General features: G+C 43.6%; 1 protein-coding gene across 2 annotated transcripts; it reads right to left on the minus strand.

Annotated features, from left to right (window-relative positions):
* Positions 1 to 44,775: 44,775 nt before the first annotated feature.
* LOC127003977 (uncharacterized) lies at positions 44,776 to 116,329 on the minus strand. 2 transcript variants are annotated; one of them, XM_050871057.1, is made up of 10 exons: positions 116,040 to 116,329; positions 103,084 to 103,227; positions 101,509 to 101,588; positions 87,047 to 87,190; positions 84,464 to 84,575; positions 79,810 to 83,335; positions 77,009 to 79,293; positions 75,780 to 75,839; positions 61,182 to 61,294; positions 44,776 to 49,566 (listed from the first exon to the last, which is right to left on the minus strand). In XM_050871057.1, exons 1-10 carry the CDS (start codon positions 116,239 to 116,241, stop codon positions 49,492 to 49,494), a joined length of 6,741 nt encoding a protein of 2,246 aa, XP_050727014.1. In that variant the 5' UTR covers positions 116,242 to 116,329; the 3' UTR covers positions 44,776 to 49,491. The 2 variants fall into 2 exon arrangements, with proteins under 2 accessions (XP_050727014.1, XP_050727015.1); XM_050871058.1 differs by lacking the exon at positions 116,040 to 116,329 and adding an exon at positions 103,510 to 103,568.
* Positions 116,330 to 135,000: the final 18,671 nt, after the last annotated feature.

Consider the following 135,000-nt stretch of genomic DNA (forward strand, 5'->3'; position numbering starts at 1 on the left):
TATATATATCTTGATTGAAATACATTTGCAGTTCCCCATTAAAGAGCTCGGAATTCGCAATTGCGTTTTTGGACAAGGTCCGTTGTAATTGTTGTCAAGCGTAAAAATCAAGATTCCTTTTTTATATAAACCAAACATTTAGTTATCAAATGTTTTGGGGAAGATAATAAAAATATCCCTAAACAGCTCCTACGCACATTGAAAGGAGACATTAAAAAAATAGGCAGGAGTTTGTCTTGAACAACACGCGTATTTCTAATGGCCCCAAAACACGTCTTTAAGAACAAGGCACCACAGGACCCAGACAACAACACAACTGAAGGTTTCCGGGAAGGCCACGGGAGAAAAGTAAAAAATTTGGGTTGGTTGAAAATATTTTAAAGAAAAGCCTCGACGTACTTATAAATTCTTTTTCCTATTTTTTTATTGATATTCCGAGTTAGCGTTCGCCTTAACAGCAGCTTGAGGGGCGGAATGAGGCGGCGAAGAGCGTGCCAGCCCCGGGAGTGCCACTTTCCCTCTCATTATTGGCACTCCGGTCGCTGCGACGCCAATATTGCCAAGGAAAGCCTCTCGTGGCAGCCCGGGACTCTCAGGCAGGCATTGTGACCATCCCGCGGACCCAAGCGACGACGGACAGACAGACAAAGACAGATAGAGACAGACAAATTAGACACGTTCGCGCGCGCACACACACACACACACACACACACACACACATGATATATCACACGAAGCCTCGCAGCGCAGTGGTTCTCACTCTCGTCTCAAGTCTAAAGGGTCCCTGGCTTGATTCCCTGGCGAAGTCGAGACGGATGGGCAGTCTCCTTTCGTCCGTGCCCCATGTCCTCCAGTAACGGGTACCGGGTATCAGGTGTCGGACGACGGTTGTCTCACCTCCCGAATGTGTGTGGGTGATGTGATATTCCAGCTGTACCCAAGGATCCATGAATATGCAACATCAAGCACAAAGCGAGGAAGTTAATGTCGGGTGATCGCGAGTCCAACACGTGCTCAGGCCGTGGTGAATGGTGAATGATGCACTCGAGCGTGCAAACACTGTTTAATCCTTTCAACAACCACCAACCATTTGATGTAATGAAATGAAAAAAAAAAACCTGAAAAAGTCTGGACGCTACAAATGTATTTTAGGTCATGTTAGTAGGTTGGCGTGGAGAAGGAGGGGGAGGACGAGAAGGAGGTCGACGAGAAAGAGGAGGAAGAGGAGAGAAGAGAACACTCCACAGCGGAACCTGATTGGCCGGAACACACGAAACCTACAACTAACGAGCCAATTAAATCAAATTACAAGAGAACTCCGGCTGTGCGACGGACGCTCAGGGACCCCTGGCGCTGTGCGGACCCGTGCAGACCGGCAATGGTGCTGGGGACGGCAAAAGTTTACCTCTACGCATAAAGGTAATGTTTGGCGGAAATGTTTTGAAAAAAAGGGAGAAAAAATCCTTTATACGTAAAATATAAGAAAATATTTATTAAATGAAACATAAAGCACTACACAAGAAAGGTGAAGTAACTTTAGCTCGAAGAAAAATAAAGATTGCGAAAAACAACTTGTTAGAATTAAAACATAAAAAAATAACAAAAATAAGTGTAACTGCACCAATGGCGATTACAAGAAATATGTTAAGAATGAAAAGATAGTTAATAAAAGGAAGAGTAAGGAGAGGAAGAGAAGTGGAAGGCGGAGGAGAAGGAAGAGGAGGTAGAGAAGGGGGAGATGGGTGAGGAGGAAGAGGATAGGAGGGGGAAAAAGGCTGCTGACAGTCATAATCAAATCGAGCAATTAGATATGCTAATGGTGTTTCAAATAGCAAAATATATCCCGCTGGAAGCCTTTAGTGAGACGGAATTCCCTGGTCTTTCATGCATTAAAAAATTACCCCTGAAAAAGTTGGTATGAAAACAATGAACAAATTTTCACGTTAAATAACAAACTTTATAACTTTTAGCTCTGACGTCAGTGCCATGATCAATGCAATTAGTCTGCAGAAAAGTGTGTGTGTGTGTGTGTGTGTGTGTGTGTGTGTGTGTGTGTGTGTGTGTGTGTGTGTGTGTGTGTGTGTGTGTGTGTGTGTGTGTGTGTGTGTGTGTGTGTGTGTGTGTGTGTGTGTGTGTGTGTGTGTGTGTGTGTGTGTGTGTGTGTGTGTGTGTGTGTGTGTGCGATTTAATGTGCGCTTGCGTGTGTGTGTGTGTGTGTGGGGGTGAGTGGGTTTGTGTGTATGTGTGTGTGTGTGTGTGTGTGTGTGTGTGTGTGTGTGTGTTTTTTTTTGTGCGCTTGTGTGTGTGTGTGTGTGTGTGTGTGTGTGTGTGTGTGTGTGTGTGTGTGTGTGTGTGTGTGTGTGTGTTTAATAATATTAATTTTTTATAATAATAATAATAATAATAATAATAATAATAATAATAATAATAATAATAATAATAATAATAATAATAATAATAATAATAATAATAATAATAATAATAATAATAATAATAATAATAATAATAATAATAATAATAAACGGTTTATTAAGGGGAAGGATTGCAGCCCTAGGGCTGAGAATTTACATAGTATATGTGTATGTGTGTGTGTGTGTGTGTGTGTGTGTGTGTGTGTGTGTGTGTGTGTGTGTGTGTGTGATAGGACTTTATCAAGTCCTGATGACTGGCTCGACTAGCGATCACAACTCAGTCCCTTCCCCGAAGAAGAAGAATTGAAATGACGGATTTTAGGGTACTGCTGTAAACTCACATCACACCCACACACAGTCGGGGGAAAGGAAATAACCTCGAGTTTAACACGGTACTGAATTCAACTGCAAGCTGGAAATGGCGCTGGGATTGAGGGAGCTTGCCCATCCATTTCCACTCCTCCCGGTAATCCAACTTAGGACCTCTCGGTTGTGAAGAAAAAAGTAACCATTACACTACGAACACATACTACACTAAACCATATATATATATATATATATATATATATATATATATATATATATATATATATATATATATATATATATATATATATATATATATATATATATATATATATATCAGGGTTGGTTTCATTTAAATCAAATTATTTAAATGAAGTGATTTAAACCGATTTAAATCAGAGTGAGGTATATTTGGGAAGCGAGGAGGGTGCTGAAGGCCTCCAAAGACCCATCCCATGTCCTCACTTTCCGTTTCCCTATTGTCTCATCAACACCAGAGAGTAGTTCAGCATGCTCTCTTAAGACAGATCCTCTCTCTTTCCACACTATACTACATTCACACAACATACACACCATTTCCCAAAATTTTACAAATTCAAAATGGCGAAACTAAGCAAAGCCTCGGAGTCTCCACCTGGGGGAGGACCACAAATTCCCCCAGGAAGGACTCCCCTTTTGGCTGCCGACTTGAGAGGTGTCTTGATAACTCCTCATACCACTTTCTTATCAATTTCTGCAACATTTGCGGTCTTCGTTCCACTTTCCATTCTGTGGAGCAGGTCTGGGCGTGAAAGAGACTTAGGAGTCCTAGTGAGCGCTGACCTCCGTCCTAGGGCTCAATGCATTCAAGCTAAAAATCGGGCAAACAGAGTACTAGGTTTCATCTCAAGGAGCGTAAGTAATAAGAGCGCTGAAGTCATCCTCAAACTTTACTTAGCACTAGTTAGACCTCACCTCGATTATGCAGTTCAGTTCTGGTCCCCCTACTATAGAATGGATGTCAAGATGTTAGAATCTGTACAGAAGAGGATGACAAAGATGATTCAGGGGGTGAGAAACTTGCCTTATGAAGACAGGCTGAAGCATTTAAATCTACACTCTCTAGAAAGGCGAAGGTTGCGAGGAGACTTGATCGAAGTCTATAAGTGGATGAGGGGCTTTAATACAGGGGATGTCAATAAAATTTTAAGTGTAAAAGAGCCAGGTAGGACGCGTGGCAATGGTTTTAAGTTAGACAAATTCAGATTCAACAAAGACAGGCAAGAATTGGTTCACCAGTAGAGTGGTGGACGAATGGAACAGGCTTGGGAGCCATGTTGTGGGTGCCAATACCATAGATATATTCAAGAAGAGGTTAGATAAAGCCATGGGTGGTGAGGTAAGGTGGGGTTGAGTGTACAGGAGCTGCCCTGTATACGCCAACCGGCCTCTTGAAGACTCCTTACGTTCTTATGTTCTTATGTTATCTCTCCTCCTCTAAACCTCACCTTCTCTGACTGCTCTTCTGAACTTGCTAATTGCATGCCTCCCCCCCTCCCACGGCCTCGCCGCACACAACTTTCAACTCAAGCTCATCAATTTACAGTCCAAATCCCTTACGCACGAGTTGACCAGTATTTTCACTCTTTCATCCCTCACGCTGGTAAACTCTGGAACAATCTTCCTTCATCTGTATTTCCTCCTGCCTACGACTTGAGCTCTTTCAAGAGGAGGGTATCAAGACACCTCTCCTCCCGAAATTGACCTCTCTTTCGTCCACTCCTTTTAACTCTTTTGTAGGAACAGTGATTAGCGGGCTTTTTCTTTTCATTATCGTTTCCTTTTTATGCCCTTGAGCTGTTTCCTCTCCTGTAAAAAAAATACTATTTAAAATGATTTAAGTGTTATATCAAGAGTGAAATATCTAATGATTTAAATTATATATATATATATATATATATATATATATATATATATATATATATATATATATATATATATATATATATATATATATATATATATATATATATATATATATATATATATATATATATATATATATATATATATATATATATATATATATATATATATATATATATATATATATATATATATATATATATATATATATATATATATATATATATATATATATATATATATATATATATATATATATATATGTATATAAGGAAGAAGGAAGAACATGTGAAGCAGTTGTACAGGAAAAGTATCGAGTCTACTTGACCTGTACTAATCGTGTATTGGTCCTGTAGCAAGTCAGGCACCAGTGAATCATTGCCATCTTACAAGAAAAATATTCAAAAGCATAAAAAAAACTATGGTTTCATTGAACATTGGCCAAGTTTAATACAAGAAAATGGCCTCATAAGACTGAAATAAATAATCAGTGGAAACAGACAAGGATTAATGGAAAAAAATAATTTTAATCAACAAAATCGATTTAAGTAAAACAATCGGATTTAAATCAAATAGATCGATTTATTTTTTAGAATTTTTTTTTCAAACCCACACACATATATATATATATATATATATATATATATATATATATATATATATATATATATATATATATATATATATATATATATATATATATATATATATATATATATATATATATATATATATATATATATATATATATATATATATATATATATATATATATATATATATATATATATATATATATATATATATATATATATATATATATATATATATATATATATATATATATATATATATATATATATATATATATATATATACGCACGCACACACACACGCACACACACACACAGACCTACAACAAATATTGGAAAACAGAGCAGGAAGGTTAAAAAAGAATGGAAAGTTGAAAAATAGTTTAGGTAAGACGTAAAACATACAAAACAACGAACAAAAACGAATTCAACAGAAGATGCGTGTAACGAATGGGATGGAGTAGAGACGGCAGAATCGAAGGAGTAGGGGCAAATAGCAAAAGGAGAAAATTAGACAGGTGGAGAGACGGGAAGCTGGAGTCAACAAAAAAGGAAGGAGTTCCTAGCCCCATTTCTGCTCGGGAGGCGAAATGATCCAAAGGAAGGAGTCTCTCGCTGTGCTTCCTGTATGACGCAATTAGACTCATGCGACCAGCACTTACGCGCCTTAGGTGCTGAAATGGCCGAAGCCACTGGTTCTTTAGTATACGTTGTTGTTTCCTTGGCGCCGCCGCCAAGGTTGTCCCTCTTTACAGTCCCTCTTCGACCAGTGTTGTCGTTGTGCTCCTAAACATCGGCATCACGCCTTTGAATGGTGTAATGTTAGTGTCTTTAGAAGGAATAATTTCTTTTCTCTGCTTTGCCACGCCTAGTCACACTATAGTTTACTAACTGAGGGTTTGAGAAACAGTTAAGAGTAAACACTCTTAAGTTTAGGAATTTGATAAACCGTTTATATTGCTGTAAAAAAAAAAAACACTTTACGGAGACAGTTTCTGATTATCGTCTACAATATTACTTGTGGAAAATAGTGGAGAGTACTATGTAAAAGGTAACACTGACGATGAATATGTTTTCATTAAGACACGTAATAACGTTGATACGAGAACATGAAGCGAGGTCATTCTAGCACTCATTACCAAATAAGCTTGTCACAAAAACGCCTTTGTTTAAATAAGATGAAAATAAATAGTTTTCTAGGTCTAAAAGGGGGAAATGAAGAATGAAATTGATTTTACCCTCAACGAAAGATCAAAGGCAGCAAACTCTGACTGAATTGAATAAATGAAAGTCCAGTGAAGGTCGGTCTTGGGGAGGACGCTTAGATCTCTGAGTGGAAGGCGGCGGAGGGGAAAGAGCAAAACATTTCAGCGGCAATGGAGAAATTGAAAAGAAATAAGTCAAACTAAACATAAAAATAATATGTATGAGTAGTGGATGGAATAGATCTCTACAAAAGTGATAGGAGGTACGACCTTACTCAGTGGTAAGGTAAAATAAATAAATGAAACTAAGCACAAAAATAATAAGTTTGGGTAATGGGTGGCGGGTATTTCGACAAAAACGGTAGAAAAAACGAGCCAACTCAGTGCTAACCGAAATAGCATTAGCAGAAACAGGCGATGTAAGACCAGATGAGATTGATTGTGTGTTGGAGGGAACATTTGAGCATTGGAATGGCCACAGAATTAGAAAAAGGCGGTGAAAAAAAAATCCTAGCTGAAGCCCAGACAAACAAAAAGGTAGAATTCGTATAGTCGTCTTCCATCTTTGTGTGTTTTCGTTGATTTTTGTACACGTATTTTTGCGCGTTGTAGCCGTTAAGAGTTCACAGTTTCATGAAGGAGAAAAAGTACCACCACAACCACATCCTCTAACACCACAACCGCCATTACCACTGTCACCACCGCTACTACCCAGGGTTGGCAATGATTAAATCAAATTGATTTAATCAAATGATTAAATATGATTTTTTTACAAAAAAATCATGATTTTTTTATTTATTTCTATTTTTTTACAACAAGTATTCCCTAAGTTAAATTATGTGCTCCAAAGATAGTAAAGTAAATCAACCTATTCATGTGCAATGATTCATTTATTATCTTCAAGATATATATATAAAAAAAAATCCTACATTATTATAAGTTTATAAGTAGGAACTGACAATTGAGATAAATTAATCCTTGAAATATGATTGGGTATTAAAGTAGGCCTATCCTGGAGAAGAGATATCATATCTATGTTGCCTAATCTACGTATCAATGTAATACAAATGGCAAATACTTATGTAAACTAAGGAGATAGAATTTGTTTAAGATGTTTGATTCCTGGGCCCTAAACTTAAACTTAATGTAACCTATGGAGACTTTCAAATAACTCAGCAGTCTCTCTCTCTCTCTCTCTCTCTCTCTCTCTCTATATATCTATATACACACACACACACACACACACACACACACACACTATACCACCACCACCACTCCTACCCTCTGCACCACCACCACCACCACCACCACTCCTATCCTCTGCACCACCACCACCACCACCACCACTCCTATCCTCTGCACCACCACCACCACCACCACCACCACTCCTATCCTCTGCACCACCACCACCACCACCACCACCACTCCTATCCTCTGCACCACCACCACCACCGCCACCACTCCTATCCTCTGCACCACCACCACCGCCACCACTCCTATCCTCTGCACCACCACCACCACCGCCACCACTCCTATCCTCTGCACCACCACCACCACTCCTATCCTCTGCACCACCACCACCACCGCCACCACTCCTATCCTCTGCACCACCACCACCGCCACCCCTACGAACCTCTGCACCACCACCAGCACCACCACCACTCCTATCATATGCACCACGACCACCACCACCACCACCACCACCACCACTCCTATCCTCTGCACCACCACCACCACCACCACTCCTATCCTCTGCACCACCACCACCACCGCCACCACTCCTATCCTCTGCACCACCACCACCACCACTCCTATCCTCTGCACCACCACCACCACCACCACTCCTATCCTCTGCACCACCACCACCACCACCACTCCTATCCTCTGCACCACCACCACCACCGCCACCACTCCTATCCTCTGCACCACCACCACCACCACCACTCCTATCCTCTGCACCACCACCACCACCACCACCACTCCTATCCTCTGCCACCACCACCACCGCCACCACCACCCTATCCTCTTCACCACCACCACCACCACCACCACTCCTATCCTCTGCACCACCACCACCACCACCACTCCTATCCTCTGCACCACCACCACCACCACCACCACCACCACCACCACCACCACCACTCCTATCCTCTGCACCACCACCACCACCACCACTCCTATCCTCTGCACCACCACCACCACCACCACTCCTATCCTCTGCACCACCACCACCACCACTCCTATCCTCTGCACCACCACCACCACCACCACCACTCCTATCCTCTGCACCACCACCACCACCACCACCACCACTCCTATCCTCTGCACCACCACCACCACCACCACCACTCCTATCCTCTGCACCACCACCACCACCACCACCACCACTCCTATCCTCTGCACCACCACCACCACCACCACCACTCCTATCCTCTGCACCACCACCACCACCACCACCACTCCTATCCTCTGCACCACCACCACCACCAGGGCAGCCCGTCAGTCAGCACGAAATCACCAATACAGCAAAGTGTCAAGTCAGACTATTTCCTCGAGAGTAAACGTTTGGTTTAAAAATAAATCAATATCCAATTTACCTGCCACCTCCACTACCCCCCAACCCGCCACCACCACTATCACCACCACCACCGCCGCCGCCGCCGCCGCCACTCTCTCCTCTACCTCTCCCGTTCTTTCCCTCCCTTCCTGTCCCTTGCCTTTCCTTTAACCACTACCACTTCACTTCCTTTCATCTCCTTGTACTTTCACTTTTTTTCCTCCCCACCTTCACTCCCTTAACTCGTCCACGCTTTTCCATCCTATTCCACCTTTTTTTTCTCTCCCAACTGCCTTCACCTTCTCTTCTATCTTCCTTCTATCCATTCTACTGCCATTACCTTCCCTTCTATCTTCTATCCACTCTACTGTCTTTACCTTCCCTTCTATCTCCCTTCTATCCACTCTACTGCCATTACCTTCCCTTCTATCTTCCTTCTATCCACTCTATGTCTTTACCTTCTCTTCTATCTTCCTTCTATCCACTCTACTGCCTTTACCTTCCCTTCTATCTCCCTTCTATCCACTCTACTGCCTTTACCTTCCCTTCTATCTTCCTTCTATCCACTCTACTGCCATTACCTTCCCTTCTATCTTCCTTCTATCCACTCTACTGCTTTTACCTGCTCTTCTATCTTCCTTCTATCCACTCTACTGCTTTTACCTGCTCTTCTATCTTCCTTCTATCCACTCTACTGCTTTTACCTGCTCTTCTATCTTCCTTCTATCCACTCTACTGCTTTTACCTGCTCTTCTATCTTCCTTCTATCCACTCTACTGCCTTTACCTTCCCTTCTATCTCCCTTCTATCCACTCTACTGCCTTCCTGCTCTTCTATCTTCCTTCTATCCTCTACTGCTTTACCTTCTTCCCTTCCCTTCTATCTTCCTTCTATCCACTCTACTGCATTACCTTCCCTTCTATCTTCCTTCTATCCACCTCTACTGCCTTTACCTTCCCTTCTATCTTCCTTCTATCCACTCTACTGCCTTTACCTTCCCTTCTATCTTCCTTCTATCCACTCTACTGTCTTTACCTTCCCTTCTATCTTCCTTCTATCCACTCTACTGCCTTTACCTTCCCTTCTATCTTCCTTCTATCCACTCTACTGCCATTACCTTCCCTTCTATCTTCCTTCTATCCACTCTACTGCCATTACCTTCCCTTCTATCTTCCTTCTATCCACTCTACTGCCATTACCTCCCCTTCTATCTTCCTTCTATCCACTCTACTGCCTTTACCTTCCCTTCTATCTCCCTTCTATCCACTCTACTGTCTTTACCTGCTCTTCTATCTCCCTTCTATCCACTCTACTGTCTTTACCTGCTCTTCTATCTTCCTTCTATCCACTCTACTGCCTTTACCTTCCCTTCTATCTTCCTTCTATCCACTCTACTGTCTTTACCTGCTCTTCTATCTCCCTTCTATCCACTCTACTGTCTTTACCTGCTCTTCTATCTTCCTTCTATCCACTCTACTGCCTTTACCTTCCCTTCTATCTTCCTTCTATCCACTCTACTGTCTTTACCTTCCCTTCTATCTTCCTTCTATCCACTCTACTGTCTTTACCTTCCCTTCTATCTTCCTTCTATCCACTCTACTGTCATTACCTTCCCTTCTATCTTCCTTCTATCCACTCTACTGTCTTTACCTGCTCTTCTATCTCCCTTCTATCCACTCTACTGTCTTTACCTGCTCTTCTATCTCCCTTCTATCCACTCTACTGTCTTTACCTGCTCTTCTATCTTCCTTCTATCCATTCTACTGCCATTACCTTCCCTTCTATCTCCCTTCTATCCACTCTACTGCCTTTACCTTCCCTTCTATCTTCCTTCTATCCACTCTATGTCTTTACCTCCCCTTCTATCTTCCTTCTATCCACTCTATACCTTTACCTTCCCTTCTATCTTCCTTCTATCCAATCTACTGCCTCTTCCTTTATACTTCCATCATTTAATGCTCTTACCTCCCTCCTTCCTTCCTTACCTCCCTCTCTCATCCCTTGCATTCCTTTCCCTTGCTTCGCCGTCTGCTCCCCACTCATCCATTTCCTTCCCTGCACAGTAAATCTCCAGCTTATCTTGGCTGCATCCTTCTTCCCTTATTCTCCCTCTTCTCGTCATTTGCATATTCTTACTTCTGCTTTAAACTGAATACCCATTTCCTCTTATTATTTGCAACACCTTGATTCTTCATTTTCATTACACTTTCCCATCTCTTATCCTCCTTAGAATTTTTTAACTTCCTTCCATTTCGTTTTTTAGTTGTAACACCTCCATTCTCTTTCCCCTTTACTTGCCTCAAACTCTCCTATCAATTTTCCATTACCTCAAATTCACTTCATCTTCTCCCATTCCCTGCACGTTTATTCGCTTTCCTCTCCCTTCTTTCCAGCTCCTCTTCACCTTATTTTCCCTTCTCTTATCCTTCGCAGTGTTATTTAATTTCCTTCCATTTCGTTCATTATTTCTAAAGCCTTCATTCTCATTCTCCTTTACTTTCCCCAAATTCTTCCTTCAATCTCCCATTTCCTTAATTTCGCTCCTCGTTCCCGTTCACACGTATTACTCTTTTCCTTTCCTTTCCTTCCTGCTGCTCTTCATCTTACATTCTCTTTTCTCATCCTCCATTGTATTATTTAATTTCCTTCCGTTTCATTATTATGTGTAACGCCTTCATTTTATTCCCCCTTTACTTCCCCCAAACTCTTCCATTCATCTTCGACTACCTCAGTTTCGCTCCTCGTTCCCCCATTCCCACGTATTCCTCTTTCTCTTTCCTTTCCTCCGAGCTGCTCTTCATTTCTCCATCCCTTTCCTTGCCTCCTTCCCTTCCCTCTCCTTGCTGCCACTCGCCTCCCGACGGAAAACACTTTAAATTCAATATTTGTGAAACACCATCATGGCCTTGAGAGAACCCGGGACTCCCCCCCACCAGGGCTTAGGGGCGGCTTGACAGATGGTTAGGTGTGTGTGTGTGTGTGTGTGTGTGTGTGTGTGTGTGTGTGTGTGTGTGTGTGTGAGAGTGTGTGAGAGAGAGAGAGAGAGAGAGAGAGAGAGAGAGAGAGAGAGAGAGAGAGAGAGAGAGAGAGAGAGAGAGAGAGAGAGAGAGAGAGAGAGAGAGAGAGAGAGAGAGAGAGAGAGAGAGAGAGAGAGAGAGAGAGAGAGAGAGAGAGAGAGAGAGAGAGAGAGAGAGAGAGAGAGAGAGAGAGAGAGAGAGAGAGAGAGAGAAACCCACAAAATCACAGACGCCGAAACACTAGAGGCAAAAGTAAGCAAACGTCAGTGAAGCAAATGACTTTTCTTTCTTTCTTTCTTTCTTTCTTTGATTTCGTGTTTTTTCATCGGGGAATATCAGAAAAAAAAACATAAAACAAAACAATAAACACTAAAATAAGGGCGTAACAAAAATGCAGCAGAATGACATTTTTTTCCCCCGTGACATTAATTCTTTCCCTTATTAAAATGAAAAGTAATGATTGATAATAATGAGAAAAAAATGGACGGTAAATGATGACAAAGTGGAGCAAAATTAGGCTGTGGATGATGACGATAATGATAAGGAGGAAGGGCAGGAGGAGGAGGAGGAGGAGGCGGAGAAATAAGAGGAGGAGGACAAAAAGGTGGAGGAGGAGACGAGGAGAGGTAGTGACAGGAGGAGACGGAGGAATTAAAATATGACGAGGAAATACCAAGATGGAGAGAAAAGAAACTAGAAAATCAGAAGAACGAGAGCATGAGGTGGGCGAAGAATGGAGGTGGAGGAGGAGGGGGGGGACGAGGAGAAAGAGGAGAAGAATGGAAACGGAGTAGAGACCCAGCAGAAGGCAAATAGTGAAGAGAAAGAAGGGAAATTCATGGGATGGTGGCTCGGTAACGGGAAGAGGGGAGGCTGAACAGAACACTCTTGTGAAATATGAAATGCCACAACCAAGGATTCTGCACAATATGTTGGGAGAGGGCCTGAGATTAGCGGCGAGGAGAAGGATTGGAGCGCTGGAGGCCGACTCACGGGACTATTATTGGTGAGAGAGAGAGAGAGAGAGAGAGAGAGAGAGAGAGAGAGAGAGAGAGAGAGAGAGAGAGAGAGAGAGAGAGAGAGAGAGAGAGAGAGAGAGAGAGAATCAGGCAAAGTTATTATTAGCTTCAACTATTTAGTCCAGGACCAATACCAATAAGCCGATGGCGTCTTATTTGTCGGTAGTTGCCAAAACCTAAGCGACATCGAGGCAAGCTTATTACCGTGGAGTTAAATTCCAACCCACAGAGTTTGCTTAAATATTCATGAGTCTCTTTGGGGAATATGTACTTTATGCAGTAAAACGCAATAATGGTGAATGGATTTTTTCCCTGGCAGCCATTCATTTGCTCTTTTTCTCCGAACTCTTGTTTCATGGGTACACTCAGCAGAGCACTTTTATTTTATTTATAATTAATGTGGCGTTGCGAGGGGCGGGTCACTGCACTGCCGGGGAGAATAATAAAGAAAAATGCATTTTACCACATACTTTTTCCTTTTTTGAGAAGCAGAAATGTGTTTTTTCCCTGCCAGATTTATGTCGAGGACCTTGCTCAGCGCTCATTATTTTGCCTTATAAAGGGGAAAATGTGGAACACTATGTACCTACAAATTAGCACCATTTACAGGTTATTCTTTTGATGCAAGAATACTACACTGAAGCAATGGCTGTTGATTTGGTGACATTCTTAGGATATAATTTCCGAGTTTCGAGCAACTGTGGTTTGTTACTATTGGAAAGTTGAAGCGACTGTCTCCAGAACTGTAAGCAAACAGCATAATGAGACAAGGCCGAGGCGTGCCAGTCTTGTCTTCAATCAATGCTCAGGTATTGAAATGACGACAGAAAGATTGTCTTCCAGTAAATAGACAAGTCGTAGGATCCTTAATGTATAACTATTTGAGCACTGGCATACCGTAGCTTTTTTTTTTTTTTTTTACAGCAAGGGAGGCAACTCATGGGACTAAACATAAAACAAAAAAAGTCTGCAAGACGCTGCTCCAACCAAAGACAATAGAACGAGAGACCAAAAGTCAGTCAGTGGTCGGTGGAGGCGGTGGCTGAATGGTTAGCATGAGGGCCCCGCATTCACCTCATTCTGGACGATGCGGGTTCGAATCCGCCGCTACCACCAGGGATTTTTCAGTCACCGCCGAGTGGCCTAAGACTACCCACATGGTGTCTTGAAGTCCCCCCATCAACCCGGACTCTAGAAGAACCGTCCAAGTCATTCAAGAATGAGCTCCGAGGGGAGGCATGAGCCAATAATAGATGGCGCCACTATAAACACTTGCCTGCTCCATGACGGGCTGGGGCCGACCACCAGGCCCCTGTAGAAAGCCTACCGACACTATAGGCTAGCACGTTAAAAAAAAAGTCAATTTTGCGTGGAGTGGTCTTGATACTTTCATCTTGAAAGAGTTCAAGTCGTAGGCAGCAGGAAATATAGACGAAGGAAGGCTGTTCCAGAATTTACCAGCGAAAGGGATAAAGGATGAAGATGCAGGTCAACTTTTGCATAAAGGATTTGGATACTATAGGGATGAGAAAGAGTAGAAAATCGTGTGCAGCGGGGCCGTGGAAGATGGTGATGCATGCAGTTAGCAAGTTCAGAAGAGCAGTCAGCAGGAAAGTATCGATAGAAAGCAGAAACAGAAGCAACATTGCGGCGGGATTTAAGAGGTAGAAAATTGCTAGTAAGAGGAGGGGAGTTGATGAGACGAAGAGCCTTTGACTCCACCCAGTCTAGTAGGGTTGTGTGTGTGGAACCCCCCCATATATGAGATGCATACTCCATACGAGGACGGACAAGGCCCACATATATGAAAAGCATCTGGGAAGGGGGAAAGAACTAGCGGAGACGATACAGAGCGCCCAACCTCGAGGAGGCTAATTTAGCAAGAGAAGATAGTAGAGATATTGCTCTTGTTAGTGTGAGTGTTATTAAAATTACCAAACTATTTAGGTGTCCCTGTGCGAGTAAGGTCCGTCTTATTAGTCACCCTTTCACTACGGAGTCAGAGAAGAGTATGGTGATTTTATTATTATTATTATTATTATTATTATTATTATTATTATTATTATTATTATTATTATTATTATTATTATTATTATTATTATTATTATTATTATTATTATTATTATTATTTTTTACTTCTTCGCCTGTGGCGCCGGTAGGTTTGTTTTTTGGAGGGGCCTGATGGTATGGCCCAGCCCAATGTGGAGCAGGCCAGTGTTTATAGTTTATAGTTTATATTGAAGACTTATATAAGAATGCGTGCACATCCGTGGTGTAGTGGATGGGTTGTCTAGCTACTAATTCACCACCTGGTTTCGAATGCAGTGGGCGAGCAGCTCACCTAACGAATCATTCTCCCTTTCTGACAAGACGACAAATGGGTACCTGGTGAAATCTGGGAAAGGTAAACTGTGGTAACGCGATGTTGGACGTATCTTGTGCCTCTGGGAGCCCCTCCCGATGAGGGCCGATGAGACTGAGATTGAAACCGAGGCCACGAGCAGCTGAAGTTTATTTTACTCTTACCTCTCCATGGTCTGCCCAACAACACTACTCATACCCGGTGTCTGCATATTGCTATCCGAGATCACCCATCTGTATTCATTACTACCGAGGCTCAAATACGAGACCTCTTGTTGGAGACAACTGTGTTAACTTCTGCACAGTGGAGTGAAATATTCGAATTAAAATAAGTCAAATCCTTTGCAGCAAGTCGTAATAATAACCACGCCGGCTGGCGGGGCGCAGCTGAATCAACGGACCTAATGGCTCACGTTGCATTTTTACATCCACATTAATATTTTCCTTTGAAGTCTATGTAATTGAAATTATTATTCAAACGCTATAAAAACACCTCTTTTACTGAAATATATTCGGCACCATGATAACGATCATTAAATATATTTAAACATCTATTTGTACACATATTATATTATTCCTAAATCATTTAATGTCACAGAGTCGTAAGACAAATCTGCCACGAGTTGCTTGACACCTCCAATTCATTTAAATTTCCTTAATCACTGATACCAATGGCTGCAATAAAATAACAAGTGTGATAAATATTTATTAATTGTGTTTTACGAGAGTTTCCTCTTAATGGTTAGTTTAATGAAATTCTCATATTTGTGTAAGTAATACAATCACCCTTTCACTGACCGAAGTGGGGTGGTGAGGATCCCTCGCCTTTAAACCATTTCGTTACGGTTCCTCAAGAGTAGGGACTGGCCGCCCTACCGCATGTACGAACCACTTTTATGAATCCACTTTGCTTGGGTTAGTTGGTCTGAAGGAGTCAAGTTTGCCGTAACACTGAGAATGGCAGTGGAGGAGTGAACGGTTCGTGGAGTATCTGTAAGAAAGCATATACGAAGTATCTCTAAGAAAGACACAAACACAAAAGGAGGAAAAGCAACTGATTGAACGCAAACGATAAACACTCCTCCCTGCAGACAAGCTAAAGCTCGCACGCTGCCCCGCCACGCTCGTCACAATAATAGAAAATAATGTAGCACCGCGCGTATGTTTTTATTTTCTATTTAGAACATGAACTCTGCGCCGGGAAATGAGTAATGCACTGTACTGAAGTAATATAAAGTACGAATACACCTGGAACTTCCATTACTCAACGCAAATGTTTCAGTGTTATTACTACAGAAAAAAAAGGTTATAATTAATCCGTATACCGTGAGTTGAAACAAAGATTTAAGGTATACATGCTATACACACAAAAATATGAGCGTTTTATGTGCATCTCCCTACTTTGCAACATGTGTGTATATCAGAGGCGGGGAGTTACAGGTGGGGTGACGAACTCATTACTTAGAAAAGGAAGTCTCTTAATGCACGAGTACACTCCTACAGACTCCAAACGACATAAATTTTGTATACACACACGTGCGACGATTGATGCAAGCTGAAAGGTGAGTATAGATGGATAAGGCCGACGCAGTGTAAGAGGGATCGTGAAAGGCGTATAATCACGACGAAGCAGATACAGAATTCCGCTTTTCCGGCTCCTCAAAAAAAAAAAAAGATCCTGGATTCATTCACATTCGTTTAGGATTTTTTAGTGGGTAGGTAAGACTTAGGGGAACGTGGTGACTTAGTTAAAAGTTAGGTCAGGTAAAAGTGGTTAGTTATAAGTTAGCTGAAAGTTACTGAAAAGTTAGGTTAGGTGTGAGTGGTAACAAAAGCCTAACTCTAACGCATCTTGTCAGTTTCTTGTTTTATATAATGTCTCGTAAAGTGACGGAGTGGCGCATAAGGGAAAGACTTGAGAGTATTGTCACATCAGTCAGTTGCGACCCTTCTGAATTATATAAACCTTTATGTGTGGAAGAGACTAGGTGGTCGTAATAAAAGACAATGACCCTCTTTCCCCCTGCCTCGGAGAATATACAAATCTCTCAACACACTCGTCCACTTTTTTTCAATATATTCTCTGGGTGAGGTGACAGGGAGGGACAAAACAAAATCCCAAGACACGGCAATCCTCGCCGCGGCCCGTCCGCCTCCATACAAAGGAAGAGAGGGGCGAGGCGGCGAGGCGGGGAAAGACCCTCCAGACAGCGGCGGAGGCGACGGCTCCATTGCAATCTGAAGGGATGAGTCCGGCGAGAGCAACAATAACAGACTGAGCCACTGAAAGGCCTTCCTCGTGAGCTACAATAACAGACTGAGCCAACGAAACGCCTTGTCCGCCTCTCCCTTCCTCCCTCTTTCCTTCGCTACCAACCCTCCCCCGCCAGACCAATACCTCCTCCACCCTCTCCTCGGCACACCTACGCTCCATCAACCCACCCACCAACTCACCACCACCATTACAATCACCGTTTCATTCACATTTTTCTTTTTCCAGATTGCAGGAAAGAAAAAAATATTAATTGAAATTATTAAAAATATTTTAGGAAACCGTCGGAAGATAAAAGCAAAAAAAAAAAAGAAAGGAAAATAAAACATTGGTTACATTTATGAAATATATATATATATATATATATATATATATATATATATATATATATATATATATATATATATATATATATATATATATCTATATATATTCTCTCTCTCTCTCTCTCTCTCTCTCTCTCTCTCTCTCTCTCTCTCTCTTATTACGTCGTGGCCTATAGGTTCCTTGCACGTGACGGCACACCCTCTCCGTGGTGGCAGCAGGCGATGCATTTAGCGTTGTGTGGGACCGAGCCCGTATCAGCTGACGTGCGAGGTACTTTGGTAATCATACGAAAGACAGTGAATTTGCCAATGTGCCAGCATTTTGTTGTGTTATTGGGTGCGCAAACAAGCAGACAAAGTTCCCGGAAAAGTTTTTCTTACAACTACCAGCAGCAGACAAGAGATATGGAGGGGAGAGAGAAGATAACAAGAGAACGGCGAGGGAAGTGGCTGGCAAATCTGGCAAGAGCTGTCTTAACCGAGGCTGGAAAAAGGCATCTCCTCGTGTGCAGTGATCATTTTTTGAGTGGTAAGTACATATTTGTTTCCTATTTAAGGCACAACACTCGAATAAACTCAATAATTTAACCGAGAGACACACAAAAGTGACACAGGAATCAGTAACTCACCAGCGGCGCCACCACTACCACCGGCACAAAAAAGACACAGACCAGACATCTGATTATTGTTCCTTGAAGGAATTCCTTATACTATGAACAATTATAGTCTCTGTACCTATTAACGGTATCTTGTAAAAGTAAACTAACAATGTCAAATCAAACCACCGAATCTAACCCTAACTTTATTCATAGGTCATGACAGGTCATGACAGTGTGCTCTCTTACTGTTTATATTGTGCCATGCAGGGCTGCAAAATTTTATATCATATGACTAGTCTCCATGCAGGCCCCTTCCCATCCCAAGTACCTCATGGCAGGTAACAGGTGTTGAATCAGTCTCACGCAATAATCGTTGATTTGACACAGTCATTCCAGAGATACCCTGTGATCCTGCGTAGACACCCATTACCAAAGGCATCAATCGGCCTCTCCAAGTCGCTATTCAGTGTCCATGTCTCACAGCCATAGATTAAGACAGGGAGCACAAGCAATTTGAAGATCTGGATCTTTATCCTTCTGCACAGGTATCGACAACGCCATATACTCTGGCTGAGCGAGTCCATAACGTCAATAATAACGCCATAATATATATATATATATATATATATATATATATATATATATATATATATATATATATATATATATATATATATATATATATATATATATATATATATATTCCTGGCCGTCTTGAGATCAGCCCAACATTCTAGACCTCTTCCTTACTCTCAAACCTTCTGCTTATTCTGTCAAACTGTTCTCTCCGTTGGGCTCCTCCGATCACAATCTTATTTCTGCATCCTGTCCTATCGCTCCTGCAATATCCTCTGACCCACTGAAGAGGCGATGCTTGCATTTTACTTCAGCTCGGTGGGGCGACCTGAGGATGTACTTTCCGATTTCCCGTGGAATGATTATTGCTTCAGGATAGAGACCCCTCTGTGTGTGCTCAGCGCATCACAGAGGTGATTGTCTCTGGAATGAGGCATACATTCCTCGTTCTTTCTCTACCTCACGCTAAAAGCCTTGGTTTAATCACGCTTGTTCTCGTGCTGTCAATGATAGAGAGGTAGCTCATAAAAGATACCAGAGCCTTCAAACTAATGCTAATTATAGACTTTACATTTCTGCCAAATCATGCCAATCTATTCTCCGACTAACCAAAAATTCTTTCATTAATAGAAATGTCAAAACCTTGCTTTCTCTAACTTCTCTCCGTGACTTCTGGCATCTAGCCAAACATCTCCTCCAACTTCACTTCTTCATCTTTCCTCCACTCCTCAGTCCTGACCAACATTCTCGCCGTCTCATCTATCTCTAAGGCTGAACTCTTCTCTCAAACTTTTCTAAAACTCCACTCTGGACGATTCTGGGCATATTCCTCCCACTCATCCCCTCTGACTCCTTTATGCCTGTTATAAAGATTCTTCAAAATGATGTTTTCTATGCCCCTTCTGGCCTCAATCCTCAGAAGGCTTATGGACCTGATGGAGTGCCTCCTATTGTCCTTAAAAACTGTGCCTCGTGCTGTCACCCTGCCTGGTCAAACTCTTTCGCCTCTGCCTGTCAACATCTACCTTTCCTTCTTGCTGGAAGCATGCCTTCACACAGCCTGTACCTAAGAAGGTGACTGCCCAATCCCTCAAACTACCGTCCTATTGCTTTACTTTCTTGAAACTATCTAAAGCTTTTGAATCAATCCTAACAGTAAGATTCAAAAGCACCTTCCACTTCTGACTTTCTATCTGATCGCCAGTATGGGTTCCGCAAGGGCACGTTCTACTGTTGATCTCCTAGCCTTCTTAACTGACTCTTGTCATCCTCTTAGCCGTTTCGGTGAAACTTTGCTATTGCGCTGGACATATCAAAAGCTTTGATAGGGTCTGGCACAAATCTTTGCTTTCTAAACTACCCTCCTACCGGTTTCTATCCTTCCTCTGTACCTTTATCTCCAGTTTCCTTTCTGACTGTTCTATTTCTGCCGGTGGTAGACGGTCACTGTTCTTCCCTAAATCTATTAACAGTGGTGTCCCATGGGTTCTGTCCTATCTCCACTCTTTTCTGTTGTTCATTGATGATCTTCTTCCAAAACGAACTGTCCCTATCCATTCCTACGCCGATGATTCCAACTCTGCATTATTCAACTTCTTTAATAGAAGACCCAATTCTTCAGGAACTTAACGATCAAGGCTGGAGGCTGCAGAACGCTTAGCCTCAGACTCCTTTATATTATTTCCGATTGGGGCAAGAAGAACCTGGTGTCCTTCAACGCCTCAAAAACACAGTTTCTCCACCTATCCACTGACACAATCTTCCAAACAACTATCCCCTATTCTTTGACAACACCCAGCTATCACCTTCCTCAACACTAAACATCCTCGGTCTATCCTTAACTCAAAATCTCAACTGAAACTTCACATCTCATCTCTTACTAAATCAGCTTCCTCGAGGCTGGCGTTCTGTACTGCGTCTCCGCCAGTTCTTCCCCTGCACAGTTGTTGTCCATACAGGGCCTTGGTCCGCCTCGTATGGAGTATGCATCTCATGTGGTGGGGGCTCCCACTCACACAGCTCTTCTGACAGAGTGGAGGCAAAGGCTGTTCGTCTCATCAGCTCTCCTCCCTCATAATAATAGTCTTCTACCTCTTAAATTCCGCCGCAATGTTGCCTCTCTTTCTATCTTCTATCGATATTTCCATCGCTGACTGCTCTTCTGAACTTGCTAACTGCATGCCTCCCCTCCCGCGGCTCCCCGCTGCACTGCGACTTTCATCACCATGCTCATCCCTATACTGTCCAAACTTTATGTGAAAGTTAACCAGCATCTTCACTCTTTCATCCCTCACGCTGGTAAACCTGGAACAATCTTCCTTCCATCTGTATTTCCTCCTGCCTACGACTTGAACTCTTTCAAGAGGAGGTATCAGGACACCTCCTCCCGAAACTGACTCCAGATTATCTTTCGGCCATTAATTTGGATTCTTTTTAGAGCAGCGAGTAGCGGGGTTTTTTTTTATTAATGTTTTCTTTTTTGTGCCCTTGAGCTGTCACCTTTGCTGTAAAAAAAAAAATAAAAAAAAAAAAAAAAAAAGAACGCAGGAGTTCACAGGCAGGCCGGTAGGCCTGTGCCGAGGCAGCTCTTTGACCCTAAGCTCCAGTGTATCTGTAACCCCACCTAGTATCGCTGTCCATGGTCTTATGAATATATATATATATATATATATATATATATATATATATATATATATATATATATATTACGTTTTGCCTATTGCCCATTGGTGCTGGTGCAGGCTTTCATCCTGGTGGATCCAGATGGTCGGATCGCGCTTTTCCCTGCGGGTCCTGATGGCCCTATATATATATATATATATATATATATATATATATATATATGTATGTATATTATATATATATATATATATATTTATATATATATATATATATATATATAATATCCAGACATATCTATATATACTATTATTTCTAATTATTTTGTGACATAATGACTAACAAAATGTACCAATTTTCACTTCTACACTCACCCTCCTCCTTATACTGGACATGTTCATTCCACACAGGCTGAACTACAAACACTTCGTAACCTCCACCACACGATTACATACTCACTGCCAATATTCTATCCTGTCTGTTTTAGGATTCCGCAGTTTTCTTGCCCTTTAGTTCTACTTCCTGAGGCTTGCGGACTGATGGCGCTCTCACTGAAACTTGCTTCATAGACACCTAAACTTTTCTGCTCTCATCCTATCAATATTCACCTCCTTCCTGCTCGTACTTATATCTTCTATCGATCTTGCCTAAACTTCCAATCCTCTACTCGACCCAGATGCTTCCATTTCTTCCGTCCTATTCAACATCTTTTGCTCAATCTCAACAGAAGTCGTACTTTTTCCTTCTAACCTTAGGAAGTATGGTTATGACTCCATTATCTATCTTGCTCTTCGACTTTCCTCTAGCTGCGTAAACTATCTGGTTCAGTTGCTATACATAGGACCCGATAGCTCTCTCCACTTTGGTTTCTAAACCCGTTCTTTTCTTCTATATATATATATATATATATATATATTTCCGGCCCTACTCATCTTCCATACACAGTTCATTCACCTAAACTCATCAACATCCACAATTCATCCTTTCCTCCACCCCTTCCTGATTCATCAATATCTTCCACTACCCACTCCTTCCACATCATCACCCGACACTATATATGCTCAACTAATCTCCTCCCTGCACTTCCATCACAATTACCTTGTCACCCACAATTCTAAATCACTCTCCACTCTTCCTACGTCCTCTCCTTACTCTTTGCTAATCTTCCTTTATCCTTAAATCCCTCTTCTTTCCTTCCTTTCCTCCTCCTCACTCCTTCCTTTCCCTACCTCTAATCTAATCATGGCAAGGCTCTCGTCCCATCCTAATCTCCATTCTCCGATATTTTCAGCCTGTTGCCTACTGTTTTCCTTTTCACCTATTGCTCTTTTGCAATTTTCCTCCCCCTCCTTCGTGTCTTTCGCCCCACTGCACTTCACTCTCCATCTCTTGTTTCCAAAACTCTTGCTGCTACTTCCTCACTATCTCCTCACCCTAAACTCTGAACACTCTCACCTGCTCCTCTTCCTCTCCATACGACCTACTCTTAAGATTATCATCACCTCTCCTCCCTGTCTATTCCTCTTCTCCACCTTTTGATTTTTCATATTACTTTTTTATTATTGTTATTTCCTTTTTTCTTGTGCCCTTGACTGTCCTCTATTCGTTGTAAAAAAACATTCTATTAACATGTCTCTCTCTCTTCTCTCTTCACCAGCTATCTCTCGTTATATAATGTTGTTATGTGTGTCTTCTCTTAGTTACTTTTCATGACCTTGTCAGTTCTTTTCTATTTACTTGTTATGCTTTTATTATGCGAGTAGTATTTTCTACACACTTACAGCTCTGGCACTAAACTAATCAAATAAACAGTCTCTCTCTCTCTCTAAAAAAATTAACTCTCTCTAACGAGAGAACTCGCCTACCATCCTCTTCCCTAGATCAGGCAAAGGAAACACTCTCCTCAGTTAGATAAACTAACCAAAACAAGAGAACTGTTAATCAAATCTACAACCAGAAACACTAGATGCCAATGTAAACCTAAAACACAGCACCAAGAAAGAGCAGTCATGCAAATCACTAAAGATAACCAGAAACACACAACTTAAAACACACCCAGAATCCGTTGAGGATGAGAAAACACTCTTTAATCAACTGGAAGTATACTCTGAGAAACACTGTGACTTTTCACCACGCGACAAGCATCGATATGGACAAACTGACAACTTCAGGGGAAAAAAGTATGAGACGAAAAACTCTCCATATTCGCGTATGACATTTTATGACAGCACTTGGTTCCATAGAGATCATTAGGATCACTCTGGAAGGAGTCTCCAACCGTCGAGGAAGGAACTAGTTAATGGGACGAGATAGGATAGGTGTTTAAAGAGGCATCTCCATAGCGTTGATACTAGATGACAGAAGGACAGAAAGGTTCTTCTAAAAGAGGACCCCAATCGGAGGAGATGATATAAGGCTAAGGTAGAGACAGTATGGAAAGACACTTTTACTGCGGGTTTTGGAAGTATAATAAACAAGAAGCATCAGAAACTTGAAATAAGCTGGTTATTACACACACACACACACACACACACACACACACACACACACACACACACACACACACACACACACACACACACACACACACACACACACACATATTCACATACACATTGTGACGTTTAAACAAGGAAAGAAAACTAACTCTCAGAGTTCTGTTAACAGAGGGAGGAGTAAAACAGGCAGAGACAGGGAATACAGGAGGCTCAGCAATACTCTCGAGTAGGAGTAGAAATAACCTGCGTAATGGGGACTTCTTAAACCAGGAATAACCTGGGAGGAGACCTAGTAAGACCACAGCCGAGTATTGGGCTTGAAGTATAAGATAATTTCCTTGCAGGTAGTTACTGAGTCTACCAGAGGAGATAACATATTAGACTTAGATGAAAACGAATGGGAAATTACATGAGAGGAGGAGGAGTTGCAAGACGAGGAGGAGGAGGAGGAGGAAGAGGAAGAGGAGGAGGAAAACAAAGAAACACAAAGGAAGAACAAACAACACCAGACCTGATGGTCCTTACGAGGCTGTTTGTGGCAAGCTACACTAACTATCTAATCAAAGGTGGAAGATGAAGGACAGCAAAGAGAGAGGTAGAAATGTCTTACAATAATTTAGTTAAAGTAATAGTAGAGGGGCAAGGACAGCATATACCACAGCGAACACTTAGAAAAGAAAACAATGACCCCAAGTGGATGACTCGTGGACTAAAACACGAAATAGGGTTAAAGAAGGGAGTTTATCAGAAAATAAAAGAATGGTGAAACACATTTCAGAGGCCGGTATGTCGAAGTATCTAGATTAGTGAAGAAAACACCAGGATAGCAAAAATAAACTATGAGATCAAAGTAGCAAATGAGGCGAAAAGTAATCCTAAGGGCTTCTTTCATATGAATAGAACAAAAACACGGGAGAAAATTGGACCGCTGAAAAGTAACACACGCGAGCTTGTGGAAAATTACGAAAATATGAGCACATTGTTGAATGACTACTTCCTTTCAGTATTCACACAAGAGGATCGAACGACTATTCCGGAAAGGGTTCAGGTGTACGAGGGCGCGGATGGCAATAAATTGAAGGATATAATCATTACCAGGCAAATAACTCAGGATGAGATAGATAAGCTTAAGAAGAATAAGTCGCCAGGTTCTGACGGGATATTTTCGAGGGTACTGAAGGAATGTAATGATGTACTAAGTGACCCACTAACCGACATCTTTAAGATGTTGGTAAATATTGGGTATGTGCCCAGCCTATGGAAAGTAGCTAATGTGACGCCGATTTTCAAAAAGGGGGACAGGTCAGCTGCTTCAAATTATCGCCCAATTAGCTTAACATCGGTTATAGGCAAGATGCTGGAGTCCATAATAGCCAGGAACATTCGGGAGCATCTAGAAAAACATAGCTTAATTCACGACTCGCAGCATGGGTTCACGAAAGGTAGGTCATGCCTCACCAATCTCTTGTCCTTCTACAATAAAGTATTTGAGGCGGTAGACAGAGATGAAAATTATGATGTAATCTATCTTGATTTTAGTAAAGCCTTTAACAAAGTTCCTCATGCACCAACGACTGTTGCTTAAATTACAGGCTCACGAAGTAAAGGGTAAAGTTTTGAACTGGGGCTTAGCAATAGGAAGCAAAGAGTACAAATCAATGGTAAAAGATCTGACTGGGGATATGTTACGAGTGGGGTCCCACAAGGTTCAGTATTAGGTCCACTTTCGTTTATTTTTTATATCAATGACTTAGATACAGGAATTAGTAGTGATGTCAGTAAGTTTGCAGATGATACCAAGATCGGTAGAGTAATTGAGTCGGGTCAGGACGCTAGTATTCTCCAGGATGAACTAAACAGATTGTATGACTGGGCGGATAAATGGCAGATGGAGTTCAATGTAGGGAAGTGCAGTATTCTGAGTGTAGGTAGGAACAACCCCTCACATAACTATTGGTTAAGTGACACTCTCATAATCAGGTCTGGGTGCGAGAGGGATTTAGGGGTCTTAGTGAGCTCTGATCTCCGTCCAAGAACACAATGCTTTCAAGCTAGAAATCGAGCAAATAGGGTACTGGGATTTATTTCAAGGAGCGTAAGTAACAGAAGCGCCGAAGTCTTCCTCAAACTATATTTAGCATTAGTTAGACCTCATCTTGACTATGCGGTTCAGTTCTGGTCACCTTACTATAGAATGGATATCAAAATGTTAGAATCGGTGCAGAGGAGGATGACTAAGACGATTCAGGGGTTGAGAAACTTGCCATACGAGGAAAGACTCAAACAGTTAAACTTGCATTCTCTAGAAAGGCGAAGGGTGCGTGGAGACATGATCGAGGTTTATAAATGGATGAAGGGCTTTAATAAGGGGGCTATTCGTAAGGTTTTGTTGGTAAGAGAACCGGGTAGGACACGAAGTAATGGGTTTAAACTGGATAAATTCAGATTCAACAGGGACATAGGCAAAAATTGGTTAACTACCAGAGTGGTGGATAAGTGGAATAGGCTTAGCAGTCATGTTATGAGTGCCAATACAATTATCACATTCAAAAATAGATTAGATAAATTCATGGACAGCGATATTAGGTGGGGTTAGATACACGGGAGCCTAGGTTCAAAGGAGCTGCCTCGTACAGGCCTACCGGCCTCTGGCAGACTCCTACGTTCTTATGTTCTTATGTTCTTAAGGGGAAGGCTCCTCCCCATCCCCCATCCCTCCAGCCAAAGCTGGCAGGAAAGGAAAAAGAACCATGCAACATGGAAAAATTGCATGGAAATTATGTAGGAAAGAGGAAAGAACTACCATTACTGCTACCGCTAACCGGGCGATAAAAAAACAGACAAGGACACCAGTATTCGAAAGAACTTAACATTATTACGACAATGAGTAATATCTTAGTTGCTGGTAATCTATATTCCGCAATGAAATCTCTATTTGAAGTGTCTATCCAAGATTCTGTGCCTCCGATGATGTGATAATGATTTGTAGCTGCGAGTGCTGTCTTCAAATTTGTTACGTAGGCTACGAGCGTTTATATAGCAAGCTTTAATGTGATTCGAGTCGGGGATTGCGCGGGTTGAGTGTTCCCTCACGGTGGAGCTGCTGGTGTTCTCGCCTTGGCCTTTTTAGGCTTTCAAATAGCCACTAGGTCACAGAGCAGACTCCCGAAACGGGCTGCTCCAACAGGGTTTAAGTGGATGCCATCGGCAAGGAACAAGTCCGAGTCGTAGTAAAGATTGTTCCACAAGTTAATGAACTGGACGTTTTCTTGTGAGCAAAGGGACTGAAGTCTGTTGCTCGTGCTGAAGGCCTTACTGTAAAAGCTAGATTCAGTACCGACCCTCGGGAGGATTCCTGAGATTATGATGATGATGATGATGATGATGAGGAGGAGGAGGAGGAGGAGGAGGAGGACGAGGAGGGATAGGAATAGAAGGGAAGGAGAAAGAGGAGGAGGAAGCATTGGAAAAGTAGTAGCAGGAGGAGTAGGAGGAGGAGAGGAGGGCAATTATAGAAGAATCGATCATCTCTCACTCTATTGGAAATCGAGTCTAGAAATACTCGTCACGTGTTACGTCGGAGCCTTCTAATGGGCCGGGGAGGGGAAGGGGGCAAGGGAGGGTGGCGATGGTAGGGAGAGGATGAAGGGGTGAGCAGTGTGGGGCGGGGTGGATGGGGCCGGGGTGCCTTCTGGGAATAGGTGTTATGAGGTCATTCGGGTGGGAGAGGCAGTGAGGGGTGGGCTTAAGCTACACACAACTAGTTGAACTAGACTCTAGAGTGTATATTTAAATTAATATGAATGTTTCAAATAATACTAACGACAAGGTAAAGTTATTAGTTTTGGGAGCCGTTCTATAGTTTGTAACCAGCGGCACTAAATGATTGCTTGAGGTTAGCATAGATACCAGTTGGTAAGAAAATGATATCTGTAAATGCAGTATCCTGAAGCCCGTGCATCGGTTCTCTGCTACTGGTGCTGCTTACATACATTAGGGTTTTCATGGGCAACTAAGAGCTTCTTACCGAGTTCAGTGACGAAGAAAGGGTTGCGTTGAGAGGCTCACAAACCCATTAGTGACGCGCGGCGAGACATCGGTCTAGAGGTGCAGCGTAACAGTTTCGATATGCTTCGCTGTTTTCGCCGAGTTTTAAACATCGATAAACAGTTAGGAAGAAGACGACACGGCCTTTCCACTGTATTGCACGGTATTTTGAATTTCATTACAGTGTTATGATAATGACCATATCGCACCAGCAGCTGAATATCAATACTCTTTAAATATAAAATTCAAATCAAATAAATAGATTCCTTGGGCTTTATTAATTTCAATTTTCTCGCTCGACTTCATATCTTTTTCACTGTTTCTTAATAATAAATGTAAAGGGTGATGTTAATTTGGGCCTGGAGGATTGTGACTTTACAGTATGACAAAACTAGTGCAGAGGTCAAGAAAAAAGATGATGCGGAGGAGGAGGAGGAGGAGGAGAAAGAGAAGGAGGAGGAGAAGGATAAAGAAAGAACACAAGGGGAAGACTAAAAGAAGTAATGAAAAAAATGAAGTATAAGAGTGGATAGGGAAGGGAAGGGAAGGGCAGAGAGGTGCAAAAGGATATGATACTGAGGTCAAGGGGTAAAGTGTAGGGGCCCACTCGTGTCCTTGGGTCCTCACACACACACACACACACACACACACGCACATTCCATCCCAAGGCAACGTATTACCTGGCGAGTACTGCTGACGATCAGATATTGTCCTACACACACACACACACACACACACACACACACACACACACACACACACACACACGGAACTCCTCCTCTCTCCCCCTTCCTTCATTCTGTCCTCCTTCACCTCTTCCCGGACCTCCTCCTCTCCTCCGCCTCCTCCTCGTTCCCTTTATCCTGTCCTTCTTCGCCCTTTCCAATATTATATTACCTCTTCCTCCTCCGCTTCCTCATTTTCTTTCTTCTTTATTTCTTGGGCAACCTTCTCCTCCTCCTCCTCCTCCTCCCCCTCCTCCTCCTCCTCCTCCTCCTCCTCGGAACTCCCCCACCCTTAATACACTATATCTTTACTTACCTCCTCTCTCTCTCTCTCTCTCTCTCTCTCTCTCTCTCTCTCTCTCTCTCTCTCTCTCTCTCTCTCTCTCTCTCTCTCTCTCTCTCTCTCTCTCTCTCTCTCTCTCTCTCTCTCTCTCTCTCTCTCTCAATACATATAGTTGACTTTTTTTTCGTAATTTGTTGTAGTTGGTTTTGAGTTCACCGAATAACAGGACGTATTATTTCAGCGAGGGGAGGAAATGTTGAAACGCAAAACATTAAACGTAACAGACACGCGAATCGAGAGTATTTGTTTAAACCGTAAGTATGTAAACAAAACCAATAATGAAAATACACAAACGATTAATAACATGGCGATGAAAATAAATAATACATAATCTAATACAAACACACAAAATACATATAACGTGAAGATGAAAATAAACATAAAATTATCAGAATATGCGGATGTGATAAAAGGATAAAATAAAACAGGAAATAATACAACACAGGAATTAATAACGTGAGGTGAAACAGCACGAAAAAAAAGAGAAAGCGATACAGGGGGCGCTATTTTGACCTGAATACAACAACAAATTAACAATGTAACGAGAGGAAAAACTAGGATGTGAGGAATAGACTTAACATTTTCGTGGAGCACATAGAAGAAAATTGAATGTAAGGAACCACAAATAAATATCCCCTCAAACTGACTATGGAATTTATGCATCAACAGAGGAGAAAAAAAAAAATGGAATGACACGATAGCCAGGACTCGACGCCTATTCTGTCGACGCGAAGTTAATTAATTAAACATGATGAACATTCCCTCCTCTCAGCGACATCCGAAAGTCGTGATGCGGCTTCGAGGGAGTGAAAGAGAGAAAAGGGAATGGAAAAATATTATGCGGAAGGAGAGAGGGAGGGAGGGCGAAGAAGGGGATGCCTGTGAGGGGCCGGGAGTACAAAGGAGAGGAAGGTGATGAAATGTGAGGGAAGGGAACGGCGTATACTAAATGAAGGGAGGGGATGAAAGGATATTATAGAGCTTTGATTAGATGTGGGAAGGGGTTAAGACGCGATGGAGAAAAATACAACGTTGATAGAAACATAGAAATAATGGAAAACGGGAAAGGGAAAGAGGTAGAATGAGAGGAACACAGGAAATAAATAGGAAAGGGAGAGAAGGAGGATAAGTTAAGGGAAAGGGGTGAAATAGATGGGAGAAGGGTAAGGGAGAAGAGGGATAGATAGAATGGGAGAGAAGGAGAATGAGTAGAATACAGGGATGAAAGGAAAGGGAGAGAAGGAAGATAAGTAAAGGAACTGAGGTGGAATGGAAGGAATACACGGATAAGAGAAGAAAGGGAGAGAAGGAGGATAAATAAAGAGAAAGAGGTGAAAGGAAGAGACACAGGGATGAGAGGAAAGAAAAAAAAAAGAGATAAGAAAAGGGAGAGGTAGAATGGATTGGAAAGGGTGATGTCAGAGGAAAGGGAGATAAGGAAAATAGAGAAAGTGAAAAGGGTGTAAAGATGTGAAACAAGATGCGACGTAAGGAAGATGAGGAGCTATATGGGAAGGTAAGGCCATAACCAAAAAGAGGATACAGGGCAATGGAAGGGAAATAAAAAAGAGGGGATGAGAAGATAAGGGAGAGGCAAAAGTGGAGGAAGATACAGGGTATATATAGAGATGGTAAGAGAAGTTATGGATTACAGAAGGGTTCAAAGAGGCGCTTCCTATTACCTGAAGGAAAAAGTGTGCTACAGGAATTTTCACCCCGAGATTAATGGATTTTCTATACATAATCTAATTACCTGCAGCGACCTTGTGGCGGCCGAGGCGTACCCAACAACCCACCTGCCTGGCCACGGACGGGGAGCCTGCAATGGACGTGGGGTATCAGTAGCGAAATTATAATATTTAACATGAATGGCAAAAAAGATATCTTAAACTCATGTACAAAATTATGAGATTAAACAAAACCACTCAGCAGCTAAACATGTAAAAAGAGAATACTGAGAGACCATAATATTGGAGAATAATAAAGACTCGAAAACCTTGAAGACAGATAGAACAATAAATGTAAACCTGAAGCCGAACAAGTGCAATGGATGAAAAATTCGCTTGCTGCAACGAGCTAAAACAATGACTATAAAAATCGTGAAGGGAATGCGACTTGACGCGGCAATTTATATCTGAACTCATTCTCGGCGTGACTTCATTTCATCGCAAGTTTTAAAGTTTTTACGTGAACATTTTATTTTCGCAGCTACCATCTATCTCCATATTTAGTAAAAGTATAGTATAATTACGACAATATTTTAGTTCCCAATGCGAATAACACAAAATCCTACCAAAAACACAACCACCATCACCTCCACCACCTCCACCAAAAACACAACCACCATCACCTCCACCACCTCCACCAAAAACACGACCACCATCACCTCCACCACCTCCACCAAAAACACAACCACCATCACCTCCACCACCTCCACCAAAAACACAACCACCATCACCTCCACCACCTCCACCAAAAACATGACCACCATCACCTCCACCACCTCCACCAAAAACACGACCACCATCAACTCCACCACCTCCACCAAAAACACCACCACCATCACCTCCACCACAACCACCATCACTCCACCACCTCCACCAAAACACACCACCATCACCTCCACCACCTCCACCAAAACACAACCACCATCACCTCCACCACCTCCACCAAAAACACAACCACCACCACCACCACCACCACCAAAACACAACCACCATCAACTCCACCACCTCCACCAAAAACACATACCACAATCACCTCCACTACCTCCACCAAAAACATGACCACCATCACCTCCACCACCTCCACCAAAAACACGACCACCATCACCTCCACCACCTCCACCAAAAACACAACCACCATCACCTCCACCACCTCCACCAAAAACACAACCACCACCACCTCCATCAAAAACACAACCACAATCACCTCCACCACCTCCACCAAAAACACAACCACCATCACCTCCACCACCTCCACCAAAAACACAACCACCATCACCTCCACCACCTCCACCAAAAACACAACCACCATCACCTCCACCACCTCCACCAAAAACACAACCACCATCACCACCTCCACCACGAACAACAACAACACCGCAGTCACCCCATCCACCCGGCTGCTCCATTATCAATAAGGAATTCATGACCCAACACACACACTGCACTATCGATAACCTATGGCGAGGGGTGTTTAGCGGCGACGAACACCCGGAGGAGGGGGAGAAGGGGGGAGAGAGAGAGAGAGAGAGAGAGAGAGAGAGAGAGAGAGAGAGAGAGAGAGAGAGAGAGAGAGAGAGAGAGAGAGAGAGAGAGAGAGAGAGAGAGAGAGAGAGAGAGAGAGAGAGAGATCTCGATGTTTTGTGTCCCCAGTTGAAAGCTGCGAGTGTTTGAGTTATGGAAGGACACAGTATGCGAACACAGAAGGTGGAGGTGGAGGTGGAGGAGGAGGAGGAGGAGGAGTAGGTGGAGGAGGAGAGGAGGTGGAGGAGGAGAGGGGGTGGAGGAGGAAAGGAGGTGGAGGAGCAGAGGAGGTGGAGGAGGTGGGAGGAGGAGGAGGAGGAGGAGGAGGAGGAGGAGGAGGAGGAGGAGGAGGAGGAGGAGGAGGAAAAAACATCACTAAACTCATGAACGCTGCAACACTGGCTGGTAAGCTAGTTTCGTATGTCAAGACCTTCAAAATAATGAACCATTTCAGGAGAGGCAATTCTTCTGTTATTTTGCAACTTTAGATAATCATAAGCTCGTTTACAGAAAAGTGAGAGCTATATATGTACTGAATAAAATATTATACTTTATACAAGCATCAATTCCAACGTCTATATTTAAAACTAATAACCTTATATATGCTTGTTTTCCCCTTGTCCCTCACACTTCTCACGACATCGTCAATATTTACTACTACTACTCTTCATCCGGCTATGACAGTATTTTTTGCCTCAGAGATTTCTAGGAGCCTCTATCAAAGCTCTATTAATAGCTCCTTCCACGAAAAGATGCGCTGATGTCACAACTGTATTGCTTCCTTCTCTCCACATCAAACAACAGTCAGATGACGTAAAAAACAGTCCTGCATTTTGACTACTGACCCCAAACTGAAGTGCCTGTGCATGAGGTGTGAGAGCTCGTCAACTGCCGTATGTTGTGTTGTACAGAATAAGCTAAACCAGTCAAGGTAAAGATTTGCGCTCCCTTGATGTATACAGTGTATGCACGTTATAGTGTGTCATGAAAACGGAAAGCTTCGTGAACCATCACACACACACACACACACACACACACACACACACACACACACACACACACACACACACACACACACACACGATAATATCGGCGTGCAGAGAATCCTCTGCTTGAGGCAAGGCACGGCTGGGGATGGAGAGAAAATGATTATTGCTTTTTCGCAAAGGTGGTCAGGATCGGGAAATTTACAGCCAATGTAATAGCCGACAACTCTGACGAAAGAGGAATACTGGGGCCAATATCTCTTACAAATCATATGGGACTTGGACAGCGCCTCATGGGTGACACTAAAATCAATAAAGGCGCCAGGAGGAAGCCAGAAGTCGGCCAAACAGACTCATAGCAACCATCTATCAACCCATCCTTCCATCCGTAGAGGCAGCTCAGTAACTATCCATATTTCCACCTATTTATCCAGCCAGACAGCCAGCCTTCTATTACTTCACCTGCCTGTTTCGTTAGGCAGCTAACTGTTTATACCTTCCAGCATATATCCAGCCAGAGTCAGCTCAGCCAAAGTCCGCCTCCTGCGTTGCCCACGAAGGACACTCACCCGCCCGATCATCTTCGTTTACCAGACAATAAGGACTAAAGTGCTGTCTCCACGACGCAATAAAAATACATGCTGAATCATTTAGCATGATAAATGCAATGCTTGAAGAGAGAAAAACGTAAATCGAAAAAAATCGCTTCTACTATATCTAAATCCTCCTCTTCGTCATTATGATCCTCAGTCATTACGAATTAACAACTGCAGGAATTTTTTTCCCATTGTCCCTCTTCTCTTTGTCTGCTGTTGCTGTACCTGCTCAGGGCAAATGTTATAAATTAATGTCTCCACCTGCTTTTCTGGCTGCCCTGACCTCCACAATTACTGGGTTGCCACTTAGTTTTTTTGGCTGTCCTTATCAGTTCTATGCACGAAATGACCTTCCCAAGTCCATTTTCTGTTCTTGATTATTAGAATATCTTCAAGCCTTATCTGTTCCCTGATCTAATCAAGATGCTTGCTTTCAGTCTCTCTATGCAACATTTTTCCCTCTATTCCTTTTTGCTTGCTTCATGTCTCTCTCTCTCTCTCTCTCTCTCTCTCTCTAGATCTTCTGTGAGGTGCCAAGTTTTCGAACCGAATGTTAGAACTGACAGTATACACTGAGTTGTACACCGTTCTTTCAAGGAGAGCGGCAGGTATTGTCATATTCAGCAAAAGGGAGCCATCCCAATCTACTCTCTTTGGGTGATCACCGAGTGTTTCAGATGTGTGTATTCTACTTTTATGGAACATCTAAGTTCAACAGCTCATTATTCTCGACACTGTGCAATTCGCTGAAGAATTATTCCCCAATTCTAAGTACATCTTTCGCAGTATTTGTTACAGGAAATTGCGTCTTATTGGGCAAACGCCTCTGATTAAACATCTGATTAAGACAAATCTTTTCAGTTGTTTTCATGTTTCTGCCATTCTTTCAGAGTCTTTAATCTTGTCCAATTCGCATTCACAGTTATCGCTTACTTTCCTACTGTTAAGTTTTATCAGTTATGTCAAATTTCATCCCTTCTAGTTCATTTTGTATATTTTTGTGCTTCTGTATGAAATATTTTGTGTCGTCCGCCACTGTTCAGAGATGTCTTTCTTTTAATTCCCGGTGCTGTTTCCATTGCAATCATAATTTATTTGGCGACTACTTCCGTTTTCAGTTAGTACAAATATTCGATTAGTTTTATTTTAAAATTACTTCAGCCTTTTCTCCGACTGTAAAACTGTTAAGATATTTTTTTTTATTAATGACTTTTTATTCTTTCTTATTTTAGGTCTAAGTCCAGTTCAAATCTCATCAATCGGTGGTCAGTGGGTTCAGGCACATACTTGGTACTGTTACCTCCTTTACCTTGTCCGGATTTCCAGCTGAAGCCTGCACGTGTCAGTTTCGTTCAACATCTCCCCGTTCGGAGTCTTTCTAGTACCTTTACTGTTCGCTCCTTAATGGAAAAAATGCAAATGACCAAATCTATTTCTGCTTTTTCCATTAGTTGATATTCTCTCTTGCTCCTTGATTCCATTTTCAAACTATCATTTGCTGTTTCTACAGCATTTTTGCTCCCAACTTTGTCGTAAAGGTTTCCCAAGACTTGAAAACTAGGTTTTATACCTCTTCACTGCTTTTTTCATATCTGTTTAGAACTTCTTTACTTCAATGTCATCCTAAGTTGATGTTGGTACGAAAACTTGAAGCATTTTGCTTGTATTCAGCCTGAATAATGATTCGTCACTCAATCAATCGTGTTGATATTTGTTCTAAAGTTCCTTGCTAAGCTCTTGCTCAGCAATAGAAACAACATCAATTTCCATTCTATCCTTATAACTTTCGTGTAATATGGAGATTCATGTCCGTCAACCATTATTATGAGCGCCTCACCCGTTTCCCTAACCAGAGCCATGACTCCAGCAATGTATTTCAGCTCTCCAAACAATATAACTTAGTTACTTTTGCTTGCTAATGTCATAAAATTTAAGTTGCCAGGACCAGAAATTAAAACACCCTGATTCTAATCCCTACAAACAAATAATAAAAACATATGAGCTCTTTTACTCGGCTGCCTACGGTACGTATCTCACGAAGGCTCTCCAAAAGTCAAGAAAAAAAAAATGAAAATAGTTTAATTACTTGACGTCGTTGTAAAGTCAAACACCAAAAATGTTTTTATGACGCCGGTGTGGTGTCATCTGCCATCCACGTATCCTAAGACATCCTATCCTGATCAGCGCATGCGCGGAACCCGATGTTTACAAACACAGTGTTGATATCGTAGTTTGTCCAGACAAGATGGCGACAAGACATACATGGAGTGTAGGTTATCTCTTATCACATTTACCGACATACAAGGGGGGCAGGTAGCCGCAGGTTATCTCTTTTATCACATTTACCGACATACAAGGGGTGCAGGTTATCTCTTTCATCACATTTACCGATGTACAAGGGGTGCAGGTTATCTCTTTTATCACATTTACCGACATACAAGTGGTGTAGGTTATCTCTTTTATCACATTTACCGATGTACAAGGGGTGCAGGTTATCTCTTTTATCACATTTACCGATGTACAAGGGGTGCAGGTTATCTCTTTCATCACATTTACCGATGTACAAGGGGTGCAGGTTATCTCTTTTATCACATTTACCGATGTACAAGGGGTGCAGGTTATCTCTTTCATCACATTTACCGATGTACAAGGGGTGCAGGTTATCTCTTTTATCACATTTACCGACATACAAGGGGTGCAGGCTATCTCTTTTATCACATTTACCGACATACAAGTGGTGTAGGTTATCTCTTTTATCACATTTACTGGCATACAAAGGGTGCAGTAAGAAACTATAACATTTCAAGCGATTTTCAAATTTAAAACATACGACATCATTTACTTAAAAAAAATAAATAAACTTAGGTGGGACGGATCACAATAGGCAGTCGACAAAAGACACGGTACCGTGTCGAAATTCAGCCACCTTTTGTTTGTAAACAAAGCCCGCGCAAGCGCAATCAGGATGGGATGTCTTAGGACACGTGGATGGCAGATGACACACACCGGGAAGAGGGGAGAGGGGGGGGGGGGATATGACCACCCCAGAGCCAAAAGGTGGAAAAGGCGACGGTGAAGGTAAGAATAAATATTAATTACTGTACGAATCATAAATTACTGCAGGATTACCGTGGTTGATGCATGAAAATTCAATGTTGAGATGAAAACGAATGATTTCCCTGTACTTGAAAAGCTTCACTGTACCACCTGCGGCGCCATGACGATACCCCAATCAATCGATCAATGTATCCGTGGATTTACAAAACAATGCTAAGAGCGAATGCATTATTTTTCATATCTATTGAATTTTCACTTTCTTGCAATATTCATGTTACTGTAAACCAATAAAAAAACATGCCTCTCCAGGCCCCGGGGCCAATATATAGTTTTCCATCCCCTAGCATAGACAGTTCCGTCGTAATTTCAGTACCAAAATTTTCCGCAAGGCGCTACGACCCCAATGTTGGAAGGATTATGAGTGGCAATCCGCTCATCGAGTTGGTGCAATTTGCCTTACAATAACACCAGAATCTCTCTCATAGCGAGCAAGAGGCTTTTGTTTATGATCGTCAGTAGCATCCTCGTCTGTGTCATGGCCGCATCATCGGCTTGCCTTCACGACCATAACCACCTAAGTGCCTCGTCCACCTGCCAGTGTAACAAGTTATAGTGCTGCCGCGTGGCGTGGGCAGTACCAAAATCTAATTATAAGAAGTCTGGTTACTTTCCGCGAAAATCTCGTCGGATTCGCGCATGACGTCACGCTGCCTTCAAATGCGGGATCCGTTACGTGGGACCGAGTCAGTCTGAAACGAGACGGTGCTGGACGCATAACTTTCAATCCATGTCCTGCACGACAGGACAGTCTGTAAGTGTCAACAACTGTAAACCTGGCTGAAATCTTCAGAATGGGCATCACTCGAGTCTAGAACATTTTGGTGCTAATTTGATAATTAAAGATGTCAGAGTCTCACTGTTACTCTTATTTAACCTGACACTCACTTACATATCATACTCCGTTACTAGCCTATCACTCTGTGCATCAACTTCACAAGTTGTGATGTAGCCACATAAATGGTAATTATTCCACTAAGAGCATGTAAACAGGAAAGTCTACAATAAAGATTCTGACATGAAAATAATAGTTTATATTCCATTGCTGAATTATTTAATTAAATGCCAAATTGCATTGTAATGTGTAAGATGCTTAGTTCAGTTCTCTCACTCCTGTCTACTCCTTTCCTCAATTAATTATTAAAAATCACTAAGTAAGTATTATACTTCAGTACAAAAAATATATATATATATATATATATATATATATATATATATATATATATATATATATATATATATATCTATATATATATATATATATATATATATATATATATATATATATATATATATATAATGATTATATTACACTGTAATTTACTAATATAGAAGTGTAAATTAGCCACCACCCCTCACCAGTATTATTAACTAAGTAAACTATAAAAATAAAATGAATAGAGAGAAATAACAATATTATGATCTTACTACTTATGATTTTTTTTTTTAAATAAGAATGATATTTTTTTTTTTTACGTCTTCGCCTGTGGTGCCGGTAGGCTTGTTTGGAGGGGCCTGATGGTATGGCCCAGCCCGTTGTGGCGCAGGCAAGTGTTGATAGTGGCGCCATCTTGCATTGGCTCATGCTGCCCCCCCCCGGAGCTTATCTCTAATCCTAGAATCTAGAGTCCGGGTTGATAGGTGGTCTTCAGGACAGCATGTGGGTAGTCTTAGGCCACTCGGCGGCGGCTGAAAAATCTCAACTTGGTGTCACCGGGCGGGGCGCGAACCCGCGTCGTCTTGAACGCGGCGCCGTCACGCTATCCACTCAGTCACCCCCTCCCCATACTTGCAATTAAAGGAAAAATAGTATGATTGAAAAGGTATTATACAGTGGACAAGAAAATAAAAAACGTCACCCATACTCCGTTTTCTGTCATCGGACCCACTGAGGCAGTATGACGTCACCTCGTCTACCACGCTTCTCCCGCACGCGCGTGCCGGGTGCCGCACCTCCCCTGTAATGCTGCCCTGCACCGCCTGCACGGCCCGTGTGAATGCGGCGTGTGGCGGGGCTCTCATCACAAGGGCCTGAAGGATACACGCGGGAGTGGTTAGCCTGGCAGTAGGGCAACACTTCGGGTAACGAGGAAAATTAAGCAAGGACATAAAATGAGTGTAAGCTTATTACCATTTTCATAATTTAATTACAAGCTTTTCATCCAAATTAATGCTATATCGTAAATTGGCAGTCTTTTTTAAGATGTGTAACTAAAAAAAGTTATTTAAATAGCAGTACAAAGAAAATTCGGAATTCTTAGAAAATAAAATACAACACAACCCAAAATACTTCGTCGTTTTTTTTATTTCTATTCCTATTTCCGTGTCAAACAATATGCACAAAGCCCACAACTTTCACGTCCCGCCACGACCAAAAACACGGGGCGCATGAGCATCTGGTCCATTCACTACAGTACCGCCGCTTTCACTAAAACTTACAGGCACAGAAGCAAGTGAATTTACGATATTATGTCATTACTACTTTCATTATATTAGTATGATCATGGTGGGTATAAAGTCATGAAAATGTCTATTGGTTAACACTTGCGTCACAAAATGACCTCAAATGAATGTATGACAAATGTCCTACGCTTAAAAGCTCTTTTTGTGTTTGTAAAGTTACAGTTCCGTTCGTCCGCTGTTTGTTGAAGGAGTTGCGACAAAATTAGGTGTTAGTGAAACACCTGCACTAAAGCATGTGGAAAGAGGAGCCGGATGACAACTGAAAACCTTAAAGGAGTGAATGACGAGACAGGACTTATATCGAACCCTTCGGTTACTCGCTCTGCATATTATATATATATATATATAGATATATATATATATATATATATATATATAGATAGATATATATATATATATATATATATATATATATATATATATATATATATATATATATATATATATATATATATATATATATATATATATATATATATATATATATATATATATATATATATATATATATATATATATATATATATATATATATATATATATATATATATATATATATATATATATATATATATATATATATATATATATATATATATATATATATATATATATATATATATATATATATATATATATATATATATATATATGCGTCACAAAATGACCTCAAATGAATGTATGACAAATGTCCTACGCTTAAAAGCTCTTTTTGTGTTTGTAACACCTGCACTACGTTCACCACGTTCTGATCAAAGCTGGACTCGTCATCTCCAGCAAGTACCCTTCCGACATGAGCAAGGCGCTTTATCGTAAATCTCTGGCTATTGCCGGGTCCTATACACACCACACACCCTAGCGCACTTGCTCGAGGGGGGGACAGTTACCACTCGTCAGCGGAAAAATCCCGGCCTGTGCGGGGATCGAACCCCCGTCTGCCCAGCCGCGAAGCCTGGTAGCGCAGAACTTTAACCACTGAGCTGCCGGAGCGGTGTGTGTGTGTGTGTGTGTGTGTGTGTGTGTGTGTGTGTGTGTGTGTGTGTGTGTGTGTGTAGATATGAGAGCACTGTATATTTTAGCATTTTTTCATGATTAGGGCAGCAGAAAATCTTGCTTTCATTTCAAGCTCGGCATGACGCGCTGCACCTTTTTGGCTTCGTTCCCTCCACAACTGAGTGGCTGGTAAGCACTTCGAGCCACTGATGCAGAACGTGTGCGAAAATATGAGCATTTGGGAGAAAAAGGCAAATATAAAAGATCGTTTTTTTTTTTGTTGTTGTTCAAAGTGATTTCATTATTGACTGTAGAGCGTTTGCATGCTATTAAAGTAAGCAATATATTTACTAGTATTTCAAGGGAGTGTCGTGCTATACAATATTTTTTTTCTCCTGAAACAAACCTAATTGCTGTGTCAGTCAATATATCATATGATGTCCCCAGGGAGATTTGAGTGTAATCAAGCTAGCAATGAACTGGAGGAAGCTGTGGAAGAAGACGGGTGGGAGAAGGGTTGTGAGAAAGGGGGTTCAGAAGGGAAAAAAGAAAGGAGAAACGTTGGAAAATACGAAGATTATAAAAAAAAACGTTTCATCCTGAGATAAAGGAAACGCCATTATATAGGTCGAGTGGCAAAGAGAAGAAAAGATGAAACTGAATCATGTAGAAATAAAATGAAACGGAATAACCGTGAAACGTACAAATAGTCAGTGAGGAGCCACGAAATGAGTAGCGCAGTTTCCAACAATGTTCCCAGTGGCCAGCAATGCTCCGCTTGTTTAAAGTGCATTGCGGTAACATGATTAGCATACGAGGACGCAAAATGTTCATGGCGTTTGTCATTTAAAAAATTTAAGCCATTAAATAGGAACACAAATACTGTGGTGTATTTTCAATGCAAAGCTGCAATGCTTTATCTACGTTACCATTTATATTATGAGTAATATGTGTCACTTATGTTATGGAAAATGTCTCAAACTATATGGGGAAGTAAATACCAATTCACACACACACACACACACACACACACACACGTTTTGATGATTCAACTATAACAAAAATATATAACCTTAAGGCAACTACTGATAAGAATAAGGCAGCTACTATCCATATCAGACCCTATGACATACCGTTTTTCGCAAATATCGTTCAAACGAAGACTCGGATCAGCATGGGACTTTGGCACACATTGTTTCACACACTCCGCTAGTTTTTGACGCTATTGTGCAATGCCAGATGCGGTTAATTATGGCGTTTACTCTTGACTGTGATGGCAAGACCTGCGTGAGCCACTTACACATTCGAACAGGTGAGGCGTGACGTATTTGTGACGTGTATCCACCACCTACCTCCACCCCTGGCTTCCCCTACTCCCATCCTTCCTTTTCCCTCCCTCCTGGCCTCCTCCTCCCCCGCACTCTCTCCCCCCGCCATCTTTCTCCCCCATACCCTCTCTCTCTCTCTCTCTCTCTCTCTCTCTCTCTCTCTCTCGGCGTACATGCGATGTGAAGCTTTGCACACATATGACTTGTCTATAATAGCGAATAACTCGAAAGTATATGCTAAGTATGGTCTGGTGTTTTATGCACACGACTCTGATTCCTGTTCCAGCGTAACTGGATGTTGCTTAAGTACTGTATGAGGTTTGTTTGGCAATTATACACCCATTGAAAGTTGTACGAGTATATGACCCTCCTTCCCGCAGGTTACGTTGAGCGTATGATGGGATGAAGCACGTAGGTGACGCTTGATCATTTATAGGAAATCGCGTAAGAGACGGAAAGGAATAAAGGTGGAATTGAAGCGGGAATTCATTGCAGAGTAAAATCGTGAGACGATATTGGAGAAATATATGAATATTTTATTCTGATATTAGGAAAAGACTGCCATACGATATTGGCTCATGTAGATATGTTAAAAAGTCATAGCAGACAAAAATAGACAGCTGGTAAATGATGGGTGGAATAATAATGTAAATAACTGACCACATAATGTTACTTTAATATTTATCACCATCAACAAACAGGTCATCCTCGTCATCACTGTTGATGCTGATGCAGACGGCAAATAATTTCATACGTGTGCATGGACTCGTACCTCGTGTACAGCGCAAGTGAGAGAGAGAGAGGGGGGGGGGGGGAGAATGGGGGAGAAAGATGGCGGGGGGAGAGAGTGCGGGGGAGAAGGAGGAGGGTAGGAGGGAGGGAAAGGGAGGGATGGGAGTAGGGAAAGCCAGGGGTGGAGGTAGGTGGTGGATACACGTCACAAATAGGTCACGCCTCACTCGTTCGAATGTGTAAGCGGCTGACGCAGGTCTTGCCATCACAGTCAAGAGTAAACGCCATAATTAACCCCATCTGGCAATGCACAATAGCGTCAAAAATGAGCGGATTGTGTGAAACTAGCTGTGCCAAAGCCCCATGCTGATCCGAGTCTTCATTTGAAAGATATTTGCGAAAAACGGTATGTCATGGGGTCTGACATGGATAGTAGTTATGAGCACGTCAAATAAGAAAACGCATTCAAAGTACTCAAATAGGCAGTTTGCTTGTGCTAATCGCAATCAGAAGTGTTTTTATCATTATTGCCCCCCCCCCCCCCCTAAAATAATATTACTGCTACGAAATAATGTCGAAAAGAATAGTCGCCATAAACACTCATCTGCGCACCACGATAGGGACGCACACCTCGGCAGTCCAGCAACAAGCGATTCAGTGTTGTGTCGATTCGAGAGTCAGTAACATGTCTCTAGACCGCCATAGAAATCTTCGTCCAGCGATTTTCATACATCTATTGGGTGCCATAATCTATAGTTGTTGCTAATGAACGGCGGGGGAGCAAGAGTAAGCAGTGGCGAAGAACGATGTGGGTTCAGTTCCACGTTTCGAGCCAGCTCTGTGCTCGCGAGTCGGCCTGCGTCCCGCTGCCAGGCGTGTGACCACGGCCACCTACTGCCTTCCTTCCCCACCACAATGGCCAAGCATTATCCTATACTAATGCACCCGTAAAGAGGCATTAAAGATAGCATTATTATTGCAAATGATTTGGTCCAGCAGAAGCTCAAGCAATGCATTATAAAATGTACGAAACTAGCTTGCGAGCATTCAACAATTATTAATAACCAGCCGTCACTTTTTTTTTAAAGTCAAGTAAATTACACACATCAAACAGCACCAATGAAGGCCATTATTTGGGAAAGCAGCTCACGGATTACGAGTGACGACGAAATCAGTGGACAGGTGCTTAACCATAATCTTACCTTGTCCTTTCGGCGGGGCGGGTAGACGGTATCAGCTGTCCACGCCTCCTGCTGCACAGCCACCATTACCACGTCTGCCAGCTTTGTCCTGTCCAGTCTCCTCGTCTTAGGTCTGAAACACCCTTTCCAGTTCCATCGTGTCTATCAGTCTCGTGTTAGGTTTAAAACACTCGTTCCACGGGCATGTTCACAAAAGATAATATATACAACAAATCTCACTGACATTAGACCACACTCTCCACCCCGCCGGTTGGTGACTGTCCACTTCTCGAATGTTGCCAGGCTCTTGAGCCCACGATATCGTACAATGCAAACTATATTATTTTTTGCCTCTTTTTATGAGTGCTGATGCATTGATATACGACTGTTCAACCTTGTAAAACTTGCAGCCGAAGACAGCACTGCCAGGAGCTTCCTTGACTCGATTATACATATTTTATTCAGTCGACCCCTACGTCACCCTGAACTTGCCAATCACTTATTTATTAGCTGATACAAGACGCTCCTTTATATACAAACTAAGAGAGACACCTGTAAGATCAAATATACATATGTAAGTATATTCACACCTAAAATTCATTAAAAAAAATACCAAGAGTGAATTTTTTCAGCGTCTAAAACATCACGATTTTATTGAGTGCGTAGCAGAACACATACATGAGAGATGTTGCGACTGCAAGGACGGAGGTGTGATGGAGGCAAGAGTGGAGGAATGATATTCATAAAATTAAGACTCCAAACTCAATTATTTTATTTTCACATTGCTTCCTTTTGAATCACCTTAAAATAGTAGTACAAAGGCTTAGTCTATAAATTACGAACACTATACAGACCGAAAAGTTGTCTGGGCAGGAACTGGTCTGGCGGTACTTACACATTTACCTTAGGTCGTTATGGCAGGCGTGTTTTTCATGAGGTAGTGATCACACAGTACGTGGCATGACGCGACACACACGTTGATTTTGTCTTGAAATAACAATATTACATATCGTTTTACTTTACGTGTTACGTCACAACTGTCACAAATATTGCATTGTCAACATATTACTGAACTTTTTTTTTTTTATCTTATGATACAGGGATTGAAGATGATAAACAACGTCAGCTAAGTGCTGCTCCAAAAGAAGTGAAGGTAGTTTACTTGACCCCATCTGACCTGACCTGACGTTTTTTGTGACGTCACACACACACACACACCCACACCCACACACACACACGTGAGGTCCGGAATACTCTGGCAGTGATGAGCCGAGGGCAGCATCGCCCCTCCACAGGCTCCAAAAGCACTATCACAAAATATTTAATTTCAAAGCAATAGAATTATTCGTCGCCATAGGCATATGAAGAAAAGTATTTCCTGCATATCCACGCATTTACAATAGAGGGCGCCTAACTAGACAATATCTAAAGTACGTCTTCATAGTCTTATTTATGAAGACTGAAAAAAAAAGATTGTTTATTGGTGCACATTCACTCGTACCTTCATTGCTTAGCTATGTTACAAGTAAACACTCGTCACCATAAGTGAGTGACACACAACACACATGTCTGCTGTGTCTTTGTTGGTAAGACAATCTTGAACCCAATCCTCCTGTTGCGTAGTAGCGCTGTTCACGAGTGACCAGTTCTAGATTCAGGTCAGCAATTAGTGCCTCACCTCGTGTTTTGGATGTCACAATATTCCAATTCATGGCTGCGAATATTGCACCAACATCTGGTGCCATAGGAATTTGCACTCTACTAAATCAGGAGAGTAATGGAGCAGTTCCTGACCCGTTCTGGCCGATGGGTCGCAGGGAAGGAGTGGAGGCAGTGTTAGCCGCGGCAACCTAGAGGTGACGTTATGGAGCAGGTCACTAAACGTGCTTCTAATGAGGACTTCGTAAATTCAGGAAAATCTTGCGTTATCAAAGGACGTCTGAGGCACTGGGGATGGAATCCTTGAGGATGAGGAAAGGGGAAGCGCTGTGCACTCGACTCCAGTCCTTTTCATCTTTCCTTTGGAAAAGGGTGAAGATAAGAACTCGCAAACGTGTATCCAGACACTTTTGTGTGTCCTCTCGAAGTCGGAGAGGTTGTATAATGGACTACTTTATATAAACCTCCAACGCTCTTTAAAAAATGCGACACGTAGGGGAGAGGGAAAATTTGCATAGGTAAGCCCAACCACTCCTGTTATTTTCTTCGAAACTATTATGGGAGGTTTAGAAAATCGAGTCGTAGAAGCTAGTGTGGCCCTGGAGGTGTGACTGGCGGGCCGGAAGAGAGTTTTGCAGGTGAGCGGCCACATGACTCCTGCTCAGGGACGCCTCAAGTCCTTCACAAAACACTTTTAACCTCCTGGGACAGAACATGTGAAGGAGATTTGTCGTATATACATTGATGTGTGAAGTGTTACATGCAGTTTCATTTGTTACATAAAAAGATTGCATACATTATTTATAATTAAAAGAAGTCATTCAATATTAATAATACATTACACAGCTCCATTCACTTACTCATAATTGACAAGAACACGAGATTATCGATTAGTTGATTAGTTTCATACAACAACTAACCAGGAGATACGACCACTGTTCCCTTACAACCCCTGCACGGCGGCCCCCTGACAGCATGCCGGTGCCCGCATCACGCACCACCCGTCCGCTCGCCAAGCCCTGCCTGCCGGGGAGTGTCAATGCCTCGTATACACTTCAGAGTCAGTCACTGAGGGTCACTGAGGTCGTGCGTCGCGGCAAGGAAGAGTTAGTGACAAATTCATGTGATATTGCAAATATTAGCGTGCGAGATTTTAAAAGGTAGTTTTTGTTCTAATGTGCTTTCTTTAGTCCCGTTCAGTTTTCTTGAGAGGCCCGGTGGTTGATCCCAGCCCGTTAATGGCGAAAGCGAATTATAATTTAAGTGGCTGCCGTGATATAAATCACAAAGTTCATTCATATATCTTCGACTTGTGTATGTGCGTTAGTAGTTTCTGTTCCTTCCGTTTAAAGTTTTGATACCTCCTTTTTTGCCTTCATTTATACATCGCCTCATACCATATTCTCTTCAATGTCAGTTAATAAACACGAGTTTTACAAGACTTACTGTGTTTATGCTCAAGCATAAACGGCACAAACTTTTAAATATCACTTCTCTTAGCCTCGCCTCGGCGAATCTTTACGCTAAACAGCGATCACCAGATCAAAGACTAATCATAGAAGTTATGTTATTAGACTTTGCATCAGATGTGATAACACACCACCATGCATTTCACTATTCTCTGTGCCGTTACGGAGCAGCCATGACCGACCCAGCAACAAGGCTCGCTGCTCGTGAAATTGAAAACTAACGAAAGAGTTAATATTTGAGCTTAAAGAAGAGAGGAGTGAGTGTTGATGTCACGTGACCTTAATCCCGGGTGATTGCAGAGCAGCGGCGCGTTGGGTTCGTTCACACGCCGCTCCCGCAAACTCGTTAACTTGTGGCCGCCGGCAGAGGCTGTACGGGGGTGCCGACAATTTTTTTTCACTTCTAGGTGAAAAATGTGAGCACGAGCACCACTGGCGTTTTTCAGTTACGTTTAGAGAAAATGATGTAAGGTGAAAGCTGTTGGTAATGGTAGATTTTGCATATTGAAAGAATTCTTCATTCTCGAGGTAAATAGGATCGAACAATTAAAACTTCCCTAACATTCTTTTGATAGACAAGTGGCAGCATTGCCTTCCACGTCGAGGTCAATTCTCTTCCTCCAAGGAGAGCGGCGGCAGCGGAGAGAAACTCGTGGCAACACAACTTGAAATTATCATTTGTTAATAGTGAGTCCAGTTGACGCGGGGCCTCGACAAGTTAAGACATGATAGTTGGGTGGCAGGGCGAAGTGGGCGTCGAGGAGCCGCGATAATGAACGTCAGCAGGGGAGGAACGGAGCAGCGCGGGAAGACACAGCGTCAAGACACCTGGAAGGAGACACCGAGAGCAGCCGGACATGAGTCTGGACACGGAAAAAAACGGCCACAGCGCTAAAGCAAAACTAACCTTCCGGAATATACAGGAGCACCGGCAATTAAACTAATACAAATGTGATAGTAATGTAAAGAAAAACAACAACAAAAAAATATATATAACAGGTATAAACGAATGCGAGACACAAGAACACAAACACAAATATACAAAAAAAGCGGTGCGGCAGAGGAACACAAACGGTGATACAGAAACACTGATAAACTAAAACACAGATCTAGTGGTATATGAAAACAACACCGAGACGTCAAGAAGATCACAAACGACGAGAAAGAATCACGAACACTGAAACAATCACACAGATCAAAAAAACATCCCGTACTTCAGAAAACATTGAGATTATCAGAATAGGGGACACTGGATCTATACAACTATGTAAAGAAGACAGGACTATGCAATGGTAACACAACCGTGGTAACACACGACATATTCTTAAGTATTTCAACACACAAGAAAGTGAAGTGGCGGAGCAGACTAAAGCATGGGAAGGGGAGAGGAGGGGCAGGTTGGGGACAGGGATCAGGAAGGGATGAGCGCTTAGAGGAGCAGGAAGAGAAAAAAAGAAAAGAGAAAACAGAGGAAGGGAAATAGAACCAGCTACTTAAAGGACGGAGGGACGGTGTCGTGGTGGCAAGGAAGGGAGCGGGAGGAGAGGATGTATTGGGCTGTTTACAGGAGGAAGAGGAGGAGGAGGAGGGCGTGCAGATGGGAGCGAGGTATTATCTGCACCATTAACTCGAACTTCTCAACCTGAATGACTTGCTACATGCGGAACGAGGCAACAGCGAGAGGGAACCCGCTTCTTGGTGCTGCCGCTCTCACGACACTTTTGTCCCCAGAAAGAATAAGGCAGCTTTATAACTAACAGCGGGACTAAACTCACTAGCACCTGTGTAGCTGAATAAACGACGCCTTTGTATGTAAACTCAACCAGTATCTGTATAGGTCTAATAAGCGACAGCTCAGTATCTGAACTCACTAGCACCTGTGTAGCTCTAATAAAGAACATCTGTGTATTTAAATTCAGGAGCACTTTCGTAACTGTAATAACCAACACCTCTGCATATGAACTCACAAGCACCTATGTGGTCGCAATAAACCACACCTCTGCCTCTAAACTCGAAGGTTCATTTCTTTGTTTACCAGACACGACGTAACTTAGGTCTTAGGGTTGTCAAGCCCTTCGTAACCTGTGTAGTCGGCGGCTGAAGTAGGAAAGGAGAAAGTATGATCTCTAAAAGGAGGAGACAGGTTGCTAAAAATATCGAAGTGAGCTCTTGTTCCCTATATGGGGCTTTTCAAACCCACGCTGTCTTTGTCTTTCTCCTTTTCCTCCGGCTCTTGAGGGCTTGTGTAGTGTATGCTGGCGAAAAGTGGTCGAAGATGCTTTTATATCCATTTATTCCTTCCTTCCTCAGGCGATCCCCTTTGTGTGGTTTGCTTGGCGTGTCTCAGTGGTTCTGCAGGTAGTCGAGCGCTGCCCCGAGTGCCCAGCCAACTCGAAAACCTTGGATCTTATCGCAGACCTGCAAAAAACAGATATTAATAAATCCGGGTGGCTCAGGATTTACTGGTCTCCTCTCAGACCGAGAATTAATCGGAAAAATATGCGGCAAATAACCCCGAAGAAGATTTTTAATGCCGCCATCACGTCAACGAGCTGGAAAATTTTGGAGAGAGAGAGAGAGAGAGAGAGAGAGAGAGAGAGAGAGAGAGAGAGAGAGAGAGAGAGAGAGAGAGAGAGAGAGAGAGAGAGAGAGAGAGAGAGAGAGAGAGAGAGAGAGAGAGAGAGAGAGAGAGAGAGAGAGAGAGAGAGAGAGAGAGAGAGAGAGAGAGATACAGACAAGCAGACGGACATACAAAGAATGATAATAATCTAAAACACAGATTGTAAGTGCAAACAAACAGAGAGGAAGGAAGGAATGTCTACCTTCTTCTCTCCCTCCCCCTAATCCTCCTCTCCCTCTCTTCCTCCCTCCCTCCCTTCCCACGCCCCTCCCTGGAGAGCGTCATTCCAGAGGTTAATGGAGAGTTTGAAATGAGAGAGGACGATCAAAGTCATCTGAAGGAAGGAGAGAGGGAGGGAGGGAAGAGAAGGAGAGACGAAGGGAGGAAGAAGGAAGAGACGTTAATGAGAATAAGGAATGAGGAGAAAAAAGAAAGAGGGATGAGGCTGATGATGATGGTGATATTAAAGATGATGAAGATGAAGAGAAACAGAAGGAGAGGAAAAGAAGGCAGAGGAGAAGGAGAAAGAGGAGAAGAATAAGGAGAACAGGAGAGGAGGATAAAAAAGAGGTGGAGGAGGAGGCGGAGGAATAAGAGAAGGAATGAAAAGAAAAGGAGGGTAAAGAAGAGAGGTTTTTGGAATAGAGGAAAAGACATTACGAAAAGATGTTTGGTAAAATTACAAAACGGTGCCGGAGAGGAAAGGAAGGAATAAAGGAAAATATGAGAATGGAGGAGCGAGTGAGGAGGAGGAGGACATAAAAGGGCGATGGAGCGGTGACGAAGGAGAGGGAGGAAAGGGCAATGGAGGAGAAAGGAGCAGGAGAATGGGAAGGAGGAGAAAGAAGTGGACACGAAGGGGGAGTTGGAAGGAAAGAGAAAGACAAAGAGGAGGAAGGGGGTAGAAGGCAAGACAAAGGAAGAAATAAATGAAAATGATAAAAGATCAGTAGAAGAAAGACAAATAGGGAGGATAAGTTAAATTAACGAGGAATAGAGAGAGGGGGATGGGAAAGAGCAGGGACAAGATGAAGTGGAAGAGGAAGAGGAGGAGGAGGAGGAAGAGGAGGAGGACAGGAAGGTTTAGGTGCTAATGACGAAGAGTGATCAAGTTATCAGCTGAGATAAACTTCATCGTTGAAAAATTCTTCATCCAGATGGGAGATAGAGTGAGAGGGAAAGATGAGGATGAAGTGGAGAGTAGGAGGCTCAAAATGGAAAGGAGAAGAGATATAGCAGAAACAAGAGGAGGAGGAGGAGGAGGAGGAGGAGGAGGAGGAGGGGAGCGTACCAGAAGTAGGATGAGAGAGATTGAGGGAGAGAGGGCGAGAGAGGGGAAGGGTACGTCTTCACTCTTGTATCTCTCGGCACAGCACTGGGTATGGCCTCACAAATCCCTTTCACAGTCTCTCTTCTTAATCCTGGGAATGGAACGCAAGTGATGAAGAGCCGGCGAGGGGAGGCTAAGTGTTGGAGGAGGCGAGCAGCGCGGAGCAGGAGGGCGAGAAGGACGAGGAGCAGCAGATTTAGCTACGGCTCACTCCCTTAGAGTTATGTTTACACGAGGCTGATGGAAATGTAACAGACGTCTACAAAAAACTTCATCTAATTTTACTTTTTAGAAGACCATTATGGACATGTTTGTTTTACGGAAAATATATTCTTTTCTTTGTGGGGATCACCATTTTCCATCTCTTCCTGTCCCATGCATCTTCCTCTATCACGCAACCGCCTGCATGTCCCCCTCACCACCTTCATAAAATTCATCTCTGGCCTTCCTCTTTTTCTCCTGCTTGGCACTTCTATCTCCAGCATCCTTCATCCGGTATACCCAGCATATCTCCTCCGTACGTGTCCAAACCATCTCAATCTCAACTCCTTCACTTTGTCTCCGAACCCTGGCTGTCACGTTAATATAGTAATTCATAATCCTGTCACTTCCTACGAAAATCTTAGCACCTCCAACTCCGCCTGCCGTCTTCTCGTCAGCGTTACCGACTCCAGATCATACAACACAGCTGGTCTTACTTCCATCTTATAAACCTTCTATTTCATTCTTGCTGGTGCCTTTCTGCGGCAAATCACTCCTGAGACTCTTCTCCGCCCAGTCCACACTGCCTGCACTCTCATCTGCACTCCCCGTTCCCTTAAGCAGTTAACACTAAGTATATAAACTCATTAGACTCCGCCCCACCTCTACTCACTGCATCCTCACCGTTTCTGTCATCCCTCTCATTCCCACACATGGATTCCGTATTGCTCCTTCTGACTTTCATTCCTTTTCTCTCCAGTGCACCTCCACCTCCAGGTTCTCCTCAACGTGCTCTGAGTTTGCACTGCAGATCACAGTGTCACTCGCGAACATCGTAGTCCACTGAGACTCCTGCCTGATCTCGTCCGTCAAACTGTCCACCCCATTGAAAACAAGAAGGGGTCCTGAGTTGATCCTTGATGCAATCACACCTCCGCCTTCAGCCCATCCGTTACTTCTCCCTCCCATCTCACCAAAGTCACACTGCCTTCACACATATCCTACGCCACTCGTAGATACTTCTCTGCCACACCAGTGTTCACTAAGCGTCACCTCTCCTCTTAACTTTGCCTCCAACAACCTTTCCCATAACTTCATGGCGTGACTGATCACCAGTATACTTCCGTTATTACAGTACTGAACATTACCCTTATTGTTGAACATCAATATCAGTGTAATTCTCCACTCCTTGAGTGTGCCCTCATTTTCCAATATTATGTTAACTAATCTATCAAAACTTTCACTGCTCTCTATCTAAAACATATCCACGCCTCCACAGCAGGGTCATCTGGACCAACCACCTTCATATTCATGATCTTCATTGCTGCCTTTACTTCATACTCAATATTAGAACTAATTTTCTCGGATTCACTATCCCCAAATCATCCAACCTTCTCTATATTCTGTGCCGCTGACACGTGACCACTGTAAACTGTACCTGGAGGTAGATTTTGTGCATAACTATTTAAACTATATTACGCCAAGACTGGTCCATTGGAGGCCGTTAAGTCTTTTTCACAAATGTGGATTCTATTTGTGAATGAAAGTTTAAATCTCTCTCTCTCTCTCTCTCTCTCTCTCTCTCTCTCTCTCTCTCTCTCTCTCTCTCTCTCTCTCTCTCTCTCTCTCCATTCGTCAGCCTCTTATAGTACTCCTCCCAGCTCCTCAACACACTCTCGTCAGCACTTCTCCATCTCTCCTTCGTCACCCACACCTTCAGGGTTGCCTAGGTCAAGGTTTTCTCACCTGATATTTGAGTTTCTGAAAAGGTTTCTTGGAAAATATTAGGAACCACGGACTACTTGATCCTTACTTGGCACAAGTATCTATATTATTTTATATTTTATGATCCACAGTATAATTTATTCAAAGTTGCTTTCATGTTGACCTGTTTCATGATTTTTTGTGGCTTGGAAGTCCGCAGGTAGTTTCACTAATGGTTTGTTAATCTTGCTAATCTGTCGCACATCCTTCCCTGGTCGGTCCTTCTATTTAGCCAATCGGAACATTTTTTTTTCTCTTCGTTAATGATCTACCTCTCATACAGTTCGCCACATGCTTTTTCCGTAGCCTGCGCCATCCCTTTGCCTTGCATAGCATCTCGTTGTGCTGCTGTTTACTCCATTTCTCTGACTCTCATACCTCTTCGCTCATTCCTCCCTATGTTTTCTTTGGCTGCCTCATTACACCATATCTTTCCTTGTCTTCCTTCTTCTGTTCACACACATCATGCAGATACCTCCCTAGGTGTCTCATCGTTTGCAGTAGTTACCCAGCCACCCAACAACTATTTACCACTCAGCGCCTGTCCTACTTAGCTTCTCCCTGAACTCCACACAACAATCCTTTCTCTAATATCACCATTTGATCACTGACTCTGCCAAAGGTAAAATCTGAACATTGAAAATATTGTTATTGTCAGTGTCCCGCGTACGCCTATGTCATATCCTTTACAAGAACGGGAAACCATAACCCTAGTCATGAAGTTTCAAATAATGAATGCTTGCCAAAACCCAAGACGTGAGAGACAAAGGCCTGCGTTTACATCCTTGCATGGAAAGAGCTGGACTGCCAGTTGCCAAGTCAGCATCCGTTTACAGGAAGAAGTTACCCAGTAGAAATGGTGGTAGAGAAAAGTTGTTGGATGGCTGGGTAACTATTTCTTTAGTCCTCCTTTATGGAATGTTTTTCGTATAGTTTACATTACCGTTTACATACACAGCTTTTGTCAATGAATGTCAATTAGAGAGGAAAATGAAGGTATTGATGGAAATGTTATTCGAGTGAAATTATGTTTTTTTTCGGAGATAGCAGAAAACGTTCGAGTGAGGAAAGGATAAGAAGTAGGGGAAGGAACTTATTACAAAAAAGGAGAAAGTTAGGAAAATGAGAAAATGTAGCTGTTGGTAACTGATGAGGGGAAGAAATGCATGCAGGAAAGTGTTTTGAGCAAGCAATGAGATTTAAACGAAGAATAATGTGAATGTGATAAGAAGGCAAGGCAGGAAAGAATGTAGTTGAAAAGACGCGATGCATGTGATAAACGGACCATGAAAGTGCTGAGGGAAAACCGAAAGTGGGGGTTTGGTTAAAAAGACGAGAAAGGAGGAGGAGGAGGAGGAACATGAGAGAATAACGGGTGTAGTTTACCAGAAACGAAAAAAAAAACAGGAACCTTGGAGAGGACAACAGAAAGATACATCAAAGAAGAAATGGAGTTTGAGAAAGAAATCATACAAGACGACGTACGTGGTGCGGGGAGAGAAGGCAAAAAAAATAGGGCGGTGATGTTGCGGGGTGGGGGCAAACAAGGGTAACATAATTGATGGAAGGAATGTGTTTCAGGAAGGACATCTTAGGAAAACAACAACAGACATGAACAAGAAATAAAAGCCCATACAGAAAATAATGTATTCGAAAAAACGAGAAAGTGTAGAGCAGCATAACCTCGGCCTGTTGAAAGTGATCTGCTCTCATAGGCTTTGGTGAAGTATAGTGTTCTTGATATGTAAAGAATATTTGTATAGGAAAATATTGCCAGGAGATGATGGCTATATATGAACTTGATAAAGCCAGTTTTTCACGGATTTAAGTAATTTAGGAGATTAAATACCAAGGAGTAAGATTATGGATAGACTAGGAACATGTAACAACACAGACCCCCACCAACGAGGTAGAGAGAGAGAGAGAGAGAGAGAGAGAGAGAGAGAGAGAGAGAGAGAGAGAGAGAGAGAGAGAGAGAGAGAGAGAGAGAGAGAGAGAGAGAGAGAGAGAGAGAGAGAGAGAGAGAGAGAGAGAGAGAGAGAGAGAGAGAGAGAGAGAGAGAGAGAGAGAGAGAGAGAGAGAGAGAGAGAGAGAGAGAGAGAGAGAGAGAGAGAGAGAGAGAGAGAGAGAGAGAGAGAGAGAGAGAGAGAGAGAGAGAGAGAGAGAGAGAGAGAGAGAGAGAGAGAGAGAGAGAGAGAGAGAGAGAGAGAGAGAGAGAGAGAGAGAGAGAGAGATGCTGATCGAGATTATTTATCGTGAAACCATTGGTGGAGAGAGAGGAAGACTGTTAGTGTGTTGGCTGTCAGTCACTAGTGCACCGTCGCTGTTTTTGTAGTCCAATACCACTTTTTTTGATCGCCTCTGTTGTTTTTTATGTACTGAAAGAGAGATTTCGGATTATTTTTTTTTGTTGGCAATAATTTCTTCTTCAATATCTTTCTACTAGTGACCTACTCTCTTTTTTACGTCCATTATAATCATTATAAAAAGTCTAATTTTTTTCTTTTTTTTTTTTGTAAAATTTCTTTAATCTCTAAAATTCTTTTTTTTTTTTTTAAATGTAATTTTTCGCTATTAAACCACGGTGGGCTTTATTTAAAATGTGTGAGAGAGAGAGAGAGAGAGAGAGAGAGAGAGTGTGTGTGTGTGTGTGATTGTAAATACGAGATGCTGGATTCTTTAAACTATTATTTTCATGACAGAGGGAGAGTACGGATTCATAAAATGAGAGGAAGGAGTAAGAGAAAATGGGAAGAGAACTGGAGAAAGATGAGAGGGGAGGAAAGAGAGACGAGATGAAGAATGTGGAGAAGATAGGAAATAGTGTAAAAACATTTTTCCCTTTCTTGTCATTGGCTTGAAGAGCTTAACAATGCAGGGAAGCCGTGAGTGACACGGACTCGGGTGCTGTATCTAAGCTTTCTTTTCTTACGGTTCAGAGATTTCGTGGTTGGCCTATGAGTTTTAATCGTAAAGGAAAAGATGAACGGAAAATACTGTGGTTTTAGGAGTTGTTTTTATAGTGAGAGCATGATAAGATTACAGAGGGTAAAAAATAAGGGCTGGTAGTTCTTTGCGTGTTAGCACTGAGTGTATGCAAGCCGTAGATAGTCGTGGCGTGGGATCATTGCTGTTTCATGCGGTTTAATTGTGTGACAAACTCGTTTTGAAAGGTTTATGGGATGAAGAGGCGAGATTGTTCGTTGTTCTATGTGTTTAAGCAGTAAAGGGGCAAGTTTAAGAGGGTTTTGGGAAGGAAGTGGATATTATTTTTTGAGTTGTGACAGGAACCACGTTTTGGAGGGTTGTGGGATGGGCTGTGCCTCTCACACGTTGCTTTAAATAACGGGGAGCATACGCCAGGAGGCGCGTCGTTTCACTCATCCGTCGACTCCAACCCAGACGATCAACCCGGGGCAAGCCTCCACGCAGCTGCCCTTCTCATTCTAGCCTCCACCAAGGATCGATCTACTTGCCCCAGCCATAAGTTACGTGGGCGTCCCCTTGGTTTCCTCCACTCAGGGTTGTCTCGCACAGTAACAACCTTATGAGCAGGATCGACGTCCGGGAGGCGTGCCACGTGCCCATATACCCGGAGTTGGCATTCACGGACGGAAGTGGTAACAGCCTTCGATTCAATTTCACGGAGTAGTGGCTGGTGAGACACAAAGTCATTCCAGGTCATTCCAGGTTGCCGCCATTTCTTAATAAGTGGAAAATACTTTGAGATGGTTATGGAGTAGAAATGTTACTCTACGAGGTCTCTTCAGTGGAGTCTCCGAAACTTTTCGTCACTGAGTTATGCGTCTTCACAGAGAGATGCGATCGAGTGTTTTCGGTACTGACGGAAACAAAGTCTAAGAAAAGTATGCTGTTCCTCCTTGTGAAGAGACAACTTGGAGATTGTTATGGAAAAGAATCTTAAACTGTTTTATAACTTCCAGTATTGGCGCGAGTAAACTTAGAAGAAGGTGTAGCGGGGAACTTCTGGCAAGCTACGGGTTGCCTCGGCTGTCATCTCCGTCTCTGTGGTCCTTGAGCAAGAAACCATCACCCGAGACACAGGGCATGTGTAGCGTCCGGGTTATCACAGTTTACCTTCCCCAGGTTTCCTCTGGTATCTCTTTATCGTCCATCACGAGCAGCTGGTTGGGGTGTGCGCGGACTGCCCTGGCCGGGATCGATCTAGAATATGCTAACTACAAAACCCCAGGTTATGTTCAACGAACGTATTGTTCTCTTTGTTGCCCTGGGTAAGGGGACTGAGCCTGAAAGTGTACCATGCACAAGTTTTGAAATCTGTAAACGCGAAGAGGCTTTTTCCATATCTTTCGACCCAGGATACTTGGAAATAGCAAATAATTTTTCACTCTACACTATCCTAACCTGACTCTACCCTTTTGAACCGGACTATAGTGCCGAGTCCTCATAAAAATAGAAACGTTAGTACTTTTGGCCCACGAATCCGCTAGAAGGTAAGTATAATCACAATCAGTGAGGCTGGTGCAAGAATTGGGTGGCCAAGGTGGGAGAGGCAAGGGAAGGGTGAGCGACTTGAGAAAAAGGAAGGAAAAAGAAGGAAAGAGGTGGGGAGGGGGGGGAGAGTGAGTAGTGGAGTTCGTTCTTGGATGGAAAGAACAAGGGAGCAGTAAAGGAAAAGGGGGCGGTAAGGAGCATGATGTCAGAGTTATAGTGAAGTGGGGTGGGTGGATACGATGAACAAAGGACACGAGTATTATGCGTGTCGGGGAAAGCAAAAATAAAATGATGGGAAGGGAGACGAAATAACGGAGGAAGAGTAAGTGAGGGATGGAGGAAGAGGCTAAAGGTGTCAGTGATGAAAATAGAAGAAAAAAAAATGGAAAACGAGAACATTAAATAGAGAAGAGGATTTAAGGAGCATGAAGGAAAACGGAGCGAAATGCAAATGAAAATGAACGAAGATAAAAGCCGAAAGAAGGAACAAGAAATCTGAGAAAATGGAATGACCAGACATGAATGCTAAGGAGAAGGAAAAAGAAGAAATGGAGAAAATTGAGAAACGAACCACATCTGAAGTAGAAGATAATAGAAGTCAACAAGGAAACAGATGGAAAGAAGAGGGAAATATAGCAGGCAGGAGCGAAGGAGGAGAAATGAAAAGAGGAAGAAATTAATAATGGAACAAAACGAAGGGCGTTGAAAGCATGAAGAATAGACGAGGGAAGTAGAAGTGTGAGAGCAAGGACCTCTTCTTCCCAGCGTGACAAGGGAGACAGCCCATCACACTTCCGCCCTGCCACGCTACTCTGTGAGGCGGTCAGCGAACAGGAAAAACCTTCGCCCGAGAAAGTTTCCTTGGACTGACGAAAGAGAGAACATTTGGGGGAAGTTTCGAGAATATGGGAGAAAAAAAAAATTGCTAGGAGAAAAGAAGTATGGAACGAGGAGAAGCAGAAGAAAGAGGCGAAGGGGGAGGAGGAGGAGGTAGTGGAGGGGAAGTTATGAAAAGAGGGAAAGAGCGGGAAGAAAGTTAGGCAGAGAAAGTAGGTGATGAGAGGCGGAGTTTGCGGGAAAGATAAAAAGCAACGCAAATGAAGACAAAAAGAGATGAGGGAGCGCAAGAAGTTTGTTACGGTGAAAAAAAAAAAAAAGAACATTGGAAAACGATAAAAAGCAGGAGGGTGAACGTAACAGATGGGGTGTGAAATATAGAAGTTGAGATGGAGGAGGAGGAGGAGGAGGGGATGAACGGGAGAGAGTGAGGGAAACAGGGAAGGAAAGAATACATAATGAGAAGGAAAGGAAAGGGAAGGAAAGAGAAGAGCATAAAATAATTCAGAAAGCAAAAAAGATCAGGATAAAGCGGAAAGGAATGATGAAGAGGAAAAAAGAGATGGCAGATAAAAATGAAAAGTAGAAATGACAGGAATATGGGATTGGAGACGAAAGGAGGAAAAAGGAGAGAGGTAAAAATCGAAGAAACTAAAAATGGTGGTGTGAGAGGAGGAGGAAGAAATCTGAAAAGGAAAGGAGGTGACATGAATGTTAGATGGAAGAAAGGAAGAGGGAAGGAAAGAAAGAGGTCAAGGAACGCACGATGAGAAGATAAAAAAAATATATAAGGATGAAGAGGGAAAGAAGAGAGAAATGAGACAGGCGGAAGGAACGGAAGAGAGAGAGACAAGAGGAAGGCGGAAAAGAAGAGGTAGTAAAAAGAGGAGAGGAAGGAAGAAGCGAAACAAAATCGATGGAAAAAAAGAAAACAAGACAAGAAAACATAAGAGAGGAAGGGAAAATTCGCCGAAAAGAAGGTAAAGAAGACGAAGCAAGAGACTGGAATTAAAACTGAGGGAAAACTTGTTTCGTTGACAAAAAAAAACAACCTCGCTTCAACATGTACGTGGTTAGTGAAAATTAATGAGAGGTATACGATGAGGGGATGGGAGAAGCAAGGAGGAAAAGAAAGGAGGGTAGGTATGAAGACATGTAAATAGATGGACAATCAGGAAGGAAGGAAGAGAGGAAGGAAATGACGGATGGTAGGTATAAGGGCATGTAAATAAGTAGGCAAAAAGGAAAGGAAGGAAGGAAGAACGGAAGGAAGGGGGGATAGAAGGACGAGTGAAGTAATGAAAAAAGTGCAGGGAGGAGGAATGAGGAGCAGAAAGAATGAAAGAAAGAAGAAAAAAACGGAATGAAAGAAGGATGGCATATAATTAGGTAGGCAAACAGGAAAGGAAGGAAGGAAGGGGGGATAGAAGGACGAGTGAAGTAATGAAAAAAAAATGCAGGGAGGAGGAATGAGGAGCAGAAAGAATGAAAGAAAGAAAAATGATAGGAATAAAAGAAGGATAGAAAATAAAGAAAATAGTTAGGAAGAAACGAATGAGGAAAGCGAAGTAAAGTAAGGAGAAAAGAGACCACGCAAAAATAAAATAAAAATAACAAAGGAAAAATAAAGGCAGGATGTAAGAAATGAGGAAAATAAAGTAAAATACGGAGAACAAAGAGCATGCAAAGAGAGAAATACCCCACCAAGAGAGCTGTTTGTCGGAAGGGTGGGAACAATGTTATTAGACTGCTGAAGAACGAAGGGAAGAACGAATAAATGAAGGAAGGAAGGAAGGAAGGATGGGAGGGAAGGAAGAGCTCAGCGTAGGAAAGCAGCAGCAATGGCTCAGTGGAACCTCAACTTAAGTGTCTGAGAGGTGGTGGCAACAGGACAAGTGAAGAGGGAGAGAAGGTCGTGAGACTCGTCGTAAAAGAAAGAGGAAGTTAAGAGGGAAGGACAAGCAAAGAATAGAAAGGAAAGAGGAACTGAGAGTAAGAATGAGGGAGACGGAGAGGTCAAAGAGGAAAGAAGATGGGAGTAAGAGAGAAGGAGGAGGAAGAAGTAAAGTAAGGAGGAGGAGTGGAGAGTAAGAGGGGAATAGAAATAGAAAGAAAATGAAGGAAGTGGAGAGGGCAAAGAGGAAGGAGGAGAGAGTAGGAGAGAAGGTTGATGAAGTAAAGACAGTAAGAAGGAAAGAGAAACAGTAAGAATGAAGGAGACAGATGATAAGAAGGCAGAGAGATGACAGGGTAAGAGAGAGAAGGAGGAATAGGTAAAGAGGGAAGAAGTATAGAGTAGAAAGGAAAAAGGAACAGGAAGTAAAAATATTGGATGAATAAGAGATTTACATAGATTTACATAGAAAATCAGACCACACAGACCCCATGGTCCAGACTTGGTGGTCTGTCCTTAAACCTAAGTGATTTTACATTAATCAGAAGACTCCAAAAACGTGCATTTTCTACTTGTGATATTAGTTGAAAGAAGGGAAGTGAGCTTATTTTTTTTTTTGAGTCTGAATTTACTTGTCTACATCTGGTTTTACGCCATTGAAACATTCGATCAGTTTTCCCTCAGGCGACGTTTCTCAAGAGAGAGAACATGTTAAGGGCCTTTCTTCGTGGATTTGTTGTTTGTTGCGGAAGATCATTTTTTCGTGTTGCGTGACGCTGAACACCTTCTAATTTAGCAATATCCTTTGCATGGTGGGGAGACCAAATGCGGATGCGTAGAAAAAAAAACAGGAGTAGGGGTAAGAAGAAAGCAAGAATCAGAGCAGAAATAGGCAGGCAGGAGTGACTCACCAGGACCTCAGTGTCGTCGGAGAGGTGGAGTCCTTGGGTGAGCAGCGCCGCCACGTATTGGAAGTCGAGGCACGCCAACGGGTCGGGTAGGAGGCGGGGCTCTCTGGCGCACACTGCAAGGGAAGAGGAGAGGTGGCGAGGCGGGGTGACGATCGAGGGGTGGGCCAGAGGGAAGGGAGAGGGAAGGGGCAGCGAGGGGATGGTAATATGAGGATATGTAGGTACGTGTTTCGAGTAGCAGAAGGAAGAAGGAAAGGTTAGGGTACGTGAGTGGAAGAGAAATGGCAGAAGGCGAGGAAATGTGCGGGGAAGAGTGTGAGGAGAGGGAAAAAGGGAGGCAGAGAGGAGAGTATTGTGTTCGTTGGGGGAATGGGAGACGGAAAGGTAAGGGAACAAGTGGGAAGGAGAGGGATGAGGGGAGGCTAAAATGAGGGTATTGTATATGTTGGGGGAGTGGGTGGAGGAAAGGCAAGGGTAGGTGAGGAAAGAGGAGCAAGGTGAAGGGTAGAGGAGGGGATGCGAGGACTAAAAATACAATGGTACTGAAATGTAAGGGAAGGGTGAGTGGAGGAGGCCGGACGAGAAAGTGGCGGCAGCGTATGTGAACGGAATGAGGAAAGGAGAGTTAAGGAGGTGTATGATATGATAGTCATACAATTAGGAGTAGGATATTTATATCAAAATAATGAAAGCGAAAGAAACAAAAAGGATATACACATGGAAATGAAATTAATGATGATGATTTATGATGTAAAACCGTTGGGGGGGGGGGGGGGAAGGAGAGAATGGTAAAATGGTAAAAATTAAGAAATTAAACAAAAGACAAAACAAAAGAAAAATGATAATCGATGCAGGAAAAAAAAAATTAAGTCAAAATGTAAAATTGTAGTTCATGTTGAATTGCAAAGAACAAGAAATAGAGGAATAGTGTAAGAAAAAGATATGAAGTTTTAAAAATATAGGAAAAACTAGAATAATAAAGCAAATGAGAAAGAAGAAGGCATCAAAATGTGGATAAAAGTGAAAAAAAGCAATAATTATATAAGTAAAAGCAAGAGGTAAGCCACAAAGGGAAAACAAATCTAGACTAATTAAATAATAGACCGGAACGGACAGGAGGAAGAAAAGGGTCAGGAGAGGATGATACAAGCGATGACAAACGTATTGATGATAGTGGTAACAAAACTAATAATAATAGTAATGATAATGATAATGATAATGATAATGATAATAATAACAATAATAATAATAATAATAATAATAATAATAATAATAATAATAATAATAATAATAATAATAATAATAATAATAATAATAATAATAATAATAATAATAATAATAATAATTATTAATAATAAAAATAATAATAATAATAACATAATAATTATAATAATAATAATAATAATAATAATAATACTAATAATAATAATAATAATAATAATAATAATAATAATAATAATAATATTAATAACAATAATGATTATAATACGATTATAACATTAAGAATAATAAAAAAAACATATAATAATAATATAATAATTATAACAATGGTATTAAAGATAATAATGATAAGAGAGAGAGAGAGAGAGAGAGAGAGAGAGACGCAGGTGAGGACAGAAGTGAGAGAGGGAGGCAACTGGACGGAAGGTCAGAGGTAAGGGAAAGGGATGGAAGGGAGGAAATGGCGGACAGGAGGGAGGGGGAGGTAGAGGAGAATATAAAAGGGGGGTAGGCAGGGAGGCAGGGAGGGAAGGGGTCCCGGGATACATGAGTCACCGCTTATAAGGCCACATCAAAAGGAAAGGTCAACGATGAGGTTATGTAGGAAAAAAGGTCACGGAAGGTCAGCGGAAATCAGAGCCATGATACTAAAGAGAGGGATCATACCAGGACCGTGAAAAGTTACCGACACTGATCAAGAAAGTGACTTAGACTGTGAGAGGTGTGAGTAAACGGCCACAAGCTCTTTAGATGAAGGCAGGACTTCTTCACACCGAGGAAGTTAAGGCAAGAAGTTCAAGGGAAGGGACGGAAGCAGTGGCGGGTTGGCTACGCTATTGTCAGCCAACGATGAGTTTCCACAGTCGGTGATTTCCTTGTCCTTTACGACTGAGTAAAAAAAAAATGATAACCACTTTTGGATACCCGTATAAGGAAAAAAGAGGGACTGGAGGTGTAGAGAGGCAATGACTCAGGACTACGGACACATAGCATAGGGAAAGGGAGGGAGGGAACCATCTTTAGGCTTATGGAAACAGTGATAGCAAAGGGAAGGCCTGAAGTGTCTAGATATTTTTGGATTCCTGGTTATCAAAAGGAGGCGATAAAACTGACTTGGGACCTTTGCACTTATGAAGAGCAAATAAAGCAAGAATGGATGTGTTTTGTACCAGCTAGATGCATGGATAGAAAGGACGTTTTGATCTCCTCGGCCATTCTTCGCGGTGGCAGTATTTGGAGTCTGGTTATGCAACATGCAACGGCGGCACAGACATAGGTCAAAGGTGGCGCGGCGGAGGTGGCGGTGGCGGAGGGCAAGGCGGTGGTGGTGTTAGGACTGGAAGGTATTTTTAGTTATAGAAGGTGAAGTACTAAAAGAGGGAAGGCAGGTAGACAGGAGGAAAGGGAAGAAGAAAAGGGAAAAAAGGTAATCGATCAATTTGTTTTGAGCGAGTACGGAGGTGTAGCAGGAATTTTATTTTTTCAAGTTATTTTCATTCCCTTTAACGAGTTACGCGATTTCACGTTATTTGCACTTCAACTGTGGAATTGTTTATCACGTCAAATATTAACTTTCATATGCAATGAAAAAAAAAAAGTACTATTGAATCATAACACAAACACGTACACTCAACCACACCCACACTCACCCACACCTACACCCACACACCCTCCCATCCACACCCACACCCACACATACACCCCCATCCACACCCATAACTTTCCCCTCACACACACACACACCAACAAATGGAGCTTCCTTTATACACATCACCACAGACGTGGGACGCAAATCATCACACAGGGCGGGAAGGTTATAGGCCACCACCGCAGGCACCACTAATATCACCACAACGACAACAACAGCGCCAGGTATGCCACACCTGTATTAAAGGGCAACTTCTACCTGGCTGGTGCCCGATAGATCAAATCATAGAAGCTGTCGCCGAGGACTGCTGGCTCCACCTGCACACCTGGCTCCTCGCCGCTCTCCACACACACACATTCTCTCTCTCTCTCTCTCTCTCTCTCGGCGCTGGAGACGACTCACGGTCTTCATCTTGCTGAGAATTTTATAGCAAACTTTGGCCTTTTCACAAGTGTTCAGCGCTTCAATATCACAAGACAGAGAGGCGCGGCAGTCACAGGGGTCAGCGGAGTGCCTCTATCAGTGTCCAGCCGAGATTTATTGCCATTTTTGGTGGTTTATACAAGCTTATGTTCCCTCGATGCAAACTTTTGGAAGAGTTATAGGTGTCAAGTGTGTGTGTGTGTGTGTGTGTGTGTGTGTGTGTGTGTGTGTGTGTGTGTGTGTGTGTGTGTGTGTGTGTGTGTGTGTGTGTGTGTGTTTACTAACAGAGTGGTGGATGAGTGGTGTGGTGATGATGTGGTGAGTGCCAATACAATTGTCACATTCAAAAATAGATTACATAGATAAATTCATGGACAGCGATATTAGGTGGGGTTAGATACACGGGAGCTTAGGTTCAAAGGAGCTGCCTCGCACAGGCCTACCGGCCTCTTGCAGACTCCTACGTTTTTATGTTCTTATGTGTGTGTGTAAAGGTTCCGGTCATGTGCTGGACTCGGACCGCCAGTCAATGTCCTCGAAAGAGCTTACAGTTGCATATTTACTGATGAATGGGTACGGCGCTTGTCCCCTCACACACCACATTTAATTACATAGCAAAGCACTGGCATGGAAAAAGTGTTTGAAATATGCAAATGTCGGAGAAAATCACGAGGTTCGGTCGGTACATCAATAACGAAACAGTATCGGCTTCAGTCAGCGAAAAATCTTTTCCGGGTAAGGCGCGACCCTGCTGGGTGGCGGCTGAGCACGTTAGTCCACTACTTAACAGAGCGGTGTGTGTGTGTGTGTGTGTGTGTGGTCACTCCTTGTGGCATTTTATATTTTTGACGGAGTATTTTTCTCTAAGTCCGTCACAACTTATTTTTCTTCATGAAGTAATCGACGCAGGTGTTGAATATTATTTAGTTCTAGTTATGCATTCTTCTAATTTGTCATTTTTATATTGTTGGAAGAGTGAAGAACGGTTTGTTATCCCAGGTTGCGCACTACTGAGTGACGTTAATTCTGTTGTGTCGTTCAGTTGTTTCCTTGTTTATTGCCTAACTAATGTGCCGCGTCCGGGTGACGAGTGACGGGCAATTAGTCACTGTACTTCAGGTGTAGCCACGCAGGTGTAGTACGCTGTTGCCGGTGTGGGGAGTGACGAATGACGCGTAATCTAATACTGGGTTGCGTTCGTGGGTGGTTCAGTGTAATTCAGTTGTATCTCTGCGCGTTTTAATCTGTTGACTAATGTGCAGGAACAGAGTGACAAGTGGCGCGTGATTTGTTGTTGTCCTGTTCGTGTCGGGCACGAGTTGCCTCCGCGAGTGTTGTATATATTGTGCCGGTGCAGCCGCGGCCGTGGTTGTGTAATCACTTACTGCGCCGAGTGTGTGTGTGTGTGTGTGTGTGTGTGTGTGTCCAGGTCATAAAGGCTGAGACTAATCGATGAGGGAATCACCAGTCATTATCATTATTAATTATTATCAGTCATTCTAATTTATTATTATTATTATTATTATTATTATTATTATTATTATTATTATTATTATTATTATTATTATTATTATTATTATTATTATTATTATTATTATTATTATTATTATTATTATTATTATTATTATTATTATTATTATTATTATTATTATTATTATTATTATTATTATTATTATTATTATTATTATTATTGTTATTATCATTATTATTACAGTTATTGTTATTACTACTATTTTTATTATTGTCATCATCATTACCATTGATATTAAAATTATAACATTGATGATAATTGTCAGCATTAATTCATTCACGGACGCGTATTAACAAGAGCCCTTTGCATTTACTTGTGCTTTCTTTTTTAAACACTTTTCAGTGGAATAAACTCGACCTAATTACATAAATATGGAGACACCGGCATGGAAACAAGTTAATAATAAATGCAAATGTAGGACAAAATCCCAATGTTTGGTTTGCATGTCAATAGCGAAACACCAGCAGAACCAGAAACAGTTATTGAAAAATGTAAGTATGTAGAAGGGAATTACAGCACGGGGCCGCTGCATGATGGCCGTGCTGTGTGTGTGGCTGATGAATGGCGGGTTTAGTGTTCATGAGCCTCGCTGTGGGGCGGGAGAAGATTAAAAACATGCTATTGAATAGGGAATCTGATCTGCTTTTTCTCTTAACGCGGTGACTTGTTAAGGAAAGCAACAACGACGACACCGATCCATCATCAACAACAACAAATACTACTACTACTACTACTACTACTACTACTACTACTACTACTACTACTACAACTGCTACTACTATTATTGCTACTACTACTACTTTACTGCTACTTTTACTGCTAATTTTACTACTACTATAGTCAGTTCTCCCGAGTCTGAAGAGTGCATTATTGCGCAACGGCAACCTGCAGCCTCATGGCGTGTCCGATTTCGTGGGTATTGTATGTTAGCCTAAAAATAGAAAACAGTCGTCAGTGTCAATAATATGCAGGCAGCAATACCGAATACCGTCAATTATAGTCGATTATGAGTTAAAAATATTAGTAATGTCACAAATAGCTGTTCTGTTAATTTACAAGATCACTGATTATGATTATTAAACAGCTTTGAAGCTGTCCACCACCGAGAAAATGAGCAGGCTTTACATTAATAAAACAGCTATTTGCGACATTACTAATATTTTCTTAACTCAAAATCGACTATAATTGACGGTATTTGTTATTGCTGCCTGCATATTGTTGACAGTGACGACTGTTTACTATGCGTAGGCTAGTATACAGTACAGTACAGCTTCTTAGCACACAAATTCAGACAAATTGTTCAAATTGTGATAAAAGCACCAAACTTGGTGTATGTATACCTTGGGGTATACTCAGCAATATAAGGGGTGGACCCCAAATAAACCGACCCCAATAGGGGTGTGGCATCAAAAACAAAATGGCAGCCCTGAAAAACTGGAAAATATAATTTTGGGGCATATCTCTGCTTCTAATTTTGGGTTTCAAGTGATTTAAAATGCTAATTTATAGTTATGTGGCACGTCTAATCCATTGGGACATATAGAAAGACACACATCCGAGCATTCACAGCCAGTTCACACAGGGACACCACCGTGCAGAAAACTCAAAACGCCTTCTCATCAATTGCCCTTGACCAAAACCATGAACAGCTAAACGAGCTCATAAAGGGAGATGGAGGTGCAGTGGGGTTGGCGAAGAATCCATCTGCTCTGCTGAGGTGGATGATTGCCGGTTCGGAGGTCGCAAGAGTGATAAATGAGTTTGATGAACATCATGCCAAGCAGGCTGCCGGAAAGCACCACAAGCAATCACTGGGCTTACCAAATGAGTTCAAACGAGATGTGTGTGCACTGCAAGGAATCATGCAGGGCATGGGCAACCCATTCACTGATGACGGGGAAGTTCTAGTCACGCTAGACACCAACCTAATGATGGACCACTCATTGGTTCAGACTCTACGACCAGTAGAAAATCTTGGTCAGACACAGTACAGCAAATTTGTGGAGAAACGACTGGTTCGGTGTGAGTAACCACTTTCAGACACCATACAGAAGAACAACCTGGCCCTCTTTGGGACACCAAAGATAGATGTCCCCAGCAGGGTCAGTCATCAGGTGGCTTCACTCAAGGCGAACTGTGCTCTATTTTCCCAGCTGTATATTTCGTGCCAATCAAGGAGTGGAAACTTCACCGACTTCTTTGCCCATGAAAACCAGGCATGCCCTCCATCACTGTCGAATAGGGAACACCTGAGACATGGTAAAAAGTCGGATCTGGTGCCATGCCTTCAGACCACCAAGCCTGACGAGGTCATTCCTGATTCTGACCCAGTTGCAGAAGCTGAGGTACTGGATGGTGCTGCACTTGTAAATTTGCTGCCACCTAAAGATGTCAAGACCATCTTCAATGAATATGCCAAGTGCATATTTATGCCTTACATTCGACGACGTCTTGAGAAGGTTCGAAGACTAGACGTGGTCTGGGACCGTTACGTAAAGGACAGTCTCAAGCAGAGCACAAGAGAAAGCAGAGGTACTGGACAACGCAGAAGAGTTCTGGCAACCACACCTCTTCCAACCAACTGGCAGTCATTCCTACAAGTGGATGCAATCAAAGAAGAGCTTTTTCTGCTATTGGCGGAATACATCGCAGAAGAAACACCATCCGAGGGGAAGCACTTAGTGTCAATATTCGATATGCATGTTAAATGCACACCAGCTGACATGGACACAGCACAGCTTGAACCATCACACACGAGGAGGCAGATACTCGGATTCTGATCCATGTAGCTGACTGCGTGGCCCAAGGTTACAGGATAGTTACAATACGCACGACAGACACTGACGTAGTGGTACTAGCTGTTGCAGCAGTCCTCGATCTGGATATAGCAGAGCTCTGGGTCGCCTTTGGCACAGGGAGAACATTTCGGTATATAGGGGCCCACACAATCGCATCAAATCTGGGACACAGGAAGGCAGCAGCTTTGCCTTTATTCCATTGCCTAACAGAGTGTGACACAACCCCATCGTTTGTAGGACGTGGAAAGAAAACATGCTGGCATGTGTGGAATATCTGTGACTCTCTCTCACTTTCACACACACACACACACACACACACACACGCACACACGTAACACCACCTCTTACCCCCACCTGCTGACACACACACACACACACACACACACACACACACACACACACTCACTCACTCACTCACTCACTCACTCTCACTCTCACTCTCTCTCTCTCTCTCTCTCTCTCTCTCTCTCTCTCTCTCTCTCTCTCTCTCTCTCTCTCAAGTGACTATGTCAATACACCAATCTGGCCGTTCTGTTTCTTCACTGACTGGATTTTATCAAAGTCAATGAAATTCAAGTGAGAAATATTTGCAAAAATACGTCCGCATGATATGTATCTTCGACCTATTTATGCATGGAAAACACAGATAAACATAACCAATTTTACGGGAAGTGGAACTTGGCATCCCATACGGGGTTCTGCTGTGTGACTGGCGGAAAGGCCTCGAGCAGGGCGGGGCGGAGGAGAGCTGTGCAAAAATGTGACACAGAAAGGAAATACGCTGCCGGGAACGGGCTCATGTCTCGTGTAGCCTAGTCGCTGTGAAACTGATTTTTTCCGTTTTTGACCTCTTTTCTTAAACTTTCCTTTTCACTGTAAAAGTTTTATTTATGTATTCACAAAGAGGAATATATTATTTTGTTTTTTTATAGATTGTTTCATATTTATACGCCTCTGTGGTCTAGTGGTCAGCATGACTGGCTTCTACTCCCGGCCCGGGCAGTCGGCGTGCAGCTCACCCAGCTGTTCATCCTCCCTCTCTGGCTGGTCGATAAATGGGTACCTGGGGAAACCTGGGGAAGGTAAACTGTGGTAACCCGGATGTCACACTGGCCCTGTGTCCCGGGGTAATGGGCTCCTTCCCACCACAGGCTCAAGGGCCAATGTTACGGAGATGAGCACCGAGGCCACGCGCTGCTACAGCGTATGCCCTCAACTTTACTTTACCTTTTTCATATTACCACCCCACGTGTCTCGCATTACCACCCCACTTTCTACGACCCACTCTTTTGGATCTTCTTAAATAAAAAAGCTGCAGAGTATGAATGATTTAGTTTTTCTCACTATAACTGAATGTGTTAAGAGGATAAAATTTACCAATACTTATGACGGTTGTTGATGAAATTTTTCCCTTTAAAATCGATGTTTTCGCCAGAAAAAAAGTGGTCCATATTACCAGCTACTCGTTCAGGGGAAAGAGGTGACTCGCAGCAGCCAGCCTTCACGGCGTCAATGTTACGTGAATGTCAAGAAAAGAAACTCGAATAATGGGATGGTGTTAGAATTAATGGTTGTCCAAGTACAATATGTTGTTCAGTGTATATTTTCACTAAAATTTCCTACGTACTTGTTTTCCTGTTGATATGAATACTGATTGGATTGGTGCGTAGAAGTTGGCGCACATATCTTACGGAGCCTCATCCATCAATACAGGCTCACTGGATAACAAATATGTACATGTAGCAGCCTTAGAAAACGAGGGAGGAAGGTGACATGATAAAAAGAGATAATGGAAAAGAAGCTTGTGGGAGAGTCGCAGCATTGAGAGGGTATCGGGCGACAAGTGGGTGGGTGTCATGTGACTTAGCTAAGAGGATCTACTAGACAACAGGATTCCAGGATTCAATAACACAACACTAAGGGCTTAGTGATGGGGAAGAAGCTTATAGCAGATTGGCAGCACTAATGAGGCAATAATGGATCACGTGCGCGTATTGTTACATAGCAACGAAGGTACGCAGCATACTGACAAGGCAACATGATTAGTCTTGGAAGCTCCCCTTATTTCGCCGTTTCAGAGTAATATGCTCGGTTCTCTCTTCCCTGCGCCGCCCCCCGTCAGCGCTCTTGCATATCTTCTTTGTTTCTCTGTTCCTTTATTCTTTGACCTTTATTTCATGTTCATAACTCTTCTACTCAAATGGTCTTCCTTCTTTTTCATTACACGTCTGTACAATTAAATTAGCAGAGAAATGTAATGGATTTTTTTTCTGTTACTCTAGATTTCTTATTCTAACGTTTTTTTTCTGATTCTTTTTGACAAACTAAATTATGGAACGGTATAACAAGTAACATGTACCAAAGGCTTTAATGGAGGAGTATTATAATACCACACCAATGGTGGCTTAATAGTGCCGCGAATACGCCCAACACAAAAAGAACAACAGAGTTTTTTTCCACCGAGGCTCAAGGCCAAAAACACGATATTATTTAATGAAACAGGGGCCTTGGTAATAACTTGCCAGCGTCCTTGTAGTCAATAGTATAAATATATAAAGCTTCCCGGTAATAATGGTGCTCCTGGAGGGGGTTCCCGGCGTAATGCCCTGGTAAATTAAGGAACACTTCAGCTAATTGAGGAATTTCATGCTTGAACGCAATTTCAGGAAAGTGGGGTAGAGCGCAGGGGCCGGAGGGACGTGACTCTGGCGTACACAAAGGGAGAAAATTAGAATCTTACCAAGAACACAACTATTGACGTGGTAGTGAATCAGGGCTGGGCTAGGCACACCCTATCCGAATGACTTTGCGGCACATTATTTTCTACAGTAAAGGAAGCAGCTCACAGGAAAAAAAAAAAAAGCCCGCTAAGCTCTGTTCCTAGAAAAGTAGGTAGAAAAGAGTGGCCTGGAGAGAGTTCGGTCTCAGAGACTATATATAGGGCCTGGCGTATTTTGCACGAATCATTCATAGAGGAAACACATTCTTAGCACTTTGCTTTTAGGTAACTAGAAATTAATGGTTAAAAAAATTACATATTCGTAGACCTAGTAAAGTTCACATCCGGACAAACAGAAACATAAATATAATCAAAGGCTGTGGAAGTCGATGGCATGCAACATTAATATGACTTTCTTCCAACACAAGTTTTATGAGGGAGGGGAGGAAATATAAGGGACAGCTTTACTCAGTGAAGTTGGGTGACCCAAAGTTCTATTAATATCACAATTAATAGTAAAGACACCAATTATGAAGTCTGTCTAAAGTTTTACAAGGAAAATAACCATCAAATCTTCCTAAAGTAACCCAGTAGCGTATCTACAAATAATCTCCAACCTATAACTATTACATATTCATATTTGCCATTTTCATTTACATGAATAATTCAGCGTCAAACATAAAATAATATATTATGAAAATTAATATTAAGTGCACGGCACCGAGGTCAGCAGCCTTTATGCCTACAAACACAAATGGAGCAGTCGAAGTGAGACACTACTGTATCAGTGCTGTGTTGATTTACTGAGCTGACTGGGCACTTTACAACGAATATGAGAAAAAAGTATTGTGTTGCACCATACTTATGATTACAGTTATTACACATTGACCATAGACTCAATTTTACCCGAGCCAAGAGTAAATTATACATACTATAAGAATTTATACGATGTTTATATAAGGAGGAATACTTTACGAACATAACAACTGGTATGAAATACATCCATGGATCTACGGATCGAGTTAGTGAAGATATTCCACAGAGAAAAGGACATCACTCACTCAACTGCACACCCGCACGATGGCTCAAAGACTAATGTGCGTGTGCGTGTGCGTATGAGCGTGTGCGTGTGTGTGTGTGTGTGTGTGTGTGTGTGTGTGTGTGTGTGTGTGTGTGTGTGAGTGTGTTTACAGGCGTGCTTCACCCCTTTGAAGTTGTTATTGCCGATACGGACGAACATCAACGTGAAACTGAATTACCACTCGCGTCACTCAAACGAAAACTCTCAATGCCTTAGCCGGGTTATGTGATGGCTTTAGGTATCGACCCTCAAGGGCGCTGACCCCCTCCTTCCTTGATGCCTAGTGTACCAGAAGTCACCACGGCGTCCCCACACACTCACTATACTCGTGTATGAAGAACCCAGAAGAAGGAATGATGTGTATGGTGACAGTGGTGGGGATGATAGTGATAGGTAGTGCCAGCCAAGAGTTTTAGTAGTAGTAGCAGTAGTAGTAGTATTAGCAGTAGTAGTAGCAGTAGTAGTAGTAGTAGTAGTAGTAGTAGTAGTAGTAAAATAATCAGAGTGCTTTCAAATGCTACGCCAGACTTCACCACCAGACAGAGCACACGCAAGGTTACGGCTGAACGCTCCCACCCGTTCCATCAGCTTCACATACAAGTCCATCCGTCTGTTAATCTGTCAGCTCGTCCGTCCGTCCGTCCTGAGGTGACATAGTAACGCTGTCTCTCCTATCGAGTGTTCCGCTGTGTTAGTGAACGTTTTGGTGGATGGATGTAGCGGTGATTTCGGTGCGGTGTTGTTGATGTGTCTGTCTGTTGTCTGTAGTGGTGCTGTTTGCCTCTCAGGTGGGCCAGGATGTTGTTTTTTATTGTTATTGGCGGTGGTGCAGGTAGTGCTGGCGATGGTGGATGAATGGTGATAGTGTTACGTTTCGCACTGGTGGTGATGGTGCTGCCTAATGGTGTGTCTGCCATGGATGCTTTATGGTGTTTCTGGGGTGCTGAATGAGGTATTTCCGTGTTTTTGTTCTTTATAGTGGTGTTGGTGGTGCTGGCGTTGCCTTGTGTTTGATATGCATGGTTTTGAGAGTAACAGGTTTTGTACTCGTGGTGTTGGCAGCAATGCTCTTGAATGCGGTGATCTGTGACGACCTTTGAGCGTATTGTCATCGTGGCTGTGGTGGTGGCGGTGTTAGAACTGCTGATATTGTTTGAGTGATGGATAGATAGATAGACAGATAGACAGATTCATTTTAATGGATTGTCTGATAGTGCCTTCATATATTGTAATGGAGGCTGTGTAGATGACAGTGAGCATTTCCCTCGTAGATTACACTGGTGGCAGCGGTGTGCAGCAAAACAAAGCAAAGCATCACAATCGTCTGCTAGATAGGAAAGAGGGGGAGGGTAGAGTTGAAGGTTGAGGAGGGTTGAAGGAGGAAGGGTGGAGTTCGGAGAGCGGCAGAGAAACAACAGCAACAGCAAGTCACCTGAAGCCGCGTCGGTCCCGTCCCGTGCACAGCGGCGACACTTTTCTTACAATTTAAGTAGCAATAAGACGAGACAAGGCGAGGGCAGGAAGTTAGTGCATATAAAATGTCTTAAATTAATTTGAATAGTAATATGTGTGTGTGTGTGTGTGTGTGTGTGTGTGTGTGTGTGTGTGTGTGTGTGTGTGTGTGTGTCTAGATAGTGTACGACAATACCTGCTCTCACACCCTTCATTAATGCAATTAGAACCATGTATTAATTAGCATAACGTTTCAAATAATAATGTCCATCGAAAGAATAAAAAGAAAATCTATGACCATTTTTCGCGTAACAAATGATGATAATTCCTGTACTAAATCAGACAAATGACCCACTTTTAAAAGATGATCACGATAAAAAAAGGCTGATATCTGACAGACCGCATGCGTTACTGGCGGCGGCACGAACGTAATGGCGCGAATTTACGGTCCGGCAGGCATAAACGTTGAACTGCGACCGTAACTCACGAACATTTCCACTGACAGCCACTAAATTTCCCCTTCCGACCTGGCTGGCGCGTGCAATGGTGTTACTTCCTCTATTACCTGCAATGCTAATGGTGGTGGCGATTGTATGGGGCGGTGGCGGTGGTGCCTATGGTGATGAGTATGATGGTGATGAGTGGTGGTGATGAGTGGTCGTGGCTGATGAGATGGTGGTGATGAAAGTAATGATGGTATTGATGATGGTGGTTGATGGGTGGTGGTGGTTGTGATGGTGACGGGTGGTGGTGATGGTGGCGGTGAACAACGTCAGTGGCTGTGGTAAAGATGAGTGATAGGAGGCGGCGATGAGTGAGCTGTGGTGATGGATCTGTATAGTATTGGTGACGGGTGGTGATGGTGGGGGTGATGGAGGCGGTGATGGATAAGGATGGTGGTGGAGCTAAGTTGTGAAGGCCATGCGTGTGCTGCGAGTAATGGTTGTGATGTGGCTATAGATGGTGATGGTGATGGTGAAGGGTTAGGATGGTGTGGGTATAGGGTGGGAAGGCAGAGAGGGTGGTGGTGGTGGTGTCGGCGGCTGATTCGGTTCTCATAAAACACTATACCAAAATTTCATTGTTTCTCCCGGTAATGGAAGGAGAAAAGCTTTATTGGCAGAGGTAACAGAGCTAAAATATGAAGTAATTAGCGATGATACGACTACGATTTCTGACATGCCAAACGAAATTAGTGGTGGGGATGGTGATATATGGAAAGGTGAGGGGAGCTGAGCGAGGTGGTAGGAACGGTTGTATGGCCTCGCTGGTGATGATGGTGAGACTGCAGGTGGCAAAGGTAGCGGTGGATATGGTAGGCAGAAATACAATGACAGAGGCAGGAGTGGTAGAGGCAGTGTCTTTGCAAGCAACCAAGCCGAGCTAGTCTTCATAAAGGTCAGGTTTTCTACTTGGTACCCGATATTACAAGATAATTCCTATATAGTTTCTTCAATTTTATTTTAGCTCCTGTATAAAAACCAAACACTACACGATATATTTTCGTTAACTTAAATACTTGGCTTGGGAGCTTACAAACCTTCTGTGTCAAATATGGAACTGGTGGGGTTGAATACGGTTCATGTGATGAGGTGAAGAAATAACAACCGAATTACTATTAGTAGGAGAAAACAGAAGGGAGGGAAGAATTCCTGGTCGGAAGATAAAGTCGAGGGAAGGGCAGGTAAGGCCTTGACCGCAGCCTCCCAAAAGAGATGTACTTACTAACGTTGGCCGCCAGCCGGAACTGCTCCACCCTGACGAAGCCGTAGGTCATCTCCGGCTCTGTGGGGAAGAAAAAAGGAGATTTGGTAAGAAAGCTACATCTCTCTCTCTCTCTCTCTCTCTCTCTCTCTCTCTCTCTCTCTCTCTCTCTCTCTCTCTCTCTCTCTCTCTCTCTCTCTCTCTCTCTCTCTCTCTCTCTCTCTCTCTCTCTCTCTCTCTCTCTCTCTCTCTCTCTCTCTCTCTCTCTCTCTCTCTCTCTCTCTCTCTCTCTCTCTCTCTCTCTCTCTCTCTCTCTCTCTCTCTCTCTCTCTCTCTCTCTCTCTCTCTCTCTCTCTCTCTCTCTCTCTCTCTCTCTCTCTCTCTCTCTCTCTCTCTCTCTCTCTCTCTCTCTCTCTCTCTCTCTCTGTGTCTGTGTGTGTGTCTGTGTGTGTGTGTCTGTGTCTGTGTCTGTCTCTGTCTTTGTCTCTGTCTCTGTCTCTGTGTCTGTGGTGTCTGTCTCTGTCTTTGTCTCTGTCTCTGTCTCTGTCTGTGTCTGTGTCTGTGTCTGTCTCTGTCTTTGTCTCTGTCTCTGTCTCTGTGTCTGTGTCTGTCTCTGTGGTGTCTGTCTCTGTCTTTGTCTCTGTATCTGTCTGTGTCTGTGTCTGTGTCTGTCTCAGTGTCTGTGTTTGTGTCTGTCTCTGTGATGTCTGTCTCTGTCTTTGTCTCTGTATCTGTCTGTGTCTGTGTCTGTCTCTGTGGTGTCTGTCTCTGTCTTTGTCTCTGTATCTGTCTGTGTCTGTGTCTGTCTCTGTGGTGTCTGTCTCTGTCTTTGTCTCTGTATCTGTCTGTGTCTGTGTCTGTCTCTGTGGTGTCTGTCTCTGTCTCTCTCTCTCTCTCTCTCTCTCTCTCTCTCTCTCTCTCTCTCTCTCTCTCTCTCTCTCTCTCTCTCTCTCTCTCTCTCTCTCTCTCTCTCTCTCTCTCTCTCTCTCTTATTTTCCCGCCTCCTCTCATGCAATCGTGTATAGCCGCCCTTTTTTCTTACCCGCGCAATCCTCCAAAAGAATTCCTGGTTCGTTTTTTCTATAAATTCCAATCTCCGTTTTTCTTGATTCCCAGTAAAACTCTCACTTCAGGCTTTTCCAGCAGCTTACGTGTTTTGCAGTTTGTTATATCTACTCTGCTAGCCAACCTATTTCTGCCTTCGTCTCCTAACTTCTGTCCCCTTCTAATAAGTGGCAATTTCAACTCACCAATTAAGTTAGCGCTGGCTGCCACGAAGTAGAAGGCGGTGGTGGCCAGGAGGGTGGTGTGGTTGAGGGCTGGGAGTCTGATGTGTCTGTTGACCACATTGGTGACCTCCCTCCAACAGTCTTCGGCCCCTGCCCCAGCCCCCATGCCGGTCACTAGGTAGGTCACGCCCTCCACTTTGAAGCGGCCTATGGAACCAACAGGCAGACACGCCGTACGAAGTATTAGATCACCTGCCTCCTCTTGACTCTTCTCCTCTGTCTCCTCTTCATTTTCTATACTGCTTGTTTCTTTCGTTCTCTTTTCTGTATCGTTCTTTCTTTGGTAAACTGTATCATGCGGCAACTCTCCCCTAGTGGCCGCTCCTTGTCTCCTCCTCTTTTTGAGTCCCTCTCGGTAAGCAGGTTTTCTATCAGTGACTATTCTAGTATCCGTGTCGACACTCGGGGTTACAGTGTCGTCGGGGCTTATCAGTTCTCGTGGCAAAGCGGTCGTGACCGGCGTGGTAGTCGTGATTCTGTCCGGCAGCTCTGCTTCCCCTGTTTTCAAGTCGGGGCCTTCCTCCTGGGCATGCCTGCTGTCGACAGGAGGGACACGGAACAAGAGGTCTTCAAGAGACGTCCGGATGAGCTTTTCAGTTGACTTAATTTCACTCTGCACTTGGCTGTTCTGCGCGGGCCTGATGACCCTCTCGTTGGGGACAGTGAAGAGCAGGTCCGTCACTGAGGATATGGTCTGCTTGGGGGCCGGGGCGCCGTTGCCACTACTTGTCTCATTACCGTTTTTACCTGAGTCGACATTAGCCGAGATTTTCGTTGAAAAAGCACCAGACGTTCCTAAACTCCCATTCTCATTACCTGAGGATACATTATTGTCCATGGGTAAAAATTTCTCTCGTGAACCGACCCTCACTTCCTCACTATCAAGTAGACGTTTCGGAGTAAATACGTTATCATTAGTAAAGTCCTTTGAACCTCCAGTGCTGCGAACACTATCACTGTCTCTTACACGGCGACCGCCACGCCGCCCGGCAACACCGTCTTCTCGAGACGCTGCAGACAAAGGAACAGAAAGACCATCACCCTCCCTGAATCCCTTACTGTATATGGCGGAAATTTTTCCCTTTCCTGTTCTTCCTCTTCCACCTCTTTCTCTCCCCGCCCAGGCACCTGGGACGTTTCCTTTCTCATCAAGAGACCCCTCGAAACCTAGCTTTGCTGGTGTAGGAGTGGCAACACTGAGATTGTCCTCCCAGGCCCCGGAAACTCTGCTCGATTCTTGCTTTAATTTATTGTTCGAGGTGTCAGATTTCTTCCTTTTCCTATCAACATTAGGGAAACTTTTGTTTTCCGCTGTGCTTATCACACCACTTCTCTTCCTTGTGTGGTGCTTCCTTCTCTCTCTGTCGTTGTGTTCATTCCGTGCACTCTCGGTGTTTTCTCCTCGACCGTTCCTCTCTCCCTCTCTGCCGTACGTTTTCTGATCTGCCGAACTTTCCGAAGTGATCTGGCTTGCTCTTCTCTTTGTTCGCCTTCTGTTTCCCTTGCTCTTCCCGTTCCTCTTTCTTTCGCGAGACCTCTTTTTGTCGAGCTTTCTTATTTCGATTCCCTTTCTTTTTGTCCCTCTTTCTCTTGCTCGTCTTCCTCTTACTTGTTCTTCATTATATCTTTTTTTCCCCCTTTCTCTTTTTTCGTTTTCATTATTCCTTCCTTCGCCTTCTTTGTGTCCTCCCTCAGCTCCTTTACTTCTTTCCATTATGGGTTCTCTCCCATCCCCTTCCCCACCTCTATTTGCCCTGTCCCGGTCAGGAGCCTTCTTGTTGCTGCTCTTGTCATCCAAGTTGCTCCTCGCTGACCCGATGGACTTCAGGATGGAATCTACAACTGTCTTCACTTTAGCCAGCGTCTCCTCCACCCACTTGTTTGTCACCCTCACGGTGGTGTAGGGTGGCCGGGGAGGCACAGGCAGTGAAGGAGTGGTGGAAGGGACAGAAGACGAAACAGGAGGTGTTGGACGGCCTGATGGAGTGGAGGTGGAAGTCGGAAGGATTCCTGAGTACGTGTCGGGGCTTTCGAGCTCGTTCATGCCAGTGTACTCTTCCTCTGGCGGGATGTCTGACCGGTGGTGCGGCGTGGCCGGGGAAGGCGGGGCCAGAGTAGTTGGGGCCGCCTCGCGCGTTATATCGTGGGGCTCCAGAGTCTCCTCCTCATCTGGGGTGGGAGCGAGGCGCGTTATGTTCCCACTCTGCAGGATCTTCACTCGAAGAGGGTAGAGACCCATGGGTATGCTGCAAGAGAAGGGTTGGCGCCTTAGTGGATCAATACAGATCAAGGGTAGAATGCGAACCTGATATATAGTAATTTCACACAACCAAATAAGAATCAATATTTTTATTACAAATATGGAAAGAACTTCGCACTCGAAGCGGCTCCTGTCCGTGTTCTACAAGACGGTGTGCTGAACAACGTTAGGGAGGGCTGAATTGGCTATAGTTAACATAATTGATGGGGTTAGTCGTTGTAATTAGGAAATGAACAAACATAATTACCACATTAGGCCTTCTCCAGCTCCTCTCTGATCAGCGTCGCATGCCCTATACGCTGTTTTACCTTGAGCTTAACAAAGTATTGTAAAAGTATTTAGTATTTTTTAAATTGCTGAAAAAATATTTTGGAAATAGCTTATCGTCACCAGGAAATAACTTTACAAAATTGAATCAGGAGCGGTAATACTTTCTTGGCCAAAACACCGACAACATAAATCCCATCTCGTCCACTCACCCTCGGGGCGTGGTCGCACCCACCTGGAGGCGAAGAGCCAGTATTTGTGGGAGGGCGAGCAGCGGTACGTGACGTTGGGCGTTCCGGAGAGATTTCCAAGTTCTCGCCTCCTCCGCTGGAAGGAGCCACCGTCATCCTTACCGGCGTCGCTGACCATGACAAGTGCCGTGTCCTCGTCCTGCTCCACGTAGCTCATTGGGCCTCGGTCTTTCCCGGAGGAAGGTTCCTGTTCAGCCGTGGAACTCTGGTTAGCGTCAAGGCCAAAACCATCACAGCTTCCGTGGACCATCTCCGCTTGGCGCGGGTCTCCCTTACCTGGCCTGCAGTTCATCTCCGGTTCCCCACATGACCTTAATAATCCCGCGCCAGTCCTTCCGCACCGCTGACTCAGGGCTGCTCGCAGATTTTGCCTTTTGGTCTTCATTTTTGCTTTTGTCTCCTGAGCAAATTTGCTGACGCTTCTCCGTCGCCTTAAAAAACGAGATGACTTTTGTGATTCTTTGCCTGAACTTCCTCTAATTTTGTTTCCCGGTGGTGGAGTTGCTGCCTTCTCGGATCCAACATTAAATCCAAAGTCCTCGGCTTCACTTTTTAACGACTTTTTGGGGTCTGCTCGTGGCTTCAGACGCTGCCACCTCTCTCGATTGTTTAGCCCCCAAAATAGCGTTCCAAAATAACTTCTTCGTAAAGTTTCTCTCCAGTCACCCGTGGCAAGAAAAGGGTCGGCTAATTCTCTTCTGTTTCTTTGATCGTTTTTTCTCCGCTTGGCTGACTTTCTTTTCTCACCAGGAAGTAAGAGTTGAGTGAGGCCGTAATATGCATTATTCCTGCCTTCTAATGATCTCACTCTGTCGTTCCCCTCACTCTGATAGCGATGGTGATGACGACGATGATGACGACGGCGACGAAAATGGTAATGACGTGGGTGATGTTGCATTTGCGTCTGGCCCTTTTGGAAGATCTCTGCATCGTACCATTGATGTTTATCTTGGCTTTGGTTTTCTGCGTCGGAGGCGGAAACATGTATCGTCCCATCTCTCAAAGAGACGTCAGGCTCGGTGTGTGTGCCGACATATCTCTTAACTTGACGCTTTCCGTTTCGCCTTGAGATGGACAGAAATTGTTTTTTCCTTCCTTCTGTCCCTGACGCAGTGACGCCCGGCCTCGCCGTGGCCCGGCTGCCGCTGACGGGTGGATCTGCTCGTCGTGATATTCTAGTTGCGTCCTGGCGGCGGCTGTTATTATTTCGACTGCTACCATTTATGTCAGGCGCCGAGGATTCTTCTGTTTTCCCCGAACCTGCCAAGGGGCTGGCCGTCACATTTCCATCTGTTCCCCTCACGACCGAGTCTTCGACACTGCCAGTCTTGTTGAGATGAATCCCATCCTCATTTTGGAAGTCAGAGAGTCTTGCTGAAGAGGATGAGGCTTTTTGTGTCACATTTTCTCTGTCGTTCATTAAATTTCTCTGTTCTTCTAACCTCTTTGCTTGTAAACTCATGACTCTTTGTCTTCTTTCATTTCTGAGAAAAAATCTCTCTTTCCTATTCCTTCTCCTCCTCCTCCTCCTCCTCCTCCTTCTTCTTATATATTTTCCATCTGTCGTCCCTCTCGTTTCCTTTGTATCGTGTTTCACTTCTGCTGTCATATTACGGCCATTTTTCGTCCCTTTTTCAGTTATTTCCCGCCCAGGGTGTGACGTCACTCTCCCTCCCGCGCTGCCTCCCTCGCCGCCTTCCTCGCCTCTTTTATTGATCTCACTACGACTACTCGCGACACTTTCATCAACTGCTTTGTTTGGAGGAAAGCTTTTTATCACTTCACTAACGGTACTGTTTTGTGAGGCTTCAGAAACACGCACTTTAACTCTTTCTCTGTTTTCTGTGTTCCTTTGTCGAATTACAGCTACTTCACTTTTCGTTTCGTTAGGTGGTGGTCGCTGTTCATGTCTTTGTTTCTCCGAGGAAGGTGTCGTAAGAAAAGTACTGGTAAGGTTCAGCCTTTGACTGTATTCATGATCGTATGCTGCTCTGCCCGTGGAGAGAGAGGGATTCACTGTGGTGAATCCTAGATTATCCTTCACAGATCCTGGATGAACTTTTTGCCCCCTAGTAGGTAGTGGCGGCTCTTTGGAAGGTGGTGGAGGAGGCAAGAGTGGCGTGGCGGGTGCCTGTTGCCCCCTTGACAAGCCACTTATATTTTGTTGGCTATTCTGAGTCACAATATCATTACTTCTGGCTCCTTTTCTTCGAGTAGGCTTCTTTTGATTCCTTTTTCTGTGTCGTCTGGGATGTATCCTTCTTCGTGGGGGTCGAAGTGTGTACGATCTAGAGGGTGGTCGGGTCACTCTCGGTCCGGTGCCTCGCGACCCTCCCGCTGCTACACGCTCTCGTGAATTGCTTGCAGGGCTGTGTGTGGTGATGGTTGTGTCTTCAGGCTTTTGTGTTTGCAGTTCTAGTGTGTCTCTTTGGCTGGCTCGATATGTTTCTATGTTTCCTGTTGGGTTACGAGAACTCTCGTTGTTCTCCATGTCAGCGTTTGTTTCATCACGCTTATTACTCTCCTCCGTCGTCTCCCGTCTTTTATTTCCTTCGCTTTTCTTTTCATTGCGACGGCCGTTTCGTCTTTTTTTATTAGAAAGATCGACATGGGCTCTATTAGTTTTGTCTTCCTGAGTTTTGTGCTTTTCTCCTCTCATTTCGTTGCCTTCTCTTCTTCTATTTTCTTCGTTTTTCCTTCCCCTCTTCATTGACCCTCCATGGGAACCATCCTCCGATCGTTCCTCCTGTGTTTGGATCACAGCGTCTTCATCATTTCCCTCGACAAATATTTTTCCCCCGGCACCCGATATATCACTCTCATTCTGAGGTACAGCAACAAGCGAATTATTTATGTGTTTGCCGAGAGTGACTTTCCTGTTTCTAGGATTCATGTTTGGGTCTCGAAACCTTCTTTTTTTCTTCCTCCTCGCTCCATGCTGCGGTGTCTTAGCTGGACCGCCAGAACTTTGAACCTCTCGGAGGTCAGCATCCCTGGAAACGCCTGCGACTCCCGCTTTTGTGGTCGACGTAGTGACAGGACGTCGCGCCCCTATTTGTACATGTTGTGACTCACTTTTCTCACTTTCATTCCCTGTATTCACACTGTGACCCCCGTGAGCCCCGCCCCTCCCTCTCCCTCGCGTCCGTATGCCGCCCGCCCCTCCCCTCCCTTCACTCTTACGGCTATCACTCATTTCCTTATCGCTAGTTTTCCCCCTTCGTATACTCCTGGATACACCCGCCGCTGGGTCCACTATCACGGTGCCTTGCCCCACTTCCTGGGCCTTGCCACTCCCTGTTCTCACACGACCCCCACGATGCCCTCCACTTCTTACACCTTGGTTTTCTCCATGGTTTTCTCCATGGTTTTTCCTCCTTGCTTTCCTCCTCTTGCTGATTGCCCGCCTGATATGCTCCGGCGGGCCCGGGAGAGGGATGGTTACCTGCAGTGTGCCTCCGCCAAGGTTTGCCGTGGCCATGGGAACACTGTCGTTTTGGTACAAACGGCCTAAGGATAGGAATGGATAGAGGACAAATAATAAAAAACATGAATATTTATGCACCATCTCAAAATTAGTCAAATTATGTCATTTATATGCAGGATATTAATACAGAACGGAGAGCAATACTGAAAACTAAACATGTGTAAATTCTTACATCACAGAAAAGGAAGAAAAATATGTATTTCAGATTCTTATAAACGTCTTGAATCAAAATATGTACTCGCATATTGAAAATATAGTTAATAATAGTAGACCATGGCACCTGAGAACCAAAACTAAATATATGAGAGATAAACAGAGTGTGTCCACTTGATTGCTCTGTCAGAAGGATTCCGCGATTCACATAAACTGTTATGAGTTATGACTTTGCACGGCGACGCAGCTACGCCTCTCCGATCATGTTCCACTCCAATCCGTGCAAGGAAACACCTGGAACACCCTCCAAAGCATCTTCTACATCCCCCAAACATCTGCCACAGCTCTGTTATACCTGCCATGCCAATCCTATGCACGGAAACACCAGAACCACTTTCAAGAGCAACTCCCACATCCTTCCAAACATCTCTCATATTCCCAAACATTTCCCACATCCCCGAAACACCTCCCACATCCCCCAAACACTTCCCACATCCCCCAAACACTTCCCACATCCCCCAAACATTTCCCATATCCCCCAAACACCTCCCACATCCCCCAAACACTTCCCACACCCCAAACACCTCCCACATCCCCCAAACACCTCCCACATCCCCCAAACATCTACCACATCTCCCAAACACCTCCCACAATCCAGGCACCTTCCACATCTCCTACACACCTCTCACATCCTCCCAAAATAGTTCCACCCACCAAAGGTCTCTCGCCCCTCTCCTAACAGCTCCCACCTCCTCCCAAAATAATCCTACATCCTCCTAAACACCTCTCACATTTTCCCAAGCACCTCCCGCATTCCCCAATACCTCCTGCATCTTCCCAAAATGCTGCCACGCCTCTAAAAATTCTCCCTCACCCCCCAAAATCCTACCAATTCTCTCCTAGCACCTACCACACCTAACACCTGCCACACCTCTCCTAACACCTGTCACACATCTCTAAATGCCTGCCACACCTCTCTTAACGCCTGCCACACCCACCCGTGAGGAAGTTCGCCGCCAGCCACAGGTCTGCCGCCTCGTCGTGGCCCGCCATGATCGTCACCTCCTCACGCTTCACCAGGAACGACGTGCGGGAGACGATCTTCCGCGCCTGGAGGAGAGCGAGAGTGTGAGGAGGAGGGTGAGAGGGAAGGAAAGGGAAAGAAAGGGGAGAGTGAGAGGGAAGGAAAGGGAAAGAAAGGGGAGGGTGAGAGGGAAGGAAAGGGAAAGAAAGGGGAGGGTGAGAGGGAAGGAAAGGGAAAAAAAGGGGAGGGTGAGTGGGAAGTAACCGGAAATAACAGGGAGGGTGAGAGGGAAGGAAAGGGAAAGAAAGGGGAGGGTGAGAGGGAAGGAAAGGGAAAGAAAGGGGAGGGTGAGAGGGAAGGAAAGGGAAAGAAAGGGGAGGGTGAGAGGGAAGGAAAGGGAAAGAAAGGGGAGGGTGAGAGGGAAGGAAAGGGAAAGAAAGGGGAGGGTGAGAGGGAAGGAAAGGGAAAGAAAGGGGAGGGTGAGAGGGAAGGAAAGGGAAAGAAAAGGGAGGGTGAGTGGGAAGGAAAGGGAAAGAAAGGGGAGGGTGAGAGGGAAGGAAAGGGAAAGAAAAGGGAGGGTGAGTGGGAAGGAAAGGGAAAGAAAGGGGAGGGTGAGAGGGAAGGAAAGGGAAAGAAAGGGGAGGGTGAGAGGGAAGGAAAGGGAAAGAAAGGGGAGGGTGAGAGGGAAGGAAAGGGAAAGAAAAGGGAGGGTGAGTGGGAAGGAAAGGGAAAAAAAGGGGAGTGTGAGAGGGGAGGAAGAGGGTGAGAGTGGGAGAGGGAGGGTGGAAGAGAGAGGGAATTGAAGGAAGGAGAGGGAGGGTGGAAGAGAGAGGGAATTGTATGAAGGAGAGGGAGGTTGAGAAAGGGAAAGAAGGAGAGAGTGGAAAGGAGATGGTGGCAGGAAGACGGAGGGTGTGAGAGTGGGATTGAGAGGAAGAGAAGGAGAGAGAAGGAGGGGGATAGAGGGAGGGAAAGTGGGAGACGAAAGGAAGGAAAGGGAGAGTGGGAGAGGGGAGAGTGGGAGAGGGAAGAAAAGGGAGGGAAGGAGAGAGTTGGAGAGAGAGGAGGAGGAGAAGGAGGGTGGCAGAGGACATGAAAAAGATAGAGAAATGAGCGAGAGGACAGACAAAAGAGTATTTTTTAATGGCTTCTGGAAATTATGTTTATGATTCAACTTTTTCGTTATTTTTATCTATTTTCTTCCATTCTCAACTAATAAACATAATTCTTTGTATGCTTACTTATACATTATTTCCTTCTATTTTTATTATTTTATTCAATTCTAAACATCCTGACCATTCATACAGTTATAAAAAAGAAAGAACGGGAGGTGAGAGTGAAGAAAGGAAGGGAAATGGTGATGGGGACCGGGGAGGGATTGAGAGGGAGGGGATACCGAGGGATGGAATGAAAGGGAGTAACATGTTGAAAATGAACGGACGGCAGAGATACTGTGAAATAATGTAGCCTTGAGTGACTTACGGCAGAGGTGAAAGGAGTATGGATAAAAAATATAAAAAATGAGAAAGAAATGAAAGAAAAGGAAGGCGAAAAAATGGGTGGGCAAGTGGGAATATGAGGGAGAAAATAAGGGGAGGAAAGTGAGTGACAGGAGTGGGAATGAATATTAAATGAAAACAAATGGAGTGAAAGGAAATGAAGGAGAGGCGAGGAATCAAAAGGATAAAACATCGTGGAAAAAAAAACCCGGATAAGAAAGAGTCCTTGAATGTGAAAATGAAAATAAAAATGATCGAGAAGGAAGTAAAGGTGAACAATCAGAAGAGCTAAGCAGAGAGAGAGAGAGAGAGAGAGAGAGAGAGAGAGAGAGAGAGAGAGAGAGAGAGAGAGAGGAGAGAGAGAGAGAGAGAGAGAGAGAGAGAGAGAGAGAGAGAGAGAGAGAGGAGAGAGAGAGAGAGAGAGAGAGAGAGAGAGAGAGAGAGAGAGAGAGAGAGAGAGAGAGAGAGAGAGAGAGAGAGAGAGAGAGAGAGAGAGAGAGAGAGAGAGAGAGAGAGAGAGAGAGAGAGAGAGAGAGAGAGAGAGAGATATCACCACCTGACAAATGCTAACACTTCTTCATTATTCCTCCAAGACGCCATCACGTAATTAACGCCTGACTGGGGACGATATGCCTCTATAAAGGGCGGGAAGACAGGGTCGGTGGGGGGAAGACATCTAAGGAGAAGGGGAGTGGATAGGGAGGAGACAGGAGGAAGAAATGTGAGGAATGGGCGGATGGATAGTGAGTTACGGGTGGCCGGGAAGGGAAGTGGAAAAAGAAAATGTGCAGGATAAAAGGAAGACATTCGATAAGTAGAGACAAAGGGTTGAAGGGAGGAAAAACAAAAGTCTGAGTAACACTACGAACGAAACAGAGGAGAAAAAGGAGGAAGGAAAGGGAGAAGCAAGGGGAAAAAAAGAAAAATTGACAGGCTTATCTCTCAATGTACATGAATAAGAGGGTGGATGACAAGAAAGGAGATGAAATAGGGAAGATAGAGACTGGAAATAGATGAGGCATCACTGAAGGAGTGTCGAGACTGGAGGCCTAACGCACCCTGTAGATGAGGCGCGTGGAGTAGACGCGAGGCAGGCGTCTGAGGGAGGGCGTGGCTCGCAGCAGCAGGGGTGTATAGGGGAGGTAGTGTTGCGGCACAACGGAGCGGGCACGGCGGAGCAGCGGCAGCAGCAGCCACCTCATCTGTAAGAAGGAAGAGTTGTAAGCATAGGGGGAAGGAAACCTGGCTGTCTAGAAAGAGGAGTGAATGACCTGGACTATGGGGAGGGAAAATTGGTACTAAAAGTAATATAGTTATAAAAAAAGTAGAATGACCTGGAGTCAGGGAAGGGAAAATTGGTAGTCTTGGAAGTTAAGTGAATGTCTTGGAATAACCTTGGCTCTTAGGGAGAAAGCCTGGTAGGTGGAGTAATGAAAGACCTTGAATGTTCTTTACGCTAGGAGATAAACTTCTAAGGATAGATATGACATGAAATGACTGGAAGTCCTGAGATACTATAAAAAGCTGGGAATATACCTATAACGGCCGAAGTCAATTTATAAATAAAGGTGGAAAAAGATTTAGGAGATGAAATTATGAGAAAAATGTAATGGCAAGTGAAATGAAAAGAATATAAGATAACATGGGATAGTACTTTTGTAGACCTGTCAGTGTCGGACACGAACGGAGGTGTAATTTAGAAACAGTTCAGAAACTACGTGACATAACTAGACTAAAGGGTTTGTCAGCCCCAAAGGAGTGTTGTGGTCGCTTCGATGGGCAAGGACATAATTACGAATAAATATTGACACACACACACACACACACACACACACACACACACACAGAGGGAAGCGGTGACTGAGTGGTTAGGGTACCGGTCCCGCGTTCTGGATGATGCTGGTTCGAATCCGCCGCTACCAACTGGGATTTTTCAGTAACCTCCGAGTGGCCTGAGACTACCTACATGCCGTCCTGAAGACCACCCATCAACCCGGACTCTAGAGGAACTATCCAAGGGAAACCAAGAATGATCTCCAAGGGGCAGCATGAGCCAAGAGTAGATGGCGCCCCTATAAACACTTGCCTGCGCCATGACGGGCTTGGGCCGACCATCAGTCCCAACCAAGAAAGCCTACCGGCGCTATTGGCCAGGATGTAAAAAACACACAAAAAAACAGTGATAGGCACACAAAGTGATCGAATCCCGGGCGGTCACATTTCCTTCGTTACGTGAGCAAGGTCGCCTCACAGGAGCATAACAAGAACCAATCACGACTTATCACTTGTCCGAAACTCCATCAGCCAGACACAAACAGGAGCCCTTTTACCTCCTCCCCTTCTCTCTCTCTCTCTCTCTCTCTCTCTCTCTCTCTCTCTCTCTCTCTCTCTCTCTCTCTCTCTCTCTCTCTCTCTCTCTCTCTCTCCCACGCCCGCGGCATAAGAAGGAAACTCGGGCGAACACACACAAGCGAGGGATATTGGAACGGAGACTAGTTCCCTTCCATCCAGTCTGTAACAGGAAGTCCATGAGAGTTGTGACCTTGACCGCGTCCATGGCAAAGCGATGGACGAGGGGCACGCGATAGTCACTATTAGGCTACACCTTTACGTAGTTGCTCTGTACTAATTCATTTACGTGTTCTGTATTTTGGTACGTAATATCGATAATGAGTTTGCATATAATTATACGAATATTTGACATTTACAACGTGTCCAGTGAAAGTCGTGCAATGGTTCACTCGAGTACATTTCTGGTCCCTCTTGCTGATGAGGATCGATACTGACGCATAACAGTACCGTGAAATATCGGCCTCTGGACTTTTACCTTTGCAACGGCTCGATACATTGACTGTTTCTTCTTCTTCTCTACGGAATTAGCAAAATATAGCTGTTTTCCCTTTGCTGCATTTTCTTGTGCAGGAGAATTGCTACATAAAACTCTCTTACCAGAGCGAGTAATGTGGTTTGTACTTTTCGACAAGTGTGAAATAAATATTTTCCTTGAGGAGGTGTCTTCCTTCTTTACAGTAATAATAGAGAGAGTTGTCCAAGGATTGTCATGGGGCCTTGTTGAGTGGGTAGTCAGGGGATTGTCAGTTTTTTTTTCCAAAAAATTGTCAGGAGATCGAGTGGGGGTCTTGTCCCGTGGGTCGTCAGAGGATTGTCAGGGCATTGTTTAGAGAGTAGTCAGGGGACTGTCAAGGGGCCTTGCTGCGTGGGTCGTCAGGGGTTTTCATGGGACACTGCTGAGTTGTCAGGGTATTGTCAGGGGCACTTGTGTGGGTCGTCTGGGGATTGTCATGTAGCATTGTTCTGAGTTGTCAGAAGATTGTCCGGGGGCCTTGTTGCGTCAATTGTCAGGGGGGTGTCATGGGATTGTTCAAAGTAGTCAAGGGATTGTTAGGAGTCCTTGTTGCGTGGATCGTCAGAAGATAATGAGTGCTTTATTTAGAGAATGTTCTGGGGATTGTCAGGAGGACTTGTTGTGTGGGTCGTCAATGGGTTGTCAGGGCATGGTTCAGAGAGTAGTCGGGCGACTGTCAGGAGGCCTGTTGCGAGAATCGTCAGGGGATATTCAGAGCATGGCTCAGAAAGTTGTCAAGGGAATGTTAGGGGGCCTTTTTGCGTGGGTCGTCATTATTAACATTAAGTAGTAGCAGTAGCAGTTACAGTAGTAGTAGTAGCAGTAGTAGTAGTAGTAGTAGTTGTAAACTTTAGAACACATTAGAATTGTACAGTCTAGAAGTACCGATGCGATCAAAGAGTTAGAAGTAGCTTCAGGAGAGCGGAAAGGAGCGGACAAAGGATAGCGTGGACAGCCTATGGGAGAGGAAGTGAAAGTAAAGGCAATTAGGGTAGAAGCCTACACGAGTTCTCGAAGGTAGGAAACTTTCTGAAATTGATAACGAAATGGAGAGAGTAAGACAACAATTTTTAAAACTTTTCCTCTCTTCTTTTACCGCCTCTCCTCCTCCTTCTTCTCCTCCGTTGCTTCTTCCGCGTCCTCATCCTCCACCTCCTCTTTCACTTTTTCCTTCTCCTCCTCCTCCTCCTTCTCCTCCTCCTCCTCCTCCTCCTCCTCCTCCTCCTCCTCCTCCTCCCCCTCTCCTCTTCCTCCTCCTCCTCCTCTGCCCCCATTACCTCCTCCGCCTCCACATCTGCCTCCTCCACCTCCGCCTTCTCCTACTCCTCCTCCTTTTTATGAAGACTACCAACGGTGTGTAACTCGAGACTTTACGCCACAAATAGCACAAAGTGGTGATAGCGAAGAGCACGTTAGGGTCTGGCTGGCCCAAACAACTCCTACTGGCTGACCTCCCCGACTCCTTGTAACCTGATGCCGGTGTTATTTCCCTTCCCTTGGCTTCTTCCCTTAGTGTCTGGCTGAGGCAACATCGCAGCAAACGTCAGGAAGGTAAAGAAAGCACCAAACATCAAAATTAAGTTCAAGTCGACGTAGTTTTTAGGAGGTGGAGGGATTTTGAGGGATTATTGAAAGAAAAGAAAGATAAAATAATTAGAAAAAGATGATTAAAACGTTGGAAAAGAAAGCTGAGAACAAAAAAAAACCGCCAAGACACAAAAACATTCTCCTATGCTGAGACTTTTTCCCGCGATAAGTTTAGACGATGAGTAAAGGAAAGGTAAATAGCGGGACTCATTTCGCGGAGTAACAACACTTAATGAGTTAATATAAACGAACAGACAGTACTAAATGACGCGATGTATTTATTCTTGGATTACTCAGGCCTGACGAAGTGAATGTGAGTTAACGCCGCCAGAGGCTCAAAGATTGACTGTATGGTTACGTATAAATATAGCAACGAAAAAAAAAAAAAGACTAACAAACAGGAATCTAAAACGGGGCTCACTTCATCTTGACACGTGTGAAGCCCAAGGGAGTGGCGGGAGCAGGATTGGATCTCATTGAAGAAAATAAGAGAAGTAGGGCAAATATTTCCTCCTTCCTTCACGGTCAATATATACCAGAAAAAAAGGGAAAAAAAACAACATCTGATATTCTTAGCATTAAAGAACTATTAAATGGACCAAGATTAATCTCAACTCCGAGTCATTTATAAACAAGGCCGGACAGGATGAAAGCAGGGTTAATATTTATGGGGAGAGGAAAGTTTGTAGATCCATAAGAGATAAGTTTAAGTATGGAGGCTGCGTTGAGTGTGGCGGAGAGAACGTTGTGTCATTCACCGCCCCCACAACACCGTAGGCCTCAACAATCACCACCACCACCACCCGGATCCGCATCAAGTTCATCCGTCACCACCACCGCCACTATCACAAGCCATCATCCTAACCACCACCATCACCACATCACAACGACCATCTTCACCACCACCATCACAACTATCATCACCACCACGTTACCACCACCACCATATCACTACCACCACCACCACCACATCGTAAACCACTATATTGATTACCACCATCACCACATAGCAGCCACCATCTTCACCACCACCATCACCACATCACAACCACCATCTTCACCATCACCACATCACAACCACCATCTTCACCACCAACATCACAACCACCATCTTCACCACCAACATCACAACCACCATCTTCACCACCAACATCACAACCACCATCTTCACCACCAACATCACAACCACCATCTTCACCACCACCATCACAACCACCATCTTCACCACCACCATCACAACCACCATCTTCAGAACCACATCACAACCACCATCCTAATCACCACCATCACAACCACCATCTTCATCACCACCATCAAAACCACCATCTTCACTACCATATCACAACCACCATCTTCACCACCACCATCAAAACCACCATCTTCACCGCCATATCACAACCACCATCTTCATCACCATCACCACCACATCCAAACTACCATATTCACCACCCCTTCCTCACCACAACCACCACCACCATCACCACCACATCCCCACCACGACCACCAGCCCTTAGAGTTCACCTATGGTCGCTAGGGAACCAATAAGGAATCTGGGTCACTGTAGGTCGTGTGTGGGTCATGTCGCCTCTCGTTCCAGGTCAAAGGTTAAATATTTCAGTGGAGGAGAGGGCGTAAATAGAAGAGGAACGGAGAGGAGAGGAGCGGGGGACTGTGAAGGGAGAAAAATGATGATAGACTAGGAGACGAGAAGAGGTGGTATACTGTGAAAGAAAGAGAGAGAGATGATGGGGGAAAGGCGAGTATATAATATGAAAGAGACAGAAGGAGAAGAGGTGAAGGATTATTAGAGGGTGAGAGAAAGGTAAAAGGGAAGATTACCATTACAGAAGAACCGGTTAAAGAAATGGATCAAGGTGGGAGTTTGTGGAAGGACTAGAAAGAGGTGCAAGGGAGACGAATGATCAGAGTAAAATAAATAGAGGATAAAAAGAAAAAGTAATAATTGCGAGAGGGCAAAGGGAAGGTGAATATAACGCGTACTGAGCTGGTAGATATGAAGGGCGAGAGACAGCTATAAGGGAAGGAAATTCTTATGTAGGTGATGAGCAAAGAGATGAGGTAGTAAATTAACAGGATGGTGAGAAGGAAGCGCTTGGAAGAAGTGCCTTTGTAAAGAGAAGCGAGGGGAGCAATGGAGAAGATAGGAAGATTGAGAAAGGAAGAAAGAGACGAAGATAAGAAGAGAAAAGATGAGGTAAAATAAGGAATGGAAAAAGAGGTGTTAGATTGTAGGACAGAATGAGGGTAGAGAAAAAAAAAATCCTCACGGTGTTAAACGAGAGAACAGGAAAGGATGAAAAGAAAATCTGCTATGATATAAAGAGAAAGTAAAGCTGAGAGACATTAAGAGATGACAAGTACAGACATATAAGCAAGGTATAAAAAGCACCAACAGACATAGGGCTCATCTGACCCCCTCTGTCCGTTTTCCCATCCGACCCTTCCCTTCCCTTATGCAAGAATCTCTCGTATGCAGCTTTCTCCCTTTGCCCATATCCAGTCTCCTAACCGGACCTTCCCATTCCTATGCAAGAACCTCCTGCACATATTTTTTTTCTCTCTCAGTTAGGTTGTCGTTTGTCGCTATTTTCAGGGCGAAACTTGAGGGCCACCTTTTTACAGACGGCGGCCATTATTTTGCCCTTCCTGCTACAAATTGGTGCTCTTCAGACCATGTTTTTTTTTTTAGTCGGCTCCAAAATCTCACGCTTTTTGTGCTGTTGTTTCATTCAGTTCCTCCAACCCGTTTTGCCAGACTCCCTGCAATCCAGTTCGGACACGATGCATCTATTTTTTTTCTATCATAAACAAGTGCTATTTTTATCATGAGTCCACTTTCGGAACGTTTAAAAATACCAGCTTTTTTTGTTATTCTCCATCGTTTCCTCCCAACCCTTATATCACTAGTCTCCCCCAAACAAACATTTCTCTCCTCTTTTGTGTATTAAGCAAACGTCTCAGGTTCCTTTCCCTTACCCTCGTTAGGTTACGTAAAATTCTTCTTCAATCGCTCAGACTTTCAGATAGTACACTCCAATTTACTATTCCTTATCATTCTCTATCTTATTTTTTGGTAACTATAGTATCCTAACAACTCTTCTTTATATTTTTCTTCCCTTTCTCTCCTTGCCTACCGACACTCAAGCACACCTTGCCTTTTACAGCTCGAAAAAGGGAGACTAATGGGATAACAGGGTGCACTCCTTTCATTGTAGTAGACACGTATTTTTCGAATAGGAGTTCTGTGAAAAATATTATTTTTATGACTTGGGTTCCTGTTGAGGTAAAAGTTTATATCACTGCAAATTCTGAAACATGCACTACTAACGATAGTTAAGTAGATTCATGCCAAATATTTTACTCATGGCATTGGTTATGTAGTGCAAAAAATACGCTGGCGAATGTTAAAAAATTATTACATGTCATGATGATATGTCTGACTCATTACCGGCATTGTTTACCAACAAAATTAGCTAATGATAATTGTGACATTACCATTAATCATTGATTGAAATGACAAATTGAAATTGAATAATTTTATGTAAAATAAATAGGCCTTAAAATGAACAAGTTATCATTGAGAGACAACATTACTTTTGGTCTTGGAGAAACAGGAGAACCGCGGACAGGACAAAAGGTGATCGGAAAAAATGAAAAATACAAAACAAATAGGAGTGGATTCAAAACATTATCAGAAACAGCCTCTGAATTATAGACTTCTGCACAGTTGCTCACCCCATCGAGACACGATTGATCACTTCTGGCCTTGGTTGTCATATTTCAGACATTTTCCCCTACCAAGAATGTGTATTACATTTTCTTTTACACAAATTGTTAAAAACAGAATCTCGTTGGTATATTCCAAGGTACACGAAATTTTCTGCACCTTGGTATCTATTAGTTAAAAAAAAAATCTAAGCTCAACACAAGGAGAGAAGATTTTAGGACGACGCCTGGCCTCTTGACTAGACAGTAATGCCCTACCTGGTGTGAAGGAAGGCCCACTACACTAAATACCATGTCTTTGCCCGACGTGTGGGTGACACAGCAGCCTAATGCACACCACCTCAGGAAATCTTATGAAACATAAATAATGGAAATATTCTTCAGACCAAATCCTGATGGTAGAGGAATGACGATCAAGGCAGCTCAACACAGTCATATGAAAGAAATATTGCAAGAAATAACTAGAAGACATTAAGGACGCCGATTATGCAAACTTTGACCGAAGACTTGCCTATAATGCACTGTGTCCAGGGATAAGGCAAAGCCCAATCATCAAAGGAAAAGAGAAACATGCACATGGTGTCCGCAGTGCATCACGGCGAGGTGTGCAGCGATTGGCTTCAGGTGTTGGAGGGAGGACTGTGAATTCAAAGCACAAACAGAGGAAATAATGCAAACGACTAAGGGTGACGAATATAAGGGTTCTGATCAAGGGACACGGGATGACCTGCAGGCTGTAAGATGGCCAAGGTTACCAGTGTTTGAGTGTGACACCGTGAGTAAATGAGTGAGTGGAAGCGGATGGATGGGTGGTAGTATCCTCCCCCCCCCCAATTAGGAACCCTTCAAAGTTACTTATGGTCTTAAATGCAAAATTCGGCAATACGCTTGTCGCTGGACGTCGCGTATCTCTTTCACATGAGTCTAATTCAATTATTCCTTGCAGCAGCGTCCATTTGCACGTCAAAAGAATTTCATTTAGAGTGTTTTCAAATCTAATGTGTGAATCTGAAGTGTTTGTATAACGTCCCCACTTAATCTTCCCTCTCGAGGATCAGACACCCGCTGCCGTCTCCGCCGCCGCAGTCCCTTATAGAAGGGATCCCGGCGCGCCAAGGATCCAAGTGATGAGGTTAATACTGAAGCTCCTCCTTACCTCTCCAACTTTTTCTTGTAATAATCTTGTTGCCGTTTCTCTTTAGATTTAATGATATTTGCATTGCTCGTGCTGATGCTCCGCTTTACATCATAAGTCTTGTTGCCGCCCTTGAGCTGCCAGTTCTAGTTACATTTGTGTTACCTCAGTTGCTGTACAGCCTTGGTGCCTCGGTTATGTTTCTTAGCTCCCTACACTCTTGGGTCACTGTGAAGTGTTGGACTGCGTCTAATGATGAAATATAAAGGAGGACCAGAAGGAGGAGGGGAAGAGGAGAAATAAGAGGAGGAGGAGGAGGAGGAAGAGGAGGAGAACACATGAAAACATAGAACTGCAGGCAACAGAAAAGCGGTTGGCTTACAGCCTGCTCTATACTCCGTTCCAGCTGAGGTGACAACAAATCAGGCGAGAGGCCCCTCGCTATAGACGATGTAGGAAGAGCATAGCCGCTCTGTTGCTGATGATTGGTTTCAGATATCCTGATGGGTGCTGGGCAAAAAGTGTTGGAGAGCGGGCAATCAAGAGAGCTTTCATATTTTACTAAAGTTTCTTCACATTTGGTGTCACCTGAGGTGGAATAGAGTAATAGTGGTATAATCAGCCCGTCGTGCACATCAGGGATCTAGGGAACAGATGGAAGCACGACGCAAGAAAATATAAGATAATGCGATTTTTAAAGGACTTGGTCGTCTTTGCATTAATACTTCTAATGGAAGACTGATCCATCGGCTGATGATTCACTTCGAGAAGAAACTCGTGTTCGTAGCTCTACTACGTTCCCTCGCTTGAATTAACTGACCGTTTTTTCTAGTTCTCGGGTTAGTTTGGAGCTCAAAAAACTGATATTGAGTCAATTGGGTTGTTTTTCATAAGGCTGTACCCTAAAAGACGGCATCATTTTCATAGCGCGGATGATGATGACGATTATGGTGACGACGATGATGATGATGATGATTACGGTGACGGCGATGATGATGATGATGATGATGATGGGAGGAGGAGGAGGAGGAGGAGGAGGAAGAGGAGACAAAATGCATCAAGAATACAGTCGGAAGGAGTAACAGGAGGAACAAATGAGGAAAAAAAAGAGGGTAAGAGTAAAAACAAAATAGAAAAAGAAGCAATAAGTGTATGGAAAAAAAAACGAAAGGAAGAGAAAAATAAAAGAAAGAACACCACTTGAACCCACACAGGTAAATGAAAAAGAGAATAAACACGATACGAAAGGCGAGCAAGTGGTATTATGTGAGAGATGAAAAAAACAGGTGAAGATAATTAGGAGCAGGAGAGTGGAGAGGGAATGGAGAACTAGATGGGAGCAGTAAAATTAAACAAGAATGAAAATATAATAGAAAATTGAAACATAAGAAAATAAACACTGTGCCAACATTAATTGTAATCAAAACTGTGTATGTATTTTAATAATATATTTCCTTTATGTGAGAAATGTGATATAGGGCTGTGGAAATTCATTAACTAGGTTTTAATCTGTTGGTAAGGGGTTGGTAACATAAATACAGTATATGATTTAATGTACTGATAAAATTATTAAAATATACTTTATATGATATATTGAAAACAATAAAACTGGCTTATAGGGCTGTGATAAACTCGACTCCCCTACACCGACTTATTAATTAATTCTTTTATCAGGTAACGAACTTTTCTGTAACATTTCTTTTCAAACATCGACAGAAATATATACAAAAGATAGGTTTTAGTCTTTGCCCCAAAACGCTCCTAAAGAACTGGAGAAAAAAATATGGTAAGGGACTTTTGACAGCATCGGATCCACGCAGAAACTACACGTGTAGAAAACTTAAGCCTCGGAAAAAGTTGGAGTAGAAAAAAGAAACAAGGGAAAAATACTTAATACAAAAAATGTAGCGTCTCTCTCTCTCTCTCTCTCTCTCTCTCTCTCTCTCTCTCTCTCTCTCTCTCTCTCTCTCTCTCTCTCTCTCTCTCTCTCTCAAACAAGCTCTACATTTACAAACTTAGCTCAATAATTCGCTTTGGCTTCCCTTCATTCAAGTGCGCACGGATGAAAGGAGGAGGAGGAGGAGGAGGAGGAGGAAGGATGAAGAGATGGAGGAGGAGGAGGAGGATCTACTTTTCCAATTAGGCAGTAACAACAGCAATTTACGTGTGTCACTCCGTTTGTCACTTGGGCCTCACCTTCGCGCCGTGATCAGCCGAACTCAGTCCCTCTCGGGTAATTGGTGACTTGATCTAATTAGGCAGGTGATATCTTAATGGTGATTGGCTGCCTAAAGTCAAGTATATTTTCCTGCCAGGCCGGTGATATCTTAGTGGTGATTCTGCTAACAGTTTTACTCTTCCGTTCGTCTCCTCACTGCGTTTTCTTTCATTCGGTCCTAACTTCATTTATTTTCGTTGTATTCCCCTTCACTTTCCACCTCTGTACTCACTCCAGCCTCAGTTCTCCATCTCTCGTTCCCAGTCTTCCTATATCACTCCCTCCTTCTATCATACCTCACTATCCATTTCTCTTCGATGTCTCTCTCTTCTCACAACCCATTGCCTTAATCTTCCACTTCTACACTCAAGCCTGCTTCACTGCTTCATTCATCAGCGCCCTTTCTTTCCTGGTCTTGCTGCCTCACCATCTCCCTGCACCTTACCTTAACATCCTTGGCTCCTCCCTTCTCACTAACCATTGCCTCAGTCTTTCTGCACTCACTCTAGCATCACCTCGCCAACAGTCAATATCTCCCTCCTGGTCTGCCTACCTTACCACCTCCTTGCACTTTACCTCATTACTCTTGGCTCTTCAATCTCTCCCTTCTTACGCTCCTCCACCGCCACGTGCTAATCTCAGGAGGCACAAAAATCCTAATGTGCCTGTCACCCGCACCGGTCAGGTCATAAAGCTCTGAGGCGAGGGAGAGAAAACTTTGGAATTAAGGAAAACGCGGGATGAGGACCATCAACACCACCTCCACCTTGACCAATCTGTTAGTAAAGTTTGTGGTTACATTTTTTGTTTCTTTATTTTTTCTTCTTCTTCTTCTTCTTCTTCTGAGAGAGAGAGAGAGAGAGAGAGAGAGAGAGAGAGAGAGAGAGAGAGAGAGAGAGAGAGAGAGAGAGAGAGAGAGAGAGAGAGAGAGAGAGAGAGAGAGAGAGAGAGAGAGAGAGAGAGAGAGAGAGAGAGAGAGAGAGAGAGAGAGAGAGAGAGAGAGAGAGAGAGAGAGAGAGGAGAGAGAGAGAGAGAGAGAGAGAGAGAGAGAGAGAGAGAGAGAGAGAGAGAGAGAGAGAGAGAGAGAGAGAGAGAGAGAGAGAGAGAGAGAGAGAGAGAGAGAGAAATCGTGTATTATGAACTATGAAAAAAATAATCCCGCATCATCAACAGCAGATTATCTCGTGAGCTTTGAATATTTATTTTTGTTACTCGTCTTTCCGATTTTCTGGTCTACAATAGCATAAAAGAAAATGTACGAGCTCGTCTGTCTTTGAAATGTTAAGTGCATACTCCGTGTAGTTAAATTTTTAGTTCAAAGTTTTGTTATATATTCACCGTTCTTATTTTGACTGCATTTCTCATTTCCGTGTATAAAAAAATATAATATGTTCCTTTTCATTGTTATTCCAGATACCATCTTTTTCGGTTTTAATATTTTTTCAATTATTTTTTGCAGGTTATGTCGTAAGGTTCAGTGTTTTGTTTTATACAACTTAGTGGTGCCCTCGACATCGAAAACAATAAAAGAACAGCGTCTTCATTTTCTTCTTTTTCTTCGTGTTTCCCTTGTCTTATCGAGTCTTCCTTGGTTCTCATCCTCCGATATTGGCATAATAATGCGATTTGCTTCCCCTCACGCTTTTTATTCTCGTTTTTATCTGTTCCCTTAACCCAACCCACTTTTACCTCGCTGATCCTGGCTCTCGGTCTTCCTCCTCCTCCTCGCTCCTCCTCCTCGCTCCTCCTCTTCGTCCTCCTTGTGCTCCTCCTCCTCCTCCTCTTTACTTTGCATGACAATAAATGCACACCAAGTTTTCATCTGGAGTTGTATGACGGCTTCGAGGTGCAAAAAGAACATGTTGACAGGAGAGGGAGTACTTTGATTTTTTTTATGAACTGTGCTGTTTTTCGTCACTAATTATTTTTAGGGCATGTTTGTCTTTTGTCTATTAGTTTATCTGTTCATAACTAGATGGTGTGGCTGTGCGTGGATCTCCGTTGGTTGGTTTGTTCCGTAGAGTATACTTGTTTGTCTGTTACGGAGCGCACCTTTGTCCTTCATCTTCTGCTGAGGGGCGCGGTGGTCTAGAGGGCTAGAGCGTCAAGCTATGGAAGTGGAGATATAGGGCGAGGTGGTTCGAATCCCATTGCCACCGCGCGAGATTAGGGCATCCGGTCTTAAGCTCTAAGCCACAACCACAAAACAGCGACCAAGAACAGCGACCTCATATGAACACGGGTAAAAGATTAAGCACTCCTTTCCCCTCTCTCTCTCTCTCTCTCTCTGCAAACTTTGGCAGGGCAGGAGGGGGTTGGTGGGAGGAAGGATGGGTGAGCAAACTTGTCGCTGCACCTCGATAATGATTCCTTCCCAAAGATATGAATGTGTGCTGTGGATTTATGGTTGAGCTTTTTAATTTATCTCCCAGTGTTAGGGTGAGTGAATATTTTTTTCAGGGCATATAAAAGTTTGAGTTCTGTTCGTTGGAGGGACTGGGGAGGAACAGGAGACTATCCCTCTTTAAGCCACCTAATGTTCCTCTGCGACACACAAGGAAGGACTTGTGTGCTGAACTCCAACCAGAAAAGTCTTTGGGTTAACTCGCATTTACGTATTTTTTTTTCTATTATGGAGCTGCAGTATTGTTTAAACATTTTACATTACCGAGGTATGAGAGCGAGTGTTTAAGTTGCCAAATCCAATAAGAAGGTAAACAATTTAGGTAATCATTTTCAAAAGAACTTTTATATCGGGGTGTAGGAGGCCTATTTATATTGTCACAACAGTAATGCTATTTTTCTGTTTTTACTCCAATAAAAAATAATATAAATGTTAAAACCTTACTCCGTATTTTCTTTCAGTAAAGTTGAAAGGGTTAAGCACAGATGTACACAACCGCTTGTAGAATAGATCAGGAAAACGTACGACTAATAAACATCAACCGCCTTCTACTTCAACGCTCCGGTACAAGGACGGACCTAACGAACTCTACATTGTCCTTCCCTCTCCCCGGCCTGTCACTTAATTGCTCCGTGTGAATGGGTGTTCTGGTGAAGGCAATGAATCTGTTGATTAACGCATCCTTTTTTTACACAAAAGTTGACAATATTATTACGTATTCCTTATAAGTTTCTCTTAATGAGGTGCGAGGCAGCTTTACGGTAATCACTTTGAATTATTAAGTAGGCCACAATCTCTCTATGATGAAAATTTAAAAATAAAAAATAAAACGTTGGGGCTGAGTCATGTTCCCGCCGCGCCGCCACAACAAACAGAGGCCGCTGCTTCACCGCTCCCCTTAATTAACAAACAACGATCGGCCTTGTCTAATATTCATGCAGAAACAAAGGCTGTTGTCATTCCTTATATACACACAGGCAGTCAGGTACACATTCTGCGGGTATATCAGCAAAGTTCATGAGAGACTTTTGCAGTACCTCACCTTAATTACTTCCCACTAAGAGCCTTCCACTGTGACGGTCTGATCAACACTATTCAATTTCCAACACAAGAGTAATACTCGAGTCAAATCATTATTACATTGCCTTACCTCAGTACCCTCACATATAACCATCCTCAATCACAACCAACATGACCTTATAAATAAACAAAGAAAAAATAGACCCTTTAACAAATACTGGAGCATTACCTTACACCATTGCCTTCACAAACACACTCTTCGTCATACACAATCAACGTGATCTAATGAATTGTACAACCATCCTCATAAAAAAAACATGACCCTAACAAACAATACAAAAAACAATAAAAGTACAACCCTTTCGCAACACTGCCACATATTTTCACAACCGTTCAGGATCATCGTAGCTTGACACCACTTAACACTGGCCAACACCACGGCAATCAAAGTATTACCAGCACCAGCACCCCATCCCCACCAGTACCTCCACCCACATCATCACCCCCACCCCCACCACCTGGCACCTCTCCCCCTTTACTTACCTGGTGTGGCGCCATGACGTAGCTGAGCACCGTGTCGTTCACCTGAAAGTAGTGTTCCTTCTGCAGCAGGAAAGTGTTGTCTGGGGCCGGGAGAGAGGGGGGAAGAAAGTGATGGATGATTGCTGATATTGTTGTTGTTATTATTATTATTATTATTATTATTATTATTATTATTATTATTATTATTATTATTATTATTATTATTATTATTATTTTTATTGGTAAAGGAGGAGTAAGAAAACACAGTTGTAAATATAATACACCATTGTTTCCTTCCTCCTCCTTTACCTAACTTGTCGAAAACTGTCTACATTACTATTATGATCATTATGATTTCCAATACTATCATTATTATCCTTACCATTGATATATTATTATTATTATTATTATTATTATTATTATTATTATTATTATTATTATTATTATTATTGTGACTAAGATCCAAGTCAGGAATAAAGTGTTCCGTACTCAGTCCATGTTGCAATCCCACCTACCTACATATTATAATTTTTTCATCGTTATTTTTATGAAGATTATCAACACAATTTTTACAGGTATCATAATCATCCTTATTACAATCTCCACCCCCATGAAGCAGAACTAACACCACAACCCTTACACAAGCAACACAAGCACCCAAACAGCCTCATTAAGAGCCGTTATTCAATCACTACACAAAAACAATAAACAAAAGAACCCTCTAATTGGAAGGGAACACGCACGGAGGGCTCCCCACTCATGTAACACATTAATTACTTTCCTGTAAACTAGGTCGGAGAAGGTACTGACTGATTTTGCAACTTAAAAGCACTGCAAAAACTTTTTAGTGTAAACACCCTGCAGTAAACTTCGTCGAGTTAAAGCACAGCGATAAACTTTGTGCGTCAACACCCGGAAAGTTAGGGCTGGGCGAGGGGCGCGACGTGTGAGGGAGCAGGAGGAAAACCCGCCAGCGCCTCGCTTATAACATGGAGGTAATGGCCGATGATTAGAGAGGATGGGAGGACGTTATGATAATCAAGGATGGCCAACGACAAATAATTACTAGACGGGGACGCCAATCTAGCGCTAATGAAGAAAAGAAAGCAATAACACCTTGGGGAGAAGGGAGGCAGCAGGAAGTGAAGAGGAGCAAGGGAGACTGAAGTGGAAGAGGGCCAAGTGGACGGAGGGAGGCGTGAAAGATGCATTAAAGAAGGGAAGCAAGGAGGGTTAAAGGGGAGGGAAAGGACGGGACGAGAGCTGCCAGGAAAATCGATCACGTTGAAGTTTTTTTAATGATAAACCCTTATAGCAGCGACTGTATACGGGATATTAATACACACACACACACACACACACACACACACACACACACACACACACACACACACACACACACACACACACACACACACACACACGCAACCAAAGGACAGAAACTAACCTTATTTCATACCAACCTTCAGAAACAAAGCAACTAAATTAACTAAACTATCTAAGCTAACCTACTAGAACACGAACACACCTTAGCACACCCACCAGCCTCACACACCCATTCCAGCCACACCAAACACCTGTGCGGAGGTCGCTCACCTAGGCAGCAGCGGAGGAAGGAGAACACATGGGCTCGGGTGGCCGTGTCCCCAGCGTCCACCACCACCGTGTAGACAGGCTGCCACGCCCACGTCTTGCCGGTGCCCACGCCGACACACGGAGATGCCCGCGCTCTGGGGTTGCCTGTATGAAAAAGAATGACTTGAGATGTCTGGGTGAAGTGATAACTATTTGTAGTGAGGCAGGACATTGTAGAGGAAAAAGTAAAAAAAAAAATGCCATTTGTTTCGAATGCGATTGAGAAAGCTTACGGTACTGTGTCTCGGAATTAAAAGGTGCAGGAGCAGAAACAACAACAGCAACATCAACAGCGAAACCGATACTACTTTTGAATTCTGTCCTTCCTCGTTTAGGCACAGAAAAAAAAAAAACTTGCTGAAGCAGAAAATGTGTGCAAACTTATACCGCAGCAGCGCTACAATAGTATGGTGATGAGGGAGAGGCGGGCTGTGTGCAGCAGTGCCTGTACTCTCGTGCTCCAGCACTGCTCTGGCTTCTCTCTAAACCGAATGCTTCAAACAATTCTGGATGTTCACTTGGTTCGCTCTGCTGCTTCACCGAATTGATCGAACACACGCGAACCACCAAACCACACGCGTTTCACTCCTGCTTCAGTCATGTGCACGATAACCACAGAGACACAGCCACGACAAAAACTTAGGCTGATCATCATTCTGCTCTCTTCACAAACAGAAAATAGCCAATGAAAATAATTTTAAGAACTGTGACCTTCAAACTATTTTTTTTTTTTCTATAGAGCAGAACGGCTTTTCATACCAACAATCCACCCTCTCCATACCTGACCGTCTGCCTCCACTCCGAGCTAAAAATATCGCGATACTTAACTCGTAAATCCCTGAGGTAATCCACCATAAATCAAGGTAATCTGCCCTCCCCTACCGATGATATATATTGCTGAGTGGCCTACGAGGAGGAAGCGAGGGGTGGAGGGAGAAGGGGAGCAGAAAGAGTGGAGGGAAAAAAAGAAAGAGTGGGAAAACGAGAGGTGTTGATTGGCTTGAATGGCGGGGGGAGAGGAGGAAAAAGAGAAAGAGGAGGACGAAGAGTATAAAAAGTGGGGTAGGAGTAGGGAATCAAGTGTTGCCAGTGGATGAACGTGCTGGCGGGGAGAAAGGGAAGAGATAAATATAGAGAAATAGATTGATGGATGAACAGTGAGAAAAAAAATGAAAAATAACCAACAGTATTTTACGGAGGTCACTGCTTCTTTAAGTCACACATCACGAGGTATGTAGATCTGGAGGTGCCTCGCCACGGGAATAGGTCACGTGTCGACTAATAGGTGGTCAAGGGTTACAGTAGAAGAGTGTAAAGGATTTTGTATAAGGTTAAAAGGCATGAACACACACACACACACACACACACACACACACCACACACACACCTACATATATTATTCATAACACATATTACCTAAGGAAATTAATTGATGATAGTCGTAAAAATAATATATGTAAGAAGATACCGTTCTTACGATTTTATTATACAGTAATGAATATTCCTCAGAACTCTTGCCCTCAGCTTTCTGTGAACTGTCATTGATGAAGCTTCGCCCGTAAATGTGGTGAGCTTTGGCATGATGAGGAAATCGCACTCAAATGAAAGCAAATTCTATGCCAACGCAAGAAATGAGATTATATTTGCACTAATACAACTGCAATCATAAAACTCCCGACACAGTGATAGTGGTATATATAGATTTCATTAACCAATAGTAATAGTGTGGCAAAACATTTTAAACATCCCCGACATCACAACCTATAAACGGAAACTAATCATATACCGTAGGAAAATAATTCGTAAGGAGGCGATAAAAAGGCAATATTACGTGCGCTCTCATGGTATAAGGACACTATTTCTCTTTATACAGACTCCAACACTGAATTCCCAAAATAATAGTCTTGCTGGAGAGAGAGAGAGAGAGAGAGAGAGAGAGAGAGAGAGAGAGAGAGAGAGAGAGAGAGAGAGAGAGAGAGAGAGAGAGAGAGAGAGAGAGAGAGAGAGAGAGAGAGAGAGAGAGAGAGAGAGAGAGAGAGAGAGAGAGAGAGAGAGAGAGAGAGAGAGAGAGAGAGAGAGAGAGAGAGAGAGAGAGAGAGAGAGAGAGAGAGAGAGAGAGAGAGAGAGAGAGAGAGAGAGAGAGAGAGAGAGAGAGAGAGAGAGAGAGAGAGAGAGAGAGAGAGAGAGAGAGAGAGAGAGAGAGAGAGAGAGAGAGAGAGAGAGAGAGAGAGAGACGCACATCAAACAAAAACTGGTGGGCAGACAATGATACGATGTGGCAGGTAGAGTGGCGTGTGTCTATAGGTCACTGCGAAACGAGATAAAAGAAAAAAGAAGAGATGGACAGGAACAAAATGTCACAAAAGTATCTTCTCAAACTTTGGACGTCAGGCAGATTATATATAAAAAAAAAAAAGTAATAATAAGTGAGTGTGATAAAACAAGACAGTAAAAATATGGAACACACACACACACACACACACACACACACACACACACACACATAGGGGACAGACATGGCAGAGGAGGAGACATATACAAGGGAAAAATACGTAGTGAATATAAAAAAAAAGGGGAATTTGGTTGGGCGGCGAGGCATATCCTGATTCCCTATACCATCGCCGGGAGGGAAGGGGCGGGGAGGGCATGAGGAGGGAGAAGGGAGCGGGAAGAACAGAGACGGACGGGGAACAGACACACCACAGCATATGGAGGGTCTGGAAATGGGCGGGAGAGTGAATGGGGAGGAAGATGGAATAACAGGGAGGAGGTGAGGGTCAATGGGCTGCAAGGAGTGGACAAGAGGGCGGCAAGGGCGAGCGGGAGGAGATTCTACATGTTTTGATAGGGAAGGAGGTGGGCCAAGAAGAGTGTGGGCGTGGGAGAGGAGAGTAGATATATAAGTGGGTGGGATGGATGGGGGTGGAGAAGGGGGGGGAGCAAGTGGATGGGGGTGGGCCGGAAAATAGGGTGGGAAGGGACTGACCATCCTTGTGATCTCGTTATCCTCAATCACTTTGCCAGAGAGAGAGAGAGAGAGAGAGAGAGAGAGAGACTCCAGACATAACAACACGGCTTCCCTTACGTAATTTTCTCAGATGGATTCCCTCCGTAATGACGAGAGTACCCGCGCCCCTCCCTCAATCAGACGCACATAAGGACGCCTCACTGAACCTCAAAGTATCTTAAAGAAGACTTCCATGAAATTAAATTCTTATCAGCCACGAATGGTTTCCTATACGGCGGGAGTACGGAAAATTAAATTTCTTGGGGTTCGAATTATTATTCATCTGTGCGAGGTTAATACTGGGCGTTGGTGGGATTCGAACTATCCTGCGGCAATATGTGTGTGTGTGCTTAAAATTAGACTCACATATGAATTTGTACGTTTTAGTTTGGCAGAACTGAACACAGAAAACCGATATCTTTCGGCACTGGATAACAATATAATGGCTACACGCTTTTGCCTTATAGTTATTGAACCATACGTGTGAACAGATGGCTGAGGTACAACGAAAAGCAAATACGGATATTGAGCAAGACATTCAAACGACATTGCTGACGACTTTTAATTAGGAGTTGTGGTGGTGCCTGAGGGTGGCACGGTGACGCGAGGCGAAAGCTTGATGAAGCGAGATGGACAAATATATACAGCTCAAACTTTTGCATCGCTAAATCTAATAAGCATTTCACGCCAAGCTTTGCAAATTCATTTAGAATTAAAACTGACATGGCTCAGGTAATGCGCCAATGAATATGAAATAAAAGCTGATCTTAAGTAAGATATCCCTGAAGGGAGCAGAGTGCAAATACCGATGATAATACTGGATGTTCATGATTAAGAAACTCAGAGAGGCGGAATTTATGTGTTCTCTTCAGCTATACGACCGTCTTCTTTTTTTCTTTTATGAACCAAATGAAGAAAAGTTTCATTACCTGCCTTTGTCATGTTTGACATGGGAGACGGAGAGGGTGTCAACGGTCTTAAGACATTACCTGTAATTCATCTTTTTAATTTATTATAATATTTTTAGGTTATTTCTGGAGACAAGTAGACAAGACACAACACGAGTTATATGAAAAAAGACCACATGCAATATTTTTTTGGGATATTGCCGAAAAAATGTCCATACATGCTCTAAGATGATATGTGTAGCGACTAAGACACTATCACGACCTAAAGGCTGTTCACGTACTCCCTTCAGAGGCATCGTGCACTCCCCTGCCGAACAGCCACGAGGCAAGGAGTCGTCATATGCAGCTCTGTCACACCTCTAGCCGGCGAGGAGGATTGGCGTCGCACGAGTGGCTGAGAGAGGGAGTGACTGAGAGGCTGACTAATGGTGCTGCTGAGTCGAGTGTGAGAGCAAGGACGAGGACGAGTATGCTATCCTCCTCCTCCAGACACGAGCACGTCCCTGGCATTCATTCAGCAGAAGGGAGCGAGTGTGTCCTTCAGAGGGGAGAGATCCTGAAGGTGTTTCATGATTCCGGTGAAAAGTCAGGATTTTACGACCATAGAGCTACAACCCCCCCCCCTGCTCTCTCTCTCTCTCTCTCTCTCTCTCTCTCTCTCTCTCTCTTTTGAGAGAGAGAGAGAGAGAGAGAGAGAGAGAGAGAGAGAGAGAGAGAGAGAGAGAGAGAGAGAGAGAGAGAGAGAGAGAGAGAGAGAGAGAGAGAGAGAGAGAGAGAGAGAGAGAGAGAGAGAGAGAGAGAGAGAGAGAGAGAGAGAGAGAGAGAGAAACTGCATGTAAGGAATTTCTCTCTTTTTTTTTCCGATGACCGAGAGGAAGCAAAGAGAACAAGGTCACTGCAGCAAATATACCACTGACCTTGGCTACGAGGATGGAACAGAAGGTCCGCCGTCAGAGGAAGGTTCAGTCAAGGAAATTACGTACTACAAAATACCGCTTCCTGATCTTTAAGAAAATAATGTATCTTTTTCATTCTTCCGTTCCGTCAGCGTCACACATAATCAAGGCGAGCCAAGGTATATACAACAAATAAGTCACTAAAAATATGACTAGGTTCATATATTCACGCTTGCATTATAATATAGTAGTTGATGGCCCGTTTGATATGCAATACGAGGTTTTGGTTTGATGAAGCCAACGCTGGGTTCACGGAGAGCTGGAGTAGGGAGGAGAGGGAAAGGAGAAAAGGAAGGAGGAGGAAGAGAAGGAGAAGGTCTTGGAAGGAGGAAAATGACAGAGCGGGAAGCGGTGTTGCTGTCAGAAGGAGGATAACGAGACAGGCGGGAGGACGTAGGGGACGATCTACAAACTCTTGTCCTGTAAAAATAAAATAATAAAAATTCAGAATGATGGGGAGGAAAAAAGTTAATTTCAAGTGTCTGACATCATAAAAAAGGCGGAGTGCGGACTATATAAAACATTAAAATGATCATTCTGGATCCTACAAGATCAAAGTGGTGTTAAGAACAGTAAAGGCCGTAAACGAGGTAGAACAAAATTTCAAAACACTCCAGAAATGAATTATCCTTTCTTTATAAAACAAGAGAACGGAGAGCTCGTTTGAAAGAGTGGGCATGAAACGGGGGAGATATATTCACCTTCTAATATAATAACAGTAACCACCTATTTATAGAGAAAATAAATAATGAAAAAGCAGAAAAAGCAGATGCGTAAGGCAAGACGGTGACGTGGCTTGGGTGAGGGACGCGCTACAGATGAATGCTCTTCCCCCCCAAAAAAAATGGTACCAATGAAAATTATTTATATGAAAATTATTGGAGCGGGGCCACGGCTTTACACGAGGCCAGCGTCGCCCAATGACTAACGGTTGATTACCTACGAGAAGGGACTCACGGCCGCGGAAATGATTACGAAACTGGTGACTCGTTGTGAGAACTCGACTTGGAATCGCCTTAACTTAATTCTTAGGAAAATTTTCAAAGCCAATCATCTTAAGAGTGTTTTATTTTAATTCTGCGTTTTAATCTCTCTCTCTCTCTCTCTCTGTGTGTGTGTGTGTGTGTGTGTGTGTGTGTGTTATTGAAGGAGGTAGTGAAAAATGAGAGAGAGAGAGAGAGAGAGAGAGAGAGAGAGAGAGAGAGAGAGAGAGAGAGAGAGAGAGAGAGAGAGAGAGAGAGAGAGAGAGAGAGAGAGAGAGAGAGAGAGAGAGAGAGAGAGAGAGAGAGAGAGAGAGAGAGAGAGAGAGAGAGAGAGAGAGAGAGAGAGAGAGAGAGAGAGAGAGAGAGAGAGAGAGAGGGGGGGGGGGATGGGACCTGAGGATGGAATTAAATGGGGCTAATATAACGTCTTACATAATTTTTCGGAAGGAGGAACTTAGCGGTCGATAGGCACGCGATGAGGGACGAGGCGGAGACGGGATACGGAGGAGGAGAAGACGTGTGTATAAAAGGACGTAAGGGAAGGGTTGAGGAGGAGAGGAATGTGGGATAGATAGCACGTGGAGGAGGAAAAGTAGACGAGGAGGTTGATAGGAAGTAGCGAAGGTTTGCTGGGAAGGAGATAACTGTTGATGAGCTAAGAGAGGGCGGAGATAAATAGATACATAAGAGACTGGGAAGGAGAAGGTAGTGAAAATGGAGAAGAACAAGGAAAGGCGGAGAAAGAAGAGAAGGGAAGACAGTGAGAAGAATAAGGAAGGTAGGAAGTGAAAAAATAGTAAAGGAGGCATGTACGGGGAAGAGGAAAGAGGAATAGGGAAGACAGAAAGAATAATATGAAGGAGAAGAAAAGATGAAAAAAAAGAAAAGAAAGCGTGCATGCAGGGTAAAGGAGGAAGAGGAAGGAAGATAGTGAGAAGAATAAAGAGGGAAAGAGAAAGTGCAAAAATGGAAAGGAAGCATGCTGGGTGAAGAAGGAAGAGGAAGAGGGAAGACAGAGAGAAGACTAAGAAGGAGAAGAAATTGAAAAAGGAAAAAGAAGAATGCAGGAAAAAAAAGAAAGAGGAGACGAAACAGAGAGAAGAATAAGGAGAAGATATGGAAATAGGGAACGAAATATGCAGGGTAAAGAAGGAAGAGAAGGAGAGACGGAGAGGAGAATAAGAAGAAGAAATGAAAAAGGAAAAGAAGAATGCAGGATGAAGAAGAAAGAGACGAGATAGAGAGAGAAGAATAAGGAAGAGAAATGAAAAAGGAAAAGAAGAATGCAGGATGAAGAAGAAAGAGGAGACGAGACAGAGAGAAGAATAAGGAAGAGAAATGAAAAAGGAAAAGAAGAATGCAGGTTAAAGAAGAAAGAGACGAGACAGAGAGAGAAGAATAAGGAAGAGAAATGAAAAAGGAAAAGAAGAATGCAGGATATAGAAGAAAAAGGAGACGAGACAGAGAGAAGAATAAGGAGGAAGAGAAATGAAAAAGGAAAAGAAGAATGCAGGATGAAGAAGAAAGAGATGAGACAGAGAGAAGAATAAGGAGGAGAAGAAATGAAAAAAAGGAAAAGAAGAAAAAGGAGACGAGACAGAGAGAAGAATAAGGAGGAAAAATGAAAAAAAGGAAAGGAAGAAGGCAGGGATAAAAAGACGAGGAGGTGAAGGAGGAGAAGGAGGAGGAGGAGGAGGAGGAGGAGGAGGAGGAGCAGAATACAAACGGAGGGCGGGGATGAGGCGGGACAGGTGGAGGTAAAGAGGAAACATATGGACCCGGCGGCTGCGAGAGACAGGAGCACAAGAGCGAAGTGTATTTAGACTCTCCTTTGGGGGGGCGGGGAGAGTGGAGTCACGTCGTCTTTTCGTCAAGCGACATAAAGAGGGCGGCAAAAGATTAACCTTCCCTTTACGGCTCCCTCGCCAACTCGTAAATCTCGCCCCAACAGTCCAACTATCGGGGATCATCTGCAGGATCGGCCGGATTTGTTGCCCCGACTTGAGGAAAACTTAAAGTGAAGGGTGGCGATGCTCTCTTTCGTCCCATGTGAGTTTGGGGGGGGGGAAGTACGGGGGGTCGGGGGGGGGGGTCTGTGTGTGTGTGTGGGGGGGGGGGTTAGTAGGGGGGGTCGGGGGGTTCTGTGTGTTTGGGGGTGGGTGGGTGAGTAAGGGGGGGGGGGGGGTTGGTGTGTGTGTGTGTGTGTGTGTGTGTGTGTGTGTGTGTGTGTGTGTGTGTGTGTGTGTGTCCGCGCCCTTGCGTTCTGCCTGTATTATCTTTCTTTCGGTCCTTTTAACTTTCTCTTTCTCTCTTTCTCTGTGTCTCTATCTGTCTACCTCTGTCCCCTTCCATCTGAGTTGAAGATTAGAAACAAAAATGTGAATAAAAGATGACGTGAACGAACACCAAAGCGAATTAGAATAAAATTAGAAAGTCTCAGAGCATCCAATACAATGCGACAGAAACGTTGTGAGAAAGAAAAAAAACCCATCAAGCGTGTAGAAAACTAATGAAAACGAAAGGCAAATATACAAGCTAACATGAAGCAATAAGGAGATAGCAACGACTTTAGCCAAACAAACAAAAACAAACAAACAAACAGAAGACAGCAAATTCAAACAAAGAGATAACTAGACAGCAACTAACTCAAACACATCCACTCTTTTGTCCCCAACTGCTCTCCATGCACTACTTCACACTTCTCACTACACTACGTCTTCCTATACGTCACGCCGCGTCACGCTGCGTCACACACCGCTAACCAGTCCACGAAAGTTATCCCTGGCCCCTCCCTGCATGAAGAGGTCAATAAACGTAGATACGACCCTGATAACGAGTATTGCCCCAGTCTGGCTCTCTTTAGGAGGAGGAGGAGTGAGATAGGGAGTAGATGAAAGGAAAACGAGGAGGAGGAGAAGAAAGAGGAGGAATAGGAGAATAAGGATATGGAAGAGTGGGAAAGGGAAGCGGAGAAGGGAGTGAAGTAGTAGGATGATGGAGAGAAGAAGGAGGAGGAGGAAGAGAAGGAAACTGGTAATATGGAAGAAGAAGAAGGGGATGAGGAGGAGGGAAATAGGACGTAGGAGTAAAGAAAGGAAGGAGGAAGAAGAGGAAGAGGGGAGGAGAAGGAAAATGAAGACATGAACGAAGAGGAATAGAAGGAGGGAAATAGGGCATAAGAGGAAGGAGAGAAGGTGGAGCAGAAGGAGGGGAAGAATGAGAATAAAGAGGAAGAGGAAGAGCAGGAGAAGGAGGAGGCGGAGGAGGAAGAAGAAGGAGAAGGAGTATGGGGTATGGTAGAAGAGGAAAGGGAATAGAATGAATGTAGGCAGAGGAGGAAGGAGAGGGCAAGGAAAAGGGGGAGGAAGAGGAGACTGAAGATAAGGAGGAAAAAGAACAACAGCAGGAGGAACTAAAGGAAGGGAAGCAGAGGCGCCCCTTCACCCTCCGTATACTAAGTACCGTCCTTTGTAACCTTTAGGGAAAACGCTTTATTGGCAAGGCTGCGAGAGCGAGGTACTTAGGCGAGGAACTTTTTACTAATTAATTTTGCAATAAACTGCTCGGCGTGATAGATTGGCCTGCGTGATTACATAACTCTGGAGGAGGGAGACAACGGGAAGGGCGGAGGAAAGCAAGACAAGAGAGAGGAGGGAGGAAGGAGGGGGAGGGGATGTATAATGAGAGGAAAGAAGGAAAAAATAAAGGGAAAATAAGCGGACTGCTCGCTAAAAGAGGTAATGAATGAGTAAAAACAACAAAAAGTAAATTAATGATGTTCCTAAAAATAACGAGAGGGTGATAATGGTGATAATGAGAGACAGGGGAAGGGAAGAAGGGAGGAAAGGGAAGCCGATGAGGGTAATGTAAGGAAGGGTGTACATACTGCAGAGGGTAGAGAAGGTTGGGCTCTTTGGATACTGGAAGAAGGAAGGAGAGGGGAGCCAGAGAGGAGGACGTAAGGATGGGTGTAGAGGATAGAGGAGGTGGGGGAGCTATGGAGAAGGGAAGAAGGGAGGAAAGGGAAGCTAGTGAAGACGGCGTAAGGGTGGGTGTAGAGGATAGGGGGAGGCGGTCCTCTATACAGTTTTGCTGATGAAAGAGAGAGAGATAAGGCGGGAAAAAAGGATGGAGCGGAAACGAGCGGAGAGAGGGATGGAGGAAGCTTGGGGGGGAAAGGAGATAGAGAAGGTATACGAGAAGAGGGAGGAGGAGGAGGAAGAAAAGCATTCTGGTGATGTGAGAAGAGATGAAGTGAGGGAGGGAAGGAGCGAGGATCAAGGAGGAGAGACATGGAGGAGACAGATGAGTCTACCCTGCAGTCTGTCTTGTAAGGAAGAATGAGGAGGTGGAGGCGAAGAATGATAATAATAATAAGGACAAAAACGACAACAAGAGAGAGAGAGAGAGAGAGAGAGAGAGAGAGAGAGAGAGAGAGAGAGAGAGAGAGAGAGAGAGAGAGAGAGAGAGAGAGAGAGAGAGAGAGAGAGAGAGAGAGAGAGAGAGAGAGAGAGAGAGAGAGAGAGAGAGAGAGAGAGAGAGAGAGAGAGAGAGAGAGAGAGAGAGAGAGAGAGAGAGAGAGAGAGAGAGAGAGAGAGAGAGAGAGAGAGAGAGAGAGAGAGAGAGAGAGAGAGAGAGAGAGAGAGAGAGAGAGAGAGAGAGAGAGAGAGAGAGAGAGAGAGAGAGAGAGAGAGAGAGAGAGAGAGAGAGAGAGAGAGAGAGAGAGAGAGAGAGAGAGAGAGAGAGAGAGAGAGAGAGAGAGAGAGAGAGAGAGAGAGAGTGTTCAAATTCAGATTCAAATTCGTTTATTTCCACAGGGTAGTGGTTATTACACATCAAGGAAATAGACATTTGTCTACAAGTCATCTTTCAGTATAATATAAAACGTCTTGAATAGCATATCTTAAAACATGAATGAAGAGAATTGTTAAAAAAATGGTAATGAAATTATAAAAGGTAATTCTCATGACGTCAATATACCTAAAATAAATAAAATATTGCCTATATAAGAGTCTTTGATAAAATTAGAATGGGCATAGAAAAAGACTAGAAAAAGCCTATAAGACCTAACCTTAATAAAAAATAAAACTAACCTAAAAAGTAAGTGTAAAAGATGCTTATAAGCCTAACCTTTGATAAAAATAAAACATATAAAAAAAGTGATTGCAAAGCATGCTTATAAGACCTAACTTTTGATAAAAGAAATAAGACATACATAGAAAGTGAGGGTAAAACATGCCAATAAAATGTAGACTGATAAAAAAATTAAACAAACATAAAAAGTGAGTGTAAAACATGCCAATAAAATCTAAACTTAGATAAAAAAAATAAAACAGACATAAAAAGTGTAAAACATGCCAATAAAATCTAAACTTTGATAAAAAAAATAAAACAGACTTAAAAAGTGTAAAACATGCCAATAAAATCTAAACTTTGATAAAAAAATAAAAAAATCGGGCGTGTGTACAGAGTGAGCCGGAAGCCATACATAGAAAGTGACTTTAGTATAACAAAAGTAGTGAAGCATTGGCAGTAGTTTCGCCAACATACTAAAAACATATTAAAATGTCAGCATTAGTTATCTGTCGGGGGCATCTAGAATATGTCTGGTGACTTCTTTTAAAACAGGGAAGCGTGCTGGCGATTGTGACGTGGGCTGAGAGGGAGTTCCACACTTTAGGCCCGTATACTAATAAGGCCCTGGCGCCAGAGTTTGTCTCTGTCCCGGGCACTACCAGATTATTTTTCTGCCTTGTTACGCCGTTTGTTGTACTGTGGACGGTGGGAAATGACAAAAGCCAAGCAGGAAACATTTTGTTCAGGATTTGTACATGGCTGTAATGATGTCTAGAAAATGCTTTCGTTTTACTTTGAGCCATTTTAGTTCTCTGAAAGCTGGGGAGACGTGGTCATATTTTTTCATGCAGCCAATAGACACTCGGGCTGCAAAATTTTGAAGTTTCTGTATTTTGTGCATAAGCGTAGTGTTGGTGGTTCCCCAGATCCTAATACAATAGTTTATCAGGCTTAACACAAGTGCCTGTACTACAGTTTTCCTGATGCTTTTGTCAAAATTCATGCTTATATACTCGACCAATGTATATTAGTGTCCCCGTCACTCTCTTAGCCAGCTCGATATGTGTATATCGAGGGTTATGTAGCGGTCCATGTACAGGCCCAGGTTTTTAACATGAGTGCTGGGACGAATACTGGTGCCATAGAATCGGAGAACAGTGTCCTCAGGAATGTGGGGCAGCAACTGTCTGTTGCCGATAAATATACATTGTGCTTTACTTGGATTGACGAGCAGACCATTCCTGAGAAAATATTATTTAGCTTTAGAGAGTGTTGCTTCTGCTGCGTTGATAATGATATCTAAATTCTGTAGAGTGTCATAATGTAGAAATTGCGTGTCATCAGCATACTGGACTATTGTGCACTCTGTTATATAGTCAGCCATGTCATTGACGTATATGTTAATAAAATTGGTCCTAGGATGAAACCTTGAGGGACGTCATAACTAACGTGAATTTTCGTAAAACAAGAAGTTTTGAGTTTGATAGACTGAGTTCTGTTATGAAGGTAACTGCTGAGCTAATGGGATTCGATGTTGAGCTTGGCACGCTTGCTCAGGAGGATACTGTGTCTTACACTGTTGAAAGCTTTAGACAGGTTGCATAACGTTAGCAGCGATATTTTCTTGTTGTCCATATTATTGTAAATAGCGTCATTTACCACCGTGAGAGCAGACTCGGTCGACAAATTAGGACGGAATCCGTGCTGGTATTTAGAGAGAAAATATTGGTTTCTAAAAAAAATAACAGCTGGTTTGATACAATTTTCTCTAAAATCTTGGATATTATTGGTAAAAGGGAGATGGGACGGTAATTATTATTAACATTGTTAGGATCACCAGTTTTGAACACAGGGATGACAAGTGCATGCGTCCAGGCTTGAGGGAATACACCGGCAACTAATGAAGTGTTGATAAGAGAGAGAGAGAGAGAGAGAGAGAGAGAGAGAGAGAGAGAGAGAGAGAGGTGGGGGGTTCAAAGGGGCTTACCAAGGAGTTTGGTGGAGGTGGGCGCGGCGGAGGGGGCGGGGGCGGTGGCAGCGGCGGCCTCCCCAGCTGTGGCGGCAGCAGGAGGCAGGTGGTCAGGGCGGAGGAGGAGGAGCAGGAGGAGGAAGAGGAGCAGGTGGGCCAGCAGGAGCACCAGCAGGAGAGACACCGCCCTCCTCTTGCCCCTTCTGCTGCCCACCCGCATGACGGGGTCGGGGCGGGGCGGGGTCGGGGGGCGGGGGGCGGCCACGGCGGGGGCGGCGGTCAGGCAGCCATCTTGAGGGATTCAGGTCGGCCCTGCGGGGGTGGAAAGTAGGACATCAGATATGGACCCAAAGGACTCCCGAACACACCGAAGCAATATTACAACCAAACGTAGAAAAAGAAGAATAAAATCAGGAGTATGATTAAGTTTTGATGATTTACAAATATAATTTACCATTAATAAAAGAGCATAATGTTTTCAAAGATCTGTACTTCTCCCGTGATTTTTTTTTTTTATAAGCCGGCATCTATTTGGAATGTGATTAGCAAAAAAGTTCAGGAATACCGTTTAACAACAACAACAAAAAAAAAATCTGTCCTAATGCTCAATTGGCCATGGTCGCTGCTGGAGGGAGAGAGCAGCGCGAGTCATCACCCGGACGGCGAGGCGCGGAACAACGTTATGCTCGGAAATCTGTAAACTTTGTCGTCGTTTAATTAACAGCGTCTGCATGTTTGAGATTAACTTGCAAGGGAAGGTCTGCAGCAGCGGCGCACAATGGAACTCCCTCGCGCGGAAGTTTATATCATAATGTGACGAGAGTGCGCGCGAGAGCGACATCATAGCCCGCAGGCAGACCTGGCGACGCTCGCACCGACGATGATACTCGTTTTACTGATCACCGGCAAACATGGGCGAATCAGCAACGAGAAGTCAGTTTATGGAGTAAGAAATTTGCATTAACGTTTGGAATGAAAGGAAAGGAAAAGCAAAATTAATTTTATTAATTTTGGTGTATATGTATTGTATCCGGAATGATATTTACAGGATGAACCTAAGAGGAGAAAAGAGAGGAGAGCATTTTTTTTTTACAACAAAGGAGACAACTCAAGGGCACAAAAAAAGAGAAAACAATAATAATAAAAAAAGCCCGCTACACGCTGCTCCCAAAAAAAGAATCAAAAGAGGTGGCCGAAAGAAAGGTCAATTTCGGGAGGAGAGGTGTCCTGATACCCTCCTTTTGAAAGAGTTCAAGTCGTAGGCAGGAGGAAATACAGAAGAAGGAAGATTGTTCCAGAGTTAACCAGCGTGAGGGATGAAAGAGTGAAGATGCTGGTTAACTCTTGCATAAGGGGTTTGGACAGTATAGGGATGAGCTTGAGTAGAAAGTCGTGTGCAGCGGGGCCGCAGGAGGGGGGGTGAGGCATGCAGTTAGCAAGTTCAGAAGAGCAGTCAGCGTGGAAATATCGGTAGTAGATAGAAAGAGAGGCAACATCGCGGCGAAATTTAAAAGGTAGAAGACTATCAGTAGGAGGAGGAGAGCTGATGAGACGAAGAGCCTTAGACTCCACAGGCCGTTATCTGCATAGTAAAAAGGAAAAGGTAAAGCTAGGGGCATGCGCCATGCTATGCGTTGCTTCTGGTTTGGTCCTTGAGGGTACTGTGACATCTCGGCCACCACAGTTTACCTTTCCCAGATTTCTCTGTATTCCAATTTATCGTCCAACCCGAAAGGGAAAATAACCAGCCGGGTGGGCTGCACGCGCCATATGTCCTACAGCAAAGATCGAACCCAGCCCCGTGGATTCGCAGCTAGGCGTGCTAACTATCACACAACGGAGAATTATTGTTTCTACATGGACAGTGCTACCAGTTTTAGGATAACGTTGTTCTGTTTTGATGAAAGAGAGTCCTGACACCTAAGATAGCACAATCACTTTCTTGGGAGGTGAGCACTAATACATTATTACCAGAGAGCGATACCTCCCACAAAGCAACCTTCCAGTAGATCGAAAGTCCAGAATAAAGCCCCAAGGAACGTCCAGTAAATGAGATAAAGTTGAAATAGTGCATTGTGATCAGCTTTGAGAACTTAATACCGAGGCCGAACATGAACAATGACTGCCTCTCTTCTCTTTCATTCGGCCAGCACGCGGGGATGAAGGCCTTGCTCGGCTGGGCTACAATGAGGGTATTGTTAAAAGACGATAACACTAAAATAAGATAACTGCAGCGCTTATGACGAGGCGTTCAATTATTACTGCGAAATTCGGGTATAAGAGAGCAATTTCCGTATCTCAGTTTAAGGCGAGGGCTGTTGCTTGAGCTTCGTTGCTGCTCGTAAACCCAACGGCCTGCATGAAAACTGTTAGCATGAGAGAGAGAGAGAGAGAGAGAGAGAGAGAGAGAGAGAGAGAGAGAGAGAGAGAGAGAGAGAGAGAGAGAGAGAGAGAGAGAGAGAGAGAGAGAGAGAGCAAAACAATATTATACGTTCAAAACAATCATGAAAACCCGTCTCTCTCTCTCTCTCTCTCCTCTCCTCTCTCAATCTGTATTTCATTCTTTCTCCCCGCCCCCACCATCACAACCCACACCACCACCACCACCACCACCGCCAAACACACCTTTCGCCTCTCATTATTCTGTGATGTCGTTCCTCCTGTATCTGCAAAATTAAATATTCAAATTGGCAATGTTATCTGAGGAAAAAAGGAGAATGAATAAAATGTCCGCATTGCGTCAGGGCGGGCGGGGTTGGGACTGAGACTGGGCTGGCGTGGGCTGGGGCTCTGGCTGGGGCGGGCTGGAACAGAAATGGGAGGACTCTCGAGGGAGGGGGCGGCGTGAGAGGCCGCCTGGATGCCCTCGCTCCCTCCACCTGTCGCACCATCCTGCTCCTTCTGCCCGTCACTGTACTGTCGCTATTTTTGTTTCTGGCGTATGTCTCGGATACTCGTTCCTTTCTCTTCAAATGTCTCAATTACTACTACTACTACTACTACTACTACTACCACTACTACTACTGTCTATTACTACTACTACTACTCTTATTGTTATTATCACAAATACTACCGCTAATAATGATAATGCTTCAAATACTACAACTATCCCCCCACCCCTCTCTCTCTCTCTCTCTCTCTCTCTCTCACTTGTTTTTGATTATGAAATTAATAAAAAAATATATATCAGTGACTAGAGTTTGCTTTTAGATCGCATGCATAATGAAACCAGGGAGATGCGAGCTTACTCAAACATAGTAATCCTTTTCCGATCCACGGATTTGCATAGGCACCTTGTATTTCATTCTCTATCCTCGTAATGCTTCTGTTTTGCATACACACACACACACACACACACACACACACATCGTTACCCCCACCTGGGACCACACGTCTGGCCCGCGCGAGATTCATCACCCGGAATAAAAGAAACGTCCCGCAGCACTCTCGAACGGAAGAATAAATTCGCATATTAGTAAAGTGCGCGGCCCCACCGCTCACAGAAAACGGGTAGCTGGTCGTGGACGCCGAAAGAAAACGTGGTGAAGGAGACGATTAGAAGGAGGAAGTATTATATAATAAAGTTGGTGTTATTCGTTTAATTTCAGGACTCTAATAAGGGGCTCCGTACTCCACTTAAAAAGATAAACGAGTATTAGTATAGTGCAAGAGCAGAAGCACGTAAAGGTAATGAGAACGTGGCCGGGGCAACCACATGAAGGGGCTAGATGACAATAATTACACGTATTGTTGCTTTCATAATTATAAGGGAGTGGGATGATTCAGTTAAAAATATATATATAATAAGAGGATATTATGAGGGCAGCCGCCGGTATAATGACAAAATGAGAGTAAAAAAAGTGGCAGGGTAACGGTACGAAGGGGGGAAGTAAATAATATGTAGTTACATCTCAAGGGTGGAGAGGTTAAGCGCCACGGGAGGACTCCCTGTGGGGCTGCGGAGCTCATTGTGCCTCCTGCTATGAGATATGGACTCTGGGGAGCTTTCATTCCACTCGCGGGGGCCATTGCTCTCCCTCTGTATTTTGCGGCGCCTTACTCGGCCCCTACACTCCCTGGCTCCTGCGCTGTCGGGGGAGTGGCAACAACCGCATGGGTGAAAGGGGAAGGACAGGAAAAGAGTTTTAGAAGAGAGATGGATGAAGAGTGGGGTGGAGAAATTAAGAGATGCGGGAAAAAGAACATAATACAAAGAATTTACGAAAAAAGGTATAAGAAAATGAATTTTGGTAAAATAACAAAGTCTTGAAAACATAGAATTGCTTAAGCATGAGTAGAAAAGATTCGTTAATGGAAAATGGAATAATCTATGAAAGAAAAGCAGGGCATCACCCAAAAATATACATTATACAGCACGAGAAAACCCAATATCCCAAAGAACACGGCGAAATGAAACAAAGAAAAACGCATTTAAATTCCAGAAGCAGAAACAAGTAAAGAAGGAATAAAACGGAGGAGGCGGAAAAAGGATAAGATGAGCAGCTCACCGGAATTGCAACACGACGGAGCGAAAGCAAGAAAAATGAGCTCAAATCTGCTACACGGGGAGGGCTGGGGATCTGGATGGCAGGCGATCCGACAAAGTGACTGCTGGGAATACTAAACCGCCGGAAGACTGAGTACCCAGGCAATTAGCTGACTGACAGAGATGACGATAAGACGGCTGACTAATCGACTCACAGACTACCTGACTAGGGCGGCTTTGGTTGGCAGCGGAGAGAGACAAAATAGAGACCGGTTTCAAGTTCCTGACGTCGGAAGTCACTTTACAGAAGACTCAAGCGCTACCGAAAGGAAGAGAAGACTTAGCGAAGACATTTAGGTGTTCATGGTAGGCTGGGCGATGGCTGGGAGATAAGGACTGGCAAACGAGGTGAAGATGGAGGTAGGGGGGAGGGGGAGGTGCTTTGCTACGTGCCAGGAGTGGTGGAGAGGCGGAGCAGCTGAAGGCGAAGAAAACATTACAGTGGGAGTAAAAGAGGAGTGGAACATGGGTGAGGAGTGGCGATAAATAATGTGGAGAAGGTGAAGGGAGGGTGGAAGCATAGTGTGTGTGTGTGTGTGTGTGTGTGTGTGTGTGTGTGAGAGAGAGAGAGAGAGAGAGAGAGAGAGAGAGAGAGAGAGAGAGAGAGAGAGAGAGAGAGAGAGAGAGAGATAGCGAGAGAGAGAGAGAGAGAGAGAGAGAGAGAGAGAGAGAGAGAGAGAGAGAGAGAGAGAGAGAGAGAGAGAGAGAGAGAGAGAGAGAGAGAGAGAGAGAGAGAGAGAGAGAGAGAGAGAGAGAGAGAGAGAGAGAGAGAGAGAGAGAGAGAGAGAGAGAGAGAGAGAGAGAGATGAATAGTGCATGTCAGCAGGAGGGACCATAGGGGCCTGCAAGCTATATCGATTAATATAAAAAAATCACATTAATGAAAACAATTATTCAGCATCACGCAGCAAGCAATAACAATATCCGTGCCGCCGCAACAGTGATTCACATTTTCTTTTTCATTAAACATTTATTTTTTCGCAATGGATCGTCGGTACAAACGGGTCTGTGTCACTACAAGAACGTTTCACTCTGCTTCTGCTTCTGATGATGATGATGATAATAATGATGATTTACTATCGATGTTGATATATTAGGTATTATATGTAGATAGGAAAGGCATTAGTAGTAGTAGTAGTAACAGCAGTAGTAGTAGTAGTAGAAGTAGTAGTAGTAGTAATTGTAACAGAGTTTGTGGTGGTGGTGGTATTAGTGAAAGCAGTAGTAGTAGTAGTTATAGTAGTAGTAGTAGTAGTAGTAGTAGTAGTAGTAGTAGTAGTAGCACCAGCAGGAACAACAGCGGTACTACAGTTGTCATAGTTGGTGGTGCTGTTGTTGGAATAAGGTAATGAGGGTGGAAATGATGGAATGTTTTTGTTGTTACTGTTGCTGTTGTTGTTACTTATACCACCACCACCATCATCACAACTAACACCACTACAACGCCAGAACCACAATCATCATCATCACCAATTCCCTCCACATCACCATTACCACCACAACCACCTGCCGCCCTCCCTCCACCTTCTCTACCCCTCCCTCCACTTGCAGGTTACAAGCGGAAGAGGTCCATTTTTGCGTGGCTCAGAGAGAAAAATTGATGCGAGGATCCAAGACTCTTAGCTCTCCCTTGTGTAATACTGTTAAGATGAGAGAGAGAGAGAGAGAGAGAGAGAGAGAGAGAGAGAGAGAGAGAGAGAGAGAGAGAGAGAGAGAGAGAGAGAGAGAGAGAGAGAGAGAGAGAGAGAGAGAGAGAGAGAGAGAGAGAGAGAGAGAGAGAGAGAGAGAGAGAGAGAGAGAGAGAGAGAGAGAGAGAACAAAGACGAAGAAAGTTGATTAATCAAGACGAAGCATTGCAATAACTATGATATTTTTAACCCTTAACTGAGTCTCCAGTGTACAATAATTTTTTCTTTCCTCCCCTTCCCCCAGCCTTCTCTTTTCCTTCAGTTTCTCTTCCCTTTACACTCTCCCCTTCCATCTTCCTCTCCACTCCTTTCTTTCCAGCCAAGTTCTTTTCCTCTCTCCTCCTGTTTCCCTCGTTTTCCTCTCCCTACTCCTCTTCAATCATCTTCTTCCTGTTTTCTTTTCCCTCTTTATTCTTCTTCCGGTTCCCACCTTTCCTCTCCCTCTATATCCCCTTCCATCTTCCTCTCCATTCTTTTCTTTCCAGCCAACTTCTTTTCCTCTCTCCTCCCGGTGCTTTCGTTTCCCTCTCCCTACTCCTCTTCAATCTTCTCACTGTTTTCTTTTCCCTCTTTATTCTTCTTCCAGTTCCCCCTTTCCTCCCTCTCTGTCTCTCCTTCCATCTTCCTCTCCACTCCTTTCTTTCCAGCCAAGTTCTTTTCCTCTCTCCTCCTGGTCCCCTCGTTTTCCTCCCATCTCTGCTTCTCTTCAATCTCCTTTTCGCTGTTTTCTCTTCTCTCTTTATTCATGGACCCTTTACACCCTTCCCTCTCTCTCTCCTTCCATCTTCCTCTCCAGTCCTTTTTTTCCCTACAGTCAAGTTCTTTTCCTCTCTCCTCCTGGTCCCCTCGTTTTCCTCCCCCCTCTGCTCTTCTTCAATCTCCTTTTCGCTGTTTTTCTCTTTTTTCTTTATTATTGTTCCATTCCCCGCCCATCCCCTCTTCTATTCTCTTCTTCGTTCCTCTGCCTTCCTCCAGTCTCACTTCCATTTTCTTCTCCCGTTCTTTTTCCCCTCTTAGTCCACCCTCCCTTTGGCTTAACTCCATCCATCGCTCTTGCCCTCTCTTGATCCACTATCTCTGTCCCACCCCCTGAACATCCATCATTTCTTCTCCTTTTTCATCCATCTTCTACCTTTCTCCCTTACTCTTTTTCGTTTTTTTACTTTCGTCTGAGTTTTCCTTTTATCTTTTTATCTTCTCAGGTTTCATTTTCTCTTCTTCGTACCGTTTCGTCTTCTTGTTTTCTTCTTTCCAGTAGTTTCCTTTTCTTACTCACTTCTACTAACTCGAGGTCCTCCTCCTCCTCCTCTTTCCTCTCCATTTTTCTTCCTCCTCCTCCTTCTTCTTTCATTTTCTCTTCTTCGTACTGTTTCGTCCTATTGTTTTTCTTATCTCCAGTAGCTTTCTTTTTCTTACCACTGCTCACTCGAAATCCTCCTCCTGCTGCTCCTCCTCCTCCTCCTCCTTCTTCTCCTTCTCCTCCACCTCCGCCTCCTCCTCTTCCCCTTCGTATCTACCACTAATTTCCTTTCCTTTCACGTAACCACTCAGCCGATCTCCTCTTCCCTCTCCTCCCTCCTCCGCTTCCCTTTCTGTATCTACCGCCAGTTTCCTTTCCTTTCACCTCACCACTAACTAGGCCGCCGTAGCCGAAGCTGTCTTTCCTCCCTCGCTTTTACCAAACTCCTTCATACTACTTCCTTTCACTTTTCTTGCCTTCTTTTTACCTCCACAAACTGCTAACGAAGGAAAGAGACAGAGTTGAATAGTTCCACTTATTTCTTGCTCTTCCAGAATCCTCAACTTCATTCTTTTATTATTTTCCTTTTACCAGACTGCAACTGTGTTAATTTACCCGAAGATTTGTGTAGTATCTCAAAGTTATTTCCAGTTTGATGAAAAGTACAATCTTACACAATGGAAGAATACTATTGAACAGATGAAACATTCGTCTATATGCAGTCTTCTGGTGGCTCTGTTTTGCTTGCTAACGTACGAAAGCTCATCAGTCTTAAGGATACAAGTGCTGATGCTGCAAGTTTTCCAGGCTCGTGAAGTACTCGTTCCTACCACACTCTGATGATAGTCTTGAGAGCTAGCGTGCCTATCATCGTTTTATGTCTTTATCAACCAGCTGCATGTTGATAGATGGGTGATTTTACTTGGCTTTCTTGAACACAATTACTGTAAAAATATACTGTGTAAATAGCTGTCATCATTGTTTTCAATCTCCTCCTGTCCTATGTTTGCAGGACAGTGCAATAGCCTTCTTTTCTGTTTATGTTTCCTTCTCCTTTGCTGTAAAAAACCCGTCAGTGGCACCTCTCCATTTTAATGAGAAATTTTTTACTTCTCTTATTGCATCCTCTTCATACAACATTCATTATCACTATGAATACACACACACACACGCGCACACACACACACACACACACACACACACACACACACACACACACACACACATTCTAAATCCAGTCTCTCCTCCCCTTTTCGATATTTTTCTCTTTCTTCCAACAGCCACCAATCCCGTATCATTCTCCCGTATCATTCCATCCACACATATCGCCCTCATCCATCTCCTCTTGCCCGCTTCTACAATAGTTGGAGCGTATAAACACCTCTTCTTCGCCGGCTAAAATCCTCTTCAGAATCACTTGCCGTCCAGCCAATTATAACAGTTTCACGAAGTCGTCTCTTCAGCGCTGGAAAAAAGGGTCATAAATCTTTCCTTGAGACTCCACGTGCCTCGTCTTTATGCATGGCTTAGGAGAGAGAGAGAGAGAGAGAGAGAGAGAGAGAGAGAGAGAGAGAGAGAGAGAGAGAGAGAGAGAGAGAGAGAGAGAGAGAGAGAGAGAGAGAGAGAGAGAGAGAGAGAGAGAGAGAGAGAGAGAGAGAGAGAGAGAGAGAGAGAGAGAGAGAGAGAGAGAGAGAGAGAGAGAGAGAGGGGGGAGATCGTAGATTTGAATATCTCCCAAGACTGAACAAGAGCTCTCTCCACAAAGGCATCAGAGGGCGCTATAACAGGTGCGCGTGATGAGGCAGGTGAGCGGCGGGCGTAGTAATGTGTTTTGTAATGGTTTGCAAGCAGACCCAGCTTGCCGGCGCGCCATTCTTCACGGCGGCAAATGTTCAAAGTTTACGTTCGTCTCGTCTGTTTTATGTGTCGGCCAATATGTCATTCTGTGCTTCCTGCTCCCGCTACCCTTCCGTTACTGTGACTCTTACGTGTTGTTGTTGTTTGTATGAGTTGTTTTTTTGTTTGTCTATTTTTGTTTTCGTAAAGTTATCATTTCATTCTTTCGTCCTCTACCTCTTACCGTTCCGTTTCTGTCTCTTTTTCGTCTTGTTGTCGTTTGAATCAGCTATTTTATTCTTATTCATTAATTTTTGTTTTCGTAAAGTTGCTCATTCGTTCTGTCGCTCTTCTCTCCCACCAGTTCCTTTCCTCCTCAATATTATCTTACTTCCTTTTCGTCGTGTTCTTGTTCTTCTGTTTCTCGTTCAACTCCTCCGCCTCCTTCTTCTCATCATCGTCACCGTCATCATCATCATCATCATAATCATCTATCTCGTCCCCCTCTTCCATTTCCTTCTCCTTTTCATGATCATTATGGTTACTTTTTCATTATTTTTTCTATTATTTCCGATCTTTTTTAGCTTTATTTCTTCTTTTTCTTCTTCTTCTTCTTCTTCTTCTTCTTCTTCATCTCTTTTCTCCTTTTCTTCTGTATTTTTTTTTACAATTTAACTTTTCCCTTTTTTATTCTTGGGATCTCCGTTCTGAGGAAGAGCGATTTGTTCGACCTTCTGTCTCTCCTTCTTTTTTCCTCTCTTCCCATTCCCCTTCCTCCTCTTTGGCGTTCCTTTTCACACAGTCCCTATAATAATCACAGTTTATCCCCCTTCTCCTCCTCCTCCTCCTCCTCTTCTTCCTTTTCCTCTTCCTCTTCCTCCTCCTCCACTCATCTCCACATCCTCCTTTTATTTCCTTTATCTTTCAACCGGTCTTTTCTTTCTTTCCGTCTGTCTGTCTGGTCTCCTATTCATTCCACGTTCGTAGTTCATTCCCAGCAGATCTTTCTCCTGATCTTTCTGTCAAGGTCACATGCAGCCAATATATCTCTCTCTCTCTCTCTCTCTCTCTCTCTCTCTCTCTCTCTCTCTCTCTCTCTCTCTCTCTCTCTCTCTCTCTCTCTCTCTCTCTCTCTCTCTCTCTCTCTCTCTCTCTCTCTCTCTCTCTCTCTCTCTCTCTCTCTCTCTCCTCTCTCTCTCTCTCTCTTTCTCTCTCTCTCTCTCTCTCTCTTCTCCTCTCTTCCTCTCTCTCTCTCTCCTCTCTCCTCCTCTCTCTCTCTCTCTATCTCTCTCTCTCTCTCTCTCTCTCTCTCTCTCTCTCTCTCTCTCTCTCTCTCTCTCTCTCTCTCTCTCTCTCTCTCTCTCTCTCTCTCTCTCTCTCTCTCTCTCACTCTCACTCTCTCTCTCTCTCTCTCTCTCTCTCTCTCTCTCTCTCTCTCTCTCTCTCTCTCTCTCTCTCTCTCAAGAAATATTACTCAAAGTTCTGTTCTGTCTTTCCGCCGTGACTGTTGTTGTTCTTTGTCCGTGGCGGGCACGTGGTATTGACAGCCTTTGTCTTCTTTTCTCATCTTATGCTTTGAGGAAAATTCAGGTTTCTCTTTTGCTTTTCATTTACATCTATATTTCTCTCTCTCTCTCTCTCTCTCTCTCTCTCAGGCAGAGCGAAGATACGAAGAAAATATTGCAGCCAACTGTAAAAATAATCCGGAATCCTTCTCCAGTTACATAAACAACAGAAAGGCGATCAGAAGTGGAATTGGACCTTTAACAAACAGTGACGGTGCACTAGTGACTGACAGCCAACACATTGCAAACCTCATAAACAGTCACTTTTCCTCGGTGTTTAATACTAACAGTCTTCCTCTCACTACCACCAGCACCAGTACTATTGTAAATCTCGAGCATGCGTTGCCTAATTTTGAAATAACAACCGATGAAGTCCTTAAAGCTCTCCAATCACTTAAAACAAATAAAAGTCCCGGACCCGATAAAGTATATCCTATAGTGCTTAAAGAAACAAAGAGCGAAATACTCTCCTCCCTCACAACCGTATTCAATATGTTCTTGCGACAAGACATCGTCCCCTCGGATTGGAAAAAGGCTAACGTGACACCGATTTTTAAGAAAGAAGACAAAAAAATACCAGGTAATTACAAACCCATTAGTCTAACTTCGGTTGTAGGTAAGCTACTTGAGTGCATAATTAGAGACAAAATTCTGAGTTACCTTGAAAGCCACTCATTAATTGGGGATTCACAACATGGCTTCCGTAACAAAAAATCCTGCCTATCAAACCTATTGACCTTTTAAAACGACTTCTCAGTTTATGACGAAACTAAATCATTGGACGTAGTCTATCTTGATTTCCAGAAAGCCTTTGATAAAGTCCCACATCATAAATTACTTTATAAATTAAAGCAAATAGGTATTGACTGTCAAGTAAACCAATGGATCGCGAATTGGTTGAGCAACAGACAACAAAGAGTGGTGATTGAGAGATTTAACTCAGAGTGGGCACCGGTCACTAGTGGCGTCCCTCAGGGCTCGGTTCTTGGCCCAGTGCTCTTCATTATTTACATCAACGATGTGGATGTTGATCTCAATAATCGCATTAGTAAATTTGCAGACGACACAAAGATTGGTAACTCGGTTCTCACTGACGAAGACAGGCAAAGCCTCCAAGAGGATTTGCACAAAATTTCAGCTTGGTCGGATAGATGGCAGATGCCCTTTAACGTAGACAAGTGCCAGGTCCTTCAAGTTGGAACAAGAAATAAGATGTTCGATTACGAAATGGGCGGCGTTAAACTCACAAGCGTTCAATGCGTTAAGGACCTGGGGGTCAGAATCGCGTCAAACCTCAAATTCTCACATCAATGCATCGATGCAGCAAATAAAGAGAACAGAATGTTGGGCTTCATTAAAAGAAAGTTTTTATTCAAGAATAAAGATGTAATACTTCCGCTCTACAATAGTTTAGTCAAACCCCACTTGGAATATGCGGTACAGTTTTGGTCTCCCCACCATGCAAAAATTAGAAGGTGCTCAGCGTCGGGCAACAAAAATGATCCCTTCCTAGCGCACAAATCTTACGAAGAAAGGCTTTCCACCCTTAATATGTTCTCTCTTGAGAAACGTCTCCTCCGAGGAAAACTGATCGAATGTTTTAAAATACTTTATGGTTTCACGAATGTAAACAAAACAAAACTGTTTATGATCGATGACACTTTGCGAACGAGGAACAATGGCATAGAACTCAAATGTAGACAAGTAAATTCAGACTGCATAAAATTTTTCTTCACCAACGTTGTAGTGCGAGAATGGAATAAGCTCCCACCATCAGTGGCCCAGTGTAACACGATTGATTCCTTTAAAAACAAGCTCGACCGTCACTTCCTTGAACTTAATATTAACTAGAGTAGAAAAGCAACGTTTTGGAGCCATCTGATTAGTGTAGATTCACTTAGGTTTAAGGACAGACCACTTAGTTTGGACCATGGGGTCTGTGTGGTCTGATTTTCTATGTAAATCTATGTAAATCTCTCTCTCTCTCTCTCTCTCTCTCTCTCTCTCTCTCTCTCTCTCTCTCTCTCTCTCTCTCTCTCTCTCTCTCTCTCTCTCTCTCTCTCTCTCTCTCTCTCTCTCTCTCTCTCTCTCTCTCTCTCTCTCTCTCTCTCTCTAATTCTTTCGTGAATGTTACATAAGTTTTGAGCAAGGGAATCCTTTTCAGTTTTATTTGCTTATGTAATTTGAATTTTAAGTTCACTACTAACTCCTTACATGCATTTACTGTCACGAAATAAACAGCGATTGGATCTCTGTTTAAGCTTTGTGTAATTATTTCTTACGCATTGCGGTGGTAATCTTACTCCTGCCTTTGTCCACTTCAGGCCTCGAAGCACTCACACACCTCTCTCCCCGCCACGCATTGGATGTTATTCAGACTTCTAACTTTATCCTCTTCCTCCTTTCCGTCCTCTTTTTCATCTTTTTTACCGTGGCTTTGTATGTGCATGTGGGTTCGTGTGTGTGTGTGTGTGTGTGTGTGTGTGTGTGTGTGTGTGTGTATCCTATCAGCACTTCTGTATATCTGCCTCATCTATCTGTCAAATATGTACTATATCAATATATTCTAGTCAATGGTTATTACATTTGCATCCCCTAAATTAGCTTCTATTTCAGCTGTCATAAAACAGCGAAATATTGGGACAGTCAGCTAACTATTATTTGCTCTATGTTTTAATTTAAATTATGCAATGACAAAATTTGAATCACCATTGTGACGTCATTTGCTTCCATTAATAAATGTATTTGATTTATCTTAACTAATGTGTTCTGTTGATCAACATATTTGTTTTTCGCTGATCATGAACAGTAAATAGTGATTCAATAATAAGCAAATGCGTTCCGGCACTCACAGCTGTATTTATAAAAATCTGAAAGGAGGAAAACTTATTTATTCCTTAATGAAGTGTTTTAATCAGGAGTGTTTTGTGTTTTTATAACACTGAGTTAATTAACAGCGAGGAAGAAAGTGAAGAGGCTTTTAATCAGGAGCTTTCATTGCGTGTGGAGTGAGTCTCGGCAGATGGCCGGTCAATAAAGTGGGAGTGAGAGGCAGAGGAAAGGCCATTCGTCGGCTCCGGAAAAAGGGAACAAGGAGGACTTCCAACTTACCTCAATATTGAACATCACTGCTCTCTGTGTTAACACCTGATGCTTCTCTCTCTCTCTCTCTCTCTCTCTCTCTCTCTCTCTCTCTCTCTCTCTCTCTCTCTCTCTCTCTCTCTCTCTCTCTGATGTGTGTGTGTGTGTGTGTGTAACTATTTCTTCTCCGATCGTTTCTATGCATGACTTCCATTTAGCTTGTTTTGACACTTTTCCGACCATTTTTCATGTAACACACACACACACACACACACATACACACACTGAAAACAACACAGGCACATCTTACCTATCTACGGAGGAATGAGAGTATACATGCCCCGTAATAATATAAAAAAAGTGAAAATGAGAGAGCCAGAGACAGACAGAAATAGGAGCACCGCTTCCCCCTACTAGCTGTCAACTGGTTAATCTTCACACGTCTCAACGATCTCTATTTTTCATCCCCTAGTCTGCTGTTTGTCCTGAGACCCATTGGACGTCGGTGGAAAAAGGGAGGAGGAGGAAGAGGAGGAGGAGGAGGAGGAGGAGGAGGAGGAGGGGTAAAGCTTTTATTGACTCTAAAGGTGGTAATTAGTCAGCCATTAGCGACCCTCCATTTTAATAATAGATTAATGGGACTACCAGAGACGCGTCCTAATTGCTGACTTAAGGAGCTGTAGGAAGGGGAGCTGCAGGAGAAGGAAAGGAGGAGGAGGAGGAGGAGGAGGAGGAGGAGGAGGAGGGGGTGACAGATGAAGATGAGGTCAACACTGGTAATGAATGACTTCGGCAACAACGACTGCAAGAACGGCTTCAATAAGTGACAAGAAAACGACGGGAACAAAACAAGGACGATAACGAGGAAAGCGACGAAGGAGACGAGACGAAATTACAGGCGAGGAAATAGAATCAGAAGGAAGAGAGAAAAAAAAAGTGATGTAAGGGTGGGGGAAAAGAAGAAGCATTTTTATCCTACTTGAAATATAGTGGGAAGAAGAAAGGGAAAAAAAATAAGTGAGATGGAGACGGAGCGAAAGGGATTTTTTTATTTATTTTACTTGTCGTGGCGGTGTGCTACTTTTCTTTGCCGGTGGAGTGGGGAAGTTTCCTAAGAGTCAGGTCATATGTTGTCGGATCGTATACATGTGTACTGCCATCAAAGGCGCTCCGAGTGCTCTTCTTCGTGAATGTTCTTGATTAAATCCTTTCAGTGTAACGGCTTTGTAGGTGCCGGTGATGGCTCGGCCTCATCATTAGTGAACTTTTTGTTGCTCGAGAAGGTGTACTTAACGTCTTTGTGATGGTTGTAAGGTTGTACTTAGGTGGAAGGAAACAAGAGGCATGAGTGAAAACTTTCTTAAGGAGCTACACAAATGAGATGAGGTTTTTCCTAAACTCGCAGCAAAGTCTCGTAACACTGACACACCAATACACACACACACACACACACACACACACACACACACACACACACACACACACACACAAACAAACACATTCCCTCCTCGCGGGTCGTTCGGAATATCGCCAGTTCGTGCCCGAGTCGGTGGCCGCGAGATCAAGAGTTTCGGCTAACGGCAGTGCGTCACCCTTGCTCCTCGACCTCAACCTCCTTTACTACTCTCCATCGACTCCCGACATCTCTACTCCCTCCTTTCTTCCACCTTCTCTCCTTTTCCTCTTTCTGCCTTCCCTCAGTAAACGCACTAGACTTCCTTCCCTCTCTTCCCTTCTCTTTCTCAACGGTCTTCTACGCCTTCCTCCTCCTCTCTCCCTTACCTTTTCCTCTCTTTCCCTTTCATCTTTGTCCTTACTAAACTTACTAGAGTTTCATCCTTCCTTTCTTTCATCTTCTCCTTCTCCTACTCCTCTTCCTCCTCCAACCCCTTCTTTGGCAACCCATCCACCAGGTCACGAGGCCTCCGGAGTAACATCGCCGCTGTTGTAGTATTCAGAGTGTTAACCCGGAGGGGGAGTCGCCCTCTGGTGGCTATTGCATTAAGACAAGGCCAGGAGAGGAGGAGGAGGAGGAGGAGGAGGAGGGAGATGTGCAGAAGGAAGAATAGAAATAGAAGAGGAACAAAAAAATAGAAATAAGAAAGAGAGAAGATAAAGAACAAAAAAGTTTAAGATAAGAACAAGAACAAGAACAAGAACAACAACAAAGAGCAAAGTAGTGAAGAGGAATAAGGACAAGAGAAGAAGTCGGAGGAGGAGAAGAAGTAGGAAGAGGATAACAAGGAGGAGCGGAGGAAGAGGAGAAGAAGGAAAATAATTGGAATAGGAGGAAGAGAGGGGAATGAAAGAGGAGTAAACTGAAGAGACAAAGAGACAAGAAAATAAAAGGAAGTCAATAAAAGGTTTTGAAAATATTGAAGGAGGGAAGTATAAATGGAGAGCAGAGGGAGAATGCCGAGGAAATTGTATAAACGAGAAAGCAAATAAAATTATAGAAAGTAGGAGCAAATTGAAGAAAGTCAAAAGCTGTGAATGAAAAAAATAGTGAAAATTGAGACGAAAGCAAGTAAAAGTAAAGACGATATAGGACAAAAAAATAATATAAATAAGATTACCATAGATATATCTCCATAATTTAACGGAAAAGAAGTAAAAAAAAAAATCAGTGGAAAACAGAAATGAAAAGAAAAGTGAGAAGTAAAAAGGGAACGTGAAGCAAAGGAAAAAAAGAGAAAAGAGGGATGTGAAAGGGAGGGCGATGAAAGTGAAGGGCAAGCTGAAGTGATGAAAATTGAGACGCGAAGTGGAAAGTGAAGAAAAAAAAACATTAACGACATTAGCGGCATGCACAAGAGGGAAACACGGAAACAAAACATGGAAACACCGAAGAGCAGGCAACGAGCACTGTTGGCTTATAACGTGAATACCTGGTCTGGTGATTTAGTCAGATCGTCTAGCTTTTTTTTATGATCTGCCGAAGCATTCACGGTGCGTACCCACGACATCGCGCACTTCACTCTATCAGCGCCGAAATAATGATCAAGAGGATTCATAAAAGAGATAAATGTTCTCACACCAAACTTTTCCGTGTGAGAATTGTTCCAATGGCGGATTATTTTGTTGAAATATAAATGTCCTATCTGGCCTCATGGACGTGTCGGCAATTTGTGCTCGGTGCTGATTTGAAACAATTTGGTGGTGATCGCAGGTACTTATTCATTTCTTTCCTCAGAGTCACGAATGACGGCAGGGTCAATATATATATAGATATATAGATAGATAGATTTTTATATATTTATATATATAGATATATATATATATATATATTTAAAGAGAGAGAGAGAGAGAGAGAGAGAGAGAGAGAGAGAGAGAGAGAGAGAGAGAGAGAGAGAGAGAGAGAGAGAGAGAGAGAGAGAGAGAGAGAGAGAGAGAGAGAGAGAGAGAGAGAGAGAGAGAGAGAGAGAGAGAGAGAGAGAGAGAGAGAGAGAGAGAGAGAGAGAGAGAGAGAGAGAGAGAGAGAGAGAGAGAGAGAGAGATGACATCAGCCCTTTCCTGCTGAAGCACTGTGCAGGGGAGCTGTCGCACCCCCTCACACGCATCTTCAGACAGTGCCTAAGCGCAGGGGCCTGGCCGACCCTGTGGAAAGAGGTTCGTGTCACACCGGTTTCCAAGAAAAAGGACAAAACAGACCCAACCTACTACCGCCCAATCTCGCTCCTGTCGGTTGTTAGCAAGATCCTGGAGCGGATTATTGCTGAGCAGCTGACGCGCCACCTGGAGGAGAACCACCTATTGTCTCCTCGTCAGCACGGGTTCAGGAGAGGTCGCTCGGCATCAGACCTCCTCCTCCTGCTCAGCAAGTCTTGGCATGACGCCCTGGACTCTGGTCGCCCCTCACTTGTTGTTGCCCTAGATATTGCTGGGGCATTCGTCTGTGTGGCACAGGGGCCTCCTGGCCAAGCTCGAACAGCTCGGCATCACAGGACAACTGCTGCAGCTGTTTTCGAGCTACCTGCACGGCCGGAGTCTGAGGATAGTGGTGAACGGGTGCACGTCAGGCAGTTACCCAGTCACTGCCAGCGTTCCACAAGGATCAGTACTGGGCCCGATTCTTTGGAACGCATACTTCGACGAGCTGCTCCGTGGCCTGCCAGTGACCTCAGCCTACGCCGACGACTGCACCCTGTCCCACAGCTACACCAGGGAGGAAACTGCGGACGTGATCGAAGCCAACAGCCTCCATCTTGATGACATCATGGCCTGGGGACGACGTTGGCAAGTCAAGTTTGCTGCCGAGAAGACCCAGGCCATGGTCATATCGCGTTCGGGGGAGGACGCCAGACTCCTGCAGGGACGGCTTAAGTTTGGGGACGACAACCTGGCCATCAAGGACTCCATCAACATCCTGGGGGTGGAGGTCGACTCCATACTCAGTTTCGACCGCCACCTGGAGTGTGTGGCGCGCAGAGCCTCCCTGAGGGTGACACTCCTGCGCCGCGTGCGGCACCTGCTCGACGCAGACGGCCTCCTGAAGTTGTACAAAACCCAGGTGAAGCCCGTCATGGAATACTCCCCTCTCTCCTGGATGAGTAGTGCCCAATGTCATCTCTCGCTGCTGGACAGAGTGCAGAGGAGGGCAGAGCGACTCATCCGCGATGCCAGCAGCCATCAGCAGCAGCGACCACACGGACACCAGTGGCGGCAGTGGCAACATCGACAGCAGCAACATCACCAGCAGGACGCCTCCCGCTGCATGCTCGACAGCCTCGGGCACTGGAGAGGGGTCGGTGCCATCCCAGTCCTACACAAGGCTCAGGTCCAACATACACCTCACCTGGCGGCACTATGGGTCACTTGGAGGAGAAGCCAGCACACCACGAGAGCGGCGGTGGCTAACGACCTCCTCCCTGAAATCCCGAGAAGCCGCACAGCCAGGTGCCAGAGGACCTTCACGAGTGCCACGGCTCACCTGTGGAACGCCTTCACGGGTGAAGTGGGCGTTAGGGCAATGAACACCCAGCAGGTGAAGGTGGCGGCTCATGCCTGGTGTCGCACTTACCCG

Source organism: Eriocheir sinensis, chromosome 27 (assembly GCF_024679095.1).
Source record: "Eriocheir sinensis breed Jianghai 21 chromosome 27, ASM2467909v1, whole genome shotgun sequence".
Classification (NCBI taxonomy): Eukaryota; Metazoa; Arthropoda; class Malacostraca; order Decapoda; family Varunidae; genus Eriocheir; species Eriocheir sinensis.

Excerpts from the sequence above, each read along its gene's own strand:
- LOC127003977 (XM_050871057.1), bottom strand. The coding sequence starts at position 116,241 with ATGCGGGTGGGCAGCAGAAGGGGCAAGAGGAGGGCGGTGTCTCTCCTG. Across the intron at positions 87,191-101,508 it reads ACGTCATGGCGCCACACCAG|ATGAGGTGGCTGCTGCTGCC; the intron begins GTAAGTAAAGGG and ends TCCTTCTTACAG. Across the intron at positions 49,567-61,181 it reads CCGACGACACTGAGGTCCTG|GTCTGCGATAAGATCCAAGG; the intron begins GTGAGTCACTCC and ends TGTTTTTTGCAG.